This window comes from Bufo bufo, chromosome 3 (genome assembly GCF_905171765.1).
Source record: "Bufo bufo chromosome 3, aBufBuf1.1, whole genome shotgun sequence".
In the NCBI taxonomy this organism is placed as follows: Eukaryota; Metazoa; Chordata; class Amphibia; order Anura; family Bufonidae; genus Bufo; species Bufo bufo.
This window is the reverse complement of record NC_053391.1, coordinates 107,021,123-107,165,301: the sequence shown is the minus strand read 5'-3', so window position 1 is coordinate 107,165,301 and position 144,179 is coordinate 107,021,123. Positions and strand designations below refer to the sequence as shown.

General features: G+C 44.9%; 1 protein-coding gene across 1 annotated transcript; it reads left to right on the top strand.

Annotated features, from left to right (window-relative positions):
* The first annotated feature begins 33,921 nt into the window (after nucleotides 1–33,921).
* SLC13A2 (solute carrier family 13 member 2) lies at nucleotides 33,922–124,969 on the top strand. Its single transcript, XM_040421799.1, has 12 exons — nucleotides 33,922–34,083; nucleotides 81,271–81,399; nucleotides 81,985–82,121; nucleotides 85,992–86,299; nucleotides 89,030–89,219; nucleotides 94,068–94,190; nucleotides 95,542–95,763; nucleotides 98,285–98,358; nucleotides 102,325–102,446; nucleotides 116,705–116,866; nucleotides 118,786–118,923; nucleotides 124,485–124,969. The coding sequence occupies exons 1-12, from the start codon at nucleotides 33,982–33,984 to the stop codon at nucleotides 124,611–124,613; spliced, it is 1,836 nt and encodes a 611-aa protein (XP_040277733.1). The 5' UTR covers nucleotides 33,922–33,981; the 3' UTR covers nucleotides 124,614–124,969.
* Nucleotides 124,970–144,179: the final 19,210 nt, after the last annotated feature.

Genomic DNA, 144,179 nt, shown 5'->3' with positions numbered 1-144,179 from the left:
AGTAACATAACTCTGGGATGTTACATTCCCCCTTACTTTGAGTTAAGCCGCCCTCGACTTATGCTTAGGAGGGAGAAGAAGAACTAGCTCTGGGGTACCCAATAAATACAAAGTGCTGCATGAATTACATATAAGTTATACATAGACAAACATGAAATGGCTATCCCCAGGTTCCTGCCCGCTAGAGTAAGGTGTCCAACACGCAGTTTCCTTCTCTTGGTATAACCAGTGAACCTAATACTGCACAAAGCAAACATTACTGACTGACTTAGAAATGTTCTGGCCCTAAAACACCAAAGAAAGCATGGGGGTGTCTTTACTCTGTAGTCCCGCCATTGTGTAATGAAATGCCCGCAAATGAAAGGGTGGCTTTAGCCTGTGTTCCCTTTCCTGCACCAAAGTCTGAGAAATTTGGCTTAAAGCACGATCACTATGGTGACTATGGGGTAGATAAATTATGGCTCTAAGGCTTGAGGTACCATACCCTAGGCAAAAGGCTCAGAAGGGGAGGTATTTATCTTCTCCATGCTCTTCTGGCAATCACAGGAGGAGGATATTATAATCCCATGAAACTCCTGGAAATAAGACACCTCAGGATGGGAACAATCCTGAACATAAAACAAGCGGGAAGGAGCGGTCTATGACTTCTAACGATTCCCGAAGCAGCGGGGTTACCCGTGTAGTTACTGGACCTGCCAGGACTTACCACTTGGTCCTAACCTGGGTACCTATGGGTATATATCACCGGGTGTAGGCCATTTGTTTTAAGCGTCCATGTGAAGGCAGTCCGTATAAGAGCTGTCAAATTAAGGCATACTTGAGTAAGTTGCTACATTTTTTGTTAAGTGCAATGGTAAGTGCAAATGTCACAAATAGTGCAGGAAGGTCACATTGCGGCACCTGGAAAAGAATACACACAATAGGCATATTATCTTAAACATTGCATAACCTGTAAACTGGTAAAATTTGTGCAAAAATATTGAATAGGAAATCACAAAGAGCTCAGGTATACGTTTGAGTCTTTTGTTTGGGTGCAAGCTTTTATGTTGCGGTAAACATTTTTAGTAAAAGTAGTGCAATTTTATTAATGCAAGAGTAGGCTCAAAAATAACTTGAGTCCTTTTTCTTGAAATGCTTGACTGTGGACAGGAACAAAAAGTCCATAAATCACTTGTAATCCTATGAAAATAAACAAAAGTCACTTGTAATCCAATGGGCAACAATAGAGTTAATTATAATCCACACAAGGTAGTGGGTAATTTGCACAATGGGTAGTTTTCCTCACAGGAAAGTCTGGAAATCTTCCTCCTGGATCCCATATTTGAGGATGCAAAAGTTCTTTCTTAAACTGGGTGCTCTCAGCAGCTGTAGTGGTGCACCACTGCCCTCTTGTGGTGTCTTTTGGAATTGGCTGAGCAGGAAGCCTGGTGAATGCAGCTGTGACATGCTGCAAGCCGGGATCCCTAGCCGGTGCAGAAGGGGTTCTGGTAGGCAAACTGAGGGTGCCTGGGACAGCTTCCAGGGCAGTACGTAGGGTTGCACTCTGGGATTGAAAGTCAGGACAGAGTTATTTATTTTCCCCACCTGTAGAGCTGGAGCCGCAGGGATTTCAGGGCTCACTATGAGGACCTCTGGGTTTAAACGTCCCGCTCTGGTGGTATTGGCTCTGGACGGCGGAGTGGAAGTTCCGGCCGCCTCCGCCGCACCAGTATGTGTGCATGGCGGAGCAGGCTTCAGCCTATCAGGGGTACCGGGACCCTCAGGGAGCGGTGCAGGGGCTATTCCGGACTGGGCCTGGGCCTCAGGGAGCTCGACTGCTCCTACCTGATGTTGCGGCCGGGCGGCCGGTTCCGGTGCCTCCTGGAGATGCGCGGGAGCCTCCGCGATAGGTGATGTCATCAGGGCCGTCTCCGGAGCTGCAGATGCCGTCGGCAATGCAGGTATGTTCGGGGCCTGGGCAGCTTGGCTGGTGGTGGTATCCGCAGGAGCAGGCTTGATGCTGGCGGCCATCTTGGGGGACGTCTTGTCTGTGCGTTCGGCCATCGCGGAGGGATCCACAGCCTCCGGGGTCCGGACTGGAGATAGGACGTCTTCATCCGCGGGTTCCGGAATGGCGGCCATCTTTGTTTGAGCAGCGGCGGCCGTCTCACCAGTTGAGGAACTCACAGCCTCCGGGACACTCCAAAAGTGCTGGGGCCAGCTCTCTTCACAAGCTGGGAGACCCGGATTTATGGTGGGTAAGCCTCATACACTGGTTCTTCTGGTATCGCCATCTGGTCCCACTTTGGCTTTGGGGGCTGCGCCATCTTCCTCGGCTCCCCTGTCACAATCAGTGCAGGACATGAGGGTGGAGCCCAAAGGTAGGAGTCTGCACTCCCTTGGCTCGCATTGCAAAGTTCTTGGTGGGCAGGCTTTAGATTTCCCGCTTCTAGGGGGGCGTAGTCATCATTTTCGCGCTCTTGAAAGCCATGAAGACACTGCGTCATGAGGGAAAAATGGCTGATTAACCCTTGCAGTGCTGACGCGCACAATGCAGCGTTTTCTGGTCCCGCAATGAAAGTAATAAAGTCAATTTTCAGGGTTTTTGGCACAATCTGTAGATCTTGCAGTACTGTAAAACATGCAATTTGATCCAGTTGAGCACACAATTGGATCCGGTTCTGTTGTAGCACACAATTCAGTTCTGTTGGCACACAGCTCGATCCTGTTCGTGACGCCAAAAATGCACTGAGCAGGACCGTGGTACGGTTAGGCGGATGCCAAAATATGCAGTGGGTCCAGATATGGGTATAATAGTCTATAAAAGACTGGGCACACCTAAGAAATTGGGTCACTACGTTTAATAGAATTAGGTGCAATAACATAGGGTATATAAAATCGCGTATAGCTAAAATAAATCTAAAATAAATAAATGGCATATAGCTAAAATGAATCTGATATAGCTAAAATAAATCTGACACTCCTATATGGCGATCACAAGGTTATAATAAAAAGTTGTACGGTTAAAAAAGGTACCACCTGTAAATAAATATCATTGGATCAGTACAACAGTTAATATAATATATAAAGCAAGTAATAAAAGTAATAAATGATTCCCAGTTCATGAATGGGCAAAGTTTGTATAGCAACGTGAATCAAGTGTAGCAGCGTGAATCAAGTGAAACAGCAGTGCTGGCAACAATAGTAGCAAGATAGTTCAAATTCCTATGTTAATTCCAATTGGCAGCAATAAACCAGATCAAGAACAAAGTCCTCCATATCCATATAACATGCAGTTACAGCCTACAAGCTTAGGCCATTGAAAGAAGTCACTGGGTCAAGGTGTATCTAGGGCAATGGTGTCCGGACTATATGCAGCGGCGTCCCGCTGTGTTACTGACCTAGCGGCGTGACCACTGAGGAAGGGGATATTTCAACCCCAAAACGTGTCTGGTCAGACCCCCCAGTTGAATGTGAGTGCACCACAACGACCTAGTGAAAGACCAGTGCCGAATACCAGTTTAAAATTCCGCGGGAGAGGTGGCATTAAGACGGAGTCCGTATCTAAACCGGTGGGCTCACATGTAGCGATCCACCAACGCGGCAAACAAACAACTTGCAGAACATAAGGAGAATATTCCATTGAGGTTCGCAGGACGGCAGAGGTCTGAAAGTACCGGTAATACTGTTCCGATATCGAAGCCGGCTCAGTTACTATAAGTCTCAATACTCACCTCTAGCGGGACGCCGCTAGGTCAGTAACACAGCGGGACGCCGCTGCATATAGTCCGGACACCATTGTCCTAGATACACCTTGACCCAGTGACTTCTTTCAATGGCCTAAGCTTGTAGGCTGTAACTGCATGTTATATGGATATGGAAGACTTTGTTCTTGATCTGGTTTATTGCTGCCAATTGGAATGAACATAGGAATTTGAACTATCTTGCTACTATTGTTGCCAGCACTGCTGTTTCACTTGATTCACACTGCTACACTTGATTCATGCTGCTATACAAACTTTCCCCATTCATGAACTGGAAATCATTTATTACTTTTATTACTTGCTTTATATATTATATTAACTGTTGTACTGATCAAATGATATTTATTTATAGGTGGTACCTTTTTTAACCGTACAACTTTTTATTATAACCTTGTGATCGCCATATAGGAGTGTCAGATTTATTTTAGCGATATCAGATTCATTTTAGCTATACGCGATTTATTTATTTTAGATTTATTTTAGCTATATGCGATTTTATATACCCTATGTTATTGCACCTAATTCTTCCAAGGCTTTTACTGAGTAGTGGGGTGATACTACTGGACTGTGGGCACCCTGGTTGGTGTACCAGCAACCCTGTGCGTCCTACTACTATATACTATTCATATAATAGTCTATGTTTTTTGTTCGTGACGCCAATTGTGTGCGCAGGGTACAGTCTCAGGGCCCTTTAAGGTGTTGCAACTCACGTACCAGGTGAGGAATGCCAGAGTGGTGTAACGTCTCTGTGTAGTAGAAGGTATAGTGTCAACGGTGTCTCCTACCTTGGTACCAGGGGCGTAACTAGAAGTGACTGGGCCCCACAGCAAATTTTTGTATGGGGCCCCCTCCCCCCCCAAGAAAACTACTGATCGTTACACAAAAACAAGCCCTCACATAGACCGAAATATAGAAAAGCAATTTTTTTAAGTAATTAAACCAAATAAAAACTATACAAGTTTTGTATCGTATTGAGCCGCAGAATAAAGACGTCATTTTTAGTGAACGCGGTGATGTCAAAACCTCAAAAACCTTGGCGGAATTGTGTGTGTTTTTTGTTTTATTTTTTTTCACCCACAAAGAATTTATTTTTTTCCCGCTTTCTGATAGAAGACATGGTAAATTAAGTGGCGACATTTAAAAAATGCATCTTGTCAACATATGACTATGTGAATGCAAAAATAAAAAGGTTATGGCTAATGTAAAAATGAAAATGGGCCCGGTCTTTAAGGGGTAAAAGGTATCAAACTACAATGTTTTATATTGCTTGCTCTTTTTGAGAGCATCAGGGTTTTTGCACATTTTACATACACAGCTCTGCTACACACACAGCTCTGAGTGGCACATTATATATCACTGTGTTGCTTATTTTACATACACAGCTCTGCTACACACACAGCTCTGAGTGGCACATTATATATCACTGTGTTACACATTTTACATACACAGCTCTGCGTGGCACATTATATATCACTGTGTTACACATTTTACATAAACAGCTCTACTACACACACAGCTCTGAGTGGCACATTATATATCACTGTTACACATTTTATATACACAGCTCTGCGTGGCACATTATATATCACTGTGTTACACATTTTACATACACAGCTCTACTACACACACAGCTCTGAGTGGCACATTATATATCACTGTGTTGCACATTTTACATACACAGCTCTGCTACACACACAGCTCTGAGTGGCACATTATATATCACTGTGTTGCACATTTTACATACACAGCTCTGCTACACACACAGCCCTGAGTGGCACATTATATATCACTGTGTTGGACATTTTACATACACAGCACTGCTACACACATTATACATCCCTGTGTCGCATACAGCTCTGCTACATACACCACACACACTACTGTGCTGGATTCACACTATACACCTATCCAGGGCCGGTAGCGAATCTACATTTGGGCAAATTTAACATTTCTGCCCCTCATGATTCGTCCATTTCTTGCCCCCCCATGTGCCAATATCATAGTGCCATCCTCTCCCCCTGCCCCCTAATGTGCCAGTATCAAGTGCCTCTCTCCTCCCCCCTCCATGTGCCAGTATCATGGCGCCAATAGCACCCCCCCCCGTGGCAGTAAAGTCCGGTAATTAAAAAAAAAAAAAAAATTCTACTTACCTCCATGTCAGCGATGCGATGCAGGCCTCTTCCTCTTCCTGTGTTCCCAGCAGCCTCTAGTGTTGAAGATTTGGTGCTCGTGTTCCTATTTAGCCTGTCTTTCAGAAAAGTTTAAGATGGGATTCGAACCCATGACCCTTCTGTATCAAAGGCAAAGCACCTAACCACACAGCTATGACAGCTGTACAGCTAGTTACTTAAAAAAATATATATATAAGACTTCTACTGTAGATAACTTTGATACCTACATCCATACACAGTGTGCTGGGGCAGCTGTCATGTGTATGTACACTAGGTATCAAAGTTACCTACAGTAGAAGTCTTATTTATTTTATTTTTTTAAGTAACTGGTAATACAGCTGTCATAGCTGTGTGGGTAAATACCTTGCCTCTGATGTGAAAGGTCGAGAGTTTGAATCCCAGGAGAAACTTTTCTGAAAGACATGTTAAATGAGATTTAAATACAAGGGTCTTGTAGCTCAGAGCGTGTGCCTCAGCCTGTCAACTCTGCAGGGATAGACAGGACACGCTGTCGGGTGCCAGGTGCCGGGCCCCCTGTCAGCCCGGGCCCCGAAGCAGTTGCTTCCCCGGTAGTTACGCCCTTGCTTGGTACGGCTGGACTCCTGGATCCTGGCTCACTTGCAATAAATGAGTGTGTTGCTAGTAGGAGTAATTGAGGAACTTGGTAGCAATGAATGAGATCCAGACTTGGAATATAATTCAACTTGTCTTTATTGGAGGCAGCATTAATCCATATGAGTTACAGCAATAGTCTTGGGTCCCAGCATGTATTGGCAATGTATGGCAGGGATCAATATCTCTTCTGCTTCTATCATGTGCCTGGAGAATATGGCAGGAATCTGTCTTCTGCTCTGTCTATCTTCTGCTGTGTATGGGACTGACTAGCTGAGGAGGGATTTGGCTTCTCCTGGTCTCTGGATAGTACTCACAGTTATGCTCACAGGGAATGATTCATCCTGGAGATCTGGAGGTGCTGCTTGTTTGTCAACCAGCTGAGGCTGAAGGCTCAGACTGGGCATGAAGATCTTTGGTCTCAGCCGAGACATGGTCCTGGGTTGGTATCCCTAGAACTGGGAGCTCTACCCAGCACAGTCTTCCCCTAGCCGGGGTGGCTGGCACACTAACTCTAACTTCCTTTCCTCCCCTTGAGGCAGGATGTGGGAACAATCCACTCTGCTCAAAGAGGGGGGAGCTAAACTGGAATGTACTATTCCAGTCTAGAGATGCTAAACTGTTACTAAAGCCCTGCTGACACATTGCTGCCACCTGCTGGTGTACATGGAAATTACAGCAAAGTACATTCAAACAAGGCTTTCAATGCACATTTGTGAGGAATATCAAATAAAATCACATTAGATGATAAGGCACATTTTACCAACAAATAGTAGCGGGGAAAAAGAGTTTAGTAACATAACTCTAGGATGTTACAGATCATGTAGAGGACAATGAGGTCCTCGACCCCACATGGAATCAAGGTTATGCGAGTGACCTATGTTGTTCGGAGGAAGAGGAGGTGGTTGCACAGAGCCACCAGTACAGCAGAAGAAGGAGCAGGGTGCAAAAGCGGAGCGGCCGTCTTCTAGACAGTACGTCTGCTACTGCCCACCGCAGCAAGGGACCGAGCACACCAAAGCCAGCTCCAAGGAGTTCCCTGGCGTGGCAGTTCTTTAGACAATGTGCTGACGACAAGACACGAGTGGTTTGCACGCTGTGCAATCAGAGCCTGAAGCGAGGCATAAACGTTCTCAACCTGAGCACAACCTGCATGACCAGGCATTTAAGTGCAAAGCACGAGCTGCAGTGGAGTAGGCACCTCAAAAACCAAGAAAGGTCTCTGGCTCCTCCTGCTTCCCCTTCTGCTGCAGTCTCAGCCTCTTCATCCACCTCTGGGGTGACAGTGCCACCTGCCACCCCGCAAACAGATGATCTGCCAGCAACACCAACATCTGGGTCACCAAGCATCTCCACAATATCCCACGGAAGCGTTCAGCTCTCCATATCCCAAATGCTGGAGAGGAAGAGGAAGTACCCCCCTACCCACCTGTGATCCCTAGTCCTGAATGCCAGCATTTCTAAATTACTTGCCTTTTAAATGCTGTCATTCCGTCTGGTGGAGACGGATAGTTTTAAAGGCCTTATGGCGGTGGCTGTCTCACAGTACGTCCTGCCCAGCTGCCACTACTTTTCAAGGCGAGTCATCCCTTCCCTTAACAACCAAGTAGGGGACAAAATCACCGTTATACAGGGAGTGCAGAATTATTAGGCAAGTTGTATTTTTGAGGATTAATTTTATTATTGAACAACAACCATGTTCTCAATGAACCCAAAAAACTCATTAATATCAAAGCTGAATATTTTTGGAAGTAGTTTTTAGTTTGTTTTTAGTTTTAGCTATTTTAGGGGGATATCTGTGTGTGCAGGTGACTATTACTGTGCATAATTATTAGGCAACTTAACAAAAAACAAATATATACCCATTTCAATTATTTATTTTTACCAGTGAAACCAATATAACATCTCAACATTCACAAATATACATTTCTGACATTCAAAAACAAAACAAAAACAAATCAGTGACCAATATAGCCACCTTTCTTTGCAAGGACACTCAAAAGCCTGCCATTCATGGATTCTGTCAGTGTTTTGATCTGTTCACCATCAACATTGCGGGCAGCAGCAACCACAGCCTCCCAGACACTGTTCAGAGAGGTGTACTGTTTTCCCTTCTTGTAAATCTCACATTTGATGATGGACCACAGGTTCTCAATGGGGTTCAGATCAGGTGAACAAGGAGGCTATGTCATTAGATTTTCTTCTTTTATACCCTTTCTTGCCAGCCACGCTGTGGAGTACTTGGACGCGTGTGATGGAGCATTGTCCTGCTTGAAAATCATGTTTTTCTTGAAGGATGCAGACTTCTTCCTGTACCACTGCTTGAAGAAGGTGTCTTCCAGAAACTGGCAGTAGGACTGGGAGTTGAGCTTGACTCCATCCTCAACCCGAAAAGGCCCCACAAGCTCATCTTTGATGATACCAGCCCAAACCAGTACTCCACCTCCACCTTGCTGACGTCTGAGTCGGACTGGAGCTCTCTGCCCTTTACCAATCCAGCCACGGGCCCATCCATCTGGCCCATCAAGACTCACTCTCATTTCATCAGTCCATAAAACCTTAGAAAAATCAGTCTTGAGATATTTCTTGGCCCAGTCTTGACGTTTCAGCTTGTGTGTCTTGTTCAGTGGTGGTCGTCTTTCAGCCTTTCTTACCTTGGCCATGTCTCTGAGTATTGCACACCTTGTGCTTTTGGGCACTCCAGTGATGTTGCAGCTCTGAAATATGGCCAAACTGGTGGCAAGTGGCATCTTGGCAGCTGCACGCTTGACTTTTCTCAGTTCATGGGCAGTTATTATGCTTCTTGCGACCCTGTTGACTATTTTGAATGAAACGCTTGATTGTTCGATGATCACGCTTCAGAAGCTTTGCAATTTTAAGAGTGCTGCATCCCTCTGCAAGATATCTCACTATTTTTGACTTTTCTGAGCCTGTCAAGTCCTTCTTTTGACCCATTTTGCCAAAGGAAAGGAAGTTGCCTAATAATTATGCACACCTAATATAGGGTGTTGATGTCATTAGACCACACCCCTTCTCATTACAGAGATGCACATCACCTAATATGCTTAATTGGTAGTAGGCTTTCGAGCCTATACAGCTTGGAGTAAGACAACATGCATAAAGAGGATGATGTGGTCAAAATACTCATTTGCCTAATAATTCTGCACGCAGTGTATCTCCATAACAGCACACTGGGTAAATGCAGTGGCGGCTGGGCCTGAGGCGGATAGCAGTTTGGCGCATGTCCTTCCACCGCCGAGGATTGCAGGGCGCTTCAGTTTGCCTCCTGTTGCTTCCTCCACCTACTCTGCTTCCTCATCCTCTTAATAGCAACGGAGCGAGGCGCAGACATAGTGGAGTGCGCTTTGACTTGGGGGGAAGACCGTAGGCTTGGAAGGGGTTAAGGTTAGGAGGTGTGTTGGGGGTTGGTTTAGGTTGGATAGGGAGGAGTAGCAGTTTTCGCAGGCAGTATATAGGATTTGTGGGAGGGGTCTGTGAGGCAGTTGCCAGTGTAAGGCAGAGTGTTTAGGGTGCAGGATGTCGTCGCTGGAGGAATTATTGGAAGCGGTCAGGGCTGCGGTCCATGTGCACGGAGCGGAGTGCTTGCAGCAGACCATTCAGTCTGCTTTGATCCCCCCTTCTACGGCGGCCTTGTCGGCGCGTCCACACAGGACCAGGAGGTCGGTCCCCCCAGAGCGCCTGAGTCCGGAGTCTACCCCTCGGGTACGTCGTCGCCTTAGAAGCCCCCCTATGGACCCTCCGCTGCGGTCTGCGGTGCCTGTGCCCGGTCCGGCGCCCAGACGAAGCGGGAGGAGTGTATCGGCGCGAGGCAGGTCAGCGGGGGAGGGACGGGCTATCCCCGGTCCCGTCTCCCAGGTGGCGAGAGAAAGAGAGCGCAGGCAGGCGGGTGTCTGCCCGCAAGTGCTGAGTGGCAGGGAGCGAACCCTGGCGGCATTACCGTCTGAGCGGAGGAGCAGTGCGGTCGGGTGGTCCGGCAGCCTGGGCCTTCCAGCTGGCAGGGAGGAGAGGTCTTCTGCACCGCGGCCGGCGTCTTCTGGTTGGGCGGCAGGTAAGCTCTGGGACCAGTGAGCGTGGTAGAGCTGATAGGAACGAGAGTGCGTCGCGCCCCCTAGCGGTGGGTCGGCGACTTGGCTGCAATGCTGGGACTGTGGTGGTGGCTCCGCCCCCTGACCTCTTGCTGCATGACGCGGCTCACAGCGCTCCTGCTGTGGGGCCTGGGATGCTGATGGGAGATGGAGGGGACATTATGCGGCCTTGCGATGAGGCCTGTGCTGCAGTGGAATTATCGGATGACGGTCACCTGCATTTGCAGGGTGACGGGGGGATGTCTCCATTGGAAGAGGGAGAAGTCGGCTCCAGTGAAGATTTGGCGGCAGGCGCTATGGACATTCCTCTGGGGGAAGACGCCGTGCCGTGCAGGATGGACGCACCACTGAGGACACCTGGGAGGAGTTCTGCGGCTGCCGGAGAAGCCATCCGGGGACGGCCAGATGAGAGATCGACGGGTCAGAATCTTGTTGGGGGAGGTGTGGGTGCTGTTTTTCATAATGTGGGGGGTTCTGATGCTTTGGTGCGGGATGTATTGTCGGGCATGCTGTCATTGTTGTCACGGTTGGGTAATGGATCCGCTGCGTCCCCGGTGCCAGTCTGGGCTCCGGCGCAAGCGGGTTCACTGGAACAGGGGCCTGCGCGGGGTTTAATGGGGGCTGGTGAGAACGGCGTGGTGATAGGTACCCAGGCAGTTGGGGCGGTTGCGGGTGTTAGGGTTGACATGGGTGATGGCGTTCGGTTGGCAGACGCAGCAAAGGGGGAGATTTATGTGTGTTTTGAGGGGCCGCTGGGGGCTCACTTGAAGCAGGAGATTAAGGAAAAGATATGGAAGGATGAGTACGTGGAGATTTTTTCGTTGCTTCCATTGGAGAAATTTAATTTAGATAGGGGAAAGCCGGACGAGAGTAAGAAGGAGGAAGAGAGGAGGCGGTACAGGCTGATTCCGCGTACTTTTCAAAATTGGCTTCAAGCCTTTGCAATTTTGGCTAGTGTAGTTGGAGAAAAGGCGCCTGAGCACTGCTCTGCGCTCTTCTGCTATATGGATGCTATTGGTGAGGCGCATCGGACGTATGGGGGTGTTGCATGGCTTAGGTATGATGAGCAGTTCCGGCAGCGGAAGGTGGTCAGGCCTAGCATTCGTTGGGACCATAAGGACATTGGTCTGTGGATGCGGTTGATGGCGGCACCTAGGGTAGGCTCTCAGCCCTTACGTGGAACGGCCGGGGGTATCTCGGCCTCGGAGTCTCATGGGGGAAATAGGAGGGGTTGTTGCTGGCAGTACAACGAAGGGCATTGCAGGTTATTGTCTGATTGCCGGTACAAGCATGAGTGCTCCGGTTGCGGCGGCTCCCTTAGTGTGTCGCGATGTTTCAAGCGTGGCAAGGGTAAGGGACCCGAGGTTGTGCAGAAGAGGGGTGACGCCGGTGAGGGTGGAAGAGATGGAGCCCTATTTAAGGATGTATCCAAATAGGGAGGTAGCGCAGCTGCTGTTGGCAGGGTTTACAATGGGTTTCGTTATTCCGTGCGGTTTGGTTGGGCCGAGACGGGCACTCCGGAATTTGTCCTCGGCGTTGCGCCATCCGGCAGTGGTGAGGAAAAAGATTGAAGAGGTCGCTGCCAGGAGGGTTGTGGGCCCTTTTTCTGTGTGTCCTTTGCCGGATTTGTGGGTTTCTTCTTTGGGTTTAGTTCCTAAGAAGGAGCCTAATAAGTTTCGGCTCATTCATCATTTGTCCTATCCGTTGGGCGGGTCGGTGAATGATGGTATAGCGGATGAGTTGTGCTCTGTTTCGTACACGTCTTTTGACGAGGCGGTACGGTGGGTCCGGCGTTTTGGGCAAGGCGCCTTGCTTGCGAAAATGGACATTGAGGCCGCTTTTCGTTTGTTGCCAATTCACCCTGATAGTGTGCATTTACTTGGTTTTCAGTGGGATGGCTGTTGCTACGTTGCTATGTTGTTTGCCGATGGGTTGTGCGATTTCGTGTTCATTGTTTGAATCGTTTAGTTCTTTTTTAGAATGGGTGGTAAAACAGGAGGCGGGATGGAGTTCGGTCTTGCACTACCTGGACGATTTTTTGTTTTTGGGTCCGGCCGGATCCAGGGTGTGTGCTGTTTTGTTGCATACAATGGAAAGAGTGGCGGCACGCCTCGGTATCCCACTAGCGGTAGATAAGCCGGAAGGCCCGTCCACGGTTATAAAGTTTTTGGGGATCGAGATTGACAGTGTGGCCATGGAATGTCGTTTGCCTGATAATAAGGTGTCGGATCTGTTGGATGAGGTTGTGTTCTTACGGAAGGCGAAGATGGTTCAGCTCAAGCGGGTTCAATCGGTTTTGGGTAAATTGAACTTCGCGTGTCACATCTTGCCGATGGGGCGGGTTTTTTGTCTTCATTTGGCGCTCGCGACAGCGGGGGTTACTGCCCCTTTTCACTACTTGCGATTACCAGCAGCAGTGAAGGATGACTTGGCTGTGTGGGAGACGTTTCTGTTAGAGTATAATTGGCGGTCTATGTGGATGGAGGCAGTGATTAGTAACGCGGATTTGGAATTGTTCTCGGATGCATCAGGTTCGTGTGAATATGGTGTTTTTTGTAGGGGACAATGGAGTGCGGGGGCGTGGCCGGTTGAGTGGAGGCAGGCTGGTTTCCTTACTAACCTGGTATTGTTGCAGCTTTTTCCTATTGTTGTGGCTACTGAGTTGTGGGGGGACTGGCTCAGGAATCGGTGGGTCCGTTTCTACTGTGATAATATGGGTGTTGCGCAGGCGATCAATAGCCAAACGGCGAACTTGCCTCCGGTGTTGAATTTACTGAGGCATCTTGTATTGCAGGGTTTGCGGTTGAATGCATGTTTTGTTGCGGTACATGTGCCTGGAGTAGATAACTCACTCGCCGATTCCCTTTCTCGTTTTTAGTGGGATCGTTTCCGCAGCTTGGCGCCGGGTGCCGAGGTACAGGGGTTGCCTTGTCCCCAGTGGCTCTGGAGCGTGGCCTTGGGGTATCGGCAGACTTGATTAGGCAGTCTCTTAGTAGAGGTACGTGGTCGGCCTATTCTTCAGTGTGGGCGTTGTGGGAGGTGGTTGTAGTTCATTAGAGGATTTTCGGGTGTTATTGGTTTTTTGGGTGGGTCAGTCTTATGCTGCAGGTCTGTCATTCTCGTTCGCATCTAAGAGGGTAGCGGCTGTTGCCTTCTGGCTGCGCTTGCGGGGCCTGGCTGACGTGTCTAGGTGTTTTATGGTGCGGCAGGCTTTAAAGGGTTACCGTCGTAGTGCGGTACGGAAGTATAGTCGTAGGCCAGTTTCGTTTGCTGTGTTGCAGATGCTATGGAAAGAGGCTGGGTCAGTTTGTGTGTCGGTGTATGAAGTGTGTCTGTTTAGGGCAGCTTTTGCATTAGCCTTTTTCGGGGCTTTCCGTATATCGGAATTGGTGTCAGCAAGTCGCACGGGCGGTGGAGGTTTGTTGTGGGAGGATGTTGGGATTGTAGACGGTGCTTTGAGATGTATGCTCCACAAGTCTAAGATCAGGAGGGTAAGGGCGTTGTTTTGTGGCTTAGGCCGTTATTGGGGTCAGTTTTTTGTCCGGTGCACTGTGTGAAGGAATTTTTGGAATTGCGTCCTGGCGGGCCGGGTGCGTTGCTGGTTCATAGGGATGGTTCGCGGTCGTCTCGTTTCCAGTTTGTGGCTGTTTTCAGAAAATGCTTGTCTGCCGCGGGTTTACCTGCAAAGGATTTTGCATCTCACCCATTCAGGATCGGGGCCGCGACTGAGGCTTCCAGGTGGGACTTGGGGGAGGAGGTTATAAAGCGTATCGGGCGCTGGGAGTCGGTTGTTTTTGTTCATATGTTAAGCCTCATCTGTTATAATGTTTTGGGGGAGGTGTTTTTGTTGTCTATTCTTTATTGAATTGGAATTTGCAGTGAAGTTTTGACTCTGTTTGTTTTGTTGCAGGGGCGGCTCCTTGTCTTGCATGGTTTTTCGGGCATTCGTATGTCTACTGGGGGGCCTTGCGAGCTGAAGTTCGGCGTAACGGTCGTCAATTGGGTTTTCCGATGGAGGAGTTGCTGGTCAGGTGGATTGGTTTGAGGGGGCTTCTCTGGGGGCGGGTTTTGCCTGAGATCCATATCAACGTCATGTTAGATCGCCCGCCTGATATCTTAGTTCTACATGTGGGTGGCAATGATTTGGGGGTGCGTCGGTCCCGTGATGTGATACAGGATATTAAGTTGGATGTGTTGCGTTTGATGTCAGATTTTCCGGATTTGCTGGTGGTGTGGTCAGAGGTGGTTGCGAGGAGTAGTTGGCGGTTTGCCAGATCGGTGGAGCGGATCAATAAAGCGCGGGCGAAGTTGAACAAGGAGGTGGGTCATTTTGTTCGCAGACAGGGTGGTTTGGTGGTTCGACATCGCCTCAATTCTTGAGATCCGATGGCGTGCATCTTAATGATGTGGGGATTGATATGTGGGGTCTGGAAACGGCCCTTAGGGTGTGGCGGGACACCCACAGGTGACGTGTCACCGGTGGTCTTCTGGTGGCTGATTGATATGGGATCCTGGGGGAGCAATACAATGGTTTAAGAGATGCAGGACATGTTGGAGCCTGTATCTCATGTGGTTGGTGAATGCTGAGGATGGGGCTCCTGTTTGGGCTAAAAGGCCTACAGGAGGAGATACATGGATACTTCAAGGATTTGGTGCCCTTGGGTCGGTGAGTGCGGCCAAGGGTAATTTTGAAGTATAAGGAGAGATGGTTAAGGAAGATACCGCTTGTTTGGGTTGCCCTCCAGGATCCTTGTTACGGTACAGTGGCTCATAATGTTGAAGGATGTGTTAAAGTGCCTGTTATTATTATTATTTTGTGTGTATAATCAAGTTGGCCGTAATGGTCATTTTACCAAAGCAAGAAGGTTTCTGTGTGTTTATTGGAAAAGAGAATGGGTTTGGTAAGGCTAGCCGGAGGAAAATTCTTTCATCCTAGTAAGTCATAATAGCAACGGTGCGAGGCGTAGACATAGTGGAGTGCGCTTTGACTTGGGGGGGGGGAAGACCGTAGGCTAGGAAGGGGTTAAGGTTAGGAAGTGTGTTGGGGGTTGGTTTAGGTTGGATGGGGAGGAGTAGCAGTTTTCGCGGGCAGTATATAGGATTTGTGGGAGGGGTCTGTGAGGCAGTTGCCAGTGTAAGGCAGAGTGTTTCCCGCCCTCCCGCCCTGGTTTTGGTAGAGTGGGGTTTAATTGACGGAGGTAGAATTGTGGCTGATTGATATGGGATCCTGGGGGAGCAATACAATAGTTTAAGAGATGCAGGACATGTTGGAGCCTGTATCTCATGTGGTTGGTGAATGCTGAGGATGGGGCTCCTGTTTGGGCTAAAAGGCCTACAGGAGGAGATACATGGATACTTCAAGGATTTGGTGCCCTTGGGTCGGTGAGTTCGGCCAAGGGTAATTTTGAAGTATAAGGAGAGATGGTTAAGGAAGATACCGCTTGTTTGGGTTGCCCTCCAGGATCCTTGTTACGGTACAGTGGCTCTTAATGTTGAAGGATGTGTTAAAGTGCCTGTTATTATTATTATTTTGTGTGTATAATAAAGTTGGCCGTAATGGTCATTTTACCAAAGCAAGAAGGTTTCTGTGTGTTTACTGGAAAAGGGAATGGGTTTGGTAAGGCTAGCCGGAGGAAAATTCTTCCATCCTAGTAAGTCAACCAGCTCCTCATCTGGTCAGCGTAACACCTTCACCACCAACTTCAGCAGAGCCAGGGGTAAACTACAGCAGGCAGTTTTAAAACTTATCTGTTTGGGGGACAAACCCCACACCGCGCAGGAGCTGTGGACGGGCCTTGAACAACAGACCGATGAGTGGTTTGTGCCAGTCAGCCTCAAGCACGGCCTGGTGGTGTGCGATAATTGGCGAAATCTCGTAGCAGCTCTGGGACTAGCCGGTTTGATGCACATCCCTTGCCTGGCGCATGTGCTGAATTTGGTGGTGCAGAGATTCCTTAAAAATTACCCCGACATGTCAGAGCTGCTGCATAAAGTGCGGGCCGTCTGTGCGTGCTTTCGGCATTTTCACCCTGCTGCTGCTCGCCTGTCAGCGCTGCAGCGTAACTTCGGCCTTCCCGCTTACCGCCTCATATGCGAAGTGCCCACTAGGTGGAACTCCACCTTACACATGCTGGCCAGATTGTGCGAGCAGCAGCAGGCGATAGTGGAGTTTCAGCTGCAGCACGCACTGATAAGTCGCTCGGCGGAACAGCACCACTTCACCACCAATGACTGGGCCTCCATGCGAGACCTGTGTTCCTTGTTGCGCTGTTTCGAGTACTCCACCAACATGGCCAGTGCCGATAACGCCGTTCTCAGCGGTACTATCCCACTTCTATCCCTCCTTGAAAAAACGCTCCTGGCGATGATGGAAGAGGATGTGGCACAGGAGGAGGAGGAGGAGGGATCATTTCGTAGGGTCATTCCCAAGTGGCTCCGAGGGTGGGTTCCTGCACCCACAAACCCAAGGTACACAATTGTCCAGCCAGGGCACAGTTCTGGAGGATGAGTAGGTGGAGGATGAGGAGGAGGAGATGCAAGAGGAGGAACCATGTTCACAGCAGGGTGGCACCCAGACCAGCTCATGGCCATCACTGGTGCGTGGATGGGAGGATACAGAGGACAGAGACGATACACCTCCCACAGAGGACAGCTTTTCGTTGCCTCTGGGCAGCCTGGCACACATGAGCGATTACATGCTGCAGTGTCTCCGCAACGACCGCCGAGTTGCCCACATTCTAACTTGTGCTGATTACTGGGTGGCCACGCTGCTGGATCCCTGTTAGGCCTCATGCACACAACCGTTTTTTTTTAAGGTCCGCAAAAACGGGGTCCGTAGGTCCGTGATCCGTGACCGTTTTTTCGTCCGTGGGTCTTCCTTGATTTTTGGAGGATCCACGGACATGAAAAAAAGTCATTTTGGTGTCCGCCTGGCCGTTCGGAGCCAAACGGATCCGTCCTGAATTACAATGCAAGTCAATGGGGACGAATCCGTTTGACGTTGACACAATATGGTGCAATTGCAAACGGATCCGCCCCCCATTGACTTTCAATGTAAAGTCAGGAGTCCCTTTTATACCATCGGATCAGAGTTTTCTCCAATCTGATGGTATATTTTAACTTGAAGCGTCCCCATCACCATGGGAACTCCTCTATGTTAGAATATACCATCGGATTTGAGTTAGATCGTGAAACTCAGATCCGACAGTATATATTCTAACACAGAGGCGTTCCCATGGTGATGGGGATGCTTCAGGTTAGAATATACTAAAAGAACTGTGTGCATGGCTGCCCCCTGCTGCCTGGCCGACCCCCCCCTGTATTTAACTCATTGGTGGCCAGTGCGGCCCCCCCTCCCTCCCCTGTATTTAACTCATTGGTGGCCAGTGCGGCCCTCCCTCCCTCCCTTGTATTTAACACATTGGTGGCCAGTGCGGCTGGCTCCCCCTTCCTCCCCTGTAGTTAACACATTGGTGGCCAGTGTGGCCGGCCCCCCCTCCCTCCCCTGTAGTACTGTAGATTCATTGGTGGCCAGTGGGCCCCCCCTGCCTCCCCCTCCCTCCCCCTCCTAATTAAAATCTCCCCCCATATCATTGGTGGCAGTGGAGAGTACCGATCGGAGTCCCAGTTTAATCGCTGGGGCTCCGATCGGTAACCATGGCAACCAGGACGCTACTGCAGTCTTGGTTGCCATGGTTACTTAGCAATGTTTAGAAGCATTATACTTACCTGCGAGCTGCGATGTCTGTGACCAGCCGGGCGCTCCTCCTACTGGTAAGTGAAAGGTCTGTGCGGCGCATTGCTTATAGCACAGACCTGTCACTTACCAGTAGGAGGAGCGCCCGGCCGGTCACAGACATCGCAGCTCGCAGGTAAGTATAATGCTTCTAAAAATTGCTAAGTAACCATGGCAACCAGGACTGCAGTAGCGTCCTGGTTGCCATGGTTACCGATCGGAGCCCCAGCGATTAAAATGGGACTCTGATCGGTACTCTCCGCTGCCACCAATGATAGGGGGGGAGATTTTAATTAGGAGGGGGAGGGAGGGGGGGCCCACTGGCCACCAATGAATCAACAGTACTACAGGGGAGGGAGGGAGGGCCGGCTGTACTGGCCACCAATGTGTTAACTACAGGGGAGGGAGAAGGGGCCGGCCGCACTGGCCACCAAATTGTTAACTACAGTGGAGGGAGGGGGGGCCGGCCGCACGGGCCACCAATGTGTTAAATACAAGGGAGGGAGGGGGGGCCCACTGGCCACCAATGAATTTAAAACTGGGGAGGGAGGAGGGTGTGCCCCCTCCTGCCTGGCAGCACATGATCTCTTACAGGGGGCTATGATACGCACAATTAACCCCTCAGGTGCAGCACCTGAGGGGTTAATTGTGCGGATCACAGCCCCCTGTAAGAGATCGGGTGCTGCCAGGCAGCAGGGGGCAGTCATGTACACAGTTCAAAGTATATTCTAACTAGAAGCGTCCCCATCACTATGGGAAGGGCTCTCTGTTAGAATATACTGTCGGATCTGAGTTTTCACGAAGTGAAAACTCAGCACTGAAAAAGCTTTTATGCAGACGGATCTGCGGATCCGTCTGTGTAAAAGTAGCCTACGGCCACGGACGCGGATGCTAATCTTGTGTGCATCCGTGTTTTTTCACGGACCTATTGACTTGAATGGGTCCGTGAACCATTGTCCGTCAAAAAAATAGGACAGGTCATATTTTTTTGACGGACAGGAAACACGGATCGCGGATGCGGCTGCAAAACGGTGCATTTTCCGATTTTTCCACGGACCCATTGAAAGTCAATGGGTTCGCGAAAAAAAACGGAAAATGGCACAACGGCCACGGATGCACACAACGGTAGTGTGCATGAGGCCTTACAAGGACAACGTACAGACCTTAATTCCGTCACTGGAGCGTGATCGTAAGATGCGCGAGTACAAGCGCACGCTGGTAGACGCGCTGCTGGTGGCATTCCCACCTGACAGCGGGGGCACAGTGGAAGCACAAGGCGAAGGCAGAGGACGAGGAAGAGGTCGCCAACGCAGCTGGGGCACCGCCAGCACCTCAGAAGGCAGGGTTAGCATGGCCGAAATGTGGAAAAGCTTTGTCAGCACGCCACAACAACCAGCACCACCAGCTGATATGGAACGTCTTAGCAGGAGGCAGCATTTCACCAACATGGTGGAGCAGTATGTGTGCACACGCCTACACGTACTGAATAACGGGTCTGCCCCCTTCGACTTCTGGGTCTCCAAATTGGGCACATGGCCTGAGCTTGCCCTTTACGCCTTGGAGGTGCTGGCCTGCCCTGCAGCCAGTGTATTATCTGAATGTGTGTTTAGCATGGCAGGGGCGTCATCACAGACAAGCGCAGCCGCCTGTCCACAGCCAACGTGGACAAGCTCACGTTCATTAAAATGAACCAGGCTGCTTGGATCCCACAAGACTTGTCTGTACCTTGTGCAGAATAGACCTTTATACCACCATCAAACATACATTCTTGTACTCAAGTCAAGTGCAATGATTCTTTGTTTTCTTTTTTTTTATTTGTCCCAATATTTTGGGGGCTATCTACCCCATTAAAAAATAAAAATAAAACATTGTTGGCTACCTCCTCCTCCATTGCTGCCTCCACCTACAACACCACATTCACCGCCTCCTCAACCTCCGACTCCATATCCACCTCCTTCTCTGAGTTGCAGGTTAATAATTTGTAATTTTTAGTTATTTTATTTTAAGTTTTTTCCCTATCCACATTTGTTTGCAGAGCAGTTGCCATGCTCTTAAGCACATTTTGCTGCCTTTTACATCCCTCTAGCCTTTTCCAGGACTATTTTAGAGCAAATTTAATACAAAAAAGTGCCAATTTTAGTGCCCTAAATTGAAAAAAATCTTATTTTCAATTGTCGGGTGACATTTTACCATTTTTGGCGTATACAAATCCCTGCGGTGCCTGGGTGACAGGGGCCTAAATCTCTCAAAATCCTCTGTTCTATTGCTGCGTGACATGAACCCCCTTTTGCCGTGAATGAACCCCTGCTGTGCCTGGGTGACAGGGGCCTAAATCTCTCAAAATCCTCTGTTCTATTGCTGGGTGACAAGAACCCCCTTTTGCCGAGAATGAACCCCTGCTGTGCCTGGGTGACAGGGGTCTAAATCTCTCAAAATCCTCTGTTCTATTGCTGGACTTTTTTATTAAAATATAAATAAATAACTTACATAATGGAAAACTTATCCAAACATAGCAATAAACCAAACAAGTGACATAACACAGAGTCTAGCAAAAATACTATTCCCTTACCCGACCAGTCTCCCACCCCAAAACCCCCTATTTTACATATTTACATATTAAAATGCTTTCATGCTCATCTAAAATCCATTTATACAAAACATATATACAGACATATATACAAAATGTAATAATTATATGCCAGCCGTATATAAAAAACAAATATACAAAACACAAGCAGAAACCTTAACTTAAATACTAACTATTAAACCCTTCACCAACCCCCACTGCAAACGGACAAACTGACCACCCTCAAAGTTCAAAGGGAAAAGAAAACCCTGAGCTCTGTCAGTCCGTAAGTTCATCCCCAGTTGGACTGGGGTCGACCAGTTTGTATCACACACAATTATTTTTTTATATATATATATATATATATATATATATATATATATATATATATACATATATATATATATATATATACATATATATATATTTTAAATATATTTTCCTTTTATTAATTTTTTATTTTTTTTATATATATATCCCCCCCTTATATACACATATATACATATACCCCACCTCCTCCCCCCACACCCCCCTCCCAACCTAACTAAGCCCCACTACACCTCTACTAATATAATACAACATATTATTACAACATAACTTAATATAATATAATACAGTACAAATTAACTACTTTCCAAAATCTACAACACCGAACACTTCCCACAACTTGTCGGCTATGGTTCAGTAGCCTGTAAGCCTTTTCATCCTATTCTTAAAACAAAACAAAACTCTAACTGTGTCTTCTAGATCAGCCCACCACCAGGACAAGGAGTATTACTCAGTCAGGGAACCCCAAAACAAAAGCCCCTCCACAGGCGAGAGGCCTTGGGGTCCCCCCACTTTTCATACTTCAGAGAGCGCACCTTCACCAGGTCACCCCTAATGTTGCTATGTACCGTTTCCACTGGGAGGATTTTGCGACTCGTCGACACTAGACACCGTGCACACCAGATGTGATGCCTAACCACTGCACTGACTAAAAATAAAGTCGACGGTCCCTCCCACCAAGGTCTTTGAATGCGCCATAGTCCCATTCCGCATAAGACAAGGCGGCCAGCCTGGGCCAACCGATGGAAGCCCCCACCCTTTTGTACACCTCTATATTAAAGGGACAGTGAAGCAGTCCATGCTTTCCAGCACGCCCCCACACTCCTCCCGGGGACAACCCCTTTCCTCGGGGTTCCTGCACTTCATATTATCCCTTACATATAGCTTTCCATGAAAGCAGCGCCAAGTCACATCCCAAACCTTCTTAGGGTTCCTTTCTGAATTAAGCAAAAGTAGCCCACCCTCCAGATCCTGACTTGGGCAATCCTTCAAGGCCAGCGGCGCCTGGAAGAAAGAAGACAGGACCCCCCTGTCAAGGGAACCCCTCGACATGGTCTCTATCTCAGTCCTTCTCAGGCCCCACCGCCTTATGATCTTCAGAACCGAGGCAACGTAAGCCGGGAGATGTCCATGTGACGCACGCAGGTCTTTCACACGCCCTCCTGTCTCCCATTCCTGGAAGAAGGGCTGGAACCATTCCCTACAGGAAATTACCCATAAAGGAGCCCTCTCTTTCCAGAGGTTTGCAATGTTTATTTTCAAGGAGGTATTTGTTAAAAATACCACTGGGTTGACCATATCCAACCCGTCTAGTCTCCTTGTGCGGTAAGTCACCTCTCTCCTGATTAGGTTCAGCCTATTTCCCCATAACATCTGGAAAAAGAGGCTGTAGACCGTTGCCCAGAGAGAGCCTGGCAAGACACAAACACTGCTCAGATATAAAAGCACAGGAATCAGGTAAGCTTTGCACAAGTGAACCCTTTCCCTGAGGGATAAAGACCACCCCTTCCAGCGGTCCACCTTTTGGGCGACATCTTTCAGTCTACCCTCCCAATTTTGTTGATGATAATCCTCATCTTGGCCAAAGTTGATGCCTAAGATCTTTACTGATTTCTGGGGTTCTGGAAGAGTGCCCTGGAGATCGAAGACAGGATCCCCTTCCCCCAGCCAGAGAGTCTCACATTTGTCCCGGTTAATCTGGGACCCGGAAACTTCCGAATAGCGATTCACCTCCGACATCACCCATCCCACCTCCTCTTCCGAAGAGGTAAAAATAGAGACATCATCATTGGCGTACGTTACCACCTTCAGAGATGGCCCCCCCCCCCCGCCAGTTCTATCCTCACCCCCGCCAACGGTCCACGATCTACCCTTCTGATGAAAGGATCGATTGCAAACACGTACAGCAGAGGGCTTAAAGAACATCCCTGGCGGACACCGGAAGCCACCTCAAAAGGACGACCCAGCCAACCATTAACCAACGGGAAACTCTCGGCCCCTTTGTACAAGGTTTTTAGCCAATATTCAAACCTCCCGGGTAGACCATACCACAAGAGGACAGACCACAGGTATTCGTGATTCACTCGGTCAAAAGCCTTAGCCTGATTCAGGGATAACAAAAGCCCCTTCCAAAGACCCGCCCTGCCCCGTTCCACGGCCTCTCGGACACTGAGAACGGGGCTAAAAGCGCTCCGCCCGGGAACTGAACAATGCTGGGACCCCGAAAGAAGCTTCGGCGCAAATTTCGCCAATCTGCAGAAGAGTATCTTTGCCAAAATCTTTCTGTCCACATTGAGAAGCGATATGGGTCTCCAATTCTCAATGCGGGACGGATCCTTACCCTTTGACAGAAGAATCAGGGCGGACTTACCCATTGACCTTGGCAGAGTGCCCGAGGAAAGACATTCATTATACACCTCGGTCAAGAGAGGAACTAATTGTTCCCTAAAAGTCTTATACCACTCGGATGTTAAGCCATCCGGACCTGGCGATTTTTTGGGCCTAAGCCCATCAATGGCCAGTCTCACTTCCTCTTCCCTGATAGGTTCTGTCAAAATATCAAGAGAGGGGTCCATTCCTGCCCCGGGAATCGCCCCAGCCAAGAAAGCTGAAAGACTGTCCCGATTTAGTTCTTTCCTACCCAAGAGGTGAGAGTAGAAGGACCTGACGACCTCCAGGATCCCTGATTTGGACCTATTCAGGGAGCCCGTACTGTCAACCAGGCCCAACACTAGTTTACTTCTTACTGCCATCTTACAGTTCCCGTAAGGGTCGGGCGAGCAGTATTTCCCGAAATCCCTCTCGGTAACCAAAGAGGCGTACCTATCATACTGACACCTCTTGAGCAAGGATTTCACACGAGAGATATCCTCGCGGCTATCTCCAGTCGACACAAGTCTTTCAAGTTTCTTCCTCAGTTCCTGGTACAGACGGTATTTGTCCCAGGTCCTGAGGTTAGAGAGCTTTCGGAAAAACCTTGCCGTCCTTTTTTTAAACATCTCCCACCACTCCGACTTACTGTTGCACATGTCCACCAAAGGTACCTGGCTCTGAAGGAAATCCTCAAAGGATTGTCTTACCATTGCTTCTTCCAGGAGAGACGAATTCAACTTCCATATTCCTTTTCCCATGCGGGGAGTCTCTGTAACATTCAGAGAGAAACTAATTAAACAGTGATCGGAGAATTCCACTTCCTCAGCTTGTAAAGCCGAAAAAACAGCCTCCTCCTTCAAATAAAACCTATCTATTCTAGACCTACGATTTCCCTGATTAAAGGTGAAATCCACGTGATCCGGTTTGTGCCGTAAATGAGCATCCACCAGACGAGCTTCCTCAACTATTCTACTCAAGACGACGCCATCAGCATCCAGCCCACCTCTGGGGACCCCCCTATCACAGACTCTAGTCACATTGTTAAAGTCTCCTCCAAAGATCACTTGTCGGCTGGTAAAAAGAAAAGGCTTAATCCTCATAAGAAGACATTTACGGTCCCACCTACTTTGTGGTCCATAGATGTTGATTAATCTTAATTCTTGTCTTCCCATGAGGACATCTAGAATCAGGCACCTTCCCATTTCCAACTCGATAATCCTCCTGCATTCTACTCTTTCGGCGGTTTTAAAAAGGACCGCCACCCCGCTACGTGGCTCGGCCGCAAGAGACCAGAATGACGGACCGAGCCGCCATTCCTGCTTGGCTTTCGCCAGCAACTCAACACTTGTTAACCAGGTCTCTTGCAAAAATAAAATATCAGCATCAATACGGCTGAAAAAATCAAAGGCCATAAAACGGGCCACGTCTGACTTAATGCTAGCAACATTAATACTTGCTAGCGTCAACAGGGTGAGTTCCGCCATCATACATGATCGAGTTGGATAGCTTTCTTTTTCCCCCCTCCACCACCACTCTCCTCATCATTATCTCCTGATCCTTCATTTTCCTTTTGCCTTTTCAGACACACTGATACATCCATACCATTCTGTTTGCCCACGGAATCAGGCTTAGCCCCCCCTCCAGAAGAAGGAGGGCAGGGCCCGGCAACCTGCGAGGAGGCCTTTGCGCCCTCCGGTACCACATCCTCCTCCTCCCCAACTGGAGTTGGGGGATCCTCGTCAAGGACCTGATACCGGTTGGAGAGATCCACAGGAGGGGCCCCGACTAATTCTTCCTCTGGCATCTGGTCAAGGGTGCGTGGGACAGATGAATCCCACTCCAGAGAGGGCTTGCGACCCTCTCCTTTCTTTTTCCTCTTGCTCCGTTTGTTCCTCCTATCCCTCAACCACATCCTGTAATCCTCATCCATGCTTTCGCCGTACGAGGATGTGGATGTAGCAGAGGGGTTGGCTTCCTCAGGCTGAACCCCAGGTCCTCCCTCCTCATCGCTGTACCCTGGGTCGCTACAACCTGGATCCCCAGCCAAAAGGCCTGCCAGAGGATCAACCAAGGGACCAGCTGCCGCCTGCTCCCTATCTCTACGGCGTTTTTCTTGCCGTTTAATCTTGGAAGGCCTTAAGTTCTTAACTGTACCCTGTCTGCTTCTTCCAGTGCTGGTATCACCGGCACTCGTCCCTTCACCAACCGGCCCAGTCCCGGCAGCAGGCCCTTCTTAAACAACAGACCCAGCTTCATGGCTACCATCCGCTTGAGTCCAGGCCCGGCCCTGAGCCTTGTTGGAAAAGGCAAGCGGACAACAACTGAAGGGATGACCCAGGTCCCCGCACAGGTTACACCGAATCCGTCTACAGGATGCGGCAAGATGGCCAATGTCCCCACACTTTGCACACTTGCGAACGTCGCATTGTGCGCTAAAGTGGGTGGGACTACCACACCTATAGCAGACCTTCGGCTGTCCCTGATAGAAAACCATAATTCTATCTCTACCCAAGAAAGCAGAGGAGGGGATATGAGCAACTGAGTTGCCCTGTGCCCTCAGCTTTACGCTGAAGGTCCAGGCACCTGACCAGATGCCGTGATCATCCAAAACTTTGGCGGGGAATTGTCCAACCTCGCCATAACGACTGAGCCATGTCATAATGTCCACGCTAGAAAGTGATTCGTTACAGGTTAATACCGTCACTTTCTTGACCATCGTCTGGCGGGTTATAGCCTGGACAGAAAATCCCCGCCAGGCCGGGGTGTTCTTTGCCAGTTCATATTTAGACCAGAAGAGCTCAAGCCCCTCTGGTCTAACAAAACTAACATCAAAACTCTTGGTGCCGTAGGGATGGATTAGGGCAAAGATGTCATTTGCCACAAAGCCCATCCCCAGGAGAAGCTCTACAACGTCTTTCCTAGAAGGCGTTGCTTCTTCACTCCTCCAAGAGAGACGGGCCACATTCCTACGGCTCCCCCCGGATGTAGGGAGAGACCAAACGGTCTCTCCCGCTCTTTCCTCTCGGAAGGTTCTCAGACCATGTCTCTCTGTCCAAAAAGACAGGTTAACCGGTTCACCCTCCACCTGCATGGAAGTCTCTTTCCCCTTCCTCAAAGCCTCCAAGAGGCGCCGTTGCAAGTTACCATTACCTGATTCCCTGGGCAAAGAGTCACCTGCAGCCACACTAGCATATGACTTACACAATCCCCTGCTTCCCTTGCAACCTGCCTCCTCCCGTCAGCCTCTTCCTCAGCCTCCTCCTCCTCGACTTCCGTATCTGCTGCATAAGCAGCTACCAATTCCTCGTTCATACTCTCACCAGTTATATCTTCATTTGCCTCGCCATTCATTTCACTATTTCCATCCTTATTTGTAACAATGTCCTCATTCATACTCTCATTCATACTCTCATTCATACTCTCATTTGCGTCTCTTCCTAAGTTACCACTCGCAACATCTTTTACCTTGCTTACAATCCCATCGCTCTTCACTCCCCTCAGACTGGTCGGGTTCCCTAGAGAAGTACCACAGGATTGGCGCGTGGCATATGTGGTGCCAATATTCAAAAAGGGGCCAAAAACAGAGCCTGGAAACTATAGGCCGGTAAGTTTAACATCTGTTGTGGGTAAACTGTTTGAAGGTTTTCTGAGAGATGCTATATTAGAGCATCTCAACGGAAATAAGCAAATAACACCATATCAGCATGGCTTCGTGAGGGATCGGTCATGTCAGACTAATTTAATCAGTTTCTATGAGGAGGTAAGTTCTAGACTTGACAGTGGCGAATCAATGGATGTCGTATATCTGGACTTCTCCAAAGCATTTGACACTGTACCACATAAAAGGTTAGTATATAAAATGAGAATGCTCGGACTGGGAGAAAACATCTGTATGTGGGTAAGTAACTGGCTGAGTGATAGAAAACAGAGGGTGGTTATTAACGGTGCACACTCAGATTGGGTCACTGTTACTAGTGGAGTACCTCAGGGGTCAGTATTGGGCCCTATTCTCTTCAATATATTTATTAATGATCTTGTAGAAGGCTTGCATAGTAAATTATCAATTTTCGCAGATGACACTAAACTGTGTAAAGTAATTTACACTGATGAGGACAGTATACTACTACAGAGGGATCTGGATAGATTGGAGGCTTGGGCAGATAAGTGGCAGATGAGGTTTAACACTGATAAATGTAAAGTTATGCACATGGGAAGGAAAAATGCAAGTCACCCGTACATACTAAATGGTAAAACACTCGGTAACACTGACATGGAAAAGGATCTAGGAATTTTAATAACAGCAAACTAAGCAGCAAAAACCAGTGTCAGGCAGCTGCTGCCAAGGCCAACAAGATAATGGGTTGCATCAGAAGGGGCATAGATTCCCGTGATATGAACATAGTCCTACCACTTTACAAATTGCTAGTCAGACCACACATGGAGTACTGTGTACAGTTCTGGGCTCCTGTAAACAAGGCAGACATAGCAGAGCTGGAGAGGGTTCAGAGGAGGGCAACTAAAGTAATAACTGGAATGGGGCAACTACAGTACCCTCAAAGATTATCAAAATTAGGGTTATTCACTTTAGAAAAAAGACGACTGAGGGGAGATCTAATTAATATGTAGAAATATATCAGGGGTCAGTACAGAGATCTATCCCATCATCTATTTATCCCCAGGACTGTGACTGTGACGAGGGGACATCCTCTGCGTCTGGAGGAAAGAAGGTTTGTACACAAACATAGAAGAGGATTCTTTACGGTAAGAGCAGTGAGACTATAGAACTCTCTGCCTGAGGAGGTGGTGATGGTGAGTACAATAAAGGAATTCAAGAGGGGCCTGGACGTATTTCTGGAGCTTAATAATATTACAGGCTATAGCTACTAGAGAGGGGTCGTTGATCCAGGGAGTTATTCTGATTGCATGATTAGAGTCGGGAAGGAATTTTTTATTCCCCTAAAGTGGAGAAAATTGGCCTCTACCTCACAGGGTTTTTGGATCAACTTGCAGGATAACAGGCCGAACTGGATGGACAAATGTCTTTTTTCGGCCTTATGTACTATGTTACTATGTTACTGGCGTCATTGGGGGCAGGGTTTGAAGGGCCTTCCATTTCAGGAACTGCAGAGGACCTCTTATCCTCCACACCCCTCACCCTCTCTGCAGCCCGCACAGTCCCTGAAGATTCTGCAACCTCCACAGACTTTAATGGTTTCTTTACTGGTGTCTTTATAAACCTTCCAGATTTTGCCCTGGCCCTTTCTAATGCCTTTTTCTGAGCCTTGTCCGCAGCCATTCCATCCTTCACCTTGTCTGCAACACTGTCAGGGGTTTTAACCCTGTCTGCTCCTGTGTTCTCCTTTCCACTGCAGGAAAGGGGGACACCTTCTGCCACCATCTCAGATTCATTCTCCCGTGCTGTTTGGCCTGATTCCACTACAGGAACCGGGCTGGGCTCAGCAATGGGTTCAGAAGGCACAAAACGTAATACTTCTTCTTTTATGATCTTCTTTTTCTTTTCTTTTACCACCTCGTCCTCCGGGACCTCCTCGTCACCGAAATACAATTTGCCCACTGGGGATTCCAGCTGCCTGATCTCCACCATTAGTCTCCCCCCAGACCTGCCTTCATCCCCAGAGGATGACATAACTGGTTCAGAGGGGTCCCCTTGGCCATCCGGTAATGAGTCCACCTCTGATTCCATCGCCAACTCCTTCACCTTCCTCTGGCTTCCAGACCGCAGCCCTAACGGACTGGAGCCAGACATGCTTTCAAACCGACAGTCATTTTTAAATTTTTTAAATCCATAAACGGCCCTCCATTTTTCACTATAGAGGCCCTCTTTTCCTCCAAAGTCGCAATCTCCTCCTCCAGCTTCTCCAGCCTGGAGGAGAGGACCGCTTTTTTACTTCTTGGTAACATGTTGTCCTGAACTTTCACATTCTTATACTGCAATTTAAGTCGTTTTAATTGCTTCTTTACCTCCTCATACTGGTTTAAAAAATACGCCACCCTTGATGAGTATAATGAGGGGGTTTCAGTGGGGCTCATGACACCCCAATTAAACAGTCTCCTGGCCTCTCCAGCTTGTACACCAGAGGAGATACCAGGAGAAGAGCCAGAAACACCAGCAACCACACCAGGAGCTAAGTCACTGCTAGTTACACCTGAAGCACCCCTTCTGGGCTGAGGCACAGAAACAATACTCCCAGCTTCACATACCTCACCCTTTGGGGTTCCAGGCTCCATTCCTGCAGCTTTTCCTGGTCCAGAGACTTTGCAGGCTGCTTGTTCAGCAACCTGACCCGCCGGCTCTGCTCTCTGCTCACCCGCTGCCTGCTCAGCAGCGGGCCTTTCTTTTTCATCCAGCTTTCCTGGGTGCAGAGTTATCTGCTCTGAAGAGGAGCTCAGAGAGAATCCTAGGCTTGTTTTCCTCCCAGGACCTCTCCTGACCCCACCCGGTGCATTGCTGGAGTCACACAGAGATTCCTGCAGTGGATCTCTGCTGCTCCTGGTTGCTGCTCCTCTCCTGCCCGCAGTCTGAGCGGGGCTGTCACCTGTTCCCTGCGGCTTTGCAGCCGCACGCTGCATGGTTCTCTGAGGCTTTCCACTGGCCGCCGATGTCACATTGCCGCTGTTTCTTGATGCTGGAGAATCAGGAGGTAAGTCTCCAGTTTCAGGGGGTCTTCCTGCCGCACGCAGGGTTCCACTATGGCTGCCGGCACGTGTAGATAAACGGCGGCAGTCAGGGGCTCGAGGATCCATACCTGGAGAACACGCCACCCCCTGGGGAAAGGGCAGCGTATCCCCCAGCACACGATGTCAGGCTCTGGATCCTCTCACAGAGTGCAGCACAGAGGCAGAAACACAGCTCCTCCTCCTCCTTTTGCTGTGAATGAACCCCTGTTGTGCCTGGGTGACAGGGGCCTAAATCTCTCAAAATCCTCTGTTCTATTGCTGGGTCACATGAACCACCTTTTGCCGTGAATGAACCCCTACTGTGCCTGGGTGACAGGGGCCTAAATCTCTCAAAATCCTCTGTTCTATTGCTGGGTCACATGAACCACCTTTTGCCGTGAATGAACCCCTACTGTGCCTGGGTGACAGGGGCCTAAATCTCTCAAAATCCTCTATTCTATTGCTGGGTGACATGAACCCACTTTTGCCGTGAATGAACCCCTGCTGTGCCTGGGTGACATGGGCCTAAATCTCTCAAAATCCTCTGTTCTATTAATGGATGACAAGAACCCACTTTTGCCCTGAATGAACTCCTGTTGTGCTTGGGTGACAGGGGCCTAAATCTCTCAAAATCCTCTGTTGTATTGCTGGGTGACATGAACCCCTTTTGCCGTGAATGAACCCCTACTGTGCCTGGGTGACAGGGGCCTAAATCTCTCAAAATCCTCTGTTCTATTGCTGGGTGACATGAACACCCTTTTGTCGTGAATGAACCCCTGCTGTGCCTGGGTGACAGGGCCTAAATCTCTTAAAATCCTCTGTTCTATTGCTGGGTGACATGAACCCCCTTTTGCCGTGAATGAACCCCTGCTGTGCCCGGGTGACAGGGGCCTAAATCTCTCAAAATCCTCTGTTCTATTGCTGGGTGACAAGATCCCCCTTTTGCCGTGAATGAACCCCTGCTGTGCCTGGGTGACAGGGGCCTAAATCTCTCAAAATCCTCTGTTCTATTGCTGGGTGACAAGATCCCCCTTTTGCCGTGAATGAACACCTGCTGTGCCTGGGTGACATGGGCCTCGTTCAATCAAAATTCTCTGTTCTATTGCTGGGTGACATAAACCCCCTTTTGCCGTGAATGAACCCCTGCTCTGCATTGCTGACAGGGAACTAAATTTAGTGAAAACATCTGTTACTGATCGGAAGATGCGCGACTACAAGCGCAGGCTGATGATAGCATTCCCACCTGACAGCGGGCGCACAGTGGAAGGCAAAGGCAGAGGAGGAGGAAGAGGTCGCCAACACAGCTGGGGCACCGCCAGCACCTGAGAAGGCAGGGTTAGCATGGCCAAACTGTGGAAAAGCTTTGTCAGCCTTGGAGGTGCTGACCTGCCCTGCAGCCAGTGTATAGTGTGAACGTGTGTTTAGCACGGCAGAGAGCATTATCACAGGCCGCAGCCAATGTGGACAAGCTCACGTTTATTAAAATGAACAAGGCATGGATCCCACAAGACTTGTCCGTACCTTGTGCAGAATAGACATTTATACCAGCCTCAACCATCCATTCTTGTACTAAAGTGCACTTATTCTTTGTTTTATTTTGTGATATGTCCCAATATTTTGGGGGATACCCCAATTTAAAAATAACACAAATCAGTGTTGGCTATCTATTCCTCCTTCACCGCCGCTTCCACCTACACTGCCACATCCACCGCCTCCTCAACCTCCTACTCCTAGATCCAGATTGTTATTTAAAAATTTTCTCTATTTTATTTTATTTTAAGTCATTTCCCTATCCACATTTGTTTGCAGAACAGTTGCCATGCTCTTAAGCACATTTTGATGCCTTTTGCAGCCCTCTAGCCCTTTCCAGGACTATTTTCGAGCTATTTTAGTGGCCAAAATTTCAGGTCCCCATTGACTTCAATGGGGTTCGGGTTCGGCGTCAAGTTCGGGTCCCGAACACGAACTTTTTTTTCAAGTTCGTCCGAACTCGTCGAACCCGAACATTCAGGTGTCCGCTCAACTCTAGTCATGTTCTATTTTTTTGTGGGGCCATGGAACAGATCAATGGATGCAAACAGCAGTGCTGTCTGCATTTTTTGCGGCCCCATTGAAGTGAATGGGTCCGCATCTGAGCTGCAAAAAATGCAGCTCGGATGTGGACCTAAACAACTGTCATATACATGTGCCCCAATGGAGAGTATGGGCCTAGAGGCAGTCTCCGTTTCTTCAGCCAATGCTAAGTGCACAGACTAGAGTGGATTGGAGCAAACCAGCCATACACCAATCAACTGTGTTACAGACACAAGGAGGCTAGGTGATGCTATGGGGAACCCACCGGAAGCAACCTGAATTTTGGTCTGGAGCAGCTGTGACAGGTGTGTGGTTTAGCTCGCACTGAGGACCTAAATGAGAGAGGCCAGAGAGGTCACTTCTGTGGAGCAGATGGAGAGCTACATACATCAGCTCTCTAGAAGTGAATGCAGTGGTGGACCAACATCAACATTACAGCTACATTCAGAGAGGGGACAGGAAGCCCTTGTTCTCAAGTCCGAGTGTTTGGACCCCCCACAATCTGTTATCACTAGGGATGAGTGAAGTCGATTTACATAAAACTTTGTTCCAATACTGTACGGAGCAGGACCTTGGAACCGAACCCGAGTTCGGAAAATAGTTTTTTACAGTACAAATTAATTTATGAAGTTATTATCTGAAGTTCTGCGAGACTTCGCGAAGCAATAAGTTCGGCTCACCGGAGCCAATACATTCTAATACTGTACGGAGCTCCTGCTGCGTACAGTATTGGAACGAAGTTTTATGTGAATCGACTTTGGATGTTTCATCCGAAGTCGATTCGCTCATCCCTAGTTATCACCTATCCTGTACCCTTTTAAGCTGCATGTCAGTACAGCTGTGCAGCTATAAAACTTGGTCCAGCTCTGTGAAAGCCTGTAGAGATATCCTGAGCTCTCTTTTTATTAATCAGCAGGGAACTCAGTAAGTACTCTGCCTGATCTGTACAGCTGTACAACTGTTCAAACACAGTGAGATATTACTCTCTATTCCCTCACTGCACTGTCATCAATGCAGAGAGAGAACAGAAAGCTGAACATTCAGAGGCACAGCTATAGACCCTTGAGGGGTGAGTAACCACTGGACACCAGGTAGGAAACAGTCACCTTTTCCCACATTGATCCCTTCTCTGCCCTAAATCTCCTGGGATATTCATCTTCCCCCTGTCCTAGACCACCAGGGATTCTGACATTAATCCCTTCAACGCCCTTGGCTAGGAACGCAGACATTAACCACTTATCTGTTCTAGACCACTAAGGATATAAAACTATCTAGAAATGGAAAATGATGGAGTTATTTTGTGTTTTATCTACAGAACCACTTTACACTTTAATCTACAGAGAGACCATTGTGGGCTCAGCTCCAGAAGTTGTCTAAAAATTATTGACAGTGGTTTATGGCTGAGAAACAGTTAACTTTTCCCATGGTTTGTTACCTGTTATCAGGTTGTTACTGACGTCACCGCCTTCCCTACTGGCAGATAGGTATACTTCAAGGCTAATGATAAACACCCACAATGACATAGGAGCTTCTCTCCTGTTATATAAATGGATGCAAGAGACTTGTCTTCCCTTCAGTACAATTATTCTCTGGCAAAATGGGGTCCACCTGGAAATGGGTGCTGGCAAACAGAAAATATTTTATCATCTTTCTGCTCCCAATATTTCTCCTCCCATTTCCCCTGGTGGTGCCAACAACTGTAAGTGTTACTTTTGTTAATAATGAATGGTGTGTGAGAACAGATGCTTTAGAACCTATGCATATGGAAAAATACAACTGTCATTGTAAATAAATGTGCAGGTAGGGCATGCATAATAGGGATCAGCAGCATTTGTGGGGAATGTGTGGCAGATGAACATCTAGCTGCACCCCTTGTTATAATTAAAGAAGAATTAATATGAATGTACAAAGTCCTGCTGTGGTCAAATACTCTTACATTGATATCTCTGTTTGGGGCCGCTGTCACAGGACTCTTTTTTTTTTTCCGCAAAAAAAGCTTTCCCCCGAACTAATCCTATTCTAGTCAGTGGGGGTCTGTTCATCTTCTTTTGCTTGAGTTGGGCCTCTTTCACATCAACAGTATTAGTTCCAGCAGGCTGCCGGAGCTCTCTGGATCCGGTATTCTCGGATGTTACCGCAATGCCCACCTTTCCCCATTGACTAGAATGGGATTCGGTGGAGATCCAGCCGCTACCCAACAAATATGCGAGGATTCCGACAGACAAGAACCACTGCCTGCAGAACAGCCTGACGGACCTAATAACACTAGTGTAAAACCAGCCTTATGTGCTGCATCCAGGCTTCCTTCCATTATTTTCACAGTTCTGCATCTGTAATAATGGAAATTAACACCGATGTGAAAAGAGCCTAAAACTCCTATTTTTTAAAGGGACTCATGAGGCTTGGCTTGACCCGTCAATCAAGTTTAGCTGGGCAGGGAGATGCCAGAGGGGACTTACCCTGTGACTCTTCTTTCCATTTCCAGCTTGTATTTAAACTACTTTATATCTCCTCTGTAATGCTGCATTGTTTCAGAGTAAAACATAGCTTGTAACTGAGGAGCTTGTCAGGATTTCATACTGCAGGTTCCTGACAGGTTCCCATTAACCTTTTGGGCCCCAGTGGATTTTGTTTTCGCTTTTTATTTTTCACTCCTTGCCTTCCCAGAGCCATAACTTTTTTATTTTTCCATTCACACAGCTGACTGAGGGCTTTCTTTTTTGTGGGATAAGTTGTACCATTTATTGTTGCATACAATCTAGTGGGAAGTTTGAAAAATTCCAAATGGGGTGAAATTAAAAAAAAAGCAATTCCATAGTTTTATGGATTTTGCTTTTAAGGCGTTGTCTATGTGGTAAAACTAACGCATTTACACATGCCAACAGTTCCTTCCCAATAACTGCCTGCTCATCATTTACATGCAGCAGTCACCTTCACTGTATGGGGACGAGTGATCACTATTGCCATCAATCATCCTTAGGGCTAATGCACACGAGCATAAGCGCTCAGTGCCTGTATTGAGGACTGTAAAAGGCCAGTCCGCAATATGCAGGCACTGGCCATGTGCACTCCATATCACGGATGCGCACTCATTGACTTGGATGGTTCCGCATCTGCCAGATACGACTGAAGATAGGACTTCACTTATCTTTTTGTAGCGCAGAGGCGCGGACCGGAAGCCCAGGGAACACTACAAAGCAGTTCCGTGGGCTTCTGATCTGTGCATCCGCACTGCAGAAAAATAGAACATGTGGAGTGCACACGGCTGGTGCCCTTGCATCTCCGACTACTATTTGAGATCCACAGCACTGGCACTGAGCAAGTGCGCTCGTGGGCATGAGCCCATTACAGATTCATTGTTTCTGGGCAGCGGATCACAGTTCACACAGCACAATCTGCTGCCCAGAAACGATGATTTAGGTGTCTGCATGAACAATCATTTCAACCATTGAAAAAGTGTTTTGCTCATTGGGTGAAACCTTTACACTGGCTGACTTATCAGGAACAAGCAAGTGATCCCGATAATCAGACCGACAAATGCTCCGTGTAAACCTGCCATAACTGTTCACACTTTGTTATTTATGTAGAATACATTTCTCATATACACTCCAGATTAACAATAATTGCCTTGTATTCATGGTCAGTGATGGCCAGTTCGCAGTGTTCGCCTGAGAACAGATGCGGACTGCCATCTTAACTCACAAGTCCGGCGATGCACTGGTAAGCCCTTACCTGTGCCTGTGCCGGTCTGAAATCAAATGCGGTCAGTGGGAGCAGGCAGTTCCGAGAACAGCCTGATGAAGGCCCCCGGCGGCTGTTCTCGGAACTGCCTGCTCCCGGTGACCGCATTTGTTTCAGACCGGCCCGCGGCACAGGTAAGGGCTTACCTGTGCATCGCCGGACTTGTGAGTGAAGATGGCAGCCCGTATCTGTTCTCACTGCGAACTGCCCATCACTGTTCATGGTTACCTACACCTGCTTTCAAAGATTGTAACTCTACATTACAAAATTTGTCTTCTCGACAGAGCGTCCAAAATGTGGACCATTCAGATGAAAATCAGTGCACATTTACTGCGCACTGAATGGATTCTACTGCACACGCGTCTTTAAGCACTCCTAAGGAACATAGCAGGCAATTCAATCGTGGTTTCACAAATTATTCTAAAACTACAAGGCATCTAAATGTTTGACAGGATACTTGGAATGTCAAATCCTGATGTTAGCAATTGTATTTTGCATCCCATGTCTTAACACTACCATCATTTTTTTTTATCACATATTAACAACCTATACATGAATTTTCAAAAATTCGATTCAGCTGCTTCGTAATGAATTACTTTGTCATGAATCTCATTTCTTTGTAAGTAGCGTGAGCAATGATGGGGAACGTCGATTGCTCCACCCCTCATCATTAAACCCCTCAGATGCCACATTCATCGCTGATCGCGGCACCTGAGATTAAGGACTCATGGAATGCACATGGAGTAACTTCCGTTTTTTTTTGCGAACCCATTAAAATTAATGGTTCCGCATATGGTCCGCAAAAAAAACCTGAACGAACACGGAAAGAAAATACTTTTGTGTGCATGAGGCCTAAGACTACTGTAAGGGATCGCTATCTCTCATGAGGTCGCTATCACAGACTTCTCCTCCGACAATGGGGTTCAAGTCCAAAAGGTGCTTTATTTTGGCACTTCAGTACACACATAAACATTGAAAATAAACACCTGCCCGTCTGGGCTCTACCTAATACATGTGTTGTCTCTACCGCACCTATAGAGCGCCGTTCACACACAGGATTAGATCCAGCTTCCTCAGCCATATATGGTCCAGCAGCCTCCAGGCTGTGACCACACCAGCACCCTTGGGGAGAGATGGTCCAGATGTCTTCCCGACTCTGACCGTGCAACCCTCTTTCCGTAGGCATCGTTGGGTCCTCCAAACTTCAGGCTTTACAAAGCCTCATGGCCCCTCAGTCCTCCCGGCTGAGACCACACAGAGCCTCTCAGGCTTCCTTAGCCTTTCTTCCTCCAAGTCATACACAGAGGGTTGTTTTATCCCTCCGTGATTATAACAGCAGGCCTCACCTGCGATCACCTCTGGCAAAAGACAATACATGTAGTGGAAGGGTGTGGACTGGCAGGTCCCACTACCAAACCTATCCCCGCGTCCACACGAAATCCAGCCCAGAACAACATCTAGACAAAACTGTCTCAGCAAACTACACTTTGCTGAAACCACTGCAGCTTTCTGGATTTCAGTTATGTCACCCAGCTGAGGTATCTGGGTCGGATATACACGCCTCCCAGCACTTATACTGTACACATCACCACACTACATTGTCACAAGAGTATGTGTTCTGATCTGCAAACAATGCGGAAGACATACTTTTGGCATCCGTATTGCATCCCTTTTTTTGTGGATCCATTGTAACAATGCCTATCCTTGTCCGCAAAACGGACAAGAATAGGACATGCTCTATATTTTTCACGGGGCTACGGAACAGACATATGGATGCGGACAGCACACGGTGTGCTGTCTGCAATTTTTGCGGATCCATTGAAATGAATTGGTCCTCAACCGATCTGCAAAAAAAACGGAACGGACACGGAAACAAAATATGTTCGTGTGAATGAAGACTTAATCAGGGATTAATTAGATAAAAATTAATACTCACCTTATCCAATTTGAGCGCAAAGAGGCGGCTGAGGCCATCTTGATTGAAGATCCCATGCACAAGGTTTTGCGCAGGATCTTTAATCAAAATGGCCACGGCGGCCTCATCGTTCTCAAATGGATGAGGTGGGTATGTTTTTTTTTTAACGCCATTACAGGAAAAATGTATTCGTTACCGTGAAGCATGAGGAAACTCGACTTTGCTGCGAATCGAATTTTCCCTGAATTTCATATTGAAGTCCACTTTGGATACTTTGATTCGCTCAATCCTAGTTTTCTGCATATACATATTTGAAGTCACTCCATATATTCTATCTACTGTTCTGTGTCTTTAACTTCCTCCAGTGTTTGGACTTTTAGCACGGCAAACCGCCTCACAGCCTTTCTTGGCCACAGAGGGAAGGGAATGAGTGATTCAGTTAGAGCTTTACACATTACAGTGAAAAGTGCAGTGCTCTTCTGTGGGCATATTTATCTAGTCCTATCAAGAGAACATTCAAGCTGTCATATTGTTATCCAAATTCTAGTATCTACTATTTTACTAGCTGATAAAATCTTCCGATCACAGCAGCAGTAAATTAAATTATGGGATAACAGTTTTATCTATGTGCTGACTACTACAGGACCATATTTTGTATCTAATTTTCAGTGGTCTAGTACTGCTCAAATAAAAAAGAAAAACAGCAAAAAAAAAATGTATTCTGTAAATATTGAGTTTAAAAGCTATCCTTTTTTGATGGAAGTGTCTCTTTAAGTCTGGAAGACTCTTTAAGTCCCTGTCACGTTCTCTAGAAACGCCGGTCTCCATTACTTAGTCCCCCCCCCCTTTCCCCCAAGAAATTGATGCTGGTATATTTTGCATGCCACTCACGCTGTGCATTTTCAAAAGTGGTGCGCTCCTCAGTAGGGGGTGAACCAGAGCAGCAGCTACAGCCAAGTAATGTGGCCACCATTTCTAAAGAACATGAGCAGTCCTTTGCTATGGACGGGACGCCACTTTCACTGTAGATCCAGATTCCTGGATGAGCAAGGGCATAGCAAGGGTTGTACATTTTTTTTTGGAGATGGCAGTCTTAAAAGTACTGAGAGTTTGAAGAGGCAGTATGTTCACTAAGTAATGGCAGATATGTTGTGCTGTCAGTGCCACGCTGAACAAGCAAACGTTTAGTTTATTTTGTTTGTGGTATATTTGACATTAAAAGCTAGACTCGGTAAAGTCACGTTACAAATATATAAAGCACTAATGATGAAGTTGGCACGGTGCACAGGCATGCACACAATAGTAAAATGGAAGAAAGTAATAGGTAATGTCATGATAATCACGCAAAGCACACATGCAACACACAGCAGGCCACTAGGAGGCACTCTGGCACTCACTTCACCCGTGACTTTGGATGGGACTTTATGGGGAGGCCTGCTACCACTCCTTCCTAACCCATAGGCCACCAAGGAGTTAAGTGATTCTCAGACACTTCCACACACACACTTATTAAGTTTTATGATGTAATATACACAAAAAGGTACAGTACACAAGATGACAAAAGAGCAAACATAAAGGCAAACTGTACAGATACCTGTAGCAAAAAGGATAATGCGGTATGCCAGACCTTGCAGGGGAATTATGTGTGAGGTCACGGTGTGAGCAATAGGTGGGCCGAGGTAAATACAGTTCTGGTCACTCACGGTTATGTCGTCCCTGGGCAGGCTCGCATAAGTGAAAAGGGGAACGGCACAAGTATTCTCTGGCGCACGCTCTGGTGTAAGGGACACTGGCCAGATGTTGGTTTGAGGTGCCCTTGGTGGTCGGTTTTAATGTGTCAGTGGCAATGTCCCTTGTAATTGTGACGCCAGTACCTTTTGTATGGAGGTACAACCATTTACTATAGTGTTAATAGAGGAACTGAATCTGAGGCAAGCAGGGTGAAACTCCAAATGGCACTTTACTGATGATGACTCTTGATTACAATACATCCATAGGCATTAAACAGTCTCTTGATGCAATCCGGCATTAAGCACAATCTTCCATGCATATGGGAAAAGGGAAATGCAAATCCTCAATGAAGTACAGGCTCTTGTAATACATAAGAAGTCTACTGCTCAGACTAGGCTGGTAATAATGAAAGTCTTACACTGGTAACAACTCCGGCCTGATTCTAATCCTTGAATAAAAAGGTGCTTTTCTGAATCCTGAAACTTCTATTCCAACGCTGTTCTGACAGTTGGCCTGACTGTCCTCAGGATTTAAACTGGAGATGTAGATGCTTCAAGCTATCTCCTACACCTATTACAAAGGTGCTTAATAAGTCCTCAGGTTATGACTATCTTGCTAATCCTTTTGCAGCGTACTCAAGTTGTGTGCAATAGGTGTTTCTGGGTGATGTAGTGCAATATACACTAACCTGGTACAGCTGACTCTCTGCAAGGGCAGGTATAGGTAGAAATAGTTCGTGACGCCAGTGCCAAGTAAACGGTGGCACGCCGTTTGCGGATGCAGGAATAAATTGAGGAAACGTAGTATTAAAACAGAACTCCAACTTTAGTAGTTTTCAAGCAGAGACAATATTGGAATCGCAGTTCCTTGGCATACAGTCGATTTTGCAATTCGGTCGATGCAGGCAATTCAGTTACAGCAAGGTGATTACAGAGTGTTGAACACAGGACTTGCAGCACAGGAGCTTGCACTCTAATTCTGTCTGATCCTGGAATATAGCATATCTTCACCAAGGCCCATTAACCTAGTTCTGGCTTTATATCCTTGGCTATAGCTTTAATCAGTACCTCCTCTGTCTTTCTGAGTACCTCTTGCTTTCCTGATCTTTGCTTCTCTGTCTCTCTCAACTTCTGGACACTTCCTCAGGCTCTAGAAACTTCTGAGCTGTGGTCTAGACTGATTTTTACTTCCTTGTCTGGGCCTTATATAAACTAGGGCTCCCTAGCTCCCTCTATTGACTAGAAGCTGGAATGACACCCCTGCAGGCCTGTACATGCAAGTTTCACAGCAACAGGGAAATACATACATTACATGACATTTTATAAAACTGACATATACCAACTTCTCCATAATTAGGAGGGACGACAGCACACCAAGTGACACTTTGGTAGTGACGGGTATTACAGTTCCCGTACACTACATACCCCACTGCTTTAAGCTGAGTACGACCTCGTACTCCATCATGGGTCGCCCAACCGGAATCTCTACCTGAAATAGAAAATAGAGACATGCAGGCATACATACATGTAATTCATCTGCATTTACATTTACATCAGGTCCAATTGGCAAAAGTGAAGGGTAGTGACAAGGGGCGTCGTTCTCTTCTCTCAGGATAGTGAATGGAACGGGGGCGCTGACCTGGCACAGCGTAACATTATAACCAGGATAGTCCATGACAATGAATAAGTCCATGATAAAACAGTAGAAAACGGTATAAAAGTTCTTGGAGGCTCAAATAACAAACATGAGTCCGTACCCAGGTTATTTCTTATTAAATCACAGAGGCTCTCATGCGGTGGAGTCCATCTCTGGGCACAATACTTTTAAAAGAATAAGAATCTCAGAGGCTCAGGTACTTTTGAGTCTGTCTCCGGGCACGGTTCCTTAGTATGAAGTTGCACAATAAAAGGACAGCAAAGACAAGTGCTGTAATACCCCTGATCAACCTGAAAAGGGGGTGAAGGGTAAAAGGTGCAACAAAGGAACAGGCACAACTTGGCGTGGGGTAGCAAAAGCAGGCAGGAGGTTCTGGAAACAAGCCTGGCCTTGCTGACTTTGTAATTTCAGTGGTCAACACCTACCACTGAGCCGTGGACAAACTGGCAGCCGCAACAAAGGACCAGAAACATAGGACTCCTGTCCTGAAAGGGTTAACATCACTTCTGGTGAAATCAATCAAAGGCCTAGCAGGCTGATTCACAGTGAAATATTGTAATCACTTGGCTCCGCTGGCAAGTACCGTCTGTAGTAGTCCTCTACAGGAGGATGTGCCCACATAACTGTATCAGGGGGCAGCTGTAAGGTAAAGGGGCCCCTAATAGGTATTGGCCCCATAGGCCTAGGGGTGAACCCTCTGATGGACCGTGCCGGCCCTGGCATGATCACTGCAGGGTGTGACGGGTTTGGCACCGCCGCAGCAAGCGGTCCGGTGCTCTGGGTGCAGCAGTTTACGGCAATCGCGGGTCCGGTCTGGGGCACTGACGGAGCGGTGGCAACAGAAGGCGGTCTACGGGTGGTGACAGGCACCCTTACCTCATCCTTCCTCGGCGGTGTCTGGATCCTGGCGGTGTATGTCTTGCGCAACTCCCGCAACTTCTCCTCCAGCCGGACGATCTGCTCACCGATGCTCTCTGTGTCGGAGTCGCTGTCCTCTGCTGGCGCCGCCGGCGCAGGTACAGTCACCGATGGCGCGGACTCGGCCTCTGCAGGTTCTGGCGATGCGTCTAGTCTCCGTCCCCTCCGGATGTTTTCAAAGGTAGCACTAAGTCCTTTTAACTGCTCCAGCTCCGATATTGTCTTCTCCCGACGAGGCAGCTCGGGGGAAGGATAGGGGCTCACCCATTTTTCCAACACGGTTGGCTGCCAGAAGACGTTTGGCCCAATGAAGGAGCTCCGCTCCTGAAAGGCGTGATGGGCCGGCTCTGGAGAGCGTTCCGGTTCCCGCTCGCAGCCAGAGTAGTCTTCTCCTTCTTCTGCCTCCCAGTCCTCCGATGCACGCTTGGGACGGGTCACAGCAGTCGCATAAGGGCCTCGTAGGCTCTCGGCAGGGGTGTACTCCACTTCCTCTCCCTCGCGGAGGCTGTGCTGGTACGAAGGGAGGTAGTCTCTTTTGACAGACCTTCGATTAACATAGAGGTCTCTGCCAGTTAGATAGTCCTGTATGAACCCGTAGCCACGGGATTTGTCAAATGACAGCACCACTCCCTTTCTCCTTTCCAGGCGGGGTTGGGTGTGCGTATGCTTCTCATGTATGGTCTTGGTTAGTTCCTCATAGATGATTTTGGTCTTTGTATTCCGCTTGATAGCGGCCTCTCGGATCTCCGCCATCAGGGAGGACCATTTAAAAGATGGTTGGAAAAAGTCCCTCCACGAGCCATAGCAGGGCTCGTGTTCTTTCTCCCTTGGGCGGCAGGCGGGTTGCTCCGGTCCCGGAGCGTAGGCCGGTGGAGCCTCCTCTGGCTCTACACCAACATTAGACATCTTTGCAATTTCAGGTGCGGACATTGCAGCAACGCTCTGTTCACAATCCAACATGCTCGATCCTTCTGAGGAGAGCGATAGGGTCGCGTCAATTAGAGTAGCCAGCTCCTCCCATTGCACTGGGGAGCCGCCCCCCAGGTATTCCAGTATATGGAAGGCGGTGTCCATGCTGGCAGACATGCAAATATCCAGATAAGCCGTGGCGCCTGACCTTGACCTTCTTCCCGCTTTTTCCTCAGAAAGGCGCCAATTTTTCCCGCCTTTTCGGGATGAAGGTGACGCAGCAGTAAATTCAGCAAGCCCGGCAGCCATCTTTGGGTATAAACGCTGTCTATTCACTGACAGCAAGCAGGATTGTAAAAAGTCCACAAAACCACACTCCAATGCGGCGATTTTCTTCCTCTGTATAGCGCAATATTGCACAGCGCTTTTTAGAGGTTTTTGGTACACTTTGGGTATGATTTTCAGTCCACAAAGTCCACTTGAATAAAACAGGAAAATTGTCACTTTGGTCACAGGGCAACGGTATAAGGCACAAAGTTCACGCTTCTTGCACTAGAAAGCGTGCGTATCCTGTTCGTGACGCCAAAAGAGAGGTGCAGCGTACTCAAGTTGTGTGCAATAGGTGTTTCTGGGTGATGTAGTGCAATATACACTAACCTGGTACAGCTGACTCTCTGCAAGGGCAGGTATAGGTAGAAATAGTTCGTGACGCCAGTGCCAAGTAAACGGTGGCACGCCGTTTGCGGATGCAGGAATAAATTGAGGAAACGTAGTATTAAAACAGAACTCCAACTTTAGTAGTTTTCAAGCAGAGACAATATTGGAATCGCAGTTCCTTGGCATACAGTCGATTTTGCAATTCGGTCGATGCAGGCAATTCAGTTACAGCAAGGTGATTACAGAGTGTTGAACACAGGACTTGCAGCACAGGAGCTTGCACTCTAATTCTGTCTGATCCTGGAATATAGCATATCTTCACCAAGGCCCATTAACCTAGTTCTGGCTTTATATCCTTGGCTATAGCTTTAATCAGTACCTCCTCTGTCTTTCTGAGTACCTCTTGCTTTCCTGATCTTTGCTTCTCTGTCTCTCTCAACTTCTGGACACTTCCTCAGGCTCTAGAAACTTCTGAGCTGTGGTCTAGACTGATTTTTACTTCCTTGTCTGGGCCTTATATAAACTAGGGCTCCCTAGCTCCCTCTATTGACTAGAAGCTGGAATGACACCCCTGCAGGCCTGTACATGCAAGTTTCACAGCAACAGGGAAATACATACATTACATGACATTTTATAAAACTGACATATACCAACTTCTCCATAATTAGGAGGGACGACAGCACACCAAGTGACACTTTGGTAGTGACGGGTATTACAGTTCCCGTACACTACACTTTGTCTTGCATAAACGTGATAATTCCTTATATACTCGGCTGCATACAGTTTAGACATTGGTCACCCTGGAAGAGCGATCTATAGTAGTGGATTGCTCACCTCTAGGAAGAATGCTTGCAGGCCTTTACCCTGGGCTATGGAACCGACAGGGACAGAGTAAAGGCTAGGAAGGGGCCTCCCTCCAGATATTCAGCTACATCGCTGTTGCTTTCTTGAAGGCTCATGAAAGAACTGCATTCAACTGAACTCTCACTTGGATTTACCTGAGCTCATCTGCACTAGTTTGGATTCACCTAAACCAGGAACTGAACTAAACTGCACTGCACAGCACACAACTGCACATGTTTGCGCACGACTGCACAGCCTAACTTAGCTCTGAGCTAAGCTATTTATACACACTGACACTGCTCCATCTAGTGGATAAACAAGTGTAGTGCACCCTGACTAGGCCTGTATAAAGGATACTTGCATGTAAAACCACATTGTGACATGGAGAATATGACAGGAGAAAAAATACAGGCATATCACATGACATTAATACATGATAAAAGCACGTTTGCGGGGCCCACGGTTACTTGAGTGGGATACTGCATACCCCCGTAGTATTGGATCACCTCCAAAAAGAGCAAATATAAATATGACTTTGCAATGTAATACAAATACATTTTAAGCAAATATGTCACATATAATATGTTGGTAAGGCTGATTAGTCAGCCTGCATTTGTGGGAGGGGCGGAGGCTCTTCATATACGAGCCACAGCCTCACTGACAGGCGTGTGTTCTCAGGTGCACAGGCCGTATGTTACCTTGTCCATCCAGGTTTAGCCACGGCTGATACTATGCTTTATGTTTTTGTCCTGTTACCTGGATCGCCCAGGCCGAGTTAAATGTTGTATGTCACCTGGATCGCCCAGGCCAAGTTAAATGTATGTCACCTGGATCGCCCAGGCCAAGTTAAATGTTGTATGTCACCTGGATCGCCCAGGCCAAGTTAAATGTTGTGTCACCTGGATCGCCCAGGACAAGTTAAATGTTGTATGTCACCTGGATCGCCCAGGCCAAGTTAAATGTTGTGTCACCTGGATCGCCCAGGACAAGTTAAATGTTGTATGTCACCTGGATCGCCCAGTCCAAGTTAAATGTTGTGTCACCTGGATCGCCCAGGACAAGTTAAATGTTGTATGTCACCTGGATCGCCCAGGCCAAGTTAAATGTTGAGTCACCTGGATCGCCCAGGACAAGTTAAATGTTGTATGTCACCTGGATCGCCCAGGCCAAGTTAAATGTTGCGTCACCTGGATCGCCCAGGACAAGTTAAATGTTGTATGTCACCTGGATCGCCCAGGCCAAGTTAAATGTTGTGTCACCTGGATCGCCCAGGCCAAGTTAAATGTTGTATGTCACCTGGATCGCCCAGGCCAAGTTAAATGTTGTGTCACCTGGATCGACCAGGCCAAGTTAAATGTTGTGTCACCTGGATCGCCCAGGACAAGTTAAATGTTGTATGTCACCTGGATCGCCCAGGCCAAGTTAAATGTTGTGTCACCTGGATCGCCCAGGACAAGTTAAATGTTGTATGTCACCTGGATCGCCCAGGCCAAGTTAAATGTTGTGTCACTTGGATCGCCCAGGCCAAGTTAAATGTTGTATGTCACCTGGATCGCCCAGGCCAAGTTAAATGTTGTGTCACCTGGATCGCCCAGGCCAAGTTAAATGTTGTATGTCACCTGGATCGCCCAGGCCAAGTTAAATGTTGTGTCACCTGGATTGCCCAGGCCAAGTTAAATGTTGTGTCACCTGGATTGCCCAGGCCAAGTTAAATGTTGTATGTCACCTGGATCGCCCAGGCCGAGTTAAATGTTGTATGTCACCTGGATCGCCCAGGCCAAGTTAAATGTTATATTTCACCTGGATCGCCCAGGCCGAGTTAAATGTTGTATGTCACCTGGATCGCCCAGGTTCAGCTACTGCAGATACCATGCTATGTCATTTGTCTTGTTACCTGGATCACCCAGGACAAGCTAAATGTTGGGTGCCGCTGCTGATACTACGCTATATGTCATGTTTTGTTGTTAGAATAAGTCTCTGCCATACCCCACTCTATCGGTATATCGGGTTTACTCTACTCGCACCCAGAGCTGTGTTCACACGTCCTATACTACTACAGGTTCTTTCCAGGCCCATTTCAAGAACTGCATTCATGTCGCTGTTACATCTATGTTATGCTCCGTTCACAACCAGAGCTGCTGTTATACCAAATTTCATGCTCTGCTTATACCCAGAGTTGTGTTCACACTTCTACTGCTACACCAGGTCGTATACCCCACTCACCAAAGCCGCTTTCCATGTCTGCTGTCACATCAAGTTAATATTCCGTTCACATCCAAAGCTGCGTCCGCGTGTCTGCTTTTACATCTTGTCCTATACTCCATCCACTACTAGAGCTGCGTTCACATGTCTGCTTTCGCATCACGTCAATACTCTGCTCACTTTCAAATTGCATTCATACGTCTGCTTTGTACCATGCTTTTCATGCGCTACTCATACTCGGAGCTGCGCCCATACCATGTTTTTTAGGTACCACTTACATCCAAAGCTCCATTCACCCATTTGTTGTTACTTCATGTGTTGTACTCTGCTTCCACTCAAAGCTGCATTCTCCTGTTCATTGCTATGTCATGGTTTTACTCAATAGTCTCACCGGGGCAGTCTGCACCCACCGCTCTGGTTCTTTAATCCTGGTTCATATTCACTCAGACTGGTCTCCTTTTACTTCTGGTTCGTATTCACTCAGATTGGTCTCCTGCCCCAGTTCACCAAACAGCTCCTCAGCGGAGGTCAGTGGGCCAATAGGAGTAAGTTTCCTGCTATGTTTTCACAAGCTGTTCATTTGTTTGTTACAATAAGAGACTTCTCTTAGCGAACTTGCAATGCCTCAGGCTCTTGTTTTTCTCCCATCTCTGTTTCAATTTCATGTTTACATTTTATGGTTCGCGGTGGTTAGTGTTTTATGTATGCACGTGCTTCGGATTACTAATGTCTATATTTTCAACGCCTGTTGGCAGTTATGTTCCCTAGGCCACCTTCTAGCCAATCCAATCATTCAAGTCTCTGCATATCCTATCAGGTCCGGCTTACGTTTTAATTACTTATCGTCACCGCAACGTCATCCCTCTGGCTTCGGGGGCCCTATGACTGATCCGGCCTCTTGACTCCGGGGGCCCCATGACCGTTTTTTCATGTTTTGTTTTGTTTGTTAGGGGTACGACATGGTTGTAGGCTGGTTAGTGTCCCAGGTTTGCTGTTGGAGGGGGTCATGGTTATGCTAGCCCCTAAGGCATTCTGGTGCTGCATAAGTGGTTTAAAAAAAAACCATAAGAGGCTCGCCCGAGTGGCTCTTCGCTTATAGGACCTCACGATTGGCATCGACACTTGTAGTTCGCACGGCCATCTGATACTTTTTTCCGCCATAAGAGTCTCGCACGCATGGCTCCTGCCATAAAGACTCCCACGAGTGGCTGTTCGCTTATAGGACCTCACGGCATCGTCATTCGCAGTTCGCACGGCCATCTGATACTTTTTTCCGCCATAAGAGACTTTTTTCCTCGTCAAGTACCCCGCTTAACATAATGGACAACATGGGGTTAATGGCATCAGGTACATGCTGTTAATATGAGGCACATTGTTTTATCAATTTGGACCTGCATGTGCCTCACATTAATAGTAAGAAACCTCATTATTAATGGTTAACCCAATGTTGCCCATTATTTGATGATGTGCTTGAGGGCCACATACTTTTAATCTGAGGTACATGGGGTACTAATGTAATAGCACCATGTACATTAGATTAATAATAGGTGACCCCATCTGTGGGACAGTGTGTGGGTACCTGTGCTTTCCAGATCACTAATGGCTGGGGACTGGTCTGAGAACACAAGAGTCAGGAGGAGGAGGAGGAGGCTGCCGCTGCTGCCGTTCGCCAAGCACAAGCTGAGACGGCGCAGCGGTAAACCCTCCCCCGTCCCTCCTCCTACTTTAATATTAGACACATTCATTGGTGGCAGTGGTGAGGCGCCTCAGAGCCCGCTCATTGTATTGGGCTCTGCAGCGGCCGCGTCATGGGAGGGAGGGATTCTTTCCCTCCGTCTCCACTGATGTTGGCAAGATGAACACGTCGGACGCGCATGCGCCTGGCGTCTCCGCTCCTCTCCTCTGCGGCCCGGCAAACTAGCTCCCAGGGCCCGGTCCTGGGCCGCGGCCCGGCGGTTGGGGACCGCTGCTCTAAAAGACTTGCAGGAGTAACAGGTTGTCCTACAAAGTAATGACTCTGGGGGCTGAATACAATTACACACCACACTTTCCAGGGTTTTATTTATTAAAAATTGTGAAAACCATATATCATTTTCTTTTTACTTCGCACATACTTGCTGCTTTGTGTTGGTCAAGTACATAAAATCCCAATACAATACATTTAAGTTTTTTGGGTGTAATGGGAAAAAATGTGGAAAAGTTCAAGGGGCATGAATACTTTTTCAAAGCACTGTAAGCACTGATTAGCAGCCCTAATCAGTGATAGCTAGAAAGTACTTTTGACTACAACTGCAATTACCCCCCCATCCCCATCCCCCCGCTGACACATGTTTATCAGTCCAGGAAACTGGTCACATAACATATACCACATATCTAATAAGTCCAGGAAGAGGGCTCATAACTCATGACAAGTAATAAGGAAAAAGAATCATTGATAAAATTGATATCATATTGAGATATCTTACTTCAATAACACAGGCTAGTGCAGTTTTTCGCAATACACATATTATATTATGCACCTAACAGGTTACATAGAATGGATTCACGTGAAGAGGTGAAGTGTAATAAACATGAGTGAACAGGTACAGATCTGGAACATGTTTAGTGAGATTGTTGGAAAATCTGAACAAACTGGAGGTTTTGACATAATCAAGTGTTTGACTGGGATCCAGAGGATATACACTGCTCAAAAAAATAAAGGGAACACTTAAACAACACAATGTAACTCCAAGTCAATCACACTTCTGTGAAATCAAACTGTCCACTTAGGAAGCAACACTGAGTGACAATCAATTTCACATGCTGTTGTGCAAATGGGATAGACAACAGGTGGAAATTATAGGCAATTAGCAAGACACCCCCAATAAAGGAGTGGTTCTGCAGGTGGTAACCACATACCACTTCTCAGTTCCTATGCTTCCTGTCTGATGTTTTGGTCACTTTTGAATGCTGGCGGTGCTTTCACTCTAGTGGTAGCATGAGACGGAGTCTACAACCCACACAAGTGACTTATCCAGGATGGCACATCAATGCGAGCTGTGGCAAGAAGGTTTGCTGTGTCTGTCAGCGTAGTGTCCAGAGCATGGAGGCGCTACCAGGAGACAGGCCAGTACATCAGGAGACGTGGAGGAGGCCGTAGGAGGGCAACAAACCAGCAGCAGGACCGCTACCTCCGCCTTTGTGCAAGGAGGAACAGGAGGAGCACTGCCAGAGCCCTGCAAAATGACCTCCAGCAGGCCACAAATGTGCATGTGTCTGCTCAAACGGTCAGTAACAGACTCCATGAGGGTGATATGAGGGCCCGACGTCCACAGGTGGGGGTTGTGCTTACAGCCCAACACCGTGCAGGACGTTTGGCATTTGCCAGAGAACACCAAGATTGGCAAATTCGCCACTGGCGCCCTGTGCTCTTCACAGATGAAAGCAGGTTCACACTGAGCACATGTGACAGATGTGACAGAGTCTTGAGACGCCATGGAGAACGTTCTGCTGCCTGCAACATCCTCCAGCATGACCGGTTTGGCATTGGGTCAGTAATGGTGTGGGGTGGCATTTCTTTGGAGGGCCGCACAGCCCTCCATGTGCTCGCCAGAGGTAGCCTGACTGACATTAGGTACCGAGATGAGATCCTCAGACCCCTTGTATGACCATATGCTGGTGCGGTTGGCCCTGGGTTCCTCCTAATGCAAGACAATGCTAGACCTCATGTGGCTGGAGTGTGTCAGCAGTTCCTGCAAGACAAAGGTATTGATGCTATGGACTGGTCCGCCCGTTCCCCAGACCTGAATCCAATTGAGCACATCATGTCTCGCTCTATCCACCAACGTCACATTGCACCACAGACTGTCCAGGAGTTGGCAGATGCTTTAGTCCAGGTCTGGGAGGAGATCCCTCAGGAGACCGTCTGCCACCTCATCAGGAGCATGCACAGGCGTTGTAGGGAGGTCATGCAGGCACGTAGAGGCCACACACACTACTGAGCCTCATTTTGACTTGTTTTAAGGACATTACATCAAAGTTGGATCAGCCTGTAGTGTGTTTTTCCACTTTAATTTTGAATGTGACTCCAAATCCAGACCTCCATGGGTTGAAAAATTTGATTTCCATTTTTTTTATTTTTGTGTGATTTTGTTGTCAGCACATTCAACTATGTAAAGAACAAAGTATTTCAGAAGAATATTTAATTAACTCAGATCTAGGATGTGTTATTTTTGTGTTCCCTTTATTTTTTTGAGCAGTGTATTTTTGTGTGGATAGAGACCAACTGGATTTGAGAGCAACTGGATATTAAAGGTGTTTTCCTACCCTGCGGGCTTTTCGGTCAGACCCCTCAGCATGGCCGGATCTGTGGAGGGAAACATACATACTTCATCTCAGCTGCTAGGTTCCAGCACCTCCTGTGGCCAGATGACCCACATTAAACCAGTTGTTGACGCAGGGAGACCAGAGATCTACAGTAGTGGTGGGGAAACAAGGTTGCGGAAACCCCCTCGGCTATTTTTGGCGGCCCCATAGAGTTGAATGGAGGGTGGCCACGCATGCACAGTGCGTCCTCCTTCACTTTGACGGTTCACTTTACGAGATAGGTGAAGGTCCCACCTCTGGGACCCGCACCTATCAGACAATGGGGGTATTGTCTGAGATGGGAATACTCCTATAATGTCAAAACTTTGTGGATACATGAAAATCACAGCAGAGGTATTTTTGAGCAATTAATTAAAAAAACATAGAGATTACTATGGGATTGGTCATTTGTTTAGTTTTCAGGACAGACTTAATAATGGAATATTGAAACATGTATGTGAGAATTTTTGTTCATTCAGACACTCTGGCATTGTTCAGTCCTTCTAGGGCCTAGTTCGCCATTGGCATCATCATCACAGTCACCATCTTTCGGATCCTTCTGTTGTGTTTGTAAGAGATGCAACCATATTGCTAACCCCCTTTCTGCTTGTAAAAGGTGACAGGGAGAAACCTATAACAACCAGAAGAAAGGCTGTAGTTGCATTACATATCAATATACTGAAAAAGAGCAGAATAAGTGCGGTGTGAAGAGAAGGCTCAAACAAAAAATGGATGGTAGGACAGCACCACTTGCTTGGATACACTCAAGAGACTTTGCGGCGGTGCTCGTGACGTCAGGTCTCGGCCTCAGAGACCCCCAAAATACCAGTAAAGATGAAGAAGGTCACGGCACTCCAGAAGCTTGTTCAATGTTCTTTTAATACACCAAAAAATTCAGCAGCAACGTTTCGACAATAGTCTTTATCAAGCTACATGTAGCTTGATAAAGACTATTGTCGAAACGTTGCTGCTGAATTTTTTGGTGTATTAAAAGAACATTGAACAAGCTTCTGGAGTGCCGTGACCTTCTTCATCTTTACTGGTGAAGAGAAGGCACCACTTCTGCCTTTGCAAAGCTAGAGGCATCATGGGAAGTGTATGGTGCATATCAGAGAGAACCATTTCAGAGGGAAAGAAGGACCAAGATGGCATACATCCTATAAATCGGACGTCAACTAAAACAGGTATGAACAAGACATACATATGAGGTTTACTCCATTGCTGGAGTACTTCTTTAATACTGTTAAGGAGTTTTCCCACTACATACACTTATTCCCTATCCACAGGATAGGGAAGACGTGTCTGATTGGTGGAGGTCCAACTGCTAAGGCCATGCTGATCACAAGAATGGAGGTCCTGTGTCTGCTTGTATGAATGGAGCAGCTGCCATACACATGCACTACTGTTCAACTCTCTCGGACTGCCGGAGATAGCAGTACAGAGCCATAAAGTTAAAAGGAGCAGCACTGTGCATGTGTGACCACCATTTTATTCAAACAAGGGAACACAGGGCTCTCATTCTCCTGATCAGTGGGTGCTCCCACCAATTAAACATGTATCCTCTATCCTGTGAACAACCCTTTTAATATATTCCTTCCATTAGCCAATATAGTACTTTTCCATGTGTCTGAGACTGTCAGCAACTTGTTTGGCCCATTTTCTAGGCATTAGGTAAAAGATAAGCTTTTTGGACTGCATTCTATTCACCCTTTCTGCTAGTGCAGGGTTGTTCTGCACATCGTGGACTTCACCTCAGTACACACTTAATATAAGATTTTTTTCTGCTGTTCGCAGGTCCTTTATTTATGAGGAAAGGTGAGACACGCTCAGTTACATGGAAGGGGACCCTGTTCTTCAGATCGGACTGTGTCCCAGAGGTGGGACCTGCACCTGTTGGACATTTGCAGTACCCTAGTTGGGTACTTGCAAACTGTTCTTGTTATTTAATGTGTTAAAGGGCTTCTGTCACCCCCCAATTTTCAGTTTTTGACTTATTATATTTGTTAATGTAAGCAGATTCCATATATGCCCCTCTTACCTCGGGCTGTGCAGTAATTACAGTAAAAAACGTACTTTTATTATATGTAAATTTCTTCACTACCAGCAAGTTGGGCGGACTTGCTGGTAGCCGCCGCATCCTCTGTTTGAAAAAACGCCCCCTTCTCCACTTCATTGACAGGGCCAGCGAGCGCTCTCCTCCTCTCGCTGGCCCTGCCTGCAGCCTCAAATCCCGCGCCTGCGCCGTACCGGTCGTCATTCGGCGCAGGCGCTCTGAGAGAAGGACGCTCGCTTGGCCGCTCCTTCCTCAGTGCGCCTGCGCCGATGACGTCAGCCCTACACCCGGAAGAGAGGTCTTCTCTTCCGGGTGTAGGGCTGACGTCATCGGCGCAGGCGCACTGAGGAAGGAGCGGCCGTCCTCTCAGAGCGTCTGCGCCGAATGACGACCGGTACAGCGCAGGCGCGGGATTTGAGGCTGCAGGCAGGGCCAGCGAGAGAAGGAGAGCGCTCGCTGGCGCTGTCAATCAAGTGGAGGAGGGGGCGTTTTTTCAAACAGAGGATGCAGCGGCTACCAGCAAGTCCGCCCAACTTGCTGTTAGTGAAGAAATTTACATATAATAAAAGTATGTTTTTTACTGTAATTACTGCACTGCCTGAGGTAAGAGGGGCATATATGGAATCTGCTTACATTAACAAATATAATAAGTCAAAAACTGAAAATTGGGGGTTGGGGGGTGACTGAAGCCCTTTAATGCCTTATAATGTAACAGCATATGACTCTGCCCCCCTAGGAAGTCAGGTTGTACTTGGATCTGCCATTAGCTCAGTAAAGCTTATATTACACTGGCCGATGTTTGGCCAGATGATAGCTAACTAGCGTTCGTAGGAACACTCGTTAGCGATGATCTGGCTGTGTAATACTTCTGCCGATTAGCTGATGAACAAGATAACGCTTGTTCATCGGGCAATTGGAATCTTTCAGCATGCTTATAAAATCATTTCTTGCCGGCGGCAGATCATGCAGTCCAATCACGGTTTGCTTCCGGCAAACAGTGATTCAGTATACGGACGAACGATGGCATTAGTGATTGTTTCTCCCCATATGGTGGAGGAGATCACTGCATGTAATACCAGCGGTCTCCTCCGCTGACGAGCAGGCGATTGCCAGGAAGGACACTTCCTTCCTGATAATTGCCTGCCTGATCTGCTAGTGTAATACGTTGTGAGTTAGCTAAGGAAGTGAGATGAAGCTACATGTGCTCACTCCTCAGAGTACTAGGCCTACGTACCAGAGAATCACTATGTCTGAGAAATTTACAGTGAGAAAGCCATCATTACTTAACAGTACCCCAGGAAGAGAGGAAGAAACAACTAGAAGGTCCACAATCTGTATGGCCGAGCATTATAGTCATTTGCTGTTTGCATATTTGCTGTTTGAGGCTGATAAAGACTTTGCTGCAGTGAGAGGGACATTGTTAAAACACCCTTCACACGTGGACACGGTTTGGTCCACCATATCTTAATTCTGTACCCCTGGGAATTAGAGCATCCTTTGCAAGAGTAATATTGCCAGCCTTAGGCTCTACAGAAATAAACTTTGGAGAGACAGGGGGAAGGAGTGCTACAATCCTCATTCTGGCCTATATCTGAGAAGAATTGCACTGTCAGTTGTTTGGAAGTGTGATTTGATACCTTTGGATGTACTACAACTTCTATTCCTGACTTTAGTAAAGAGAGACTTGTTTATTTTCTACAACTGGCCTTGTTACTAACTCTGACACCATATGCCGGCCACAGCACCTACATCTTCTGAATTGCACTTATACTAAACAACACCCAGGGCACCCCAAGTACTATCAGTTGGGAGCTTCAACTTTGGAGTGTGCCCCAAGGAAAGAAAGGGCGCACTCTTCTATCACTGCCATGGTCCTAGGGAGCATCAATGGGAGGATTGCCACTGTGAATGATTATTGCAGCCAGAGCCACTACCACTCCCATTCTCTGCTCTTCCGGGGCTTACAGCATATTTATGACATAAAACATACCTCCCAACTTTTGAAAAAAAGGAAGAGGGACACTATGTGCAGCGCGCACATTTTTCTGCACTAGGCCAAACCTCTAAGTCTGCCCAAAACATAACTATATACCTAATCCCACCCAGTCCCCTAAATACCCCCACATAGTAATTATTCCCCCTTTATGCCACGACACTGTATTTATGGCAACATTGTGCCCACTTCACAGATTATGCCCAGATGTGTGCCTTCTTTACAATAGTTATGTCCAGATATGTGCCCTCACAGTAGTTATGCCCAGATATGTACCCCTTTCACAGTAATATGCCCATATATGTGCCCTTTTCACAGTAATATGCCCAGTTATGTGACCTCTCACAGTAATATGCCCAGATATGTGCCCCATCATAGTAATATGCCAAGTTATGTGCCCCCTTACAATAATATGGCCAGTTTTGTGCCCCCTTCAGAGGAAGTTAAAAAAAAAAAATCCACATACTCACTTGGTTCCTCCTATGATCTCCCCAGCAGCAGGGTGCACTCGGAGCTGCTGGTCTGTGTAGGAGGAGCACAGCTCGCTTCCAGCTGGCCCCGCCCTCTGCACAGCACAGCAGTTTGGAGCACCAACATGGGGGATGAATGATGGAGCAGGGAGCTGATGGCTCGCTGCTTCATCATAATAGGCAACTCTCTCTGCTTCCTATAGACAGCTGCCTGAGAGCGGGACATACCTCCCTTGTTTCAGGACTGCGGGACAGCCACTGAAATCCAGGACTGTCCTGCTGGATCCGGGACAGTTGGGTGGTATGCATAAACAGGATGCAAAGAGTCTTATTAGTAAAATTGTAAATGAGAGTCTGTCTTCAGCGTTCTACTGAGCTCTGAAGATGGCTTACAGCCTGCCTCATTATATGTGTCCTGTGTCTCTGCCTATCTGTGTGACTTGCTGCCGACACTAACTGCTGGCAGCTCCGTACATGAGCTTCTGTCCTACTTACTGAGCTAAGCGAGAGTGTGCGGAACGGAACTGCAGGCATTTAGCTCTGACAGTAGGTATACAGAAACATCGCCCACATACAGTGGATATAAAAAAGTTTACACACCCCTGTTAAAATTTCAGGTTTCTGTGATGTAAAAAAACTAGACAAAGATAAATCATTTCAGAACTTTTTCCACCTTTAATGTGACCTATAAACTGTACAACTCAATTGAAAAACAAACTGAAATCTTTTAGGTAGAGGGAAGAAAAAATATAAAAATAAAATAATATTGTTGCATAAGTGTGCACACCCTTAAACTAATCAGCATGGCACATTTTGACTTGGCAAGATTTGCCCACTCTTCTTTGCAAAAACACTTCAAATCTGTCAGATTGCGAGAGCATCTCCTGTGCACAGCCCTCTTCAGATCACCCCACAGATTTGCAATTGGATTCAGGTCTGGGCTCTGGCTGGGCCATTCCAAAACTTGAATCTTCTTCTGGTGAAGCCATTCCTTTGTTGATTTGGATGTATGCTTTGGGTCGTTGTCATGCTGAAAGATGAAGTTCCTCTTCATGTTCAGCTTTCTAGCAGAAGCCTGAAGGTTTTGTGACTGGTATCTGGAACTGTTCATAATTCCCTTTAGCTTAACTAAGGCCCCAGTTCCAGCTGAAGAAAAACAGCCCCAAATCATGATGGCTGCCACCATCATGCTTCACTGTGGGTATGGTGTTCTTTTGGTGATGTGCAGTGTTATTTTTGCGCCAAACATATCTTTTGAAATTATGGCCAAAAAGTTCAACCTTGGATTCATCAGACAATAACACCTTTTCCCACATGCTTTTGGGAAACTTCATATGTGTTTTTGCAAAATGTAGCCTGGCTTGGATGTTTTTCTTCGTAAGAAAAGGCTTTCGTCTTGCCACTCTACCCCATAGCCCAGACATATGAAGAATACAGGAGATTGTTGTCACATGTACCACACATCCAGTACTTGCCAGATATTCCTGCAGCTCCTTTAATGTTGCTGTAGGCCTCTTGGTAGCCTCCCAGACCAGTTTTCTTCTCGTTTTTCATCAATTATAGAGGGACGTCCAGTTCTTGGTAATGTCACTGTTGTGCCATATGTTCTCCACTTGATGATGACTGTCTTCACTGTGTTCCATGGTATATCTAATGCCTTGGAAATTCTTTTGTACCCTTCTCCTGACTGATACCTTTTAACAATGAGATCCCTCTGATGCTTTGGAAGCTCTCTGTGGATCATGGCTTTTGCTGTGGGATGGGACTAAGATAATTTCAGGAAAGACCAACTAGAGCAGCTGAACTTTATTTGGGGTTAATCAGAGGCGCTTTAAATGATGGCAGGTGTATGCTGACTCCTATTTAACATGATTTTTAATGTGATTGCTTAATTCTGAACACAGCTACATCCCCAGTTATAAGAGGGTGTGCACACTTATGCAAGCACATTATTTTCCTTTTTTTTTTTTTCCTCCCTCCACCTAAAAGATAGCCATGCTGATAGACTCATACCCAAAAAGACTGCTGTAACCCAAAGAGTGCTGTAATAAAATCAAAAGGTGCTCTAACAAAGTATTAGTTTAAGGGTGTGCACACTTATGCAACAATATTATTTTTATATTTTTTCTTCCCTCTACCTAAAAGATTTCAGTTTGTTTTTCAATTGAGTGGTACAGTTTATAGGTCACATTAAAGGTGGAAAAAGTTCTGAAATGATTTATCTTTGTCTAGTTTTTTTACATCACAGAAACCTGACATTTTAACAGGGGTGTGTAGACTTTTTATATCCACTGTACTGTCAGCTTAGACATGGTAGTGTCTTGCAGACTTGTGTCCCTTACTACACTGCTGATACATTTTCTAATGTGCTCAGAATTCACAATATAGTATCTGTTCAACTTCGAGAAATATTTCAGGGTTCTGATCAATTTTGTGGAGCAATTTATTAAATAAGACGATAAATCCTAACATTGTACTCTCCACTACATTGAGGAGATGCTTTAAGAGTCACCTTACAGTCGATCTTTTGAACTGTGATTTTGATTAAATGAATTTTGTTTAAAAAAAAGCTTACACTTTTGCCTGGCTAGGCATGAAAGAGATTTGAAAGATCAGCTTTGTGGACCTTGAAACTAACTCCAAATGCACAATTATATAGTCGCAATAAAAGTAATTGTCTTGGCTCGAATACCTTATGAAAACTTATCCTTTTAGATACACTTGCAGTCACACATATTAACTTTTTTCTATCTAGACCAATAGTGGCAAACCTATGGCATGTGTGCCAGAGGGGGCACTCAGAGCCCTCTCTGTGGGCACGCACTCGGGGCTGGATTATAGGCAGGCAGGCCTGGACTGGCAATCTGGGGTCCGCAAAGAGAAAAGAAAAAAGAGGTTGAGTGGTCCCACCAGGACTGGAGGTCCTGGGGAAAAGGCGCAAGAGGGATGGAGAAGATGTGGATGTAAATTAGAAAGGTATAAAATATCCTATAGAATGAGATAAAAGAGCACCACAAACTATGTGCCTGTTCAATGACTTGTTGGGGAAGGCTGCACAAGTGTTTTAGGGAGATGAAAAAAAAATTTCATTCCCAATAGACAAATACCAATACAAGTGAATCTAGTCTGGAGGCTCCAAAGGACAAGATGGATCCAACCGGACGGGATTCAGAAAAGAGAAAACACTGTAAAAGGCGCCACTCCCAAGGATGTGGAAGAATTAAATGTAGTGGTTAGTACCCCCTAATGCCGGAGGATAATAAATGGTGATATATAGTGAATACATGGAATACTCTCCTAAGGGGAGATTCCTGATGATGACAGCTGGAGTACTCACTTCACAGGGGGGGTTAGTCACAGGATAAAGCTCAAAACACCCGTGGCCAACTGCCCCCCTAGCCGGGATCTCATGTAGAATGATATCAATTGATGGCAGCCAACATCAAAGGCTTCTGATCAATGTGGTTTATTACAATAAAATAACCCAACGCGTTTCGGAGGTGTTATAGTCCTCCTTCTTCAGGGGTATTAAGAGAACAAAAAAGTTTTTTTAGACATACAATATAGTAAAATCAGCTGGATACACAGAAGTGCAAACAATGGAGTATATGAAAAATGTATGAAAATAACTGGAAATATATGAAATATATAAATATACAAAAATATAAAAAATACATAAAAATATGCATCGTCATGAATAGAATAAATAGATATAATAAATACACATTCACATGTCTATATCAACAAAACAACACTTGTAATATAAACTTGTAATATAAAAAAGAGGGTCAGACTGTTGTATATTCCACTTATAAGTAATGCTACACCATATTCATTCAATGAAACATAAATATCCATCCAATCCCTACTATAAATAGGTTGAGTTACATTTTGTAATATGCTAAATCATTATTTACCTATTAAAACATTATTTACCTTCAGGGGTCTTTTCCCAGGGTCTCCACTGCTTCAGAAAAAGGACCTGTTCCCTTTTGGTGAGCTTCCCCTTTAATGGATATTTAAATAGCACATAGTGCAGGATGAGCCAGGGCCCAAACCGGAAGTTTAAGTCCCTCCCAGCTAAAACCCAACTAGTGGCCAAAGTCAGCAAGGGAAAAACATGATAAGCTAGCCCCAGATGTATATGTATATTTACCGCCATGTATACTGACGTGAAACTTATAAAAATATGCCATAGACCAGTCGGATCGCCATGCGTTCCAGCGTGGAACGCACCGCGACTTCCGGTAAGCGGCCCGAAGTGATGTGCGGCCCACGATGGAACGCACAGCGTCCTCTAGCCAGTGGCCCGCACATCACTTCCTGTGCGTTCCACAGTGGAACGCACAGCGACTTCCGGTAGGGATCGCGGCTCTCATATGTGTTCCAGTATGGAACTATACCTCAGATGTCGACAGTTGTATCATATTTTATGTTTGAGAGGACGTGGGATAAGTCACCTACTGCATAGTAAAATGTAAGATAAGGATATGAGACAAGAAGATTCAATTATCTGATGGTCTATACAATAATTATAATAGATAGGGATTGGTATGATAAAAATTAATAGATCTGACCCTCTTTTTTATATTACAAGTTTATATTACAAGTGTTGTTTTGTTGATATAGACATGTGAATGTGTATTTATTATATCTATTTATTCTATTCATGACGATGCATATTTTTATGTATTTTTTATATTTTTGTATATTTATATATTTCATATATTTCCAGTTATTTTCATACATTTTTCATATACTCCATTGTTTGCACTTCTGTGTATCCAGCTGATTTTACTATATTGTATGTCTAAAAAAACTTTTTTGTTCTCTTAATACCCCTGAAGAAGGAGGACTATAACACCTCCGAAACGCGTTGGGTTATTTTATTGTAATAAACCACATTGATCAGAAGCCTTGATGTTGGCTGCCATCAATTGATATCATTCTACATGAGATCCCGGCTAGGGGGGCAGTTGGCCACGGGTGTCTTGAGCTTTATCCTGTGACTAACCCCCCCTGTGAAGTGAGTACTCCAGCTGTCATCATCAGGAATCTCCCCTTAGGAGAGTATTCCATGTATTCACTATATATCACCATTTATTATCCTCCGGCATTAGGGGGTACTAACCACTACATTTAATTCTTCCACATCCTTGGGAGTGGCGCCTTTTACAGTGTTTTCTCTTTTCTGAATCCCGTCCGGTTGGATCCATCTTGTCCTTTGGAATCTGGGGTCCGGCCAGGCATGGTGAGGCATCCTGGCTGGCCCTCCACTAGCTCTGTTTGGGCTGTCGGCAACATTGCTGTGTGCAGGAAGGAGTGCTGACACTCTGCTGCACTTCCAGCTCCCGCCCCTAAAGCCTCAGCGCGCAGTGGACTCCCATACAGTTTGGGAACCCCGAGTCAACTTAGGTATGCCTCAGCCCTCAGACCTGTATATATACTCCATATTAAGCAGGTCCTCCATTGGAATATGTATGTAAGGAGATGATGAGCTATGTAATATTCTGCCCTGTATATGGATGATGTACACTCACCTAAAGAATTATTAGGAACACCTGTTCTATTTCTCATTAATGCAATTATCTAGTCAACCAATCACATGGCAGTTGCTTCACTGCATGTAGGGTTGTGGTCCTGGTCAAGACAATCTACTGAACTCCAAACTGAATGTCAGAATGGAAAAGAAAGGTGATTTAAGCAATTTTGAGCGTGGCATGGTTGTTGGTGCAAGACTGGCCGGTCTGAGTATTTCACAATCTGCTCAGTTACTGGGATTTTCACGCACAACCATTTCTAGGGTTTACAAAGAATGGTGTGAAAAGGGAAAAACATCCAGTATGCGGCAGTCCTGTGGGCGAAAATGCCTTGTGGATGCTAGAGGTCAGAGGAGAATGGGCCGACTGATTCAAGCTGATAGAAGAGCAACGTTGACTGAAATAACCACTCGTTACAACCGAGGTATGCAGCAAAGCATTTGTGAAGCCACAACACGCACAACCTTGAGGCGGATGGGCTACAACAGCAGAAGACCCCACCGGGTACCACTCATCTCCACTACAAATAGGAAAAAGAGGCTACAATTTGCACGATCTCACCAAAATTGGACTGTTGAAGACTGGAAAAGTGTTGCCTGATCCTATGAGTCTCGATTTCTGTTGAGACATTCAAATGGTAGAGTCCGAATTTGGCGTAAACAGAATGAGAACATGTATCCATCCTCTGATGGCTACTTCCAGCAGGATAATGCACCTGGAACATGACAATGAGTTCACTGTACTAAAATGGCCCCCACAGTCACCAGATCTCAACCCAATAGAGCATCTTTGGGATGTGGTGGAACGGGAGCTTCGTGCCCTGGAGGTGCATCCCTCAAATCTCCATCAACTGCAAGATGCTATCCTATCAATATGGGCCAACATTTTAAAGAATGCTATCAGCACCTTGTTGAATCAATGCCACATAGAATTAAGGCAGTTCTGAAGGCAAAAGGGGGTCCAACACCGTATTAGTATGGTGTAGTGTTGAGCGCGAATATTCGAATTGCGAATTTTTTTCTCGAATATCGCAATTTCGAGATTTCGCGAATATTTAGAATATCGTTCTATATATTCGCGAAATAGAATATTCGTTTTTTTTCTTTTTTTTTTTTATTATATTTTTTTCTTTCCCACTTCCCTAAAGTTGTTCTTACCTGTCCTTTGGATTCCTGGCTTCCTGGCTGCTCCAGTCAGTGGCGCTTTCAACTTACTGCTATATTCCATATTAGCTAAATTACAATCTAATCTATATGTGTATTTTACGAAATTTCGCAATAGTCGCAATTGCGATGCGAGTAAGATAACACGAAATATTCGCATGAAGATTTCAACTTAGCACTGCTATACTCCATATTCTAGCCTAATATGGAATATAGCTGTGCTAAGTTAGCACTGCTATATTGCATATTAGGCTAGAATATGGAGTATAGCTGTGCTAAGTTGAAATCTTCATGCGAATATTTCGTGTTATATTAGTCGCATCGCAATTTAATAGAACGCATCGAGTAATATAACACGAAATATTCGCATGAAGATTTCAACTTAGCACTGCTATACTCCATATTCTAGCCTAATATGGAATATAGCTGTGCTAAGTTAGCACTGCTATATTGCATATTAGGCTAGAATATGGAGTATAGCTGTGCTAAGTTGAAATCTTCATGCGAATATTTCGTGTTATATTAGTCGCATCGCAATTTCGACTTTTTCAAATGTTCTTAATATTGCTCTAACTTCGTCTTTTAGAAATTTCGTAATATTGCTCTAACTTCGTCTCTTAGAATATTACGAATATTCTAAAAGACGAAGTTAGAGCAATATTACGAAATTTCGTAAAATACACATATAGATTGTAATTTAGCTAATATAGTGCTATAATCCCTTTTTTTTCCTGTAATTTTTTTTGCCTCTTCTGAACTTAAGTTTTGTAAAATATGTACACTATTAAAAATTATTACTATAGCAGTATATTAGCTTAAATACAATCTATGTGTATTTTACGAAATTTCGTAATATTGCTCTAACTTCATATTTTAGAATATTACGAATATTCTAAAAGACGAAGTTAGAGCAATATTAAGAACATTTGCAAAAGTCGAAATTGCGATGCGAGTAATATAACACGAAATAGTCGCATGAAGATTTCAATTTAGCACAGCTATATTCCATATTCTAGCCTAATATGGAATATAGCAGTGCTAACTTAACACAGCTATATTCCATATTAGGCTAGAATATGGAATATAGCAGTGCTAAGTTTAAATCTTCATGCGACTATTTCGTGTTATATTACTCGCATCGCAATTTCGACTTTTGCAAATGTTCTTAATATTGCTCTAACTTCGTCTTTTAGAATATTCGTAATATTCTAAGAGACGAAGTTAGAGCAATATTACAAAATTTCGTAATATACACATATTAGCCTAGCCATAGTCATTAGCATAGGAACGTTGCCTTATACTATCAAGATAAATTTTCGCAATATGCGAAAAATAATTTCGCGATAATTGGAATAATTGCGAATATTCGATTTCGACGAATATAACACGAATATTCATGCGAATATTCGCGAAATATCGCGAAACCGAATATGGCACCTCCCGCTCATCACTAGTATGGTGTTCCTAATAATTCTTGAGGTGAGTGTATATATAGATATTGTAGATATTGTAAGGAGGTGATGAGATATGTATTATACTGTCCTATATATATGAATGATGCTTAGGAGGTGCAATGTATTTTACTGAGATATATATATATATATATATATACAGTACAGACCAAAAGTTTGGACACACCTTCTCATTCAAAGAGTTTTCTTTATTTTCATGACTATGAAGGCATCAAAACTATAAATTAACACATGTGGAATTATATACATAACAAACAAGTGTGAAACAACTGAAAATATGTCATATTCTAGGTTCTTCAAAGTAGCCACCTTTTGCTTTGATTACTGCTTTGCACACTCTTGGCATTCTCTTGATGAGCTTCAAGAGGTAGTCCCCTGAAATGGTCTTCCAACAGTCTTGAAGGAGTTCCCAGAGATGCTTAGCACTTGTTGGCCCTTTTGCCTTCACTCTGCGGTCCAGCTCACCCCAAACCATCTTGATTGGGTTCAGGTCCGGTGATTGTGGAGGCCAGGTCATCTGGCGCAGCACCCCATCACTCTCCTTCATGGTCAAATAGCCCTTACTTTCAAAGTTTTTCCAATATTTCGGCTGACTGACTGACCTTCATTTCTTAAAGTAATGATGGCCAGTACCACTCGTTTTTCTTTACTTAGCTGCTTTTTTCTTGCCATAATACAAATTCTAACAGTCTATTCAGTAGGACTATCAGCTGTGTATCCACCTGACTTCTCCTCAACAACACTGATGGTCCCAACCCCATTTATAAGGCAAGAAATCCCACTTATTAAACCTGACATGGCACACCTGTGAAGTGTAAACCATTTCAGGGGACTACCTCTTGAAGCTCATCAAGAGAATGCCAAGAGTGTGCAAAGCAGTAATCAAAGCAAAAGGTGGCTACTTTAAAGAACCTATAATATGACATATTTTCAGTTGTTTCACACTTGTTTGTTATGTATATAATTCCACATGTGTTAATTCATAGTTTTGATGCCTTCAGTGTGAATCTACAATTTTTATAGTCATGAAAATAAAGAAAACTCTTTGAATGAGAAGGGGTGTCCAAACTTTTGGTCTGTACTGTGTATATATATATATATATATATATATATATATATATATTGTGAGGATCAGCTCAAACAGTGACTTCAGGTGTCATTTAAACAATAGTCTTTTATTTTGTTCAACACAGCCTTAACAAATGCTCGCTTACTTCAGCGGGTAAACACAAAGAAACACAGTTCATATGAAATGGTACAACTCACAGTCCTCTGTAGTTCCAGAGTTCCACCACCCGCTGGAGAGGGGGGAAAAACGTAGGCAACGGCAGGCTTATCCACAGCAACACACCACACAGCTTTACTCCCAGTCTGTTACACTTCTAGACTAGGAACCACACCCCCAGCTCTCCTGGGATTCCTGGCTTAAATAGACCAGCCAACACCTGGCCTGGATACGTGGGAGTAGTCATCCCACCCTGCTCTTTGACTACTCCAATAAAACCCGGCCCGGATCAGCTGCAGCTAGCAGCTAAACTACCTCTAGCAACTGTCAGTAACCTAGGGTTACTGACAAAACATTACCGGTTCATTTCACTGAGGCCAAGCACCTCGGTGACACGTATCTATCATCTATTATGGCACCTTGTGCCTTCTCACATATCCCCCCCCTCTGTCCAAAGCCGGGGGCTTGGACATCTTTAGCCCCCAGACTGTGTACCCTTGACAGGGCGTCTGCATTCCCTTGCATCTTGCCTGGCCTGTGTTCTACTGAGAAGGAGAAATCTTGAAGTGCAAGGAACCAGCGGGTAACTCGGGCATTATTCCCCCTCTTCTCTCACATCCAGCTTAGGGGAGCATGGTCTGACACTAACCTAAACCTCCTTCCTAGTAAATAGTACCTAAGGGAGTCTAGTGCCCATTTTATGGCCAGACACTCCTTCTCAACGATGGCATAATTCCTTTCTGCTGGGGACAGTTTTCTACTCAGGTACATCACTGGGTGCTCTTCTCCATTTACTACTTGAGACATGACTGCACTCAGACCCACATCGGAGGCATCGGTCTGGACCGCAAACTCACGGGAGAAATCCGGGGCTATCAACACTGGTTGCTTACACAGGGCCTGTTTAAGCTCTTGAAACGCCCTTTCCGCTTCTGGGGACCACCTCACCATAGCAGACTTTGTGCCCTTTGTCAGGTCAGTCAGGGGAACCGCTATTTCTGCGAACCTGGGGACAAACCGCCTATAGTAGCCCACAATACCCAGAAATGCCTTGATCTGCTTCTTAGTTAGTGGACGGGGCCAATTCTGAATGGCTTCTACCTTGTTAAGCTGGGGTTTAATCTCCCCTCTCCCCACTACGTAGCCCAGGTATCTGGTTTCCTCTATGCCTAGGGCACATTTGGCTGGGTTTATCGTAAACCCGCCTTCCTTAGAGCATCAAGGATGGCCTGAACTTTTCTGAGATGGCTTTCCCAATTGCGACTAAAAATGACAATGTCATCTAAGTACGCCGCAGCATACTCCTTATGGGGCCGTAGTACTTGGTCCATAGCCCTTTGGAAGGTGGCAGGGGCCCCCTGCAAGCCAAACGGCATTCTTACATACTGAAAAGACCCCTCAGGTGTAGAGAACGCAGTCTTCTCCTTAGCCTCTTGCAACAGTGGGATCTGCCAGTATCCTTTAGTGAGATCTAAGGTGCTAATATACCTTGCGGGGCCTAGCCGTTTGACCAGCTCATCTACCCTGGGCATAGGGTAAGTATCAACTGTGGACACTTCATTAAGCTTGCGGTAGTCATTGCAGAATCTCCACTCCCCGTTTGGCACTAACACTATGGGGCTGGACCAGCCACTTTTAGACCTTTCAATCACCCCTAGCTCCATCATCCTCCTAACCTCTTTGGAAATCACGTCCCAGCGGGCTTCAGGGATCCTATAGGGTTTTAAGTTCACTCTCACTTGGGGATCTGTGAGGATCTCATGTACTATCACATTTGTACGGCCAGGGGTTTCTGTGAAGAGATCTGTATTCCTCTGCAGCAGTTCCCTAAACTGTTGTTTTTGGGAGGGGGATAGGGTCTCTGAAATTTTAACAGCTTCGATGGTGGACCCCTGTTGAGCCACCAGGCAAGAAGCTTCAGGTGGGTCTCTCTCCTTCCAGAGTTTGATCAGATTGACATGGTATATCTGGTAGGTCTTTCTCTTCCCTGGCTGGTGTACCCTATAGTTGACCTCTCCCACTTTTTCCACTATCTCGTAGGGACCCTGCCATTTGGCTAGGAATTTGCTTTCGACAGTAGGGACTAACACTAACACCCGATCTCCCGGATTAAACTGTATTAGACAAGCGGACCTATTATATACCCGGGCCTGTGCCTCCTGAGCCTCAAGCATATGTTTCTTTACAATGGGCATCACCCTCGCCATCCTCTCTTGCATCTGTGCTACATGCTCTACTACACTTTTGTAGGGAGTGGCCTCACTTTCCCACGTTTCCTTTGCCACATGCAAGAGACCTCTGGGGTGTCTGTCATATAGTAATTCAAAGGGTGAAAAACCTGTGGAGGACTGGGGCACTTCTCTAATAGGGAACAGTAGGTATGGTAACAGACAATCCCAGTCCCGCCCATCCTTCTCTACCACCTTCCTCAGCATGGCCTTTAGGGTCTTATTAAAACGCTCCACAAGGCCATCCATCTGCGGATGGTATACGGAGGTTCGCAGCTGAGTGACTCTTAAAACTTTGCACAGTTCCCTCATCACTTTTGACATAAACGGGGTCCCCTGATCTGTAAGAATCTCTTTAGGAATACCCGTTCGGGAGAAGACATGGAACAACTCCCGGGCAATATTTTTGGATATGGGGTTCCGTAGGGGAACAGCCTCGGGGTACTGGGTAACGTAATCAGCGATTACAAGGATGTACTGATGCCCCCTAGCGGACTTCCACATTCTCTAGTGCCCCTTTTAAGGTCAAATCTCGAAGTTGGGCCGTACCAAACTTTCCCCGGGATACCTCCAAGTCGGGGACATTTTCCTCTGGGGTATCCTCTTCCTCATTGTCTCCTAGCAGGACAGTCAGAGGAAACTCCTGGGTCGCCTCTTGACTCCCAACCACAGGGTTGCATGGGCCAGCAGGGTGATTCGGCATAGCAACCTTTGCCCACAGGTCCCAGAACAGGGGGCAGTCATGACCAATAATAACCTCATGCAGTAAGCATTTCACTACTCCCACATGGTGGGTCAGGGCAGCGCACCCCGTTTCCAGAGTAACCTGGGCCACCGGGTAAACTCTGGTGTCCCCATGAATACATGTGTCTACCAGATTTTTCCCAGGGACCAACACATGAGGAAGAGAGGCCGAGATCAGGGTGACCAAGCTCCCTGAGTCCAACAGTCCTGAGACCAGAGTTCCATTGGCGGTTAGTGTACACATCTGGGGTCCCTCCCCCCCTGTGGGTACGGTGCTGCAAGCTGGCTGTGCAAAGAGGGAACTGCACCGGCCCACAGAACAGTCCATGGGCTCCGTGGTGAGGGGACACTGGGCTACCATGTGACCTGGGGCCCGACATCTCCAGCAAATGATTTCCCGAGAGATTCCTCTGGGTATGGGTTCGGGCATCCCCCTGGCCTTGACATGACCCTCTCGAGTAGGCTTGGGCCCTAGTCTCAGACTATCGGAGTCCTTCCGGGCCCCCCAATATGTTGATTTCAGGTTCCCTGGACCGCCCAGGGACTTCTCCATGGCATGGAATCTCTCCACTAGTCCCACCAGGTCATCTGCTGTCTGGGGGTCACCCTGTGTAATCCAGCACTGAATGGGGTGAGGAAGGGAGTGCATGTACCGGTCCATGACTACACGCTCCACCATTTCAGCAGGGGAGCAAACCTCTGGCTGCAACCACTTTTGAACCAGATGTACCAAGTCAAATAGCTGGGACCTCGGAGGTTTGTCCAGGCTATAGGTCCAGTACTGTACCCTTTGGGCTCGCACCGCCAAAGTAACACCCAGCCGTGCCAGGATCTCGGCTTTTAATTTGGGGTACTCTTTAGCGTCCTGCAGGGCAAGATCATAATAGGCCTTTTGGGGCTCCCCAGTTAAATACGGGGCCAGGACTTCAGCCCACTGATCCGATGGTAGCTTTTCCCGGTCATCCACCCGCTCGAACACCGTGAGGAAAGCCTCGACGTCATCCTCCAGGGTCATCTTTCGTAAAGCTTCCCTCACAGTCCTCCTGACACGATGACCATCATTTGGAGTGGGAGGAGTTGAACTCTCCCGGGTGCGAACGGCGTCGGTCAGAACGGCCTTCTGCTGGATGAGCAGCTTGTTGGTCTCTTGCTGGGCTTGCATGGCGTCCGTATGTGCTTTCTGTTGCTGCAAGTTTGCCTGCACCAGGTGCTTAATCACTTCCTCCATGGCAGCTGGTGTGGGTTGGCTCTGTGTTGCAGCTTTGACCCAGGACATGTAATTCGACCGCGGGTTTATGAACGCATCCTCCACCACTTGTGGGGATCAGCTCAAACAGTGACTTCAGGTGTCATTTAAACAATAGTCTTTTATTTTGTTCAACACAGCCTCAACAAATGCTCGCTTACTTCAGCGGGTAAACACAAAGAAACACAGTTCATATGAAATGGTACAACTCACAGTCCTCTGTAGTTCCAGAGTTCCACCACCCGCTGGAGAGGGGGAAAAAATGTAGGCAACGGCAGGCTTATCCACAGCAACACACCACACAGCTTTACTCCCAGTCTGTTACACTTCCAGACTAGGAACCACACCCCCAGCTCTCCTGGGATTCCTGGCTTAAATAGGCCAGCCAACACCTGGCCTGGAATACGTGGGAGTAGTCATCCCACCCTGCTCTTTGACTACTCCAATGAAACCCGGCCCGGATCAGCTGCAGCTAGCAGCTAAACTACCTCTAGCAACTGTCAGTAACCTAGGGTTACTGACAAAACATTACCGGTTCATTTCACTGAGGCCAGGCACCTCGGTGACACGTATCTATCATCTATTATCATGGAACCTTGTGCCTTCTCACAATATATATACTGAACAAATATTTAAACGCACTTTTGGTTTTGCTCTCATTTTGCATGAGCTGAACTCAAAGATCTGAAACATTTTCTACATACACAAAAGACCCATTACTCTCAAATATTGTTCACAAATCTGTCTAAATCTGTGTTAGTGAGCACTTCTCCTTTGCCGAGATAATCCATCCCACCTCACAGGTGTGGCATATCAAGGTGCTCATTAGACAGCATGAATATTGCACAGGTGTGCCTTAGACTGCCCACAACAAAAAGCCACTCTGAAATGTGCAGTTTTATCACACAGCACAATGCCACAGATGTCACAGTGTTTGAGGGAGCGTGCAATTGGCATGCTGACTGCAGGAATGTCTATCAAAGCTGTTGCCCGTGCAATGAATGTTTATTTCTCTACCATAAGCTGTCTCCAAAGGCATTTCAGAGAATTTGGCAGTACATCCAACCGGCCTCACAACTACAGACCACGTGTAACCACACCAGCCCAGGACCTTCACATTCAGCATGTTCACCTCCATGATCGTCTGAGACCAGCCACCCGGACAGCTGCAGCAACAATCGGTTTGCATAGCCAAAGAATTTCTGCACAAACTGTCAGAAACCGTTTCAGGGAAGCTCATCTGCATGCTCGTCGTCCTCATCGGGTCTGGACATGACTGCAGTTCGTCGTCGTAACTTGAGTGGGCAAATGCTCACATTCGATGGCGTCTGGCACGTTTGAGAGGCGTTCTGCTCACGGATGAATCCCAGTTTTCACTGTTCAGGGCAGATGGCAGACAGCGTGTGTGGCGTTTTGTGGGTGAGCGGTTTGCTGACGTCAACGTTGTGGCTCGAGTGGCCCATGGTGGCTATGGGGTTATGGTATGGGCAGGCGTATGTTATGGACAACGAACACAGGTGCATTTTATTGATGGCATTTTGAATACACAGAGATACCGTGACAAGATCCTGAGACCCATTGTTGTGCCATTCATCCTCGACCATCACCTCATTTTGCAGCATGATAATGCAAGGCCCCACAAGGATGCAAGGATCTGTACACAATTCCTGGAAGCTGAAAACATCCCAGTTCTTGCATGGCCAGCATACTCACCGGACATGTCACCCATTAACTATGTTTGGGATGCTCTGGATCGGCGTATACGACAGCGTGTTCCAGCAGTTCCTGACAATATTCTGCAACTTCGCACAGCTATTGAAGAGAAGTGGACCAACATTCCACAGGCCACAATCAACAACCTGATCAACTCTATGCGATGGAGATGTGTTGCACTGCGTGAGGCAAATGGTGGCCACACCAGATACTGACTGGTTTTCTGATTCCCCCCCCCCCCCCAGTAAAACAAAACTATGCACATTTCAGAGTGTCCTTTTATTGTGGACAGTCTAAGGCACACCTGTGCAATATTAATGCTGTCTATTCAGCACCTTGATATGCCACACATGTGAGGTGGGATGGATTATCTCAGCAAAGGAGAAGTGCTCACTAACACAGATTTAGACAGATTTGTGAACAATATTTGAGAGTAATAGGTCTTTTGTGTATGTAGTAAATGTTTCAGATCTTTGAGATCAGCTCATACAAAATGGGAGCAAAACCGAAAGTGTTGCGTTTATATTTTTGTTCAGTGTATATATATATAATGTAAGGAGGTGATGAACTATTTATTATACTGCCCTGTATATGGATGATGTATGTAAGGAGGTGATGAGGTATGTATTATACTGCCCTGTATATGGATATGGATGATGTATGTAAGAAGATGATGAGCTATGTATTATACTGCCCTGTATGTGAAATCTATATACAGGGTAGTATAATACATAGGTCATCATTGCAGCCCAAATCGCTGTGTAGCCGTTTTATGTTTGTGGGCTGGTGAGGTCTGTGTGCCAGGGCCAGGGGCAGACTAGGAACTAAGTGGCCCTGGAAAAAATATTAAAAGTGACCCCGTTTTGTAGTCGGGTCCAAATTGATAGAAGGCAGGGCCAAAACAAGTAGGCAGGGCCAGCAATACCATACTGCAGCACATTATACCACCCCAACAGAGCCAAATACCACAATCCATCACAAAATACTGCCGCCAGCAGCACAAAATACATCCCCAAAAACATCCACTGGCAAGCTGTGAGGAGGGCTCAGGCGGCCCCCTGGGCATTGGCCCACCGGGAAATTTCCCTGTAAGTCCAATCCGCCCCTAGCCAGGGCTGCTTTTAAGTCCCAGTCCGGCCTATGTTAATGTATGAGTTGTTTTTTTCTAAACTAAAACTTCAGTATTTACAGTAGGATAAATTGCCATGTTGACACTTTACGATACATAAGTGGTTTTGGGTTGCAGTTTAGGTACTCAGTCTGTAAAAGGTTTGCCCTCACTGCCCTCGACACTAAGCCTGAATAATCCATGTTAAAGGCCTATTTACACTCACTTTATAATTAAAATCATGATTCAGGTATTTCTGAGGAAATGTAATGTAATGAACTTGTATTAACTCATTTAGCACTGAACATGGTTCACTGCAAATATTACCAATATACTGAGACTCAGCATAGACTGAAACAGTGATCATATAGTGGTCATTCTAAAGGCCCCCATGCACATTAGTGTATGTTTGGCCAAACCGCATATGGGGAGCTCAGACTCCATTTTGTCATGAGGGAGAAGGATCGGTCAAAATGAAATTTTGGTCTGATCCTTTTGTTCTCTCTGAACAAAAAGGGGCATAGCTAAAGGCTCATGGGCCCTGGTGCAAGAGTTCAGCTTGGGCCTCCCTTCCCTTAGTGCTTTGTGGCCAGGGCCAGGGAAGCACATAGCCTTCGTGCTGCCTGAGGCAAAAATTGAAACAGCACCCCCCCCCCCCATGCCTTGACTTAACCCCTTTCCTCCATCCAGAGGACTAACTTGACTAGCATGCACTTTCTATAATACCAGTGTCTTTTTATGCAGCACAAGGGTCTTTGGGTCCCCTCAGGCTCCTAGGCCTGGGGGCGACTGCTACCTGTGCACCCCCTATAGTTACACCCCTGGCTGCCTCTAGAAGCATCTGACAGCAGTTTTCTTCTCTTTCCCGATTGAACACACATACACTTTCGACCAAACCGAGCATGTACGTGTCTAAGGAAGTTGGGAGGGAGGGATGAGACATAGCTGGCAGCAGAACAATTGTTTATCCAACATCTATTGCATTAGTATGGCCAGCTTAAAGGACATGTACAACTTTTGAAAAAAAAAAAATTCCACTAAATTATTTATTTTGTGGAGAAAATCGTTCCTCCAATTGGTTGTGTTTTTTTTCCCGTTTTTGTCTTACAACCTGCATGTGCTTCCTATGCACAGTAGACTGCTCTATCTGATTTTTATAGACACCGTAGGAGTCTCACTTACATTATGAAGCGATTTGTGCTCCTGCAAGAAAAGCAGAGTGACACACTTGTCTAGCAATGACAGTTTGCTAATGGGGTTAGCAGCGTTCTGTTCCTATGAATATATGTGCTAGTGATCAATAAAACCATCAATCCACTCTGTGTGAGAAATCAGCACTTCAATAGGAAGAGACAGTGATTCTGCGCATGTCCAGCGGAGTCTGTACTGTACAGTGTATCGCTGAGCAGAGAGCTCATTGTTACATCCTGCAGTACAGACAGCGCTGGCAAAGTGCAGGATCACCCACTCGCTCTCCCTGATGAAGCGCTATGAGCAGCGCAAGGACTCTTTCACACGGGCGTTGCGGGAAAATGTGCGGGTGCGTTGCGGGAACACCCCCGATTTTTCCGCGCGAGTGCAAAGCACTGTAATGCGTTTTGCACTCGCGTGAGAAAAATCACGCAAGTTTGGTACCCAAACCCGAACTTCTTCACAGAAGTTCGGGCTTGGGATCGGTGTTCTGTAGATTGTATTATTTTCCCTTATAACATGGTTATAAGGAAAAATAATAGCATTCTGAATACAGAATGCAAAGTAAAATAGCACTGGAGGGGTTAAAAAAAAAATTAACTCACCTTAGTCGACTTGATAGCGCAGCCGGCATCTCCTTCTGTATTCTTTCTTTAGGACCTGGGTAAAGGACCTTTGATGACGTCACTCCGGTCATCACATGATCCATCACCATGGTAAAAGATCATGTGACGTACCATGTGATGACCGGAGTGACGTCATCAAAGGTTCTTTACCCAGGTCCTAAAGAAAGAATACAGAAGGAGATGCCGGCTGCGCTATCAAGTCGACTAAGGTGAGTTAAATTATTATTATTTTTTTTAACCCCTCCAGCGCTAGTTTACTATGCATTCTGTATTCAGAATGCTATTATTTTCCCTTATAACTATGTTATAGGGAAAATAATAATAATGATCGGGTCTCCATTCCGATCGTCTCCTAGCAACCGTGCGTGAAAATCGCACCGCATCCGCACTTGCTTGCGGATGCTTGCGATTTTCACGCAACCCCATTCACTTCTATGGGGCCTGCGTTGCGTGAAAAACGCAGAATATAGAGCATGCTGCGATTTTCACGCAACGCACAAGTGATGCGTGAAAATCACCGCTCATGTGAACAGCCCCATAGAAATGAATGGGTCGGTATTCAGTGCGGGTGCAATGCGTTAAACTCACGCATCGCATCCGCGCGGAATACTCGCCCGTGTGAAAGGGGCCTAAGAGCAGTGCTGAGGGAACACCCACAGAGCCTGTACTGAGAAGAGAGAAGTGCTTGAAAACCAGGTATGAGCATTGCTGAGTGCATAAAAAGTGAGGCTGAATCAAAAAAACAAACTGCGTTTTAGTAAGATATGAGTTTATTGATGTTTCATGCACAAAGGTTTCCATAGCCTTTAAGTATCACTTCTAGTAATGGCCGGACTGGGGGGCAAAGCCTTTAGGAGAGGCCCACATGACAGGGGGTTTGGTTCCAGGAGACCCTGGGGAGTAGGGATAGGTCAGGGGTGTTAAAGGGGTTGGGCTATGGTGAGCCCGGGGGGTAGGAATTGGTCAGTTTGAGTGGCCTGGTCACCTCTGCCTGCAGCAACGTGGGAACGGGACCAGGAACGGCGGGCACCTTCTCATGTCCAGGGGAGGAAGGTGCCCCCCAGCAGGAGCAGGAGGCCAGGAGGCGTGGGGCTGCTACCTTGTGAGCCATCCTTGGAGGAGAGCAGCTCCATTGTCCCTGGCTTGAGCCCAGCCAGGGGATAGAGTCGGGAATCCATCTCTACAGGATCCGGAAGGTCATCGCAGAGGAGTGGACAACTAGAATCAGGATCTGTGGGGACCTTTAAGGCAGTTAGTGGCGGGTATGGGTAATGGGGCCGGAGGGGGGCCCCAGATGTATTTAAGTAGGGGCTTAGGTCAACTAATGGGGTTGGCGGGCTTGTTAGCGGGGTGGGGTATGGGGAGGGGGCATCCCCGTTGCTGGCCTGGAGGGTGGCGGGGGCCCAAGGTGGGTCTGGGATTGTGGGGGAAAACAGGTTGGGGTTATCGGGTAATGTGGTGTCCAAACGCAGGCGGGCGGCGTGGGAGAGGAAGAAACTGTGAGGTTAGTTGATAAGGCAAGAGAGGAGGTTTATGTGTGTTTTGAGGACCCGTTGGGGGCTCATTTAAAGCAGGAGGTAAGGGAGCGAATTTGGAAAGGGAAGTACGTGGAGATTTATTTTTTGCTCCCGTTGGAAAATTTCAACCTGGATAGGGCTAGGAGAGAAGAGGGGAAAAAAGAGGACGAGGAAAAGTGAAGACATAGGTTAATACCACGGACGTTTCAGAATTGGTTACAGACGTTTGCGATATTGGCTAGTGTGATAGGGGAAAAGGCGCCGGAGTGCTGTTCAGAGCTGTTTTGCTATTTGGACGTGATTGGGGAAGCGTACCGGGTATACGGGGGGATAGCATGGTTGCGCTATGACGAACAGTTTAGGCAGCGGAAAGAAGTGCGTCCAGAAATGAGATGGGATCACAAGGATATAGCTTTGTGGTTGAAAGTGACTGCGTCTATTAGACCGGGGCAGTCATTTTGAGGGGATTCAGGTAGTGGGGGTCAGTCCAACATCGCGGCAGCATCCACGAAGGGATTGTGTTTTTCGTTTAACAAAGGGGGTTGTAAATTCGGAGCTAAATGCAAATTCAAGCACGAATGCTCCATATGTGGGGGGTCCCATGGAGCTGCGCGATGCTTAAGGGGTAATAGACAGAGGGGGGGGGGGCGACAGCAATAGCAAAGGGGGTGACGCCGATCCGGCTGGAAAGCATGGAGCCATTCCTCTATAGATACCCGGATAGAAGGGCTATGGAGTTGTTGCAGGAGGGGTTTTCATTGGGTTTTAGAATTCTGTTTGTTCCAGGGGAGGCGGTGTTGTTTAAAAAGAATTTGAGGTCGACTATGGAACACCCGGAGGTAGTGGCAGAAAAACTTAACAAAGAAGTCAGGCTAGGTAGGATGGCAGGCCCCTTTTTGGAACCGCCATTAGTGAATTTGCGGGTGTCACCACTGGGGGTGGTCCCAAAGAAGCAGGGGTAGTTGCACCACACCATTACATCCGTTTGGGTAGAGAATTGTGGGCAGACTTGCAAGTTTGGAGCTCCTTCCTGGAGAATTATAACTGTCGCTCGATATTTATGGGAGAAGTGGTGGACTCGTTTGATTTCGATCTGTTTTCGGACGCGGCGGGGGGTTGCAGTTTGGGCGTTTATTGTGGGGGTCAGTGGTGCGCTGGGTATTGGCCAGTTAGTTGGGTTGAAAGGGGCTGGGTGAAGAACTTAGCATTGTTGGAACTTTTTCCTATAGTCGTGGCGGTTATGCTGTGGGGAGAGGTTTTTCGGGATAAGAAGGTTCGCTTCCACTGTGATGATTTGGGTGTGGTTCAGGCAATAAACGGGTTGTCGGCCTCGTCGCCGTTAGTAGTACGATTGCTGCAGCGGCTGGTGTTAGATGTTTATTGCTCAATACCTGGGTGGTGGCGGTGCATGTGCCGGGGTCGATAACTGTGTTGCTGATGTTCTCTCTCGTTCACAGTGGGAGCATTTCAGGCAGCTGGCTCCGGAGGTGATGGAATTTGGGCTGCAGTGCCCAACTTGTCTATAGGATCTACTGGAGGAACCATAGAGGGGCTCATTCAGGCTTTACTGGCGCCCGGTACGTGGGCAACATATTTAAAAGCATGGCAGTACTGGGAGGATTGGTGTGATAGGTTGAATGTTGGGGGTGAGGATTTGGAAGTTCCGTTGTTGTTGTTTGTAGGTCAATGTAGGGAGGAAGGATGGTCGGTAACAAAGATGAATAGTTATATAACAGGTTTAGCTTTTGGGTTCAAATTGAGGAAAATGACAGATTTTACTAAGTCATTTCTGGTCATTCGTGCATTAAAGGGTTGGCGTCGGTTAAGGGTGGGGGAGGATGGTAGGAGGCCGGTGTCTTTTGCGTTGCTTTTGGAGTTGGGGGAGCAGTTAGAAGGGGTTTGTAGCTCGGCCTGGGAGGTGCGTTTATTTAGGCTAGCCTTTTCATTGACATTCTTTGGGGCTTTACGCTTGGGGGAGTTGGTTTGTCCGATGGTTAGTCAGGTGGGAGGGTTGTTTAGCGATGGCATGGATTTGTTTAACAATAGGGTGGAATTTGTAATACGTCGTTCCAAGACGGATGTAGAAGGAAGAGGGCGTAGAGTGGTGTTTGGTATACAGGACTGTGCAATGTGCCCAGTGCGGTGTATGAGGGAATATTGGGAGGAAGTTAAAGTTGGGGTTGTGCCTTTATTAGTGCACGCTGATGGTTCCTTTTTGTCCCGCTTTCAGTTTTCTGCGGTTTTTACTAAGTGTTTAGAGCGATTAGGGTTGGGTCAAGCGGGGTACTCCAGCCATTCATTCCGTATTGGGGCGGAGACTGAGGCGGCTAGGTGGGGGTTGGGGGACGAGGTTATAAAACGGATTGGGCGCTGGGAATCTATTCGCTTTAGGTCTTATATCCGCTTGAATCGAATGTAGTTTGAGGGAGTTAGGGGAGAAGGCATTAGAGGGGGGCGGGTATTGGCAGCAGTGTTGTTCTTTGCTTTTGTTTTCTCATTACAGGTGCAGTGTCCACCCTAGTGTGGATATTGGGACATTCATATGTCTTTTGGGGGGCTGTTCGGCCGGACGGTCAGCAACTAGGCTTTGATCGATTGGCGGTGTTGGTAAGATGGTTGGGTCGTAGGGGCATGGTATGGATTGGGGTACTGCCGGAGGTATACCGTTTTGTTAGGCTGGATAGGGCGCCAGATGTATTAGTGGTACATGTGGGTGGTAATGATTTGGAAGCGCGTCCGTTTTGGGAGCTTGTAAGAGACATTAAGTTCGACATGTTGCGGTTGTGGGCCTTGTTCCCAAAGTTAGTGACAGTTTGGTTGGACATAGTCCCGAGAAAGGTTTGGAGGAGTGCCTGGTCAGTGGAGGCGGTGAACAGGGCCAGAGTAAAAGTTAATCGGCCAATAAGCCGTTTTATGGCCAGGAATGGGGCAGTGGCGGTGAGACATATGGAGCTTGAGAAAGGTGTTGGAGGTTTTTGGAGATCTGATGGAGCGCGTTTGAATGCAGTGGGCCTGGATATGTGGAGTTTGGCTTTACAAGAAGGGATAGAGACCGCTTTGAGGATGTTGAGGGACGCACAGAATCAAGGGGTCAATTCGGTGCGTTGGTGGCGGGGGGATGTCCTTGAAGTTGGTTATATTCGCCGGTGAGGATGATGGGAGGGCTCCACGGTTGGGGCTGGACTCCCATGGTTGCTGATCAGTTGTGGCCGAATTAAAGGGGGCCATTCATTGGTGCTTCTGAGCTGGCAGGCAACGGTTGGAGTCAATAATTATGTTTATGTTTGGTTAAATAAAAGGTTATGGGATATTTATATAATTTATGTTAATAAATGGCTGCTGTGGCCAATTTAATCCAACCTGGTGTCCGAGTCTTTATTGAGGTTGACAGGGTATGGATCATTGGGTTGGAGTTTATTAGGAATTGGGGGCTTGGAAGGAAAAAGGGGGTTAAAATTGAGAGGGGGCGAACGGAAAGTAACCAATACCCCCCGTCATGCAAATTAAAAAACGGATTTATCAGACACAATCAAAGGCAATTACAGATAACATCTTCTCTGATAGGAGTTGTTTGCTTTTCCCATCTACTTTTTGACTTCTTGCTACCAGTCTCTCCTCGACAGAGTTTGCCGCAAAGACATTTTGGCTCCATTTACCCACGATCTTCACAATCCCCCCATCCTGCTGCCTTTTTAGGGTTCAGCCACACATGGCATGAATGCTGCAGATTTTCTGCAGCAGAGCGGCGCTTGGGAAATATGCAGCAGTTAACGTAACTGTAAATATATGCACATTAGCCATCAGTGAAGTATCTATTTCTATGAACCGCTAACAGAAACCAGGAGTTGCGCAGTATAGAAGGGTGCCACCTTAGACACTATACCTCCAGTGCCTAGTGGTAAATGCATACCTGCTTGCACCACTGCAGGTAATTACTGGCCTCAGCAGTGACATGTCCCTAAGCAGTACGTGACCCAGTAATGATGTAGCACTAGGATATGCCACTGCTGAAGCCAGTGAATGGCTGCAGTGGTGCTCTTGACCACGTTCGGACATTAACAAGCTGGGAACCGGAAGGAGCACAGATTGTGCCCTTGGCTCTGGAATGGAGTAGTGGATATCAGGTGAGTATATCTTTTCTTTATTTTGGTAGATTTTTATGGCACACCAGAAGATAAAACGTGGTGCCAGGAGATGGGTCCCAAACCATATATATATAGAAAATAAAGCCTCCTGTAATCCATTATAATGCAGAAAGTCTTTCACTCTTTATAGTGTGGACTCTCAGTACATGCATCAATTTTGAAAGTTTTTGCCCATACGGCCTTCATCAGAGTACCAGTTTGCCGCACAGAGGAATTAGAATGTAGGAATTAATGGAGTAGGCAGTGCAGATAGGAAAGGGGGCCTTCTGCCCATCAAGGAATGGCACTAGGAGAGAGCTGCAGCAGAAAGGACATACACATGAGCTGCCAGCCTGAAGAGAATCTAGAAAAGCAATTGGAACAATAAATGGGGAGATCTCTGGTTCTAGCTTTGTTACAAAGAGGCTGCCATGTATTATATGATGTCTGATTTTCATTTCTTCCATTAATCATGGGTTAGGCTAGTTTCACACTTGCGTTTAACGCTTCCCATTTTGTCCCCATTCATTGTCCATGGGGAAAAAAACGTAACTGAACAGAACAAAACGCTCCAAAATGCATTCCATTTTGTTGCGTTCCGATAGTGGAGAGCAAACCGTAGCAAACTGCGGACACGATAGGAAAACGGATCCATCCCCCATTGACTTACAATGGTTTTAATGCCGGATCAGTCATTTCTATTTTAAAGATAATGCAACCGATCTCATTCATAATGGAGGCAACCGGTTGTATTATAACAAACGGAAGCATTTTTGCTGATCCCTGCCCAATCAGGCAAAAACGCAAGTGTGAAAGTAGCCATAAACCTCTTTAAGTAATGTTATCCTGTGCTTTTAATTTTAGGAATATTTGTGCAAACATCATCCAACATGAAAAAGATCTACATGCTGTTGATACAATGTATTATTGGACACACTGAATTATAATTTACAGACCTTACAATGACCTAACATTAGTTTTCGACCCATTATGAGTATTTTATTAATCTTAAACAATCCCAGCCTTCACCGGTGGATCTTCCGCCCCTTTATACAGTTTTGTAAGACGTCCAAAAACTTTAAAGGATTGTCCACTTCTTTTATATTGATGACCTGTCCTCAGGATAGACCATCTATATCTGATTGCCAGCATTCAGCACCCCTCGATGTCAGCACCACGCGCTGATCAGCTGTTTGGGATTCGCCTCAATGGGGGCAAAGTAACTCCACAGGTCTTTGCCAACAGTAGCAGGCAGTTGCCACTGCAAACAGGTCAGTCTCTTGACAGAGGCCACATGATACATGTTGGCAGGACCACCATATGCAGTGGGCAGTTGCAATAGTGGCTGGCTGGGTCACAATCTCTGGTCATCAACTAAATCCAGTGTATCTGACTTGGACAAAGTTCCATGATATGCTTTGCTGGAAGGTGGTTAAGCTCTAACAGTCCTCCTTAGGACACGCCCTTACAGGTTCCTCAATGGTAGGCTGATAACAGATAAGGCTTGATTTAGGTGGGATTCTGTAACTGAGATTTGTTTTGTAACTTGTTACGCAGGAGGCAAGCTGTGGCTATGTGATCATTGTAATGGCTTTGTTCTGGTGCACAGAAGCTCTCCCATTGGCTGTTACCGGCCTCTTCCCAGTGGTGCTCTTTCCAATGATGGGCATCATGAACTCAACAGCGGTAAGACACTTTCTCTCATGCAATGAATCATTTATCATTTTTACTTCATAGACCACTATTCAGTGGCGTATATAGAGAAGTAAGGGCCCCATAGCAAGGATCAGACCAGGCCCCCCATAAAGGTCAGAAAGCTTTCTGCCTAAACAATTTTCAATGACCCTTAGGTCACTTTTTCCACTGCCTCATTTGCTAAAAGATGTTCCTTTAGAGGGTAGAGTCCTGACCAAGTTTTCACAACTAGTAGAAGAGGGGATGATCCCAACTTGGCCCCCTCTTGCTCTGGGCCCCATAGCAGTCGCATGGTCTGCCACTGTGGTAGTTACGCCCCTGCCACTATTACACATATAATGGTTTTGGTCATGGGACAATCTTGACAATAGACATGTAATTGGTGTCCAACCAGAAATGGTTGGTTTGTCTAATGAGAAAGGGTTAGGTATCATGGTGTGGTCCAAGCATAATCATTTTATAGAAAAGCATACACAAAAGTCAACGGGTCTGGTAAATACCATTAGCATTTATTTATGTCCTGTTTGAGAAATGCCCTAAGTTAACCAATTTATCATACATTTTTATTTATTTCAGGCCTGCAGTCAATATCTGAAGGATACTAACATGTTATTTATTGGGGGAATGCTAGTGGCAATCTCAGTTGAAAAATGGAATTTGCACAAGAGGATAGCATTACGAGTGTTGCTGATTGTTGGAGTCAAACCTGCTTTGTGAGTTAAACAATTATGAGTTAATAGAGTCTGTCTTTCCAATTAAGAACCTCATCAATTAACCAACCAGATCAGACAGTGCCATCTAAAAGAGGCTCTGATATTCTGAAGCATACATTACACAGACAATCTGTTAATTTAAGTGAGAGATGTGTAATTCTTCATTTCTCCCGTGGAGTTGCTGCAAGGAATGTGAACACGTGTTTCTGGGTTCTGACAGTTTAAAGAGGATCTCTCCTGACATGTCTGTTTGCATTCCCCATGTAATAACAATTCAGGAACGTCAATTCTTATGACTCTATGATGTGCAATTCTTGTATAATTTCTACTAGAAGTTTATTAATAAATTAATAACAGTCTGCAATGAAGGTCCAGATGGGTGTTACCAGTTGGGATGTGTCCCTGCACAGTCTGACATTATCCAATCAGTGCTGCCAGTGTCAGACTGTAGAGGAACACCCCCCTAATTGGTAACACCCAGACGGCCACTTTATTGCAGATCGCTGGTGTAGTACCCCAGACCTGTGGGTGCCACAAATTGTCTGTTGTTGTGCATTATGTATTTTGTATGTTTCTGGCCATGTATACCAGCAGAGGATATGGATGGCAGAGGGTTAACAAAAACACAGGGCTATCCACCCTGCTCACCCCCCTTGTAGGATCGGTCTGGTCCTGCTCTACTCCCTCCAAGAGAAGAAGTTCCTGTCCAGAGATAGAGATGAGAGGAAGCACATTGCTAAGCTCCTGCTCCTGCTTACAGATCCCCTATAGTGATCAGTTATTCTTCTGCCTCAAGTGAAGTCTTGAGAAGCTCAACAGCAGAGTGAATGGCTATAACCAGCATCTATAGACACTGCTGTAAGGTGAGGGACTATGGCCAAGACACCCATCATCATTTTTCCTTCGATGATAGCAATCCGTCCAGGCCCTGACGCAGCAAACCAGCCCCAAACCATGATGCCCCCACCACCATACTTCACAGTTGGGATGAGGTTTTGATGTTGGTGTGCCTCTTTTTCTCCACACATAGTGTTGTGTGTTTCTTCCAAACAACTGAACTTTGGTTTCATCTGTCCACAGAATATTTTGCCAGTACTGCTGTGGAACATCCAGGTGCTCTTGTGCAAACTGTAAACGTGCAGCAATGTTTTTTTTGGACAGCAGTGGCTTCCTCTGTGGTATCCTCCCATGAAATCCATTCTTGTTCAGTGTTTTACGTATCGTAGATTTTGTAACAAGGATGTTAGCATATGCCAGACACTTTTGTAAGTCTTTAGCTGACACTCTAGAATTCTTCTTCACCTCATTGAGCAGTCTGCACTGTGCTCTTGCAGTCATCTTTACAGGACGGCCACTCCTAGGGAGAGTAGCAGCAGTGCTGAACTTTCTCCATTTATAGACAATTTGTCTTACCGTGGACTGATGAACAGCAAGGCTTTTGGAGATACTTTTATAACCCTTTCCAGCTTTATGCAAGTCAACAATTCTTAATCGTAGATCTTCTGAGAGCTCTTTTGTGCAAGGCATCATTCACATCAGGCAATGCTGCTTGTGAAAAGCAAACCCAGAACTGGTGTGTGTTTTTTATAGGGCAGGGCAGCTGTAACCAACACCTCCAATCTCATCTGATTGATTGGACTCCAGTTGGCTGACACCTCACTCCAATTAGCTCTCGGAGATGTCATTAGGGGTTCACATACTTTTTCCACCTGCACTGGGAATGTTTACATGGTGTGTTTAATAAAACCATGGTAACATTTAATTCTTTGTGTGTTATTAGTTTAAGCAGACTGTGATTGTCTATTGTTGTGACTTAGATGAAGATCAGATCACATTTTATTACCAATTTGTGCAGAAATTCATATCATTCCAAAGGATTCACATACTTTTTCTTGCAACTGTATATAAAAAGTTTCATATTTGCTTATGCATAGAGATTGCTAGTAGTTACTAAAACAGACATGTCTGGGAAGTGGAATGTCCTCTTTAAAGTTGATTAATGGGTGTAAGGGGACAGCAGCAGAATACCCTTTAATCAGCTAGGGTGTAATCTAAGAAAAGGACATTTCTACAGTGCACAATCCCTTTAAGCAATGCATCTGTCATTGCAGATCAGCTCAGTGAATGGGACTGAGCCACAATACCACTTACAATCTGTGGGTGGACTGGCATTGCGCTGTTTTTGAAATACTTTGCCATGCTTTTCTAACCTTATAAACCCCATGTAAAGAAGTTCTTGTCTACTATAAGCCTGGTGTGAATAAACAACATACACTGCTCAAAAAAATAAAGGGAACACCAAAATAACACATCCTAGATCTGAATTAATTAAATATTCTTCTGAAATACTTTGTTCTTTACATAGTTGGATGTGCTGACAGCAAAATCACACAAAAATAAAAAAATGGAAATCAAATTTTTCAACCTATGGAGGTCTGGTTTTGGAGTCACCCTCAAAATTAAAGTGGAAAAACACACTACAGGCTGATCCAACCTTGATGTAATGTCCTTAAAACAAGTCAAAATGAGGCTCAGTAGTGTGTGTGGCTGTGCCTGTATGACCTCCCTACAACGCCTGTGCATGCTCCTGATGAGGTGGCGGACAGTCTCCTGAGGGATCTCTTCCCAGACCTGGACTAAAGCATCTGCCAACTCCTGGACAGTCTGTGGTGCAACGTGATGTTGGTGGATAGAGCGAGACATGATGTCCCATATGTGCTCAATTTGGATTCAGGTCTGGGGAACGGGCGGGCCATAGTATCAATGCCTTCGTCTTGCAGGAACTGCTGACACACTCCAGCCACATGAGGTCTAGCATTGTCTTGCATTAGGAGGAACCCAGGGCCAACCGCACCAGCATATGGTCTCACAAGGGGTCTGAGGATCTCATCTCAGTACCTAATGGCAGTCAGGCTACCTCTGGCGAGCACATGGAGGGCTGTGTGGCCCTCCAAAGAAATGCCACCCCACACCATTACTGGCCCAATGCCAAACCGGTCATGCTGGAGGATGTTGCAGGCAGAAGAATGTTCTCCACGACATCTTAAGACTCTGTCACGTCTGTCACATGTGCTCAGTGTGAACCTGCTTTCATCTGTGAAGAGCACAGGGCGCCAGTGGCGAATTTGCCAATCTTGGTGTTCTCTGGAAAATGCCAAACGTCCTGCACGGTGTTGGGCTGTAAGCACAACCCCCACCTGTGGACGTCGGGCCCTCATATCACCCTCATGGAGTGTGTTTCTGACCGTTTGAGCAGACACATGCACATTTGTGGCCTGCTGGAGGTCATTTTGCAGGGCTCTGGCAGTGCTCCTACTGTTCCTCCTTGCACAAAGGCGGAGGTAGCGGTCCTGCTGCTGGGTTGTTGCCCTCCTACGGCCTCCTCCACGTCTCCTGATGTACTGGCCTGTCTCCTGGTAGCGCCTCCATGCCCTGGACCTTACGCTGACAGACACAGCAAACCTTCTTGCCACAGCTTGCATTGATGTGCCATCCTGGATAAGCTGCACTACCTGAGCCACTTGTGTGGGTTGTAGACTCCGTCTCATGCTACCACTGGAGGGAAAGCACCGCCAGCATTCAAAAGTGACCAAAACATTAGCCAGGAAGCATAAGAACTGAGAAGTGATCTCTGGTCACCACCTGCAGAACCACTCCTTTATTGGGGGTGTCTTGCTAATTGCCTATAATTTCCACCTGTTGTCTATCCCATTTGCACAACAGCATGTGAAATTGATTGTCACTCAGTGTTGCTTCCTAAGTGGACAATTTGATTTCACAGAAGTGTGATTGACTTGGAGTTACATTGTGTTGTTTAAGTGTTCCCTTTATTTTTAGGAGCAGTGTATTAATTGTTAATTTTTTTTCTAGATTGCTTCTGGGATTTATGATTGTGACAGCTTTCTTATCTATGTGGATCACTAATACAGCTACAACAGCCATGATGATTCCAATAGCCCAGGCTGTGATTGAGCAACTATATAGCTCCGAGGAGAAAGTAGATGAGCTTGTTGTTGATCGAGCAGACAAAAGTGAGTGCCAGCTGAATGGGAATGCCAAACAGCTAAATGAGGATGTCAAAGTAGCCCCTGATAATGGACAAAATGGCAATATAAATCAGGCGTTTGAAATGCCGGAAAAAACCTTGACAATTGAAGAGCCCACAAAACAGGAGAAAAGTAAGTTTCTTTGAACAAATGCATTGTACATCACTAAAGCCAAATCAACTGATGATGACTAACAAGCTTGAAATGTAATATACAGAAATATTTGTATACCTGTACACAGAAATATACACTGAACAAAAATATAAACGCAAGCCTTTCGGTTTTGCTCCCATTTTGCATGAGCTGTACTCAAAGATCTGAAACCTTTTCTACATACACAAAAGACCCATTGCTCTTAAATATTGTTCACAAATCTGTCTAAATCTGTGTTAGTGAGCACTTCTCCTTTGCCAAGATAATCCATCCCACATATCAAGGTGCTGATTAGACAGCATGAATATTGCTCAGGTGTGCTTTAGTCCGCCCACAATAAAAGGTCACTCTAAAAATGTGCACAGTTTTACCTTACTGTAAGGGGATGGGGGGGGGGGGGGGCCTTCAGAAAACCAGTCAGTATCTGGTGTGGCCACCATTTGCCTAACACAGTGCAACACATCTCCGTCGCATAGAGTAGATCAGGTTGTTGATTGTGGCCTGTGGAATGTTGGTCCACTCCTCTTCAATAGCTGTGCGAAGTTGCAGTATATTGGCAGGACCTGGAACACGCTGTTGTATACGCTGATCCAGAGCATCCCAAACATGCTCAATGGGTGACATGTCCGGTGAATATGCTGGCCATGCAAGAACTGGGATGTTTTCAGTTTCCAGGAATTGTGTACAGATCCTTGCCATATGGGGCCATGCATTATCATGCTGCAACATAAGGTGATGGTTGTGGGGGAAAATGGCACAACAATGGGCCTCAGGATCTCGTCATGGTATCTCTGTGCATTCAAAATGCCATCAATAAAATGCACCTGTGTTTGTTGTCCATAACATACACCTAATAAACTCGGACATTTGAATTACGAACTTGTACTTAGCCTCTGTACTGCACTCGCTTATCCCAACTACCAGAGTGAATCCCCACAGTATTCACTAATGTAACTGTTACTGCTTCTCACTCTACCTCTCATACCATAGTAACAATCACAGCATAGCTTTCATTTTACTACATCTCTTCTTATAATACTGTAGACCTAGGTTTACCAATCTGTTGCTCGCCAGCTGTTGCAAAACTACAACTCCTATCATGCCATAATGGCTGCAGGTTGTTGGGGTATGATGGGAGTTTTACAACATCTGGAGAGCCACAGGTTGGTAAACATTGGTCTACAGTATTGTAAAAACCACTGTAGCATACCTCCCAACTTCAAAAGGTCAAAGAGGGACAATAGCAGGGGCAACCCCATAGAGCCCCCACACTGTATTTATACCCCCGTAGTGCCCTCACACTATATTTATACCCCCATAGTGCCTCCTACATAGTATTTATGCCCCCATAATGCCCCCACACAGTACTCATGCTATCATAGGGCCCCCACACAGTAGTTATGCCCCTACTCAGTAGTCATGCCTCCATAGTGCCTCTACACAGTATGGACTATTAATGCCCCTATACTACCCCCACACAGTATTTATGTTCCCATAGTGCCCCCACACAGTATTTATGCCCCTATAGTGCCCCCCTACAGTAGTTATGCCCCATAGTGCTTAGGATAGGTAATCAATATCAGATTGGTGGGGGTCTGACTCTTGGTACCCGATCCTCTTGAAATTTTAACCACAGGCCCATCTTCCTTGTAGCGACAATGCAGTGTACATACAACTGCTCATCCCATTCAGCTTCATCGAAACAGCTGATCAGTGAGGGTGTCAGGAACATGACCACTGCTGATCTGATATTGATGACCTATCCCCAGGATAGCTAGGTCATCAGTATTTTACCACTGTACAATGTGTTCAATAAAAGGAAAGCTGAGCTCCAGATTGGTTGATGAGGGCATAACAACATCACCTAGAGACAAACAGCAATGTAATACAAGTACATACAGTGAGTGAGCTGTTATAATAATAATGACAATAATTTCACCACTGCTCCTATTCATTTTATTAGTAACCCTGCTAACTGAATGCCAAAGATCACATAATATGTGTTGGGGAGCGGATTGAATTGCAGACCGAAACTTTACTTCACTTTTAGAAACAATTCCACGTCCAAATGGCAGTTAACAGCAGAAAAACAAGCTGATGGTAAATGCCGCAAAGCCAATTATGGCAGCACAAGGCGGCTAGAACGAACTGCAGATGAAAGAAATGCTTTGTCATAATCAAATAATGCCAGAACAAACTGCAGCTGAACCTCAGCGCAAGTGTGCAAGTGCATGTGCAAGTGAGGGCTATCATCTGGAGGTCAGTGTGGGGATCAAGTACTTATGGGGTGGAGCAAAAAATATCAAATAAAACCATTAAAAAATACCAAAGGAAAAAGAAACTATGAAAAAAATTGTCGAACAGGGTCCACATCTCCTGCTCTCCTACACTGGGCGGATTATCATCCTGCAAATTCTTCCTCCTTTTGTATTTCATGAAAGATGAAAGAAATGACAAACAAGCATTTTTTTATAGCCTGTTGTATTTTTTACACAACTGGCATATAGGTGGCAGAGTGGTGACACGTGGGGCATACCCAGAGGACAGAGTGATGGCATCCAGGTGGCAGAGTGATGGCATCCAGGTGGCAGAGTGATGGCATCCAGGTGGCAGAGTGATGGCATATTAGGGAACAGTATTCTAGATTTTGTTGTATTTTTTCACACACTAGGCTTTATTGCTAATATAATTGTAAACCTTGCCTTTTAGGTGCCACTGTCCTTGAAATTGATCTAGAAAATGACAAACTGAAGAAGGACAAGCAAGCTCATAGGCTGAAGAAGCACCTCAAACTCTGCAAAGGAATGAGTCTCTGTGTATGCTACTCTGCCAGTATTGGTGGCATTGCAACATTAACTGGCACCACACCCAACCTTGTCATGAAAGGACAGATGGACGAGTAAGTACTTGTACTTTTCAAGCAGAGCTGAAATGCATGTCTTGCAAGCACTGTCATCATTTATAAATAATACCATGTTCTGGCTAGAGCACCCCTTTCATGAATATTAGATTTGATTTCTATAATGATGATGAGTTAAGATACTATTTAATGAGAGTAGATTATTTGAATGTCATATTCTTATAAACTTTTACAATACTGCAAATATTTAAGTCAAAAGTGGGCCTACTATAGTGATAAACTGATAGGCGGTCCAGCCCTGGTTGTTCGCATCCACTTTGCTGCTAATCAAAGGACTGACGTGATGTGCTAATCAAAGGTAATTGATATCCCTTGAGTAGCAAGAATTCATGCAGTACACACCTTACTAGAGGACCTGTATTGTTAGCAATCTAGAGGTGGGTACATGACATAAGGAGGCAAAACTTAGCACCATAACTGGAGACCCATTTTGTCATTTGTTATAGGGCCCATACATTCTTTGTGCACCATTTGATTAAATCACTATTAGTGAATTGTCTTTCCATTAGTGCATTCTAATCCAATATCCAAAACGCTGTTCTACAAGCTTATGGTAGTAAATGGAATTGTTGCAGCAATGAAATGGTGGCATGGGGTAAACTAAGTAACCTCTGCTTGCTCATGATCTGCACTTCTGTGACAATACTCAGGGCCTTATTTCATGGTATTGCAATAGCACTTCTAGTCTTCTAGGTCCCCACAGAACTGTAGTTGAGCCATTATGCAACATTTCCTCAGACACCTCGTCTCACTCATTGCAGCCTCCAGCCCACTGACTCTCTGACGAGGGACATGGCAAACCCCAGGCACATCACACGGTCTAACCTTACTCTCCCCTTACTGACATGAACACACTATCCTCTAAGTACTTCCCATTGTCACCTGCTAAAGGTGTTGGGGCAAGAAACTTTAGCGCCACAACGCTCACACCTGCATCAGAGAACCTGTATCAGTAGCGCTGTTGTATAATCATGTATCATGTACCAGTTATATTACTGGTGTCTTGCCGTGTTTGCAGAGGAGCCTTTGGGCCCTTTAAGGCATCGGGATCTGGAAGCATCTGCCACCCCTGCACCCTTGCCTCTATCTCTTCTCTTTCCAGAATATAAGAGTGAACTATTTATTCAGCCAACTTTTTGGTTGGTCCTATAAATTTTATACCACTCCCCATTGCATGTTGTTTTCCAAACATGGCTCCATAAGTCCATATTAAAAATTAACACTATATTTATTTTTCTGATCTCCAATCTCCAGTTTCTCTACAAAAGTTTTAAATAAACCACAGTTTAGGCTATGTGTATAGGGGATAACTTAATGTAACCAAAATACTCCTTCAAGGGAGTTTGTCCAGGATTAGAGGAATATGGCTGCTTTCTTCCCAAAACAGTGCCACATCTGTCCACAAGATGGTATTGCAGCTCAACCCCAATTCACTTCAAAGGAACTGAGCAGCAATACCATACATAACCTAAGGACAGGTGTGGTGCTGTTTCTGGTAGAAAGCAGCTATATATGGTGGTGCTTGAAAGTTTGTGAACCCTTCAGAATTGTCTATATTCCTGTAGAAATTTGACTGAAAACTACATAATATTTTAACACAAGTCCTAGTCCTAAGTAGATAAAGATAACCAAATCAATCAAATTAGTAAAAAGAAAAATTAGACTGTCATTTATTTATTGAGGAAAATGATCCAATATCACACCTCTGTGAGTGTATGTGAACCTTTAGGATTAGCAGACAATTTGAAGGGGAAATTATAGTCAGGTGTTTGCAAGCAATGGAATGGCAATCAGGTGTGAGTGGGTGACCTGTTTTATTTAAAAGAACAGGGATCTATCAAAGTCTGATCTTCACAACACATTTGTAGAAGTGTACCATGGCATGAAGAAAGGAGATTTATGAGGACCTCAGAAGAAGAGTTTTCGATGCTCATCAACCTGGAAAAGGTTATAAAACATCTCTAAATAGTTTTTACTCCACCAATCCGCAGTCAGACAGATGTGTACAAATAGAGGACATTTAATATCATTACTACCCTCCCCAGGAGTGGTCGACCAACAAAGATCACACCAAGAGTAAGGGTTATAATACCTCAAAGTAACAAAGGAACCCAAGGTAACCTCTAAGCAACTAAAGCTAATGTTAATGTTCCTGAGTCTACATGGGGAGTACACTGAACAGCAATGGAGCACATGGCATGATTGCAATGAGAAAGATGCCGCTCTTAAAAAAACACATTGCTGCCCATCTGCAGTTTGATAAAAATCAACTGGACAAGCCTGACGTCTATTGAGGATAAGTAAGACCAAAATAGAACCTTTGGGTTTAACTTTAAATGAGAAGAGATGTGTTTGGAGAAAGGAAAACACCAGATTCCAGCATAGAAACCTCATCCTATCTGCAAAACACAGTGGTGGTAGTATCATGGTTTGAACCTTTTTTTAAAACATCTGGGTCAGGATTGCTTATCATGGAATTATGAATTATACCAGTAAAATTCTAAAGAACATCTCAGGAGAGTGTGGGTCGTACAGCAGGATAATGACCCTAAGAACACAAGTTGTTAAAGATGAATAAAGTTAACGTTTTGGAATGGCTCTGTTAATCTTAGTGACCAGCTGTTTTGGGCCTTACTGACCAAGTGTATTTCTTCCTTTTTTCATCGTCTCCTTCCAAGAGCTATAACTTTTTTATTTTTCCATCTATATAGCTTTATGAGGGCTTGTTTTTTGCGGGACAAGTTGTAGTTTTTAATGGAGCCATTTTGGGGTACACATTTCTGGGAGGGAGATGGGAAAAACAGCAATACTGTCACTGCATTTTTACGTTCAAAATTTTACGGCGTTAATTTTTTGGCATAAATAATATCTTTATTCTATGGGTCAGTTCAATTACAGTGATACCTAATACATGTATTTTTTTTTATACATTTTACTACTTTTTTGCAATAATACCTCTTTTTTTAAAAGAAAAAAAATGTTTTTGCATTGCCGCTTCCCAAGACCCATAACAGTTTTTTTTTCTTTCTATGGAGTTGTGTGAGGGCTTGATTTTTGCGGGACGACTTTTATTTTTCACTGGTATTATTCTGGAGTAAATGGCGCTTTTTGATCGCTTGTTATTACGTTTGTTTCGGTGGCAACTAAGAATAAATTAGCAATTTTATTTATTTATTTTGTAGTTTTTTTACAGCGTTCACCATAGGGGATAATTTACATGATATTTTTTTTTTCTTTTTTTTTTACCACTTAATGCAGACAGCTTTTTGATTGATTTTAAAATGCAATGCATTTTCCCTATAGTGCATTGCATTTTAATGTCAGTGTTATTCTGACATCAACTAGCAGGCTGAGCCAGAGAGGCGCAGCCTGTTGGAAATTACTTAAGACTGGTCTGGGGCCTACATGAGACCCCAGCCAGCCTTTACACACATCAGCACCGCGCAATCGCATTTGCCGGGTGCAGATGGGAGACAGAGGGGGTCCGCTCCCTCTATCAGCACTTTACATGCGGCGGGCGCCTTTGCCCGTGACATGTAAAGTGTTAAACAGCCCAGATCGGGGGACCCATGCAGCGCTAAGACTGGGCCGCTGTAAAAAAAGTGTGGCCTAGCCTAAGGCCCCTTAGTCACCGCCGTAAAAAGGCGTATGGGTGGTCACTAAGGGGTTAAAATCCTCACCCTAATGAAAACGTTGTGGAAGGTTCCATTTATGGGAGGAAACCCACCAACATAGCAGAGTTGAAGCTGTTTTTTTATGAAGGAATGGGCTAAAAATCTTGCAAGCCGATGTGCAGGACTAATCAACAATTACTAAAAATGTTTAGTTGCATTTGTTGCTGCGCAAGGAGGGTCACACCAGATACTGAAAGCAAAGGTTCACATACTTTTGCCACTCTCAGACATGTGATATTGGATCATTTACCTTGATAAATAAATTACTAATACCTCATTTAGACTGCCCAATTGTCAGACAGATTATCGGGAACAAACATTCCTATGAATGCTCACTCCCGATACTCTGCCCCCTAAAGGTGCCTTAGATTACCTTACATTGGGTGATGTAATTGTTGGTGCAAACATCTCAATCATCCTTTCTGGCAGCAGATTGTGCAGTGTAAACAGAGGCACACATCATTATCAATCGTGATAATTCCCAGCTCTCTGTAGTCCAGAGCGCACAATCTCTCTCTCACACAGGGCGTGATTCCTGCAAGGGACATACTCTTGTGAAATAGGGCCAAGTTTAAAATTTTTGACTCATTAGTTTGATTTCATTATCTTTATCTACTGTTATTGATGATATTGTTTTAGGTCAAATTTATGTAGAAATTATATTGAAAATTCTGAAGGGTTCAAAAACTTTTAAGCACCACTGTTCTATTCCATAGTCTATATTTCTTTGTAATCAGGGACAACCCTTTTAACTTTTGAGAAATGACATTCCACCAACATTCTCTTCTCTAGTAAAAAGCCCCCTGACAACAAGCTCCACAAAACTTTATGAATTAGTTTTTATCAATGTGGAAATTTGGTCTAGCTACATATGCCTCACTACAGGGGATATACAGTATAGTATTAAATTGTACCCATTGATATAAGTGCACAAGCATGTAAAACATGGCTGGGACAAGAACTTCACACAATGACATCTATATGGTATATATGCCCAAAGTAATGAATGAATATAAAGCTTAGGATACCTAACACCAAGGATCAGATATAAACACAATGGATACCATTAATAATATTGCTTATTCTAATTTTTACAATGGTGTTTTTGTTCCTACCTTTATGATCCTTAATGTACTGTATTATATATGTGTAGATTGTTCCCTGGAAACAACAATATAATCAATTTTGCTTCATGGTTTGGATTTTCCTTTCCTACGATGATTCTGCTACTCGCTCTTTCCTGGATATGGCTGCAGTTCTTGTTCCTGGGAACTAAGTAAGTCTTTTGCTATTTTTATCAGTGAATGTGAGGACCAAAAATAATGTTAAATTGACCTCAGAGGAAAGATAATATTCGACTGGACAATATATTTTTGCTGCTTGCTCTGTTAGGATGTTACTTTACAGGAACCTGTAGGACAAGGATAGGAAAGAATATGTTTTCAAGATTGCCGAGTGCTTTTCAATTGATCCAACATGCAAAGAAGAGGTGATGAGCAAATCGCTTAACTGAGGGCAGTGGTGGGCCCATATTCATTTCTGCTATGGGCCATCCTTCCTCAGTGTACATCCATGAGCAGACGATAGGTACGATAGGAGAGTCATGATCTTTGAACGTAACGGTTATCTGAACACAACCTTTGGTTCATGTTATCTGTAGTTCGTGTGCTCGTGAATATTATTTAGTGCCTGGGAAAAGCCATTAAAATGTGATCATACACCTTCCATTGCTGAAGGCCAAATGCTCTATCTTCCAAAAGCGACCTTTTCCAACTCCCCAAGGGTGCACCACCAATGAGACGAGGTGAGGCAGCACCGATGTAGGGGCAAGAGGGGGCAACAAAAGGGCCATGGGCAATGAGCGCTTCAATTGTGGAAATGCTCATCTCTACATATTCAACTGCATTGCTGTACTCAGGACAGTAATACAGTTGAATTCTGATACAGGGCATGGGAGCGATGTCTCCCTGGCCCACCGATTCCTCTAATAGGCTATAGTCCTAGTTCCTGTAGCCTATCAGAGGCCGATGCCATCATTATCGCGCTGCCTGAGCTGGGTTGCGTAGAGCTCAGGGCACAGACTAGAAGAGGTCTGTGTCTTTCACCTGCTGGAGAAAAATGGTTAGGTTAAGAAATTGGCATGGGGGGTGGCGCCACTTCAATTTTTGCCTCAAGCAGCAGAAAGGCTCCTTGCACCCCTGCAACTCCCCTTTACACAAACATGCTGAGCCGGGTATATATGTATATATATTCAGTGAGGAGAAAGCCACTGCCACACACAACAGACAGTGGAGAAACTGAAAGATAGCACCTCTACCAGGGGAACTAAAGGACCAGGCATTGAAATCCCACTTGCCTGATCCTTCACTTCCCCTGACAGATGATGATTAGAGTTGGGAGGTCAGTACACATGAGATGAGTGATCCCCAACCAGTAGCTCAGAAGCCATAGGTGGTTTGCAAGACCCTGTTGTGTGGCTTGTGCTGCCTCTATGGGCACCCCTGTTCTGTCTCTCCTCCGTGAAAGGAGAACTGAAACTAGGAAAAAATTACAACCCCTCTAACCCATACACTTATTAAGGGAGCTTCCCACATCATTAACTAATTTCTTGGGTGTTTTACTTCTAGATTTAAGAAAAACTTTGGCTGTGGTAGAAAACCTGAACAAAAGGAAAAAGATAAGCGAGCATATCAAGTTATCTTTTCTGAGCACAAGGAGCTCGGGTCTATGTCCTTTGCAGAAATCTGTGTTTTGGTTATGTTTACCTTGCTGGTAATTCTGTGGTTTTTAAGAGACCCAGGTTTCATGCCAGGCTGGGCAACTATCAGTTTTAACAAAGGTGGAAAAGAGTAAGTATGTGTACTTGATCCTAAAAAATATTTATTTTAAAGGCTTCCTCCAGGACCATAACATTGATGACCTATCTATATGGATGATATTGTTTGTCAATGTAAACAATTCAGGGGACGTAGCCCATTGAGCTGATCGTCAGGGATCTTGTAGGTGTTCAAGTAGTTATGGTCTTTAAATGTTTTCTTGGTATGGTCACTATTACCTCCATGGGTGTCCCTATGTCAAACCCAGCGCACTACTTGGTGCTCATATGAATTGTGAAATGTATTTGCCTTTTTGTGTTTGATCATACTGATTTATTTCACCACCCCATGTTTCTCTGTCGTCGTGCTTAAAAAACATCACCAAAAGCATATTTAATTAAGAAAAGCATGAACACAAGTAAACCAAGACTCCACAAAACAAAACATATTATTATACATTATATTTCATGGCACAAAATACTATTTTGATCTCCAAAATATTATTTTGTGACAGAAAATGGTATTTGGGATTTTAATGGTACATCAAACACTTTTCTTACTAGAAAGCTAGAACATCTTATGCCAACAACAGTAGATGCAGTACAAGTTCCTAGGAGGGTCAACTAAAATGTCTCATTAGCTTATGCAGCACAGTAAAATATGATTTAGGAATTAAAGTGGTTTTCCAGGATCCAGCAGGACCCATCAACCCACCTTAATTATCACAACTTGCCTGCAGAAGAAAGTTTCTAATATACTCATTCTCTTGAAGTTGTGTGTATGGGCCGCTTTGGAACCTGGTCAAGTGATGCACCTCTGCTCAGAGATTCTACATCCACCGACAACATGTTCTTCAGTTTGATTGCCAGGTTTCCCTTCTGGTCTAACATGAGGGAGGTGCTGTTGACAGGGCTAGAACTATTTTCTCCCATGGCTTCAGGGAGGTGAATAATTCTGGCCCCATCCATAGTACTTCCCACTTCCTGGGTTGCTGAAGTGATGTTTCGTCCACAGACCAGATTGGAAACTTGGTATTCTGATTGATGGACATGACATTGGCAGATGTAGGATTTTCAAACAGAGGGTGTACCACACAACTCTGAGACAGTAAGTGCATTGAAAACTTTTTTTTCCACACACATTGGGGGTCATTTACTAACCAGAAATGTAACTATATTAGGCGTATTTCTGGCGCAGATTATGGCGCCGCAATCTGCAACTGTTTCCCGCTCACTCCAGGTCTAAAAAAGTGGGTGTGGAGTGGGTGGGGAAGGGGACTGGCTGGTAGGCCCATCTCATTTACCATTTTTTAAGCCTGTTTAGGTGTAGAAAATTGTCTAAATGTAAGACCGTAAGGAAGCTGTCTTACATTTAGAAGTGGCGGTGGATCCACTGAAGTTATGTAGAGGCCGGTGCCGCTACATAACTCCAGCAGCTCCACCGCGAGCCATAGGGAATATTAAAATGTTGGTCTTAATAAATGACCCCCGTTATGTTTAATTAACCACTTCTCTATCACCATAAAACAATATATACATTGGCAGTAGGGTTGGGCTCTCGTTAGTAGTAATAGGCCAAAGCCTGTACAAGGCTTCTAGGCCTCTTGTATATTTTAATACAGGCCTGCAGGTGGCAGCACTGCAATTGACTATACTGAACTTTGTATCCAGTAATGGATAAAAATCTAATATAATGACTGCATGCTAGGGTCCCCGTAGGGCCCTAAAAAAAAGTTAAAAAAAAGAGTGTAAAAGATATATATATATATATATATATATATATATATATATATATATATATTTAAATCACTCCCCTTGCCCCAAAAAAAAAAAAAAAACAAAAAATAAACACCAAAAATGCACATACTATTAAAATATAAAAGTATTTATCCCATACGGCAAATAGCATAATAGAAAAATAAAATAAAAATCGCTGTTATTTCCCTACCTACAAAAAATTAAGAAAAATTGATCAAAAAGTCATACACATCCCAAAATGGTATCAATAAAAACTACAGATCTTCCATAAAAAATAAGCCCTCTCACAACTCTGTAGACATAACTATAAAAATTGTTATAGGGGAAAGAATATGGTGATTAAAAGAAACAAATTAAAAAACAATTTCGGCATTAAAATACAAGAAAAACTAAACTGTGGTATTGCTGTAATCATACTGACCCAGAGAATGAAGGGTATGGGTCCGTTTTAAAGCATAGTGAATGCGGTAAAAAAGCAAAGCCTATAAAATTCTGACGGAATTGCTTTTTTTTTCTCAACTTCCATTGGAATTTTTTTCCAGTGTCCCACTACATTGTATGCAACATTAAATGGTGCCATTTCAAAGTACAACTTATCCTTTAAAAAACAAGCCCTTATTCAGCTATCTAAATGGAAAAATAAAAATGTTATACTGTAGCTCAGGAAAGACAGGGAGTAAAAAACAAAAATGCAAAAACGCAAAAATTGCCGGGAATGAAGTGGTGAAAGTGATTTGATAATTCCAGGCCCCGAAAAAATGCTTATAGTTAAGACTTGATGTTTCTTATGTTTTTAGGTATGTGACAGATGCAACCATTGCTGTATTTATAGCCCTCATGATGTTTATATTTCCTTCTGAGTTACCCTCATGTAAGTACCTGGAACTCCAACAAGCTAATGAATCTCAATAAATTTCAATATTGATAAATAACAAGGGAGCATTTACAGATGTGAGGACCCTCATACACATTAGAGTATTGTTGTTTTTGGTGGGGCCAGACAACAACCTCATGTTGGGGGAGGATGAAATCAAATGTTTTAGTTTTCAATTCTGGATCCTTTTGTGCACCCAAAAAATAAACCTCTGCCAGATACCAGAGATATTTGGCAGCGCCTTTCTCCTCTTTCCCCGTTGAAAACAAATACATATATATGGAGGCTATGTATGGAGGAATTTTTGATGTGTACATTTCATTTGATATGTCACTATTAAAAAAATCCCCAAAACCTGCACCTTTTGACCTCTGCACAGGTCACAGAGCATGCCTAGAAAACTCTCCTATAGAAGTCAATGAGGTCCCCTCCTATCTATTGTGTCTATGGACCACTGTGGCTGCAAAGGTCACCAAACAGAATTTTTCTTTTTTCTGGACAACTTATCCAAAAATCATAGATAGACAAGATTTTTATGGACAAATTGGAAAGGCATAACAAATTATTAAGATTATATGTAATACATGTAATACACCTCCCCCCAAAAATTGAATAGGCTACTTTCACATCTACATCTTTCTTTCCGGGTTTGAGATCTGGCACAGGTTTTCAAAACCGTAGGAAAATGCTTCAATTTTGTCCCCACTCATTGTCAATGGGGACAAAAGTGAACAAACCGGAAGGGAGTACACCAGAATGCATTACCTTCCATTTTGTTGCGTTTCCATGCCGGACACAAAACCACTACAAGCAGCGTTTTTGGATGCAGCATGGGATACTGATCAAGACGGATATGGCATGAAACACAATGTAAGTCAATGGTGCCGGATCAGTTATCATGGACACAAAATTGAAACAAAAATGGATCCAGTGCCCTTTGACTTACAGTGGTTTTAGTGCCGGATCCATCTTGTTGATTTTGGAGACAACCGGATCCGTTTAGAACGGATGCAGACGGTGGTATTATTGAACGGATGCGTTTTTGCTGAAAACACAGTTGTGAAAGTAGTCTACAAAGAGTTCATAATGTTGCACACAGTCCAAAATGGTATCAGTGAAAAGTAAGGATCTCCCTGAAAAAAGGAGCCCTCACACACCTTCATAGACATAAGTATGAAAAAGTTATGGGGGGGGGGGGGGTCAGAATATGATGATCAAAATTTTTTTAAAAAAAATTCTACGTTTTTATTTTTTTCAGTATTAAAACACAGGAAAAAACATATAAATCGGTATCATTGTACCATTATTACTGCAAAGGAAACACGATAAAAGCAAAACCTGTAAAACTGTGACAGAATTGCCTTTACTTTCCCAATTCCATCCCATTTGGAATTTTTTTCCACCCTCCAACCACATTGTATGTAATATTAAATAGTGCCATTAGAATGTATGCCTTGTCCTGTAAAAAACAAGCCATGTGAATGGGAAAAAATAAATAAAAATATGGCTCTGGGAAGTCAGAGTAAAAACGAAAATGCAAAAATAGAAAATTACCCAGTCCCAAAAGGGGTTAATATTTCTCTAAGAAATGCAAGCTCTTCATGTTGTATTTATAGTAGCTGTCTTTGACGTGAATTGCCATTTTCTTGATCCTCAGTAATGAAATGGTGTCAGATTCCGCAGAAAAGATCTGATAAGGGATAGTGCAAAAACACATTTTACCTGGCTTGGCATTTTTATATGTCCTCATTTATCAGTTGTCATCCTAGTTGAAAGAATGTCAGTCCTGGGCTGAAAGCATTATCTTGCTGTAAAGGGCAATATCTGTTCTCGATGTGGCGAGATAAAGAGAACATAGCCAATGTTTAAACAGTTCAAGAAATATAAATTCTGTGCATTCAGACGAGTCCTAGAATTTTTGCAGTAAAGCCCTGCGAAGGGTGTACAGAAATCGTAATGGGTCGCAAAGCAACATTTTGTATTGCGCATCTTTAGACTGCCTAATCTAAAGCTTATATTTCACTGGCAGATAATCGTGCCGATCATAGCTGACAAGTGCTTATTAGCGATGCTCTGACAGTGTAATACTGCTGCCGATTACCCTATGAACGAGCAAACTCTCATTCATCGGATAAATGAAATCTTTCGACAGGTTTAAAAGCCATCATTTGCCGGCAGTAGATCAGTATGGGAAAGAGCGATGACATGATCTGACAGTGTTACATAAGCTTAAAGGGGTTCAGCTCTGGGGTTCACCCCTCCAGCCCCTCTGATATGATATGATATTTCATGTTCCAATGCTCTCCCTTGCCCTGTGCTGTATCGCGCAGGGCAAGGGCTTTTTTGTTTACATTGGCAAACTGCTAGGCGGAGGCTTCCGCCCAGCAGTGTTCCCAGTGACGTCACTGGCTCTTATGGGTGGCCTTTAGCGCTGTCCTAGCCGTTTTACAGGCTAGGGCAGCATTAAAGCCCGCCTAGCAGTCCCTATGGAGAGTAAGTCACCGGATCTCCTAAAAATGCCTGAATCGTGCAGGATAAAGGAGAGCATCCGAGCATGAAATGCTCTGATGCTCATATCAGGGGGCTGCCTGGGTGAAAATGGGGATATGTTCGGGTTCAGCTCTGAACCAGGACAACCCCTTTAACTTTATACAACCTATTTGTTGGCTTAGTTTCCTTCTACTTGAAGTCATGCCCTTTCACTAAGCCATTCACCCGGTGTCAGTCAAGGTGTAAAAAGCATCTAAATGATTAATAAAACGAGGCGCAGTTGGCACAGATTGCACTGGAATTCTAGTGCATTTTAAATAGTAGATCTGTCGAGTAACAAGTGTAGATATACACTCACCTAAAGAATTATTAGGAACACCTGTTCTATTTCTCATTAATGCAATTATCTAGTCAACCAATCACATGGCAGTTGCTTCAATGCCTTTAGGGGTGTGGTCCTGGTCAAGACAATCTCCTGAACTCCAAACTAAATGTCAGAATGGAAAAGAAAGGTAATTTAAGCAATTTTGAGCGTGGCATGGTTGTTGGTGCCAGACGGGCCGGTCTGAGTATTTCACAATCTGCTCAGTTACTGGGATTTTCACGCACAACCATTTCTAGGGTTTACAAAGAATGGTGTGAAAAGGGGAAAACATCCAGTATGCGGCAGTCCTGTGGGCAAAAATGCCTTGTGGATGCTAGAGGTCAGAGGAGAATGGGCCGACTGATTCAAGCTGATAGAAGAGCAACGTTGACTGAAATAACCACTCGTTACAACCGAGATATGCAGCAAAGCATTTGTGAAGCCACAACACGCACAACCTTGAGGCGGATGGGCTACAACAGCAGAAGACCCCACCGGGTACCACTCATCCCCACTACAAATAGGAAAAAGAGGCTACAATTTGCACGAGCTCACCAAAATTGGACTGTTGAAGACTGGAAAAATGTTGCCTGGTCTGATGAGTCTCGATTTCTGTTGAGACATTCAAATGGTAGAGTCCGAATTTGGCGTAAACAGAATGAGAACATGTATCCATCCTCTGATGGCTACTTCCAGCAGGATAATGCACCATGTCACAAAGCTCGAATCATTTCAAATTGGTTTCTTGAACATGACAATGAGTTCACTGTACTAAAATGGCCCCCACAGTCACCAGATCTCAACCCAATAGAGCATCTTTGGGATGTGGTGGAACGGGAGCTTCGTGCCCTGGATGTGCATCCCTCAAATCTCCATCAACTGCAAGATGCTATCCTATCAATATGGGCCAACATTTCTAAAGAATGCTATCAGCACCTTGTTGAATCAATGCCACGTAGAATTAAGGCAGTTCTGAAGGCAAAAGGGGGTCCAACACCGTATTAGTATGGTGTTCCTAATAATTCTTTAGGTGAGTGTATTTGGCAATATATTTGCAGTGCTATCTGTAAAAAAAAATTCCTTTTTCTGTGCTACTATGTTTAATCTAGGCAAAAATGGGAGAATTCAACCACCACCGCCAATTTTGGACTGGAAGACTGTGAACGAGAAGATGCCATGGAATATTGTCATTCTTTTGGGAGGAGGGTTTGCCCTGGCGAAAGGCAGTGAGGTAAGTCATTAAACTGCTTGTGCAATTTCAGCTAATGCCTGTATAGCACTGTGGCTTCTGTCCTTGCTCCAATTTGTAGATAATGATTGGAATACCCTTGAAATGCCCTTGCGGCTTGGACTGTAAAGGCCCCTTTACACTGCCCGATATTCGGGCAGGTTATCGCTGGTGTAAATAGGCCACCAATTGCACGATGAATGAGTGAAATTCTCATTCATTGGGTAATAGGATTGTTCCCGTAGACACCTCAATCATCATTTGCCAGGAACACTTATGGGTACAGCCACATGGTCAGTGCCATATGAAGATGTAAGTTCTTTTTTTTTTCTTTGGTTTGATCTGAGGTCTGATATTGGGGTCTGAGGTTTGATATGGGGGTCTGATTTTGAGGTCTGATCTGAGGTCTGATATGGGGGCCTTGATATGAAAGTCTGATCTGAGGTCTAATATGGGGATCTGATCTAAGGTCTGATATGGGGGTCTAATTTTGATGTCTAATGAAGATTGGGGGCCTAGGTCTGAGGTCTGGTCTGACGAAAAATATTTTATTTTCTGATTTTCCTCCTCTAAAACTGAGGTGCGTCTTATAATCCGCTGCATCTTATAAAGTGAAAAATACAGTATAGCTTTCAGCCAAAAATGCTAAGATCTCAGACTCAATATGACCTGGATAAAACACAAAATTACAAGTGTCACCAATTTCTTGTGATCTTATAATGGCACACATTACCATTGCAGTGATGGGGTGGAACAATTAGGATGTGTTCAGAATATATCTGCCTCAACACCATTGCAAAACCTGCATGTCATATACGTGGAATGTGCAATGGATTTCACCCTGTTGATAGAAAATTTGCAAAAGAACAATCTATATTATATTTACTTTTGCAATCTGTTTTTTTCCCTTCTGTTCTATTCGTTACTTCCAGACATGTCCGACAAAGTATTCTAGCTAATAATTGATGTGATAAGGGTTTAGATTGCAACTAAAGATAAGTATTTCTGTGAGGTAAATCTGGGTTATGCATAATTCAAGGCCCATTCATTGACAGTTCAAAGTCCCAGAAAAACATACAGTATCTTCGACTTGATCAACAGCAACCTGCAGTCTACATGCGCCCTGTGTTTCATATTTCCCATAGACCAGTGTTCCTCAACTCCAGTCCTCAGGGCCCACATGCCGGTCCTGATTTGAGAATATTCCTCAAAATGAATGCCTGATGATGGTAAGTCTTGATGCATTGACACTAATTATATCACCTGCTCAATACTAAGAAAATCTTAAAAACATGAATGGCAGATGGGCCCTAATGACTGGAGTTGATGAACACTGCCATAGACCTTCAGCTAACATCTGGAGCTGTTATTTTCCAGCAAAAAGCATTGCAAAAACCACAAGTACACCACTCAAAAAAGCAAAAGCGCAAAAAAAAAAAAAAAATCAACAAAAACCTGTGTGTGATAGCACCTTGACATAAGCTTTTTACTAGATATACTGTATGTACTTGATCCAATATATCTAAATATGTCTTGGTGATTTTTCCAAAAGCTTTTGTGTAATACTGTATGTAGGCCAGATACTTCATATCAGCCTTCAGAGTGATGAGCGTATGATGTACATTTACGTAAGGATGTCTATAGTAACCCTTTCACTGGAATATTAAATAATAAATGGTCTTTCCTTGAACCTACACATCAAAAATCACACCCCTATTTTTAAGCTAGTGTTTGTTGGTAGGGGTTTTGCCATGATTGATTTAAAAAATGAAAATCAGACATCATATAGTACATGGCAATACTTTTCTAACAAAACTAGAACCAGCCCTGTAACGCACATAGCTTCAGAGATCTCCACATTAGTGATGGACGAACATCGGCCGACACGTTTCGCAAAAGCTCGTTCGCGATCAAATGTTCGCGAACCGCGAGTTCGCGGCGGGCCCCATTGACTTTAATGGCAGGCAAACCTGAAAAACCTTACATATTTGCAGCCACCAAATACTTACTAGAAGTACACAAATAGCCCCACAACATGGAAAATGACATACCAGAGGGGGATCATTGGCAAAAGTTTTTAAAAATGCACCCTGCTGGAGCCTAGAAATTTTTTATTTTAGGCCACGGGAGTACAGGCCCCAAAAATTAGGCATTCACCTGACATAAAATAACTTGTGATGATGTAGCTGGAGATACATTAGGCGGTCACTGGCTAAAAATTTTACTGTAGGCCAGTACTGGCCCCAAACATTTGGCATTTACCTGACAGAAAATAACTTGTGATGATGTAGCTGGAGAAACATTAGGCGGTCACTGGATACAAATTTTACTGTAGGCCACAGGAGTACAGGCCCCAAAAACTTTGGCATTTACCTGACAGAAAAGAACTTGTGATGATGTGGCGGGAGGTACATTAGTCGGTCACTGGATAAAAATTTTACTGTTGGCCAGTACAGGCCTCAAAAATTGGGCATTCACCTGACAGAAAAGAACTTGTGATGATGTGGCTGGAGATACATTAGGCGGTCACTGGATTCAAATTTTACTCTAGGCCATGGGAGTACAGGCCCCAAAAATTAGGCATTCACCTGACAGAAAAGAACTTGTGATGACGTGGTTGAGTTACATTAGGCGGTCACTGGATACAAATTTTACTGTAGGCCATTGGAGAAGAGGCCCCAAAAATTAGGCATTCACCTGACAGAAAAGAACTTGTGATGATGTGGCTGGAGGTACATTAGGCGGTCACTGGATACAAATTTTTCTTTAGGCCAGTACAGACCCCAAAAATTAGGCATTCACCTGACAGAAAAGAACTTGTGATGATGTGGCTAGAGGTACATTAGGTGGTCACTGGATACAAGGTTTACTGTAAGCCACTGGAGTGCAGGACCCAAAAATTTGGCATTCACTTGACAGAAAAGAAGTTGTGATGATGTGGCTGGAGGTACATTAGGCGGTCACTGGATACAAATTTTTCTGTAAGCCAGTACAGAGCCCAAAAATTAGGCATTTACATGACAGAAAATAACTTGTGATGATGTTGCTGGAGGAACATTAGGCAGTCACTGGATACAAATTTTACTGTAGGCCACGGGAGTACAGGCCCCAAAAATTAGGCATTCACCTTACAGAAAAGAACTTTTGATGAAGTGGCTGGAGGTACATTAGGCGTTTACTGGCTAAAAATTTTACTGTAGGCCAGTACAGGCCCCAAAAATTAGGCATTCATCTGACGGCCAGTGCAGGTCCCGAAAATTGGACATTCACCTGACAGAAAAGAACTTGTGATGATGTGGCTAGAGGTACATTAGGCGGTCACTGGATACAAGGTTTACTGTAAGCCACTGGAGTGCAGGACCCAAAAATTTGGCATTCACTTGACAGAAAAGAAGTTGTGGTGATGTGGCTGGAGGTACATTAGGCGGTCACTGGATACAAATTTTTCTGTAGGCCAGTACAGACCCCAAAAATTAGGCATTCACCTGACAGAAAAGAAGTTGTGATGATGTTGCTGGAGGTACATTAGGCGGTCACTGGATACAAATTTTTCTGTAGGCCAGTACAGACCCCAAAAATTAGCATTCACCTGACAGAAAAGAATTTGTGATGATGTTGCTGTAGGAACATTAGGCAGTCACTGGATACAAATTTTACTGTAGGCCACGGGAGTACAGGCCCCAAAAATTAGGCATTCACCTGACAGAAAATAACTTGTGATGAAGTGGCTGGAGGTACATTAGGCGGTCACTGGCTAAAAATTTTACTGTAGGGTAGTACAGGCAACAATAATTAGGCATTCACCTGACAGAAAAGAACTTGTGATAATGTGGCTGGAGGTACATTAGGTGGTCACTGGCTAAAAATTTTACTGTTGGCCAGTACAGGCCCCAAAAATTAGGCATTCACCTGACAGAATAGAACTTGTGATGATGTGGCTGGAGGTACATTAGGCGGTCACTGGATACAAATTTTACTGTTGGCCAGTACAGGTCCCAAAAATTAGGCATTCACCTGACAGAAAAGAACTTGTGATGATGTGGCTGGAGATACATTAGGCGGTCACTGGATACAAATTTTACTCTAGGCCACGGGAGTACAGGCCCCAAAAATTAGGCATTCATCTGACAGAAAAGAACTTGTGATGACGTGGCTGGAGGTACATTAGGCGGTCACTAGATACAAATTTTACTGTAGGCCAGTACAGGCCCCAAAAATTAGGCATTCACCTGACAGAAAAGAACTTGTGATGATGTTGCTGTAGGAACATTAGGCAGTCACTGGATACAAATTTTACTGTAGGCCACGGGAGTACAGGCCCCAAAAATAAGGCATTCACCTGACATAAAAGAACTTGTGATGATGTGGCTGGAGGTACATTAGGCGGTTGTGGATACCCTCTCTCTGCGTACCTGTGGCTGGAGGTACATTAGGCGGTCACTGGATACAAATTTTTCTTTAGGCGAGTACAGACTCCAAAAATTAGGCATTCACCTGACAGAAAAGAATTTGTAATGATGTTGCTGTAGGAACATTAGGCAGTCACTGGATACAAATTTTACTGTAGGCCACGGGAGTACAGGCCCCAAAAATTAGGCATTCACCTGACAGAAAAGAACTTGTGATGAAGTGGCTGGAGGTACATTAGGCGGTCACTGGCTAAAAATTTTTTACTGTAGGCTAGTACAGGCAACAATAATTAGTCATTCACCTGACAGAAAAGAACTTGTGATGATGTGGCTGGAGGTACATTAGGCGGTCACTGGATACAAATTTTACTGTAGGCCACGGAAGTACAGGTCCCAAAAATTAGGCATTCACCTGACAGAAAAGAACTTGTGATGATGTGGCTGGAGGTACATTAGGTGGTCACTGGCTATAAATTTTACTGTAGGCCAGTACAGGCCCCATAAATTAGGCATTCACCTGACAGAAAAGAACTTTTGATGAAGTGGCTGGAGGTACATTAGGCGGTCACTGGATACAAATTTTCCTGTAGGCCACTGGAGTGCAGGCCCAAAAAATTTGGCATTTACCTGACAGAAAAGAACTTGTGATGATGTGGCTAGAGGTACATTAGGCGGTTGTGGATACCCTCTCTCTGCGTACCTGTGGCTGGAGGTACATTAGGCGGTTGTGGATACAAATTTTACTGTAAGCCACTGGAGTAGAGGCCCAAAAAATTAGGCATTCACCTGACAGAAAATAACTTGTGATGATGTGGCTGGAGGTACATTAGGCGGTCACTGGATACAAGGTTTACTGTAAGCCACTCGAGTGCAGGACCCAAAAATTAGGCATTCACTTGACAGAAAAGAACTTGTGATGATGTTGCTGTAGGGACATTAGGCAGTTACTATATACAAATTTTACTGTAGGTCACGGGAGTACAGGCCCCAAAAATTAGGCATTCACCTGACAGAAAAGAACTTTTGATGAAGTGGCTGGAGGTACATTAGGCGGTCACTGGCTAAAAATTTTACTATAGGCTAGTACAGGCAACAATAATTAGGCATTCACCTGACAGAAAAGAACTTGTGAGGATGTGGCTGGAGGTACATTAGGCAGTCACTGGATACAAATTTTACTGTAGCCCACGGAAGTACAGGCCCCAAAAATTAGGCATTCACCTGACAGAAAAGAACTTGTGATGATGTGGCTGGAGATACATTAGGCGGTCACTGGATACAAATTTTACTCTAGGCCATGGGAGTACAGGCCCCCAAAATTAGGCATTCACCTTACAGAAAAGAACTTGTGATGATGTGGCTGGAGGTACATTAGGCGGTCACTGGATACAAATTTTACTGTTGGCCAGTACAGGCCCCAAAAATTAGGCATTCACCTTGTCAGAAATGAACTTGTGATGATGTGGCTGGAGATACATTAGGCGGTCACTGGATACAAATTTTACTGTAGGCTACAGGAGTACAGGCCCCAAAAACTTTGGCATTCACCTAACAGAAAATAACTTGTGATGATGTGGCGGGAGGTACATTAGGCGGTCACTGGATGAAAATTTTACTGTGGCCAGTACAGGCCCCAAAAATTGGGCATTCACCTGACAGAAAAAAACTTGTGATGATGTGGCTGGAGATACATAAGGCGGTCACTGGATTCAAATTTTACTCTAGGCCATGGGAGTACAGGCCCCAAAAATTAGGCATTCACCTGACAGAAAAGAACTTGTGATGACGTGGCTGGAGGTACATTAGGCGGTCACTGGATACAAATTTTACTGTAAACACCTAGAGTAGAGGCGCCAAAAATTAGGCATTCACCTGACAGAAAAAAACTTGTGATGATGTGGCTGGAGGTACATTAGGCGGTCACTGGATACAAATTTTTCTTTAGGCCAGTACAGACTCCAAAAATTAGGCATTCACCTGACAGAAAAGAATTTGTAATGATGTTGCTGTTGGAACATTAGGCAGTGACTGGATACAAATTTTACTGTAGGCCACGGGAGTACAGGCCCCAAAAATTAGGCATTCACCTGACAGAAAAGAACTTGTGATGAAGTGGCTGGAGGTACATTAGGCGGTCACTGGCTAAATTTTTTTTACTGTAGGCTAGTACAGGCAACAATAATTAGTCATTCACCTGACAGAAAAGAACTTGTGATGATGTGGCTGGAGGTACATTAGGCGGTCACTGGATACAAATTTTACTGTAGGCCACGGAAGTACAGGTCCCAAAAATTAGGCATTCACCTGACAGAAAAGAACTTGTGATGATGTGGCTGGAGGTACATTAGGTGGTCACTGGCTATAAACTTTACTGTAGGCCAGTACAGACCCCATAAATTAGGCATTCACCTGACAGAAAATAACTTTTGATGAAGTGGCTGGAGGTACATTAGGCGGTCACAATTTATTCGCTATATTGCTATAACTTTGTTTTTTAGAATATTCGTCATATTCGTCATATTCTAAAAAACGAAGTTATAGCAATATAGCGAATATTCGTAAAATACACATATAGACTGTAATTTAGCTAATATAGTGCTATAATCTTCTTTTTATAGTCTAATTTTTTTTGCCTCTTCTGAACTTCAGTTTTGGAAAAAATTTACACTATTAAAAAATAATACTATAGCACTATATTTTTGATCCTCCTCCTCCCCCAGCCACTATCCTCCTCCGACTCCTCTTCAGACTCCTGCTGACTTGTCTCAGATGGAGTAGCCCCCGCTGGGAATTCATTCAGCATTGCGATTTACTCATCTTCCAGCTCCTGCTCCTTGATGGCTTGATCAATGACACGACGCAATGCACGCTCCAGAAAGAAGGCATAAGGTACCATGTCACTGATGGCGCCCTGGCTGTGACTGACCAGTTTGGTGATCTCATCAAATGGCCGCAGAAGTCTGCATGCGTCACGCATGAGCAGCCACTGGCACGGTAAAAAGAAACCAAGCTCCCAAGAACCTGTCCTGCTGCAGAGTTTGTACAGATAGTTGTTAACGTCACTTTGCTGCTGGAGCAGCCTATCAAGCATATACAAGGTGGATTTCCAGCGCGTCGGGCTGTCACAAGTCAGACGTCTGACGGGCAGGAGGTGTCACCACTGAACGTCAGCAAGGCGAGCCATGGCGTGTAAGATCTCCTAAAATGGGCAGAGATTTTCCTGGCCTGCCGCAACATGTCCTGGACCCCGGGGTATTTGGCAACGAATCGCTGCACGACTAAGTTCAGGATGTGTGCCATGCACGGCACTTGTCATTTTGCCCTGTTTCCGCACACTCAGCAGATTGGCACTGTTGTCTTACACCACTTTACCAACTGTCAAATTGAGCAGGGTTAGCCACTAATCGGCCTGTGACCGCAGAGCTGAAAGAAGTGCAGGACCGGTGTGGCTCTTGGCTTCCAGGCACAACAGCCACAGCACAGCATGGCAACATCTCATCTGGCACATAAAATAGGTTCTGGGGAGCTTGGGGGGCGCAGCAGAAGAGGCGGTAGCAGTGGAAAAGGAGGAGTCAGCCAAGGAGGAGATAGAGGATGGAGTAGGAGGAGGAGGAGAAGAGGCAGGCCTGCATGCAATCCGTGGCGGTAACACCAAATCCACACGGGAGCCACGGGTTGCATTCTTGACGGCCGTCAGAAGGTTCACCCAGTGGGCAGTAAAAGTTATGTACCTTCCATGCCCGTGTTTGCTAGACCACATGTCTGTGGTCAGATGCATCTTGGCACCAACACTGTGTGCCAGAGATATATTCACTTTCCACTGAACGTGGCCATATAGCTCTGGGATATCCTTCTGGGAGAAATATTTCCTTCCGGGGGCCAATGGCCACAAATTTTCTAAAGGCCTCCGAATCCACCAGTTTATATGGCAGTAGTTGGCGGGCTAGAAGTTCCGACAAGCCAGAGGTCAGCCGTTAGGCAAGAGGGTTATCCGGCGTCCTCAACTTTTTACGCTCGAACATTTGGACCACGGAAGCCTGCCTTCTGCCAGATGAACGCGACAACGGCACGGTGGAAGGTGGAGTGGAGGACAAATGGGAGGAGAGAGGAGAAGGAGAAGAGGCAGGACGTGGAGCGCCAGGAGTGTGGCTTTGTGGGTTCTTACCACATTGCTCCCACTGGGCTCGGTGATGGGAGGCCAGGTGCCTTCTTAAGGCGGTCGTCCCTAGGTAAGTGTTGGGCTTACCGTGACTTATGCATTGACAGCACAAGCTGCAGATGGCAACACTATTGTCAGCAGCTGATTTGTTAAAAAAAGCCCACACTGCGGAGCCATGTGCCGGCGTCCTGGGAGCTCCAGAAATGACCGTACATCGTGGATGGCTCGCTCCAGATTCATTTTCAGTTTGCTTTTTGCCTCCTGTGCCCTGTGGGCTCTGCCTGCTTCTCCTCTTTCTCCTCCCTCTCTGCTGCTCCGTCTCTCCCTCTGAACTCCCCTCCTCTTCCTCTCTTGTGGGCACCCACGTGATGTCCATCGACACTTTCATCATCACCTTCACCACCACTGACATTTGAGATCTTGGAGTAGGCAGCAACAGCGGGGACCTCCCTCTTTGGGCTGATCTGGGTTCTGTCGTCAGACCGCTGGGTGGCGGCTGTTACTACCTCCTCTTCCTCATCCGATGTCAAGAATGGCTGCGCATAGGTAAGGTCTGGGAATTCTTCATGTGGAGGCACTATGGTGGTGGTGGTTTCTTTGGGGGTGCACACAGCAGAGAGTGAGGAGGGTGCAGTTCCAGAGGATGAGGAGGGTGCAGAAGCGGAAGGCTGAATGAGCCACTCAACCAACTCTGGTGCGTCATTTGAAGTAATCGCACGGTCCTTCTTCAACTTCCCACTTAGGCTCCAGCATGGTGCACTTGCCCGACCCCTACCACTCCTGCGAACGGTCTGCCTCTTCCTCTGCCTGTCATTTTCAAAATGACCCTGTGCCTAAGTCCCTAGAGAAGAGCAGCATTTGTGGAAGCAGGTATATCGCAGGCCTCAATCAATATTTGGTAGAAACAGGTATATAGAATCCCTTAATCAGTATTTTGTGGAAGCAGGTATATCATACCCCTTAATTAGTATTTTGTGGAAGCAGGTATCTCGCAGGCCTCACTCAATATTTGGTGGAGGCAGGTATATCAATCCCCTTAATCAGTATTTTATGGAAGAAGGTATATCACGCCCCTCAATCAGTTTTTTTTTGGGCAACAGGTATATCACACCCGTTGCAAATAGTTGTTCCAATAGCGCTTGTCCCTCTATATAGCTGCGGTATCGCAGCAGAACCGCACACAACTGCTGCACAATACAAATCCACTATATTATACTTTCTATGTTATAAAGTATATTATAAGTATATCACACCCCTCAGTATATCACACCTATTGATAGCACACCTATACCAGTCCTTAAATGGACTTTTGTGGCCTTAGCTAGAGTTTGGTGTTCCTAACAGCCTGTCCCTGCTCCACAAAGCAACCTCTCCCTACACTGGCAAAACACACAATGAAAAATGGCTGCCACGGGGGGGGGGAGTGTCCATGTGCTGAAACGTCTCAATTGGCTGTCCTGTCCCACCTGATGGATGTCTCATGGGTCAAAGTTCGATGCAATGCAAAAGAATATGGCGCCGGCAGACATCGCCATATGTTTGCATGTTCGGCGAATCGCGAACACGCAAAGTTCGCCGCAAAACGACAGCTGGGCGAACCGCAAGGCCATCTCTACTCCACATTAACTGCTCCAATTGCTCTGCTAGATACTTTTAAGGATGGCAGCTCAGGGGAAATGTCCTTTCTCAGGGACGTGTACTTTCTGCTGTAGCTCTGTCCCTGTAACTGCCACGGCTTCTAACAGAGCGTATGGCTGGTGGCAGTTAAAGATTTAAACAGAGCGTGTTCGATCAGCTTAGTGAGCTGGACAAAAAAAATAAGGAAAAGAGAAAGCAACAGGTGGCGCTATACAGATATATTCCATCGAATAGCTCACTGGCTATGCAAAATTTTTATTTACATGCAACTACAAAATTATTCAGATCCAGATGCTGGCTTGAAAAATTTAGAATTTATTTTGTAATACACCCCTTTAAGGTGACAACTCTAGTAGGCCTTCATTCTGTGTATGTTGAAGTCACCCAACAATGAGGTGACACTGTTGACAAGTTCAGACAGGGATCCACTGAATTTAGTTATCTTTGTGGGGCAAACAAATAATCTGGGAGACCTTTTGGGCACTGCTCAACTTCTCAGTCCACCCATGTCTAAAATTAATACAAATAAGTCACAGGGGCCTGATGGGATACACCCAAAGCTATTAAAAGAGCTTAGCGGTGTACTAGCAAAACCATTAACCGTTTTTATTTAACCAATCACTGGTAACAGGAGTCGTCCCAAAAGATTGGAAATTAGCAAATGTTGTGCCCATTTACAAGAAAGGTAGTAGATAGGAATCGGGCAACTATAGGCCAGTAAGCCTGACATCAATAGTGGGGAAATTAATGGAAACCATACTTAAGGAGAGGATTGTGGAACATCTAAAATCCCATGGATTGAAAGATGAAAAACAGCATGGGTTTACTTCAGGGAGATCATGTCAAACTAATCTTATTGATTTTTTTGATTGGGTGACTAAAATAATAGACGTCGGAGGTGCAGTAGACATCGCTTGTCTAGACTTTAGTAAGGCTTTTGATATTGTCCCACATAGAAGGCTTATCAATAAATTGCAGTCTTTGAGCTTGGACTCCCATGTTGTTGAATGGATTAAGCAGTGGCTGAGGGACAGACAACAGAGGGTTGTAGTCAATGGAGTATATTCAGACCATGGTCTTGTTACCAGTGGGGTACCTCAGGGATCTGTTCTGGGACCCATATTGTTTAATATCTTTATCAGCGAAATTGCAGAAGGCCTCGATGGTAAGGTATGTCTTTTTGCTGATGACACAAAGATTTGTAACAGGGTTGATGTTCCTGGAGGGATACACCAAATGGAAAAGGATTTAGGAAAACTAGAGGAATGGTCAAAAATCTGGCAACTAAAATTTAATGTTGATAAGTGCAAGATAATGCACCTGGGGCATAAAAACCCAAGAGCAGAATATAAAATCAGTGATAGAGTCCTAACCTCAGTATCTGAGGAAAGGGATATAGGGGTCATTATTTCAGAAGACTTAAATGTAGGCAGACAATGTCATAGAGCAGCAGGAAATGCTAGCAGAATGCTTGGGTGTATAGGGAGAGGCATTACCAGTAGAAAGAGGGAGGTGCTCATGCCGCTCTACAGAGCACTAGTGAGACCTCATTTGGAGTATTGTGCGCAGTACTGGAGACCATATCTCCAGAAGGATATTGATACTTTGGAGATAGTTCAGAGAAGAGCTACTAAACTAGTACATGGATTGCAGGATAAAACTTACCAGGAAAGATTAAAGGACCTTAAAGAGGACCTTTCATTACAATAAAAAATCTAAACTAAGTATGCTGACATAGAGAGCGGCGCCCAGGGATCTCCCTACACTTACTATTATCCCTGGGCGCCACTCCATTCTCCCGGTATAGGCTCCGGTATCTTCAGATTTTCGGCTCAACTGGGAGGAGCCTGCTCTTGTTCTCCTGGGCTTCTCCTTCTCCCAGGCTGGAGTGCTGGCCAATTGCAGCACTCAGCTCATAGCCTGGGAGAAAAAAAACTCTCAGGCTATGAGCCGAGCGCTGCGATTGGCCAACGCTACAGCCTGGGAGAAGTAGACGCCCAGGAGAACAAGAGCAGGCTCCTCCCAATTGAGCTGAAAATCTGAAGATACCGGGAGAACGGAGCGGCGCCCAGGGATAATAGTAAGTGCAGGGAGATCCCTGGGCGCCGCTCTCCATGTCTGTATACTTAATTTAGATTTTTTATCGTAAGGAAAGGTCCTCTTTAACATGTATAGCTTGGAAGAAAGACGAGACAGGGGGATATGACAGGGGATATGATAAAAACTTTTAAATACATAAAGGGAATCAACAAGGTAAAAGAGGAGAGAATATTTAAAAGAAGAAAAACTGCTACAAGAGGACATAATTTTAAATTAGAGGGGCAAAGGTTTAAAAGTAATATCAGGAAGTATTACTTTACTGAGAGAGTTGTAGATGCATGGAATAGCCTTCCTGCAGAAGTGGTAGCTGCAAATACAGTGAAGGAGTTTAAGCATGCATGGGATAGGCATAAGGCCATCCTTCATATAAGATAGGGCCAGGGGCTATTCATAGTATTCAGTATATTGGGCAGACTAGATGGGCCAAATGGTTCTTATCTGCCGACACATTCTATGTTTCTATGAGTGGACCCAGAGTGGATTTGCATGCTGAGGCAACCATATATGATCGAACATTATCCTTCGAGGGCAACTGTTTTTAGGAAAGGTTAATAAACTAAGGCCCCTTTCACACGGGCGAGTATTCCGCACGGATGCGATGCGTGAGGTGAACGCATTGCACCCGCACTGAATCCGGACCCATTCATTTCTATGGGGCTGTGCACATGAGCGGTGATTTTCACGCATCACTTGTGCGTTGCGTGAAAATCGCAGCATGCTCCTCTTTGTGCGTTTTTCACGTAACGCAGGCCCCATAGAAATGAATGGGGTTGCGTGAAAATCGCAAGCATCCACAAGCAAGTGTGGATGCAGTGCGATTTTCACGCACGGTTGCTAGGTGACGATCGGGATGGGGACCCGATCATTGTTATTTCCCCTTATAACATGGTTATAAGGGAAAATAATAGCATTCTGAATACAGAATGCATAGTACAATAGGGCTGGAGGGGTTACAAAAAAAAAATATATATTTAACTCACCTTAATCCACTTGTTCGCACAGCCGGCATCTTTTCTGTCTTCATCTGTGAGGAATAGGACCTTTGATGACGTCACTACGCTGGTGATGGATCATGTGATGGCCCATGTGATGAACGCAGTGACGTCATCAAAGGTCCTATTGCTCACAGATGAAGACAGAAGAGATGCTGGCTGCGCGAACAAGTGGATTAAGGTGAGTTAAATGATTTTTTTATTTTTTGTTAACTCCTCCAGCGCTATTGTACTATGCATTCTGTATTCAGAATGCTATTATTTTCCCTTATACCATGTTGAAAGGGGAAATAATACAATCTACACTACAACTAACCCAAACCTGAACTTCAGTGAAGAAGTTCGGGTCTGGGTACCACAGTTGGTTTTTTATCACGCGCGTGCAAAACACATTGCATCTGCGCGATAAAAACTGAACATCGGAACACAATCGCAGTCAAAACTGACTGCAATTGCGTACCTACTCGCGCAGGTTTGCCGCAATGCACCGGGACGCATCCGGACCTAATCCGGACATGCTCGTCTGCAAGGGGCCTAAGGATTTGAACAGTCAAAAGACATTTATAGAAAGTAATAGGATGTTATTTTGTAAAGTTTTTATTTTATTGTAGCTGTAGTCAGGTCGGACTGGGGTTCCTTTGGCCCACCAGAGGAAATTATTTGCGGGGCCCAAACCCCATATCATCAATAAAGTCTAATATATTTTAATTCAAAGAAATAAACCATAGCAGCAAGTTATTAGCCTCAAAGGGAGCCCCAAATGTTTTCTTTTTCTCTTGGCTCTTTGGGGCCCACTATAGTATCAGAGGCTGGGCCCATTGTCGGATCCTCTGGTACTCTGGTGGGCCAGTCCAACACTGGCTGTAGTAGTGCATGAACTTACGTTACAGTGTTGTAGTACACAATACCTATTTATATGGTCATGTTTATTAATGAAACATTTACTTTTTTTGTATATTTTAGGATTCAGGATTATCCACGTGGCTTGGTGATAAATTGACACCACTGCAGAGTATACCCCATGTAGCCATTGCATTGGTCTTGTGTTTGATGGTCGCTACATTTACTGAATGTACCAGTAATGTGGCCACAACAACACTTTTCTTACCCATCCTGGCCTCCATGGTAAGAGTTCTTCATCAAAATATTAAAAAGAACCTGACACTTTTATAACCTGATTATTAGGATGGCTATTTTAGCTAATGGCTGTCCTTGGATGGGCACATCAGTCAGTCCCCCCCAAAAGCTGGACACTGGTAGCCTATTTTTGTGATTTTCCATCAATGTCTTTGAAGAGACATTTGTTTTAACAATGGGCTGTATAGAAGCAGAATTTGTCCAGCTTCTTCTCTAGAGCACCCCCAGTCAGTACAGTACAGTAAAATAAAGATCTTGTATCCCAGAGAGCTACTTTCCCTAATGAAAATACATGATCGTTAATAGTGTGCTCTTAAATTGTGTCATTACCAGATTTATTGCATTTTTGTGTGCTAAAAGTGTATAGAAGACAAGCTCTCTTTATATGATCATTGTAAATGGTATGGCACTAATTGAAGGTCATTTAGAAAAACATTGTTATAGAACGTTTTTCTTATCTTTTTGTTCTTTCTCGTTTATCTTCAAGCCATAGTTGTCATATAGTGTAATGTATAACTTTTACAATCCAGAGTGACACATTGTGGGCATGAAATGCATGCGCAGCAGACAGTAAGTTACTGTGATGAGTGCAATGTGTGTCATGCTGACTTTAGAAACAGTCAGAAACAGAGGAGACATGGACGGGTGATTCACGATTGTATGGTAATTTAATAAAACACACATCAAGGCGATACACTTCTTACAAAATTGGAAGTGTCTTTAATACATAAAACATTCTGCAAAATAAAGTATTCCCTATACACTGGGCAGGGAATAGGACAGGTTAGTCTTGAGAAGATTATGGATTGATCTCTGGGAACTATTAGGGTAACCAGGCATTAAGGTATATTCGGTTTTATATGTCAGAACATGGTGACAGGTTCCCTTTAAATGGAGCAGCAGCACACATGCATGAGAACCACTTCATGCAAACTCTGGAATGAGGATTAGAACCCCCACTTCTAGTGATGGGATGTGGTCCTTCCAGCCATCATATATTTATCATCTACGCAGTGGGCAGCTATACATGGTTTTCCAGTAGGTCGGAGATAACATGTTTTACCCACATAGGTTTTCCCACACATTAAATTAAAGGCATACCACCGGGGTATTGTGTCATTTACTTATTGGTGAGTTATTTGATCTTTTGTAAAGCAATCTGGGCCCTTCACATATTTTCTTTGCATAGCGATATTGTCATGAAATTACAACCAAGACCCATTATATATCCCCTTCTTCCCCCAGGCAGCCCCTCTAAGATGAGCATCGGATCATTTCATGTTCTGATGCTCTCCCTTGCCCTGAGCTGAACCACGAAGGGCATTGCCTTTTCCATTAGATCCAGTGACGTACCGTGTCTCTGCTAGGCGGAGGCTTCCATCTAGCAGTGTTCCTGGTGACGTCACCGGCACTAATAGGTGGGCTTTAGTGCTGCCCTAGCCTGTAAAACCCCTTTAAGCTATAGGATCAGCTCAATGTAGTCGTGGGTGATTTAGCGTAGGAGTGTAAGCTTGTAAACTAAAAAGCCCATGCCCTGCCTTATTCAGAGCAGGGTAAGGGAGAGCATCGGAGCATTTGATGCTCCAATGCTCATATCAGAGGGGCTGCCTGGGTGAAGAACGGGATATGTCTGGGTTCAGCGCTGACACTGTTAGCACCTCATCATCCGGGAGGCATTTCAAACAAAAAGAATTGTACAAAATGGAAATTGTATGAACATGGATGAATAAAGACGACCTTCATACTGGATTCAGCAGATGTTCTTCTTTATGTGAATACTGATTGAAGGTGTAAATATCCTCAATTAATATTGCTGCAGCTTTTCACAATTCTCCATTATATTTCTGCGGCATTTTAAGTGGTATCCTATTTACACAAAAAAACTCATCTTCCTTTTTATCCTGTAGGCAAAGGCGATACATCTGAACCCCTTATACATAATGCTCCCATGCACTCTTTCTGCCTCGCTTGCATTTATGTTACCAGTGGCTACACCTCCTAACGCCATCGCTTTTTCATACGGGCAGCTCAGGGTAGTTGACATGGTACGTATCTCATGATTTGCACTGAACCTAAGGAATTAATAATACTAATCTTTATTTATATAGCACCAACATATTCTGCAGCGCTTTACAGTTCAGGGGTTCAGGTACAAACAGTCATAAATAACATAGCAACAGACAAGTCAATAATTGCAACAAGAGGAATGAGGGCCCTGCTCGCAAGAGCTTACAGTCTATGAGGAGATATGGGTGACCCAAAAGGTAGAAGTGCTTGTTTTGTATGGTTGTCCAGCCAGGGGTGGACATACCGCCTGTGCAGCTGGTTCAGCTGCACAGGGGCCCAGAGTGTGAGGGGGCCCAGCCTGGACGGCCCCACTGGGGAGATCGTGACTAACAAATGAGCTTTCTGAGTTGGCGGTAAGCTCCTCCCACTGTGCGATTGCACACAGTAGGGAAAGTAGCTGGCTGCAGTGGGGCCCCCTTCCTGAACTTCAGAGGGACTGAGAGATGATCTGCTGGTCAGGGGCTGAATAGCAGCGCTGATTCATAGGAGGGCTGGTAGATTTTAGTGTAATCAGCACTCCTGGTCAGTAAGGCTGGATCCATAAGGTCTGATTTTTAACAAATCGTGGCAAAAAAACACCACATTTTGCCGCAATTTTATCAAAAATTGGACCTTGTGGACCCAACCTTACTGACCAGGAGATGGAGAGCTGATTGGTCTACAAACTGTCACTCAAAAGCACTGACAGCCTCTCCTCCAATGAGCCAGCTCTGCTAGAAGGAAGGAAGGGCTGCTGCTGTGTTTAGACCAAGCCCTGCTACTGAGAGGGGGTGGAGCCTGAGCCTGCTACTGAGAGGGGGAGGAGCCTGAGCCTGCTACTGAGAGGGGGTGGAGCCTGGCTGAGGACACAAGAACCAGCAATACAGAGCCAGGAGGTGAGGAAGGGATCTATATGTAATGTAGGGTAAAAGAGTGCCAGCCCTGCATGTATGACAGTGTGTGTATGTGAGAGTGCCTGCATGTATGACAGTGTGTGTATTTGAGAGTGCCTGCATGTATGACAGTCTGTGTTTGTGAGAGTGCCTGCATGTATGACAGTGTGTGTATGTGAGAGTGCCTGCATGTATGACAGTCTGTGTATGTGAGAGTGCCTGCATGTATGACAGTGTGTGTATGTGAGAGTGCCTGCATGTATGACAGTCTGTGTATGTGAGAATGCCTGCATGTATGACAGTCTGTGTATGTGAGAGTGCCTGCATGTATGACAGTCTGTGTATGTGAGAGTGCCTGCATGTATGACAGTGTGTGCATGTGAGAGTGCCTGCATGTATGACAGTCTGTATATGTGAGAGTGCCTGCATGTATGACAGTCTGTGTATGTGAGAGTGCCTGCATGTATAACAGTCTGTGTATGTGGGAGTGCCTGCATGTATGACAGTGTGTGTATGTGAGAGTGCCTGCATGTATGAAAGTGTGTATGTGAGAGTGCCTGCATGTATGACAGTCTGTGTATGTGAGAGTGCCTGCATGTATGACAGTCTGTGTATGTGAGAGTGCCTGCATGTATGAAAGTGTGTATGTGAGAGTGACTGCATGTATGACAGTGTGTGTATGTGAGAGTGCCTGTATGTATGACAGTCTGTGTATGTGAGAGTGCCTGCATGTATGACAGTGTGTGTATGTGAGAGTGCCTGCATGTATGACAGTCTGTGTATGTGAGAGTGCCTGTGAGGATGTGTGAAAAAGACCCATTCATTTCAATGGGGCTACAAATGATGCAGACAGCACACTGCTTGTTGTCCGCATCCGTACTTCTGTTCCTCTGCCCTGCAAAAAAGATAGATACAGTACATGTCCTATTCTTGTCTGTAATTGTGGACAAGAATCTGCATTTTCTATCATAGGACGCACGCGTCTCCGTGTTTTGCGGATCCGCAATTTACGAACTGCAAAACACATATGGCCGTCTAAATGGTCTCTTAGGCTAGCATCACTATGCTACACCGCAACTAGTAAAGTAAATGGGGCCGTGACCCGACAGTCACAAAAAATCCAACCTGATGAATTTCTTGCGACTTTCTGATTGTGATTGTAAGAAACTTGGTCACAATGCTACCCCGTTCATTTTAACTCAATGCATTGCAGCATTGTGCTGCTGTGATCCTTGGTTGCACGACACATTGTTGGCCAAAAGCACCGTGCAGCCTTATATGCTCCCTGGTCTTCCAGGATTATGCACATATTGTATATGTTTATGTCTGTATGTTGGTTTGTGGAGGGGGGGGCAGGCACATTCTTTGCACAGGGGCCCTCTGCTGTCTGTGTCCGCCCCTGGGTCCAGCCATCTTGGGAGAATAGGGGAGCACATATAAAGCTGCATGAGCCGGTCAGTAGCCAATATAGGAAGTGCTTTTGGATGCAGTGGAGAGTTTGGTGGAGGATCAGGTTCAGGAAATGATAGATGGTCTATATATGGAGAGTGGTTAGATCAGGGGATGTGATAGGCCACTCTAACAAGATGTGTTTTGAAGGAGCACCTTAAACTGTGTATATTGTGGTTTACCCTAATTTCCTGAGGTACGGTATTCCAGAGAACTGGTGCATATTGGGAGAAGTCTTTTACCCGGAGTGAGAGGTTTGGATTATGGTGGAAGTAAGTCGTAAGTCATTGGCTGAACAGAGAGCACAAGTAGGGTGGTAGACAAAGATGAGGGAACAGATATAAGGGGGTGCAGCACTGTGGAGGGCTTTGTGGGTGAGGACAAGCAGTTTTAATTTGATCCTATACTGTATGGACAACCAGTGCAATGACTGGCACAGGGCGGAGGCATCGGAGTAACGGTTAGACAGATAAGTGATTCTGGCTGCTGCATTGAAAATAGATTGGAGAGTGGAGAGTCTGGTGAGTGGGAGGCCAAATAATAGTGAGTTACAATAATCGAGGCAGGAATGGATCAGGGCGACAATGAGAGTTTTTGTTGTTTCCATAGTGAGAAAGGGGCAGATTCTAGAAATGATTTTGAGACGCAGGCGGCATGAGCGGGCGAGAGACTGAATATAGGGCGCGAAGGAGAGATCAGTGTCAAACGTCACACTGAGACAGTGGGTGTGCTGCCTAGGAGTGATGATGGTGTCGCACACTGAGAGGGAGATCAGGTTTTGTTAGGTTAGTAGATGGAGAGAACACAAGAAGTTCAGTTTCCAAAAGATTCAGTTTTAGATTGAGAGAGGACATGATATTAGAGATGGCGGACAGTCAGTCACTGGTGTTCTGTAGAACAGCAGGGGTGATGTAGGGGGGTGAAGTATATAGTTGTGCGTCATCATCATAGAGATGGTACTGGAAACCAAATCTGCTGATGCTCTGTCCTATTGGGGCTGTGTAGAGAGAGGAACGGTCCTAGGACTGAACCCTGAGGAACCCCAACAGTGAGAGGGAGAGGAGAAGAAGTGGAGCCAGCGAATGATACACTGAAAGAGTGAGAGAGTAAGAGAGATATGAAGAAAACCAGGAGAGGGCAGTGTCCTTTAGGCTGATAGACTGGATCATGGTGAGTAGGGGATGGTGGTCTACAGTGTTGAAAGCTGCAGAGAGGTCAAGGGGAATGAGCAGAGAGTAGTCACCGTTGTGTTTTGCTGTCAGGAGGTCATTTGTCACTTTTGCAGTTTCTGTCGAATGTAGGTTGTGGAAACCAGATTGTAATTGTAATTGTAAATCAAGGAGTGAGTGAGCAGAGAGATAGCGTATGAGGCGAGAGTAGACCAAACTCTCCAGGAGCTTAGAGATTAAGGGAAAATTGGAGACTGGTCTGTAGTTAGTTGTGCAGGATGTGTCAAGAGTTTTTTTTATTTTTTGGAATGGAGTAACGATAGAGTGTTTGAAAGAGGAGGGGAAGATACCAGAAGAGAGAGAGAGAGATAGGTTGAAGATTTTTGTTAGGTGAGTCGTGACAGCCTGAGATAGAGAAACTGGAGTAGGTGTGAGGGAATGGGGTCAGAAGTAGATGTGGTAGGATGAGAAGAAGAGAGGAGCCTGGAGACTTCTTCTTCCATGACTGGGTCAAACGTGGACAGTGAGCGGGAGGAGATATGGGGGGAAGAGGATCAATAAAACTTAGGAGCTGGGAGCTGATTTCATGCCGGATGTTTTCTATTTTCTCTGTGAAGTAGGCAGCCAGGTCTTCAGCAGAGACGTCTGTGATGGGTGTCTGAACTTTAGGAATGAGGAGGGAGTGAAAAGTGTCAAAGAGTTTTTTTGGGTTGTTGGACAGTGAGGAGATGAGGGTGGTGAAGTGTGTTTGTTTGGCGAAGTGGAGGGCAAAGTTATAGGTTCTTAGCATGAATTTGTAATGGAGGAAGTTCTCTGGTGTATGAGTTTCTCTCCATACGTGTTCAGCACTCCTGGAGCAACGCTGGAGGAATCAAGTTTGCGGTGTAAGCCAAGGCTGCTTTGGTCTGTGTTTGGAGGTTCTGAGAGTAGGGGGCGCTACTTTGTCCTTTGTACTATGTCTGATCTGTCAGATCTAAACTACATTTATATTGACCATATGTTTGAGGTATTCAGCAAACATTTGTGACATTTACATGCCAGATCTGCAGAGTAGGTCTTAAAATAGGTACTGTCGTTGGAAAATTGCTGCTAATGACACTTGAATGCCTAGGAGGGATAACAGAAGAATGACACAATACAAGGTTCTAAGATATGATGTTCCAGAATTATTTCATGAGGAACATAATTGTTTATAAAAAAAGACCAGTCAGTGAGCTTTAAAGCGAACCTTTCACCTGGATTTCACTTAATAAACTATTACCAGTACCTTATAGATTATCCTCATTCTGTTTCAATGCATTCTTGTGCCGCTTTCCTGGGATGTATATTCATGAAAAAAAACGACTTATAAAGTCCTTGTCTCCAGCTCCTGAAGTCACGCTAGAAGTCAAGGGGGTAGCCCTTCCCTCACTCTGGGCTGTAACTCCCCTGCCCTAACCCCTCCTCTAAGTAGTGTAACTGACACCCGGCTCAGTCGCCGGGACCGCGCTTGTACAGGCGTCTATCGCGCGGACTCAAGCGTGATCCTGTAACTGAATCGCGCATGCGCCGTCCCCGATACCTGCCTGTCTTCTCTTCCTCACGCGCGATTCAGTTACAGGATCGCGCTTGAGTCCGACGACGCATGCGCCGCCTGTACAAGCGCGGTCCCGGCGACTGAGCCGGGTGTCAGTTACACTACTTAGAGGAGGGGTTAGGGCAGGGGAATTACAGCCCGGGGTGAGGGAAGGGCTACTCCCTTGACTTCTAGCGTGACTTCAGGAGCTGGAGACGAGGACTTTATAAGTCGTTTTTTTCATGAATATACATCCCAGGAAAGCGGCACAAGAATGCATTGAAACAGAATGAGGATAATCTATAAGGTACTGGTAATAGTTTATTAAGTGAAATCCAGGTGAAAGGTTCGCTTTAAAGTTACATATGTGCTAAATACGAATAAATGCTTTTTCTATATAGTTGGCAGATTGGTTTTGCTATGAATTTAGACACATGAAAGACACTATTATACTTCTATTATGATATGAGTTTTTCTTTCTATTTTCTCTGCAGGCAAAATCAGGATTTGTTCTGAATATCATAGGAGTTCTTGTTATCACGTTGGCCATTAACAGCTGGGGATTTTATATGTTTGACCTGGGTACGTTTCCTACTTGGGCAAACTCCACAGGAAAGCCTTAGAGATTTTGTACTTGGAGAGAACGCATTCACAGAGATGCATAAATGGATGTCTGTCTGGGATTCTTATTTGTTCCTCAAGGATCCTGCCATCCAAATTGGGACTGCTCAGGAGCCTGGACTGAAGTGGAAAGACACAAATTGCTGTGTCTAAAAACAAATTAGAAAAAGTCAAATGCCTTCCTCTGCAGAATTGTCCTCCTAACTCTGTAGGTATTTGGGAATATAAAGAAACAGACTGCAGCTGCAGACTGTGCTAGCCGTGGAAGAAGCCATGTCTTACACCAGATACCACTATGAAGCGCTATATAAGTGATACATTGTAGCAGCATTGTTCATGAATTTAACTTAAAATAAAATTGTACATTTTTACATCTCTGTTATTTTAGATTTAAAATAAACGCTGCCATTTTGCATGCCATAACTGCGCTGTATTCCACGCGAATAGAGATAAATGATTCGATTCTATATGAATCGAAATCATGACGAAGTTCCTCCCAAAAAGTTCCTCCCGCATGAATCACTCAAAATGGTAGCCACTAGATATGAGCAAATTTGAAAAAAATTCGATTCACCGGTTCGCCAATGTTTTGGGTTCGGCGAATTACATTAAAAAAATTCAATTTCCTGGCTGCAGAGAGCCTTTATAGTGGTAAAGAACACTGTGCCTTGCAATAACAAGCATAGTGAGTCTGCTTTAGTAGGGAAATAATACTGTGAGTCCGTATGACATGCAGATGACAGGCGTTGCACTTAGAATCACTGCACACTTCACTTATTTGGGCAGTCACGGGGCCAAAACTGACCAAATAAATCAAGCATGAACTCAGCCTTACAGGTGGTGGATGTTAGCACCAAGAAGAAGCTCACTTCTTTTACACCCTCGTCAGCTGATTCCACATAGCGGTCTACAGAACCTGTTCTATTAAATGCTTGTACAAATAGAGCCCCCCGACAGAGTGGAGAGGGTGTCATCAGTAAGTATGTTTTAATGTCACTGATTATTTTGCCCTTCCTCTCATCCGTCAGAACAATAACCCACAAAAAATGTTTCCTGTCTGTGGAGCATCCGCCTTCACTCGGTCAGAATTTGGTCAGTAATCCATCAGTATTGCTAATGCAAAAAAAAACAGGAGTAGATCCAAAACAGAGATGGCTCGTGAATGGAATAGTTGCATGTCTTCTGTGTTTTATACCCACTCCTGCTTTTGGCTACCAAATCATAAGCCAAATCTGATGGGACCATACAAGGCTTACAGCTGCTATACAGATAGGATCCGTTGTGCGTCTCATTTTTCCTTCCTTCTGACAGATCAGAAGACGGATTAAATAAATGATGATGTCAGCCAAGCCAAAAAAGCTAGATAGTGATACAGTCATTAAGTGGGGAGGGTGGAAACAGCATGAGCAGTCCACAGAGTGGCCCTATGACATAGTGGTGAGATGGAAGCAGCATGAGGAGACCACAGAGTGTCCCAATGACAGAGTATGTAGGTGGTGGCAGCATCAGGAGGCCACAGAGTGGCACAATGAAAGAGTCTGAAGGTGAAAGAAGCATGAGGAGGCCACAGAGTGGCACAATGACAGAGCCTGTAGGTGGCGGCAGTATCAGGAGGCTAAAAGTGGCACAATAATAGAGTGCGGTGTGCTAATACACGTCACAAAAGGCTTTACAAGAAAAACCTACACCGCTGAGCGGAAAATATATATTTTCTTTTTCCGCTAAAACATCCCACCAAAGCCTTTACTATAGATAAGTGCACCGCAGAGCGGTAAATTTATTTTTTATTTTTGCGCTAATACACGTCACAAAAGGCTTTACAAGAAATAACTACACCGCTGAGCGGCAAATATGTTTTTTCTTTTTCCGCTAAAACTCCCCATCAAAGCCTTTACTACATATAAGTGCACCGCAGAGCAGTAAATGTATTGTAAAATGTAAAATTTCTTTTTGCGCTAATACACGTCACAAAAGGCTTTACAAGATATAACTACTAGTGTTGATCGAGCACCAAAGTGCTCGGGTGCTCGAGTAGAACACTTTGGGATGCTCGGGTGCTCTACAGAGCACCAGAGCACAATGAAAATCACTGGGAGAACCAGAGCATTAAACCAGGAATCCTCTGCTCTAAAGAGGGGAGGATGTCTTTTTCACAGGAAAAGGTTAGAAATTGATGGAAACACCACTGAAATGGTTCGAGAACAGCATGAGGAGGATGTTTTGGACTCCCAGGTCACTGCTGGGAACAATGTTGTCCAAGTAGTACGCCACTTTTACAGACTGACAGCGCACAAAACCGAAGATAAAATCGATTTTAGAGAAAAAATTGTTAGGAAACATTCTTTCCTGTATATTTACTTGTATATAAAGTGCAAGAGCTGCCAAAATTTACAAGGAAGAGGCACTTCGATACAACCTGTATATCACATAAAGGAGGGCCTCATTCACATTGTGGTACAATTGTTCAGGTAGTGGGACTCCTACACTCATAAAGCCTATGCACTAAGTGAAAGGGCTGCCAAATCTTACACGGAACCGGCACTCCAATACACCCTTTATTACACATAAAGGAGGGCATCATACACACCCTTGAAAAATTATGATTGATGGCCTGCTGGTGACCCTCAAAAACATTAAGAGCAAGGGCTTGCTGGTGACCCTCTAAAACATTAGGGGCGAGCGCCTGCTGCTGATCTGACCATCTAAAACATTAGGGGTGAGGGTCTGCTGCAGAGCTGACCCTCTAAAACAGGGGTGGCCAACCCACATGCGACTCTTTACCGCTTAAAGTGCGGCTCTAGCGGTGGAGCTGGGAAGCAGCTGCGCGGCCTAATAGAGAACATGGCAGGCGATGCTCTCAGCGCGCACCATGTTCTCTTCACTAGCACAGTGGAGAAGAAGAGAGTCCCTCCCTTCCTCTCCACTGTGACGTGGCTGCCGCTGCCACCAATGGGGAGATAGCAGGGAGGAGAAGGGGAGCGGCTGTGGCCACTGCGCCACCAATGAATGTAATTAACACATTACTTCAAGTATAGGAGGCAGCTGGTGCTGGTGGCGGTATCACATACCCAGCACCCAGCCTCAATAACAGGGCATGTGATCCACTGAACCGCGGAAATTAACCCCTCAGGTGCCGCACCTGAGGGGTTAGATGCTGCAGTTCGGCGGATCGCATGCCCTGTTGTTGAGGCCGGGTATGTGATACCGCCTCCGCCACCCGCTGCCTGCCATACTTGAATTAATGTGTTAATTACATTCATTGGTGACACAGTGCACCCCCACCCCCCTAGTATTATAATTTCTAACCATTGGTGGCGCAGTGCCCCCCCCAAGTATTAGTATCATTGGTGCCAGTGGTCTCAGGGTCCCCTCAACACTCTTCATTGGTAGCAGTTCCGATTGAAGCCCCAGCAGTGTAATTGCTGGGCTCTAATCTGTTACCATGACAGCCAGGAAGCTACTGAAGCCCTGGCTGCCATGGTAAGCTCCCTGCTGCTGTGTGTACTGTGCACCGGGCAGCAGGGACATTGTGAAGTCCTATTCACCCTAATAGAGCTCTATTAGGGTGAATAGGACAAGAGTTCTAGCCCCTAAGGGGGCTAATAGTAAATACAAAGTTAATAAAAAAGTTAAAAAAATAAATAAAATACTGAAATTTTTAATTGCTCCCTTTCTCAATTTTACATATAAAATTTACAAAAAATAAACATATTACATATCACCATGCCCAAAAAAGTGTGAACTATTAAAATATAAAAAAATATTTCCTATGCGGTGAACGCAAAAATTACGTTCGGGGTGTCTGATCTGAGCACGGGGTGTCTGACACTGGGAGTCTGATTTGTGTTGACTCATCTGAGCATTGGGGGTCTTATTTTGGGGGTCTGATTTGGAGTTCTGATAAGGATTGGGGATCTTATCTTAGATGAGATGAGCATTAGGGGTCTGATGTAAAATAATTTTTTTCTTTTCTTCTCTGCTAATGAAAAATAAGAAAAAAAACTCAGATCAGATGAAAAAAAAATGTTTTAACTTATTTTTCTCTGCTAAAACCTAGGTGCATCCTATAGGGCAAAACATACCGTGACTTGTGTGTAAATGTATAGCTTGTGGCTCCTGGTAGTCATACTTTTTTTTTTTTTGGGCTCTTTGTATCTGTAAGGTTGGCCACCCCTGCTCTAAAACATTAGGGGTGAGGGCCTGCTGCTGATCTGACCATTTAAAACATTAGGGGCGAGGGCCTGCTGCTGATCTGACCATCTAAAACATTATGAGCGAGGGCAGCCTAATAAGCATGTTGATATGATGGAGGAGGAGGACGAAAAAAGGAAGATTGAACCATATACCCTTTTTTGTGGTGGAAGGGGTGCATGGGAATACAGTGTATTCAATACACCATAAAAGCCACATTTAGAGTGCCTTTATGTTCAGCCGCTTTCCTCTGGTGGAGTAGAGAAGTCAGCGGCAATCCAGGCCTTGTTCATAAGAGTTGTTGATAAGAGTCAAACTGTCAGCATTTTCAGTTGACAAGCGGATGCGCTTATCAGTTATTATGCCCGCAGCATAATTTCCTGTTTCTGGTCTTATTATTAAAATATAACCTTAATTTATTTCTTTATTAATCAATAAACCACAAAACAAAACAAGAAATTTTAAAAATACATATGGAGGGCTACTGTATTTTGGACTGAGGGTATAGTGTCTCTGTTTTAATAGTAAATCAGAGGAATATTACTACATATCTCACTGAGGCTATGTGCAGGCTTTCTACTCACACCTATATTACTACACTTGATGTCTGTAATGTCAACCGACACCAGGCATTCTATCACCAAGCCGCTCTTATTTTAGCCAGTACTCTTTAAAGTGTTTCTCTGATTAGTATAATACTCCTATCTGTAACCCTCACAGTGGCTTCACTGCCTAAGTAACTGCACTGTCCCTCAGATGTGTTCGGCGTCTGCAGATCGCCTCACTACTTTTCCATCTTTTGCCCTACCATAATTCTTAAAAGTGTTTAAAGACGCAGCTCCCCCGACATGTTTCACCGCAGATGCGGCGTCTTCAGGGGAAATGGAGCTACTATCAACACGAGCGTCTCCTGCCGGAAATACTTTATATCCTTAGGGTGGATCTCACCTTCTGAATCACCTATAGCCATTCGGTCTCGTGTTGAGTGATGTCCTTCTGGGCCAATCATATCCATTCTTTTTTCAATTACCGGCTTGCTGGGGAGAATCGAAAGAGAGATAGTCTGCGCATGCATCCGAGACTTAGATGTTTCTTATTCCTCGGTATGCTAGTACGCAGGCGTTAGGACTTATACTAAGTTTGTATCTATGCCCTAAGTCCATCTACGCATGCGTTAGGACTTATAATTTCCATGCTCTGAAAAGTTTGCATCCGCGGTGAAACATTTCGGGGGAGCTGCGTCTTTAAACATTTTAAACACTTTTAAGAATTATGGTAGGGCAAAAGATGGAAAAGTAGTGAGGTGATCTGCAGACGCCGAACACATCTGAGGGACAGTGCAGTTACTTAGGCAGTGAAGCCACTGTGAGGGTTACAGATAGGAGTATTATACTAATCAGAGAAACACTTTAAAGGGTACTGGCTAAAATAAGTGCGGCTTGGTGATAGAATGCCTGGTGTCGGTCGACATTACAGATATCAAGTGTAGTAATATAGGTGTGAGTAGAAAGCCTGCACATAGCCTCAGTGAGATATGTAGTAATATCCCTCTGATTTACTATTAAAACAGAGACACTATATCCTCAGTCCAAAATACAGTAGCCCTCCATATGTATTTTTAAAATTTCACGTTTTGTTTTGTGGTTTATTGATTAATAAAGAAATAAATAAAGGTTATATTTTAATGATAAGACCAGAAACAGGAAATTATAGTCCTAGACTATTGGAATATTTAATTTGACCTCCTGGGTTTAGTGGGTGCATTTGAACCAGTGCATTTGTAAATTGAGGTTAACCCTCTAATTATGTGACCCCGATAAGAGAGAGGAAAACTTCTTCTGGGGACATATGCCGTATAAAAATCGTATATCAACACCTATGAGGACATAAATTTAGTCCATCTGTCAACTGAGTGACATACTTGCCTAGGTCTATCGTATGATGGCAGGTTTTCTAAAACAAAAACTGAATTTGGAAAGCCTGACACTTGAAGCGAGCCAAGTCTTCTCTAATACAAATATTCCATTGAACCAGACGGATATTAATATAGCATTCAAAAATCTGAATAAAACATACAGTCAGCACATCAGAGCCTGGTGGGAAATAGCCAGCCTAGATACATATATACAACAGGGAATAGTATATAGAGGACTGCGTATCCCTTTACGACCTAATACACATCTAGAGGATATACAATTCACAAAAGGCTGGGAGCAACTCCCAACTGAATGCTCATTAAGATTAATAAAGTATCTACTGGTTAATGAAAAGATCTCTTTTGCTAAATTAGACCAACAATTAGAGAAAGAAATAAAGGAGATACAAGAATTCAATCAACATCCAGAATTCATAAATTTGGAGCAAAAAATTAAGAAAAATATAGATCTATTACAAAACGAGATAAAAGATATATTAGGGACCGTCAAGACTTTGAAACAGATAGAGTGTATATCTGGAAAAATAGAAACAATACCAGAAACACCTATCAGAGACGTACAGAGACCTCTGATACAGATACATCAGGTACAGAAGGCTCAGTACAAAGTGTGGGCTTCCAAAATTCCAGAATAGGAACAAAACGGAAAACAAAGAAAGGCAGATATCAGCCACCGAAGAGACCTGCCCAAGAAATTAGACCTACTTCGCAAGTATGTCCCCCAACAATGACAAGACAATCATATGTAGGACTAAACACGGTGATGTCCAATACAAATATAAATCCATCATCAAGTATAACATCTACTTCTATCTCTGCACAACCCTTCTCCTTTGGACAGCCAGTGAATGGCACTACAAATTTGGGCCTGAGTACATCCATGAGTCCAATGCCAATAACACAAACGGATACGCAGATAAATACACCTATAGCCCCCCTTTTTTTAGGACAGGCAGGGGTTCAATTGAGGGATCGAGAAAAAAGGGGTTACATCAAATAGGAAGCATGACATCAACAGAGGAGGGTACGCAGATAAATACACCTATAGCCCCCCTTTTTTTAGGACAGGCAGGGGTTCAATTGAGGGATAGAGAAAAAAGGGGTTACATCAAATAGGAAGCATGACATCAACAGAGGAGGTGAACGACAAACAAATTATTAATTTGTCTGGATACACCCTGACAACAGCACAAAGAATGCTCCTTAGTAGAGGCCTGACCTTCTCACCAGTCCCACAGAGTGATAAATTCCTGTGGATTAAAGACATCAATCTTTTTGCACGCAAATTGGCCTTACATAAGCTGCATAAACAGGAAGAATGGGATATGAGGAGAGTATATGAAAATGAAATGAGATGTGTTCAGACCCTTGAGGATTTGCTGAGAGAAAATGAGGGACAATGTGTTATTCCGGACCCTCCTTTTTCGTCCCTGAAACCTAAATCTAAAACTACTCCTTCATTTGCACAGTTTAAAGAGATAGACACGTTTGTGAGCCTGGTAACGCAGGATATTAAGTCTCTGAAAATGAGAAAAGACCATATTGAATCCAATTTAAGTGTTCAGGAACTAGAAGCCTTGGGAGAGCTCAAGAAGAATGAGAACATCATTATCAAGCCTAGTGATAAGGGTGGCAACATAGTCATCCAAAATAGAGATGACTATGTTGACATGGTATTAAGACTGCTAAGTAAAATACTCCCTAGTGACCCAACCAAGGTCTATACTATGGAACTGAAAGCACTACTGTCCGACGCTAGATCTAGGGACTTGATAACCAAAGATGAATTCTTGTATCTTCTGAAAAAAGACCCCACTATCTCCACCTTCTATGCACTACCAAAGGTGCATAAGGATAAAACACCTATTCCAGGGAGACCAATAGTGTCTGGGATCGATAATCTAACTCAGGGCATCAGCCAATATGTAGATCAGATACTAAGACCCTTCGTTACCACACTACCATCCTATATTAAGGACACAAAAGATCTCCTCCTGAAAATCAATGAAATGACACTGACACCAAATACCATTCTGGCTAGTCTGGATGTTGAATCCCTATATAGTAATATACAACACTCACTGGGTTTAAAAGCAGTTCACCAATTTCTTAGCACCAAGAGTAGCAATTTTCACCAACACAATCATCTAGTATTATCGATGCTAGAATTTGTTTTAAAGCACAATTTTTTTATTTTTCAAGGACACTTCTACAAACAGGTCAATGGGACCGCGATGGGGACATCTTGTGCCTTCACTTATGCAAACTTTTTAGGGTGTTGGGAAAATGATATAGTATTCTCGGAGGGGATGTCGTCATATACCTGTCACATTTTATTTTGGGGCAGGTATATAGACGACATCCTCGTCCTATGGGATGGTGGAGAATCACTGTTTAGGGAATTCACACAAGTTCTCAATGAGAATAATATAGGGATGAAATATACCTACGAAATACAGGAGCGAAAGATAATCTTCCTGGACTTAAAAATTAAAATGACAGAAAGTGGACGTCTTAGTACGGAAGTACATAGGAAACCAACTTCCACAAACAGTTATCTACACTGGACGAGTTGGCATCCAGAGCCACTCAAGAGGGGAATACCTACGGGCCAATATTTGAGGGCTCGTAGGAATTGCTCTGAGGAGGGAACCTTTGAAAGGGAGAGTGGACAGCTTCTTGAAAGGTTCAAGAAGAGGGGTTATCCCTCAGCCCCCCTAAAAAGGGCCTACAACAGAGCAAAGAGTACAAATAGAGAGGATTTATTAAAAACATCCCCCCAAAAAAGAATGAAATTATCCGGTGTATAGGAACTTTTGATGGTTATAATAAAGAAATATACCGAATATTGGAAAAATATTGGTACATTATACAGACAGACAGAGATTTAAAAACAGTACTTACCACCAATCCAAGCGTAACCTATAGAAGAGATCAACTCGTGCACAGTTACCTAAAAGAGAAAGGAACAGACAACACCTTAATCAGAGAGAAATACCGAGGGTCATCACCTTGTGGAGATTGCTCTTTTTGCAAGTATATCCCTCGGATTAAAAAATTCATAAATCCAGCTGACAAAAAAGAATATGATATCAGACAACTGATTACATGTAAAACGCAAGGAGTTGTATATATAGCATCATGTCCATGCCCCAGGTTATATGTGGGGAAAACCACCCAGGAACTGAGACGTCGGATATCGGGCCATTTGAGCTCGATAGAAACTGCAAAAGATACACCAATTGCAAGACATATAAAATATGTACATGATAACAAAACATCAGTCTTACGTTTCTGGGGGATAGAAAAAGTAACTATGGGCCCGAGAGGGGGCAATCCGGATAAAAAAACTCTTGCAGAATGAAGCACGATGGATTCAGAGACTCAATACCATGAGCCCAATCGGCCTAAATGAAGGCTTTACGTACACAGCATTTATATGATACCTAGGATGGAGATGATAAACTAGTAAATAAAAAAAGAGTGTAATAACTGTGAAAATACTGGCTTCTCCTCTCTCACTTTTTAGTTAAAAATTATATAAAATGTTATTAAATCTTAAAAAGTCAATAATTCCAGACAAACATAGGGCATATATATCCAGCAATCTAGGATATTGATCCTAGGAATAATAAGGAAAAAGGCTTACAGCCAAGGTAAATGGCTGCTGGGAAAATAAAACAATATATATATAAAAATACACAAAAGGAAAATCAACAATAGACTGGTGATTATACATACAGTGTATAATCCCAATATATTTGTAAACATCGTGAGAAATGAATTTCCTGAGTTCTGATATATGGACCTAAGAATGAAAAAAGTCGTAAGCTTTAGAGCCTGTCATCGCCAGACCAATTTTAGTATCTATGCACACATACCTGATTATGAAGCTGCATGAATCATCGTAATAAAGGGTCTGATATTCTCCAAGTCCAGACACATGCACCCTAAAAGTATACAATCTGAATAAACCTTAAAAAGCTCCAGCACATGCGCCTCTATCATTAGACAGAAATGTGAGATACTCTAAGTACAAACGCATGCGCCTTGAAAGTATACAAGCAGGCGCTCTGAAATATGTATATCTCGAGTAGAGATCGAGTTGAAGCGGAACGCTGGAAACCCTAAGTTATAGCGCATGCGTAGATAACAGCTGAACATGGATGGGATTCAAGTACGAGTTCTAACGCATGCGCATTATCCTACAAATAGATAGAAAAGATTCCAAGTTTTGACGCATGCGCTTCGAAGATATATATATAAAAAATCGACAAATTTTTCAGAGCATGGGAATTATAAGTCCTAACGCATGCATAGATGGACTTAGGGCATAGATACAAACTTAGTATAAGTCCTAACGCATGCGTACTAGCATACCGAGGAATAAGAAACATCTAAGTCTTGGACGCATGCGCGGACTATCTCTCTTTCGATTCTCCCCAGCAAGCCAATAATTGAAAAAAGAATGGATATGATTGGCCCAGAAGGACATCACTCAACACGAGACCGAATGGCTATAGGTGATTCAGAAGGTGAGATCCACCCTAAGGATATAAAGTATTTCCGGCAGGAGACGCTCGTGTTGATAGTAGCTCCATTTCCCCTGAAGACGCCGCATCTGCGGTGAAACATGTCGGGGGAGCTGCGTCTTTAAACACTTTTAAGAATTATGGTAGGGCAAAAGATGGAAAAGTAGTGAGGCGATCTGCAGACGCCGAACACATCTGAGGGACAGTGCAGTTACTTAGGCAGTGAAGCCACTGTGAGGGTTACAGATGGGAGTATTATACTATATTATCCCTCTGATTTACTATTAAAACAGAGACACTATACCCTCAGTCCAAAATACAGTAGCCCTCCATATGTATTTTTAAAATTTCACGTTTTGTTTTGTGGTTTATTGATTAATAAAGAAATAAATAAAGGTTATATTTTAATGATAAGACCAGAAACAGGAAATTATAGTCCGAGACTATTGGAATATTTTATTTAGACTGCGGAACACCTTCCGACTTGGCAAGGAAGATTGCTGCAAGGGGGTGGTCCGGGGAACCGTTGCGGGCCTGTTTGGTGTGGCCCGCCTTCTCCCTTTTGCCACCCAACTGCCTCTTCCAGCCTGTTGCGGTGCTGCGGATACCTCCCCCTCTGTACTGCTGTCCTCGCTCAGCTTGCCAACTTCCCAGGTTGGGTCAGTGATTTCTTCGTCCACCACCTCCTCTTCCACTTCCTCACTCTCGTCATCCTCCTGACTTGTGGACCTAAGAAGAATCTCACTTATTGACAACTGTGTCTCATCCTCATCATCAACCTCTTGAGACACTAAATGCCATTGACTTATTGGCTGTGCCTCATCATCATCATTCACCTTGTGAAACACTAATTGCCGTTCCCCACCGTCATCTTCTTCTGACTGTGGATGCTCAAGAGTTTGAGAATCAGTGCACAAGATCTCCTCATGTCCCTCTTTATGTGGGCTTGGCGAGAGGCCCAAATCAAGGAATGGCACTGAAAAGAGCTCCTCGGAATATCCGAGTGTGGGATCACTTGTTTGCCAAGACTCTACATGGTGGGAGGAAGGAAAATCAGGGTGAGGATTCTATTGACCAGACTCTTGGCTACTGAGACTGGACTTTGTGGAAGACAGGCTGGTGCTTACCCGCCTGGAACCATTATCTGCTGCAATCCAACCGACCACATGGTCGCACTTATGTGACTTCGAGAGTGGTGTCCTGCGCTGCTCTGCAAACTGGGACATGAAGCTATGTATTGTGGATGAGTTTGTTTCTTGTACTCTGGCAGCAGGCACAGTTTCACCGCGCCCAGGGCCACGGCCTCTGCATGCACCATCAGCAGCATGGCCACTTCCCCATCCCTTACTGCTCGCCTTGAGCATATTAAATGGTATATATGCTTGCAAGTATGTCACACATACCGTAGCACAGGTTTTGTAAGTCTATGCACAAATAAATTACCCTGAATGTCACAGATATTTAGGATGCGCAAACGTTAAACAAGAGATGTAGCGCAGGTGATGTCGCTGCCACCAGTGGCTAAGAAAAAATTACACTGAACGTCACAGATATTTAGGATGCGCAAAACATTATACAGGAGATGTAGCGCAGGTAATGTCGCTGTCAGCAGTGGCCAAACAATTGCGCTGAATGTCACAGATATTTAGGATGCGCAACAGATGTAGCAGAGGTTGTGTCACTGTCAGCAGCGGCCAAACAATTGCACGCAATGTAGCGCAGATTGCGCTAATAATATATATTGCAGCCAGATAAAACAATAGTCCTTAAAAGGACTTTTGGGTCTCTAACTCCTTTCAACACTAAACCCTGGCTGAAAAAAATAAAAAATTCCTGTCCCTACACTATGTGTCCCTTCTACTGCAGCTCTCTCTGACTAAGGGCTCATGCACACGACCGTATGCCCTCTGAGACATACGGTCCGTGAGCAGGCCATATGTCCCGGAGCGGCATACATTATGAGCACAGGAGCGCACAGCATCATAGGTTACTATGATGCTGTGCGCATCGGGCAGCCCACAGGACTATTGTCCCGCACTCACAACCTATGATGCTGTGCGCTCCCGTGCGCACGATGTATGCCGCTCTGGGGACATATGGCCCGCTCACGGACCGTATGTCTCGGAGGGCATACGGCCGTGTGCATGAGCCCTAAGACTGAGCCGAACCACGTGTCATCGGGTGCTATATATTCCGGCCAGCCAATCACTGTAATGCCACTAACCAATAGTGTTGATCACGAATATTCGAATTGCGAATTTTTATCGTGAATATCGTCACTTCGAGAATTCGCGAATATTTAGAATATAGTGATATATATTCGTGATTTTGAATATTCGAGATTTATTTTTTAATCAGTACACATGATCCCTCCCTGCTTCTAGCTTGTGGGCCAATGAGAAGGCTGCAATATCTTTGACTTTAGGAGCAGTTTTAATTGCAAGTTTTCGTAATGCGATTTTTCGTAAAGCAAATTTTTCTTGCAAATTTTTTAATTGCCAATTTCCGCAAACAAGAAAATAATGACTAGAGATAACGAATTCTCGAATTTGCGAATATATGGCGAATATTCGTCCAAATATTTGCAAATTCTCACAAATTCGAATATTGCCCCTGCCGCTCATCACTAGTAACCAACATGGCTACGGCATTACAGTGAGTGGCAGTACTACCCCGCACGTTTATTGGCTGCGTAGCAGCAAACAAACGTGCGGGGAGGAGACTCGAGCATCGCGATTTGCCGAGTATCGCGATGCTCGAGTCAAAATGGTGTTCGGCTGAGTATGCTCGTCCAACACTAATAACTACACCGCTGAGCAGTAAATGTATTTTTTCTTTTTGCGCTAATACACGTCACAAAAGGCTTTACAAAAAATAACTACAATGCTGAGCGGAAAATATATTTTTTCTTTTTCCGCTAAAACACCCCACCAAAGCCTTTACTACAGATAAGTGCACTGCAGAGCGGTAAATGTATTTTTTCTTTTTGTGCTAATACACGTCACAGAAGTCTTTACAAGAAATACACTGCCTGTCGAAAAAAAAAAATCGCCACCTGGATTTAACTAAGCATATAGTTATGAGCCTCCTATTGGATAATTACTGCATGGGTGATTATCTTTCAGCTGGCAATAAGTTATTTAACCCCAACTGGTGCAATGAGTTGCTTCTCATTTCTTAAACAACCATGTCGAAAGACTCGTGGTCGTGGAAAAGATGTTAGTCTGTTTGAGAAGGGTCAAATCATTGGCTTGCATTAAGCAGAGAAAACATCTAAAGAGATTGCAGAAACTACTAAAATTGGGTTAAGAACTGTCCAACACATTATTAAAAACTGGAAGGATAGTGGGGACCCATCGTATTCGAGGAAAAAATGTGGCAGGAAAAAAATCCTGAATGATCGTGATCGGCGATCACTTAAACGCTTGGTGAAATCAAATCGAAGAAAAACAACAGTAGAACTCAGGGCTATGTTTAATAGTGAAAGTAAGAGCATTTCCACACGCACAATGCAAAGGGAACGTAAGGGATTGGGACTGAACAGCTGTGTAGCCATAAGAAAACCACTAATCAGTGAGGCAAACCAGAAAAAAAAGGCCTCAATTTGCTAGGGAGCATAAAGATTGGACTCTGCGGCAATGGAAGAAGGTCATGTGGTCTGATGAGTCCATATTTACCCTGTTCCAGAGTGATGGGCGCATTAGGGTAAGAAGAGAGGCAGATGAAGTGATGCACTCATCATGCCTAGTGCCTACTATACAAGCCTGTGGGGGCTGTGCTATGATCTGGGGTTGCTGCAGTTGGACAGGTCTAGGTTCAGCAACAGTATGTACTCAAAGAATGAGGTCAGCTGACTACCTGAACATACTGAATGACCAGGTTATTCCATCAATGGATTTTTTCTTCCCTGATGGCGCGGACATATTCCAAGATGACAATGCCAGGATTTATTGGGCTCAAATTGTGAAAGAGTGTTTCAGAGAGCATGAGACATCATTTTCACACATGGATTGCCACCACAGAGTCCAGACCTTAACCCAATTGAGAATCTTTGGGATGTGCTGGAGAAGGCTTTGCACATCGGTCAGATTCTACCATCATCAATGCAAGATCTCTGTGAAAAATTAAAGCAACACTAGATAAAAATAAATCTTGTGACATTGCAGAAGCTTATCGAAACAATGCCACAGCGAATGTGTGCCGTAATCAAAGCTAAAGGCGGTCCAACTAAATATTAGAGTGTGTGACCTTTTTTTTTGTGGCAACATTTTTTTTGGACAGGCAGTGTAACTATAACGCTGAGCGACAAATGTATTTTTTCTTTTTTTTCTAAAACACCTACAAAAGCCCTTACTACAGATTACTGCACCGCACAAGGGAAAATAAGACGTAGAAATATTTGCCCAGGAATTACAGAGCTGTCTAATGTCAATTTTAAGTGCCCAGTCATTGCTGCAAGGTCTAATAGGAATTTTCCTAATACTCAGGCTAATTAGAAGAATCCGCAGCACTCCTTCGTTTTGCAAAAAAATCTGGTGACTTTATTTAACTAAGCAGCATACAATTGCGACGTTTCGACTTTAGAAGTCTTTATCAAGCAGTGCAATAATGGACAATATCATCCTTATATAACCATAAGTGCAATGTGATAGGTGCCTTCCCCCTAAGGGGGTGTGTTCACATAATTACCCACAATTAAGAACAATCTTTAGATAGTGTCCGTGTATAATATAGTCATAGTGTACTCACACAGACGACCATCCATGTGTCCACAGGGTGCTCTCCTCCTGCAACAAAGGGCCCGCCCGTATCTGGCATGCTCCTGCCATGATTGCAAAGGTGCCCCGGTTTGGCGTACTGCTAGTGCAACTGCGCATGCACCGGCCATCATGTGAATATAATACAATCACATGACCGGAGCAGAATTCAATGTTCATATGACGTAAGCTGTTGCTGGAAGAATCCCAAAGAGGCTGGAAAGGTTATCCACTAGGAATCCAACACGTCACTACAACATAGTGATGCAGGCTGTTGTCATGCAATTTGCCGTTCTCCAGGAGGAATAATCACCTCTAATACCTGTACAGACCAATCATCAATAGTCAAGTTGCATCTGAGGTGATACAAGAGATAGAACTAAATCCTGACAAACCGGAGTCCCTTGGGTATACTTGGTAAATATAAACTAAACCCACAAAGGGGAATTAATAGCTAAATGCATATTTCAAAAAAGCCAAGAGGGGGTCAATGGCTAGACGCAGGGCGTCAGACACAGTTTCACAACTGAAAGATCCTTAGGAATGGGATCAATATTAAAATGACCCCCAATTCCGTTTTTGGGCTTCCAGAAGGCATACTGGGCCTCCCAAAGTTACGGGATCATCATTTAGATGACCCCAGCCCTCGAAAGGGAGGTCCGAGTGTTCATTCATCCCATGGTATATCCTAGGTGCTAGAGCACCCTTCAAGACGGTCCCATTCCGCCCTGGAAACACCATGGGGGCCATTCACTCTACTCATATGTAGGCTAATGGAAAAGTACCCAAAATCAAGGGTCTATTTCCAAAACAGCCCTCACATGAGTTTAAGCGGGTCATGTGTACGTTTCTCCCTTAGCTTTTCAGGGTACATCATTAACACTACGACTCATACATTCAACAACAAATCTTATCAGCCTGCATTAATACCATAAACAAACTCACCCTCTGGTAGCTATATACCCAAGGGGCTCTTCCATGTTTGTCAAGAAGAGAATCCTAGCGCTTTCTGTCTGTGTTGGGAAAATGAAAATCACTAATGGGTTGCGCAGTCGAACAGGAGCACCCAGTGATGTAAAATTGGAGAGTCCCTGTGTCCACATGGAATATTGCCTGAAAGAAAAAACCACAAAGTGCAAGAATGAATTAAAATTCACAACAATAATTGTTGGGCACAGTACTTACAGGGTTACAAACTATATGAAGGAGGATAAAAGCAAGGCATATATACACTGGATAGAACACCTAGAAAAAGATGTTAAGTCCTAAATCTCTATTGAGTCCCTTGAGTTCTAAAGTATCCAATTTGAAAATCCATTGAAGTTCAAGTTTTTTTTCAGCAATGTTTCATGATTTACCTCCCCTCTGGGGTTGTGTAACTCCATCTTTGGATTTGTGTTGAGTGATTCTTTTTCTAGCTTGCTGTGTAGTTTCCCCTACATATAACAACCCACAAGGGCACTGGAGGACATATATCACATAGGAGGAACTACAAGTATAGTGTCCTCGGATGCGATATCGAGATCCCGTCCGGGGATGTGCAAAAGAGTTACCCCTGATCAATGACAGCAGTTTAGACAGAGGGAAACATCCAGTCTTTTTACTTACTCTCAGCTGTGAGGTGTTTTGATCTGCATGGACTAGCCTATCTCTGAGATTCGTTGTTCTTCTATAGGAAAGAACGGGGGGATTTTGGAACTAAGGGATATCAGGCAATGGTTTAAATGTGAGGTTGACCTTTTTGAATTTTTTAGACGGTTGAGACCTTTTTTTTTTTTAAACCTTTTTTTCTACAACCTCTGATGATAGCCCTAGGGTAATGTTATCCCAAAATGGCGATACAATGCAACTTAAGGAGTTTGATCTGTATACAAAAAGTATTTTTCAGCCCCCAACTAATTACTGTACAATGTGGTAGAGGCCTACATTTCTTTAGTTAAAAATGACATAAAAAAACTTAGGAATCAGGCACATACAATAAAATATAGGTCAAACATCACACCAATGGAACGGAAGACTCTTGATAGTCTTTGTCGCAGAAGGGACATTACTATCAAGCCTGCAGATAAGCGGGGAGCGATCGTCATAATGGACACTGAGAAATACGAGAGAGAGATATTATGCCAACTCAGTAACACTTCAGTGTACCGTCGTCTTGACCAGGATCCAAAATTTCAATATATGCGCAGAATTAAACTCTTGGTGGACGACGCGTACGCTGAAGACGTTATTGATGAATCTTTATATGACTATCTCATTGAGACACATCCAGTTACCCCGGTCCTATATACTCTGCCAAAGATACATAAGAGTAGGGATAATCCACCGGGGCAACCTATAGTGCCAAGTGTGAATTCAATCTTCTCCCCAATTGCGATTTTCTTGGACAAGGTCCTACAGAACTTTGCTACCTCTGCACCCTCATTTGTTAGAGACACTTCACACTTTCTACAGAAGTTGGAGGATCTTCAACTTAGGGAAGGTGACTTACTGGTGTCCTTTGATGTGGTAAGTCTATACACAAGTATAGACCACAATAAGGGACTAGAGGCGGTACAGCGTGTACTACATAATTCTAATCATTCTCCATGTAGGATCCAATTTTTCCTGTCCCTCTTAGAGATCATCCTCACATGTAATTATTTCTTGTTTAAGGATGATTTATATGTTCAATGCAGAGGGACAGCGATGCGGTCCAATGTGGCCCCGGCGTATGCGAACATCTTCATGGCGTTCATTGAGGAGTCGTTTGTATATTCATCCAGCTTCTTCAAGTCAGTGAGGGGCTGGATGAGATATATAGATGACATTTTTTTCATTTGGTCCAATACAGAGGAATCACTGCGGGAATTGAATGCCTACTTGAATGGCATCCACAGTGAGCTGCAATTCACTATGGTCTGTTCCTCAGAGAAACTCCAATTATTGGATACAATGGTATACTAGACAGAAGGAATTTTGCAAACTGACTTGTATACCAAGGTAACTGATAGGAATAACATCCTAAGCTTCCAGAGTTCACATCCCCAAAGGATGATTGAGTCCCTGCCCCATAGTCAGTTTCTGCAGGTCAGAAGAATAGTGAGTGAGGAACACAATGTACAAACCAGATTAGAAGGTATGGGCCAGAAATTCCTAAAGAGGGGTTATCCACCTAATCTAGTTCAAAAGCATTTAGAAAAGAGCAAGAAAATCATGAGACAGGAATTGCTGATTAAAAAGGGACCTAGGGAGGAAATTGGTAGAATTCCCCTAGTTACTAACTATACAGGTACGGGGACAGGGTGATCCCACCATTAGGGCTCATCCCTGGGCAGAGGAGTATTTTAGGGCGGGTACAGGGAAAGAATCATCCCTAATACCCCCATCAATGTGCCCCACTCTCTACCCAACTCCCAACCTCAAATAAAAGTCACCAATGCCACGGGAATTCTTTACATATCTGAATTATTTTAGTATTTATCTATTTTCTTCACCAACTCATGGTGGTAGCTGGGCAACATCTCGTCCTATTATTATTTGGATACCCAGTTATCAGAGGGTGTCTATACTTATGCTTTTTAAAATAAAATTTATAAAAAGGGAATTTTTAAAGGGTCCACTTCCAGGTTAAAACTCACGTATACGGACACTTATACTACTTGTATATTTAATTCTATAATAGATTTACTAACTATACCCCCTACAGCAATAGTATAGCATCTATTGTGAGAAAAAGTTGGGGGATTCTTTCTCAAGCATTCCCTAATATCCCTGAGTTCCAAAATCCCCCCCCCCCCCTTCTTTCCTATAGAAGAACAACGAATCTCAGAGATAGGCTAGTCCATGTAGATCAAAACACCTCGTTTGATATGTTTAGTAGTACTTAGTGCCTAGGGAGGACGCTCTTAGGTAAAGGAGCGCACTGTGGAATTAACAGTGCGCAACATAAATAACTGTGACCACTAGGAAAATTAGACCACAGATATTATTAGAGAAAAGAGCTCTAGCGCCCCCTAGTAGCCAATTAGTACAATTACACCACAGAATTGTGCAATAAGACAGGCACCACTGATAATTTTAATGTGTGAGTTCTAGTATTATTTTATGGGCACATAATAAATGTTAAATTTTAATACTGCTAACCCAGAGCACGTGTCAACCTAGAGACAA

What these genes read in the sequence shown, in the direction of transcription:
- SLC13A2 (XM_040421799.1), top strand. Translation starts at nt 33,982, where the DNA reads ATGGGGTCCACCTGGAAATGGGTGCTGGCAAACAGAAAATATTTTATC. An exon ending in GCCCACAAAACAGGAGAAAA is followed by an intron (nt 86,300 to 89,029) that starts GTAAGTTTCTTT and finishes CTTGCCTTTTAG; the next exon opens with GTGCCACTGTCCTTGAAATT. An exon ending in TTTAACAAAGGTGGAAAAGA is followed by an intron (nt 95,764 to 98,284) that starts GTAAGTATGTGT and finishes TTATGTTTTTAG; the next exon opens with GTATGTGACAGATGCAACCA.